Source organism: Labeo rohita, chromosome 2 (genome assembly GCF_022985175.1).
Source record: "Labeo rohita strain BAU-BD-2019 chromosome 2, IGBB_LRoh.1.0, whole genome shotgun sequence".
Taxonomy (NCBI): domain Eukaryota; kingdom Metazoa; phylum Chordata; class Actinopteri; order Cypriniformes; family Cyprinidae; genus Labeo; species Labeo rohita.
The window spans coordinates 4,302,749-4,446,927 of NC_066870.1; the positions used below are offsets into that span (position 1 = coordinate 4,302,749).

Below are 144,179 nucleotides of genomic sequence, written 5' to 3' on the forward strand. Positions count from 1 at the left end.
AGGTCCTCGAGTTGAAATTTGTACACGGGACGCCCAGAGCGTAACGGCACTGTATGTCGGCGCACTGTCCCCAAGGCTATTGGCACCGACTTGAAACATGTAATTACTTCAGGTTTTTAGATTAGTCAGAGTTTGCATTTCACAGTTTTAACATTTAGTCTAGAATTACAGTAACTATCATGTTCACACAGCACACACAACCCCTCTGTGCTTACTCCTGATTTCTCGCAACATGGAAACAAAAGAGGTCTCAGTCAATAAATGGGAAAACAAAGTAACTTGCATTAGGTATTTGAAAAAGTATCTCAGATATTATGTTGTAAATTTAAAAGTAATGCATTACTTTACTAGTTACTTGAAAAATGTAGATATAGTCACTTGTAATGCGTTACCCTCAACACTGTTGCTGAGCATTGCCGGTCACCAGCATAAGGTATGTTTTGCACACTGGGACCAACTTGGGATGCTGATTTGCTTGTCCCCAACATGGTATGCTTGTATAACCAGGTTTCAAGACTTTTGGGGCCCTTAACATGCTCAAAAACTCTTGGAAATTTGCACAAGAGTCAGAGTTGTTGGGCGTTATGGCTGGGCAAAAACAATGCCATACGAGACAGCAGTTTCAGGACAGCAATGCTAGACAACCAGTCTCAGACTGGATGCTAGAGCAGAGCTGACGATTGCCCGACATTTCTTTACCACCACTAACCCTAACGTTAATGAGACTATAAACTCCACCCTAACTACAAGTCTGAGACTGTTAGCCTGGCCTTGACCTTGAGAACCTTGATAAAAGGAATAATTACTTTGAAATTTATTCACTTAGTACAAGCTTTTATCCAAAGCAATGTACGAGTGCTGCAAGCAGTGACAGCAGGCCCAAGCATTACAGCTCTTGTTCTCTGTTCATGACAATGTCTCTTTGCCCATTGTTTGGTAACAGACCTGCGCATTCTTACTGGGGAGGTTATTCCCTGGTGTATTTCAGGGTGGCGTAGTGAGACTTTAGTTTTGCAGTTGGTCCCCTCTTGAAAATCTTTGTTAGAGGAGTTCAATTTTTATATCCCTTCTAAGTCTGGCTTAGAGCCAAGAGTTTGCTGATCCCTGCACTGCATGTAAGGAAAACAATAGGGTCCATTTTTCAATGGTCTTTTAACAGAAAGAGTATGCTGGTAAACCAGCTTTATCAGAATTATACCAGAACTAAGCAATATAATTGATCTGGGTCTAACAAGAAATTCATGCTGGTTAATGTAGCATTTTTTTTTATTATTACTATTAATGTTATTACCGGGAAACTGCCTGCCTACATAAACTGACCCAGCACTAATGGCTCCTTCCTGTTTAACTGAAGCTTCATGCCTCCTAAACAAAATCTAATGTCTTCCACTTCCATGAAAGGCAGAAAGAATGTAAACACAACATATTCCTTATAAGAAAGATGCTCAGTATACTGCACTTGCATGTTAGGCCCAAATGAGAACTTTGAGTACTTTGGTTTTGTCATTTTATTAATCTTTAAAAAATTGCAACAGAAGACAGAAAGCAAACTAAAGTCAGATTCTGTACAGACACATACCTAAAAATCTTGGCTACAGATTATACTCTTACTTGACTCGGAATTAATCAGTTTTTAACATGGAAGGTAATTAACGAAAAAATATGAAAATTCTGTCATTATTTACTCACCTTCATGACATTCCAAACAATTTCTGGTGTATAATTTAACCGTTATTATGCCGTGTTGTTTTATGGGGGCTAAAACAGTTGAGCTCCGCTTGAGCTCACACATGTTTTGGCACAACATGAGGTTGAGTAAATATGTTAGAATTTTCATTTTGGTGTGAACTATCCCTAAAACGTTTGCTCCAAAAAGCAGAGCAAACTTTATCCCCTTTGCGTACTAGAGTCATAAATTACCTTTATAATCAGATTAATGTTCAACTTGTACAGCTGAAAAGCACATCAGATTCTTTATTTGCACCAGTGGTGTTCTAGGGTTATCTTTTTAATATAAAAAATAGTAAACCAAATGGAATTAAATTCACATTTTAAAAAATTCCTGGAGCGTTAGATGGAAAATCTTAAATCATACAGCTAAGATGTAGCATGGTCCATGTGACAACTAGTCCTATCTGTCCTATATTACATTTAACAATAATATATAAGAACTTGTAAATCTGATATATTGTTGAGTAAATGAAGTGAACAGAAATGTATGTTTTATTTTACCACTACATATACTATTTTCAGGCCTTCTAGACTTAACATTTATGTCAGAACTTTATGCTATAGAGTTCCTTGGTGCATCCTTAACTGAAGGGGTATAAGAGGATTTTTTTTTAGTTCTGTGTAGGCAATAAGGAACAACAAAAAGACAAGGAGCTTAATGCATTTATTTTATATATGAAATATATCTTATATTTTGTTTTTCTCTTAAATAGCACAATCAGCACAATATGTTGATATTTTTAAAAAGGCAGATTTATTATGCACAAAATTACCCTTTTTAGAAATATTTTGTTCCTATGTGTGTTGCATGACATCTGTTCTTGCATAGAAGATGAAGATTTAAGCAACTAGATAAGCAAGAATGACACAGGATAATTTAGGACACAGAAAATGTACATGAAATATGAGCGTGTGAGTTTTAAAACCAGCTTTCGTTAAGAAATATTGCCTAATAATAAGTATTACTGGTGTGTGATCATAGAATAATATTAACATGAAAAGTTTTAAAATCTAAGTCTGTATCTAAACTGGATGTCTTTAGTTGGCTGCATGGAGCCAAAACCCCATCGTCTGATATCAATACTTGGAATCTCATCATTCTGATTTTTCAGCTCAAAGTCAAAATAAGACAACATGAGAAAGACAAATTGCTTCAGCTCATTTGTAGCGAAGAATCTTCCTGGACACATAGTGGTTCCTGCTCCCCAAGGCATGTTGTAGTACTTGAGCTTCTTCCCACCCTTGTAGAAATCAGTCTTTTTGCTTCCATCTGGCGCGAGGAAACGGTCATACTTGAAGGTGTAGGGATCTGGGTAGACTTCTGGGTTCACCTGAACAGCTATGTAGGGGAAAATCGCCACTCTGTCGCCCTCACGAATCTTGTATTCTTGTCCGTTGGCCATATTGATGGTCATGTCCTGTATTACAGCTCTTGTAAGGACCGGAGCAGCTGTCAGACGGAGGGTCTCCTCGACTGCACTGTCCAAGATGGGAGTTTTGAGGAGCATGTCTCTAGTCAGGTCAATCAGCGGCCCGCCTCGTTTTACCTCCTGCTTTGCTTCTCTGAGATTCTCCTCGACTTCTTTCTTGACGGCGCTCATTGCTTCTGGGTTCTTCATCAGATACAGGAGCAGCCAGAACGCCGCAGGACCCGTGTTTCCCTGAGACGCCCACAGAAGCAGAAACATGTACCGATCCTGCATGAACTCTTGCATGCCCTTTTCGTCTCTCTCCTGTTGCTGGTCACGGACCCAGCCGCTGATGTTGTCTCTGTTTCTCATCTTCCGCACTGAAAGCATGTCCCAGAACAGCCTTTTCAAACGCTCGGCCTCCATCTTCTCGCTGGGTCCCAGAACCCCGTAAGCCAGATTCGGGAATAACTGGTCATATTTACGGAATTCCTTGAAAAGTTCATCCGAATGCTGCCGGTCAGCTTCCTTAGCTTTTTCTAAAGTTTCTGTACTTTTGAGTGGCTCGTTACCAAAGAGAGCCAGATAGCCGGCTCGAAACACGATGTTGTAGCTGAAAGCAAAGAGTCCACTTTCTTGCCATTGATTGCCATCTCCAGATCCAACGCTGTGGAGCATCAGATTCTGAAGATTGTACATCATGGCCTGAGTCATGACCACCAGACCATCTCCCATGAGATGTTTGGTACTCGATGCCTGAAGAACCTTGTGTTCATTTTCTATGCCATGATAGCCGAATACTCTTGCAACTAGCTGCTCTGCAAATTTAGTGAAGTCCAGCTTTGTTTTGGCCTCTTTGACCACAGAGCCAAAAGAAAGTGGATCTGTGATGAAATGGAAATAAAAGCCTCCCAGCTGCACGGTGAAAATATCTCCATGTTTTTCCGTCATTCTCTGCAGGAATTTGGCAGTGTCCTTCCTGAATTCCAGCACATGCCCAAACCAGGGAATAGGGCCCTTATCCAGAGGGGGTTCTCCAGCTCGTCTGCGCCGAAAAGACCCCAGAAGATAGAGGGCACCTAAAACAGAGATGAATAGAGCAAGCAGGATTTGGAGAAGGCCGCCCATGTTCCTGTTTTGACGTGCTCTTGGCTGCACTCTGCTTCTGTTTTTAATTCCTCATTCTGGGCAGCTCTTTTTATGTCCCTCCCCTGCAGTCATCATGTGACCTCATGCAGTGCAGGAAATGACTCTCAGTGGCTCTCAAGTTTCTTTACAATATGTTTTTTCTGAGTCGTATTATTAGATTGGCATAATGTTTAAGATCAGGCCTCTAAAGAGAAAAAAAAATATTGTGCATAAAAATTAGCATGCATAAAACTAGCTTTTTATTAGCAGTTATAAAGCACATTTTATGTGCTTTATGCCTTTATGCCTTATTCTGCATGACCATATTTTAGATCCTTTAATCCACCCCATACCTAAACTACCTTACTAACTACTACTAATAAACAGTAATTAGGAGTTTATTAAGTCAAAAGTCGTAGGTAATAGTTAGTTAACCAAAATAGACATACTATGGGTAGTTGTGAGGAAACAAAGAATAGCTTATGCTGAATGTAGAATAACCTGCATGTGTAGCTCCTATAGATAATGTAGTGATGTAGAAGGGAAAGGATCAAGGCTATTCTTATCACTAAGATAAGAGAGATCTTGTTGCAGTAGTTAGACGTGACCTTGATGGCGCAATAAAGGTTACCTTGATTCATTGCCTGTTGCTAAATGCCCTCTACTAGCTCCATTTACTTTACATACAGCGGAGCAATAACGAATAAGCTGAATGAATGTATAAAGTTTAGTAAAATTGAAATGGTCCAATTTCCCTAAATATTGAGTTTAATTATACTTTGGCAAATACTGAAGGTAATATACTGTAATTAGCTAAACGTCAGTGATGTGAACAATTCTAAGCTCTCACATAATTTTTTTTTTTGCATAATATTTAAATTTAGTTAGGCCTTTATCTAAAGTGACTTTTAACTGAGGAACACCACAAGCAATTTGTTAAGAGCCAACCATATTCTCAGTATTACAATGGAAGCTTTAAGACTGAAAACCCCTGTAAAATGACTAATCTCTAAACAGGGTAATAGTTATGGGAGAGTTCATTTTGAACAAAATCTTACACTAATAACTGCGTGGTATCAGAATATTTCTTATATATAATCTTATAATATAATATATCTTATAAAGTGCAAACCTGCAGATGATCACCGAAATGTGGGCAGTAAAATTTAGCTTTGCAGCAAACACTACCTTAGGCTAAGGGTTGTCCTTGTTTGGTTTAGTATTAGAGAACACAGTTGTATAGTCATGCTGTGGTCAACTGATGGGTTGGCTTGAATTTTAAAGAGCTGTACCTTCACAAGGCTGCAATGAAAATGGCGTTCCTTTGTCCAGGCCAACAGGGACAAGCAAAATGCAAGCTTAAATGGTGGAGTTTTTAAATTGGAACAACAATTAAAGATTTATAATGTGTGTCCGGTTATATCCAGTTATATTTGAGTACATTATATTTTAAAACACTAAAACAGGTAATAACTCAATGCCTTATTTAGTAAGACTTCACCTCCTTTGCATGATACGGTAGATAAGGTCACAATGGGTAGATGACCCTCGAGTGTGTGTCATTTTTTCCAGCCCAAAGGATGCTTTGCTAATAAAATCTAAAACAAGTAAACACCGCAATGTTACCGGAATAAACCACTCAAAGGTCCTAGAAATAGTGTAGTTTGGCATCTGCATATAAACACACAGTGACCTTGTAAATACTCAATACTTAATTAAGTAATGTTGATCCAAAAAAAAACATTTTTTGAACAATATGTTATGTAACACCTACAGTACGGTCAGATTAAGCAATACATTTGTTACAGTATTTATTAATCGTTGTTAGTATTAGTTCTGGGAAGTGAATGAGTACAACTGAACACGCATGTGTAACACACTACATCAAACCTCAGTGGTTCTTGTGCATCATGCATGCATGTTTGAGCTTTCGTGTTTACCATATGTGACCATGTAGACAGAGAGAAACATCTCACAAAAAACTTCTCTACACAAGTTCTCACTCATTTTCATGCTGGTCACATGAATTCACAAGAAAAACTGATTGATTTGAAAGTAACTTCTTTTTTAGCAGTGCTTCTTAAATACACTACTACACTATTGAGAAAAGACAACCAACCTTTTTTTTCCTCCCAAAATTGTAGTTTCACTAATATGACTTTACCTTCAAAGCTTTACCGTCTGTGCTATTGTTTACACTCTTTCTCAGTCTCTCAGTCTGTCAGTAAAGTCAATAGACATTGCTTGGCTTGAGTTTATGCCATTTCCCTGCCCAGTTGTCTGGAGAAACACTACTCATCGGTCCACCCTATGATCTAAATCTGTGCCTGTCATTGACTGCGAATGAGATTGCCCTTGAATTTCTGGCCAATGCCTGCTCTTGATCTCATCTCAGTCCATGTACTGGTGTGCTCTGATTGCCCAGCTTTAACCTGTGCCTGCCTGACCACCAGCTTTGGGTGTAATGCATTACAAGTAATGCAAGTTATGTCATCATATTACTTTTCCAAGTAACTAGTAATGCATTTGCATTACTTTTATGCATTACTTACAATGACATATTTGAAATTACTTTTTCAAAGTTACTTTGTTTTCCCATTTATTCACTGACAGCTCTCTTGTCCATGTGTTGAGAGAAATTGGGAGAGCGGTGCAGAGATAGAGGCATATCCCTCACCCTAATGCTTATTAGTTTTACTTTTGGTGTGAAAGGGCCTTTACAGTTGCTAAAAATGTAACATTTGGGGGTTTTTTTCTATTAAAATGTAACGTAATGCAAAGAGCAACTAAGCAACACAAGTAGTTACTTTTTAATGGACTATTTAATATTGTAATGCATCAGAGAAACAGCTTTATATTACTTTTAATAAAGAATTACCAATAGCTAACACAAGAGCAAATGTACTTTTTGGCAATTAAAAAACTACTGTCACACTCTAAAAACTGCTAGATTAAAAACAACCCAACGTGGGTTATTTGAAAACACAGCGCTGGGTAAATATTGGACAGAACACATTCTGGGTTATTTTGGGTTAAATGTTTTTACCAAACATGCTGGGTTATTTTATTTAAGTCAACTATTGTTTAAAAAATGATTATACTGCTGGTTTAAAATGGACTGGAACTTACAAAAACACAAAGAATTTACTAGAGCAACAGCAATAATCAGAAGATGAACATTTATTATGGCAACACTTCATTTTACGGTTTCTTAACAAGAATTTTAGACATAAAAAATGTAACATTTAAAAGTAAAATTTTAATTTTAGTGCATTCAACCGCTTTTTACCGAAATAACGCTAATTCTCATGCAGGTGTGTCGCCGAAATCTGAGCCGGTGAAGGGCTGCTGTTTGCTGGGTTAACTGTCAACTTCAGACCACAGCCTCGCTTTTCACTCGTAGCTGAAAGATGCCATGACTGACTCCAAAAACTGCCCATAAACAAACAGTATTGACATTAGAGATCATATTTTAAGATTAAAGGAGCACTACTTTTTTTGAAAATAGGCTCATTTTCCAACTCCCCTAGAGTTAAACAGTTGAGTTTTACTATTTTCGAATACATGCATCAAAGTTCCTTGATTATTACGCCAGAATGAGAGTATAGTTCCTAGCCATATCAGCCTAGAAAATCACAACTTTTGATTTTCCGTCAGTCTTAGTACACAATGTAACTACAGAAGAGTCAAGATTTAAACAGGAAAAATATCGTTATTATATATGGTCATTTTTGAGCGAGATGCTATTGAGATGTAATTTACAGCACAGTAAAGCCTTTATAAATGAAATAAAATGTAAACAAACCTTTATTTCGTTTAAGAAGTGATAATGGGTGGTGCTGAAAATCGGTGTTTCCTGTAGAGGACTCAAAAAGCCAGTTCTCTGACTGACTGGAACTCAGCAGCTGGGCTGTTTTCATCAGAGACAGGCTCAACCCAGCGGTTGGAAAGAAAAAAATAACCCAGCGTTAAAAATGACCCAATAACTTTTTTTTTTTACAAAAAATACTCCCCAGCACCTGGGTAAAAAATATAAAAAAATAACCCAATAAAATTACCCAACAAGTTGAACCCAGCATTTGGGTTAAAAAAAACAACCCAGCATTTAGGGTGCAGGGTTTACTAATGAAATGCAATGAAAATTAGCAGATTTATTATTTTTGCAGCTGACCTTATTGCATATGCATTTGTAGGAGTTTGTCTTTCACAAAATTGTAGGAGTTTCTCTTTTAACAAAATTAATGGGAGGAGAGTATTTACAAAAATAATGCAGCACACAATGTTAAGCAGTTACAGGCTGCTAACTAATGCAGTATACACTGGAAACAAACCAATATATACAGGATGCACATGTATTTCAGATTGACTTGAACATCCGTCCATTCTCCAAAACTGCTTATTCTTTGAAGGGCTGCAGGGACGCTAGAGCCTAAGCCAGCAAATTGGGCCATAGGGCTCACACACAGACACACACACACTCACAGACAATTTAGTATCCAATTCACCTATGCTGCATGTGTTTGAAATGTGAGGAAAACCCACGGCACAAGGAGAACATACAAGCTTCACACAGAAAGTCCTCCTGGCTACGACTTGAACTGGTGACCTTGAGAACAGAAAATTGTTTGCATTTGCATTTTCTTAGAACTGGAAGTAGATAAGAGGGTGTTAAGGAGTAAGTCCAGTCAGATACTGCAATATATTTTGTGTAAAGTGTAAAAATGAAAGAATTTGTAGGAGTGAGAGGGGTCAATGATTATATGTGTGAGAGAGGGGAGTTGCGTCTTTCAACACATCTTGTCTAAAACTTTGTCACTTTCTAAACTAAAACATTTACGAAACAATTACAAGTACAAATTTTTCCTCCTCAGAAATTCACAATTCACTATATATCAAACCTAGAAATACTCTTTCAGACTTTCAGCTGTTGATAAAGGCCCTTGTGATTGCCACTGTAAGTCCTATAACAACAGCTGATAAAAATCGAGTAACACGTTCATAGGTGGACTGCAGTCATAAACTGTAACCTCGCTCTTTTTGAGCTGGAGAGTGATCATTTAAATAGGCCTTGAACTTTGCATTACTGATACAGGTTTTTTGTTTGTTTTTTTTTTTGTTTTTTTTTCTTGTTTTTTTTTTTTGCTATGAGAGACAAGACCTTATAAAGCAACAACATATAAAGACTCAATATGACCTTCCATTATAATTTCTGTGAAAAGACAAAAAAAAAAAAAAAAGGTTCAAATATAAAATTACATTTTATTTGTAAGTCAAAACATGATATGGCCTGATCTTTTCATTTGTAATTTAATGTCTAAATTTTAAACTATAGTTACTCTATAGCTGAAATTGTCTGCACACTGGAAAAAATCCAGTCAGACCAAAAAAGTACTTTTTATTTTCCATATGCAAAAGTGCAAAGTGTCTTTAAAAACAGACCAAAGAGCAGACGTTTCAGCCCATGCTTTCTTCAGTGCTCAAACTATAGTTACTAATATAATGCCGCAACATGTAAAGACTGGTAAAGACTGGAAATGGTTACAAATTTTTTTTTTTTTTGTTTGTTTTTTACAAAATACCAGTATGCTGCATACAGTGTTAAGGACTAACTAGTTACATATAATGGAATTATAATTTAATTACAAAACGACTGTAACTATAATCTTTTACAGTTACTGAGAAAAAATGTCTAAAAGCGAAAAAGTAAAAAAAAAATATTAACAATTGCAATTTTTTTTTTTTTAATTGCACTGACTGCTTCAAAATATGAGACACCAATGTTTCAGGAGTTTAAGACACAGAATAGGATACATGCTTATTTGATAACTGTTGATAAGTACTTCCTATTTGAGTTTGTGTATATGCTTTATTTTTTTTAATTAACTGTTTTCTTTCTGTTTTGCATTTTAAATAGGGTAATTTGTAATCTGTAACCTATTACATTTCCAAAGTAACCTTCCCAACACTGGCTGCATAGTACAACTGATAACATAAATACAATAAGCAAAATATTACACATATGAAGCAGCCTTCATAAGGTATAAAAGATCACTTGTTTTGGTTAAAACTGGAATGCGTTATTTTTTATTTCAAATAAATATAGCATAATAAACAGAAATAACAAAAAGCTTTCTTTGTATGGATTCTGATATCAAAACAAATCTCACATCTATCCAAGATTCTCGAAAGTTCTTGAAGATAAAAAAAAAAAAAATAAATATCCTCTGAGCATTGTTTAACTGTGGTTCCAAATTCTAAGAGAGTAATTTTAATCCAAAATGTGAACGGTCAAGGCTACCGTTATCTTTATGATAAGAATGTTGGGGAAAGACCACTGGATGACCTGATTCAGCATTTCTCAGAGGCACTGAACAGTGTCTTTTACATTATCTTTTTTTCTTGACACATATTATAGAGTCATTTCATAAGCATTTTAGTTTGACAGCAAAATTATCCAGTATATATGCAGTGTGTGTGTGTGTGTTTATTTATTTTTGGACATCTGACAGGGTGTAAGAAAATCAGAGACACACATGCATGAATATGACTTTGGTTTTATATTTGTTACATCAGCCTTTGCTGACTATATATATTAACATATAAAATACATTTTATAAACTGTATATTCTCTGTGTTGATATCTCTCTTATAAAATATATTTATGGTAGAGTACACATGTATAATTCTATATACAAAATGCAAGAAGAAATCATACAGTGAGTAATAAAGTATAAATGTCATCGTTGGCATAACTATCAAACTGTGAGAAACAAAATGAAGCTTTTACATTGGCTCAGGTAAGAAATTGCCAGGTCGTTCAGCACTAATGCTCAGGTCATGAGCTTGATATCGCTGAACCGCCTTCAGCTCTATAGCTCCACCTGGATTTGAGACGAGTGATGAACTGTTGGATTCCTCAAGCAGATACTCCCTTGGTGTTTTACAGGCATTTCTGAGTCGTCTCCAGACTTTTTTGTTTAAAACAATGTACAAAACAGGATTGATAAAAACATGCATGAAGGCAATACATTCTGTCACGTGAATAGCAAAGTCAAAGTGTATGTTAGTGGTACATGCATAAAAAATGTGAAGGTCTTGCAAAGCATGCAAGAAAATGACAACACTGTAAGGGAACCAGAGAAGAAAAAACATGACGGTGAATCCGGTTTCGTGTCTAAACACCTTGAGTGTGCTCCTCACCACAACAGCACAAGGTAGTCGGACGGAGCAAAATAGGAGCACTAGGAATGGTACGACGAACCCAAGTATGTTCATCTGAAATCTTAAATAAATTTTCCAGCCGACTTTGTCGTTGAAGTGATGAGTGCAAATGTAGTGTTCGTGGAACTTTTGCATCTCAACAAAGCTGACATGAGCAGCTGCACCCAAAACTGAAAAAAGCCACACCAAAATGCACATAATATTATTCCTCTTTGGACTGTTCATGATGCTGGTGGTAGACACAACACATGCAATGTCCAAAAATCTCTGCAAGCTCTGACTAGCAACAAACAGGTTGCTGCTATACAAACTCACCATGTAAACCAATGAGATTGCCTTACAGCTTGGATCACCAAAGATCCACTCACTGCTGGCATACACTGCCCAGAACGGAAGAGTCAGTGTGAAAAGAATATCCGATATGACCATGTGCAGAGGCAACACCTTCCTCAGGGTTTTGTATTTGATGAACAATATTAGAAGAGTCAAATTAGCAATAATGCTCAGTGCACAGGTAATAGAGTAGAACACAGGTAGAAATGCATTGCTGAATTCCTTTACATGTGTCTTCTTGCAGAGTCCAAAATCCTCAAGTCCTTCTGAGTTATAATAGTCCTCATAGCTGTTGTCTTCGGGATCTGAAACATCCATGGTTTGGAATCAGCTCTGAGTGTTTGTTGCGGTTTTTTGTTACTGAGAGAGAGTCGGTTCCCTTTTACTGAAGAATGTACTTCCCCATCAGTATGGCAGTCCAGGACACTTGCCCTTAATCTTTTATTCCATTCTTCTGGAAAGCCGCGGTCTCCAGGAAACAAAACAAAGCATGGAAAAAATTAGCATGCAGCGAACACCCCTTGAACTAATGCAATGAATCACTGAAGTATGCTGTGCAAAAACAATTTTTTAGGGAAGGTCTACATCGACAGTAAGAAAGGAAACATGCTTTGCTGAGCATTGGGAGGAGCAGGAAATATTACTCTCTTACAAAAACATACTTTGGTGTGTTTAACAACTAATACATACAATGAGAGAAACGGCTTGTTTGCATCCAATTGGCATTTTAACAATAGTGTGTGTGATGGTATTATCCTTAAATAAAATGAATTTTAGGATATTTAAATAAACAAACAAACATAATTTGTTAAATAACGTTATATTACACATCAAAACGTTTCAACGTTCAAATAATTTCCATGTTAACTGTCATGTTTGTGATTTTTATTTATAATAGTTCCCGACCACTGAACCAACACAGAACTGCAGCTGTTTTACATAATATTAAATTATGCCTGTATGCAGTGTTGGGGGTAATGCATTACAAGTAACACAAGTTACGAAATATTATTACCTTTTCCAAGTAACTTGTAACCATTTTATTAACCAATGTCTTTGCTGCCGACCTTCGATCCAATTCAACTACTACTAATAAGCAAAAATTACTCAAGATAATCATTTGTTTTCCTTTTTTTATTGCTGAAGAGTTGACTTGTTTTTTTCTTCTGCAGTGTGCTGTACAGACGTGAATTTACTTTTCTCAAATTCTGAGGCTTTTGGTGTGAAAATGCTTTTACATTTGCCAAAAATAGAACTTTTTATATGACAAACAAACAAGCAAACCCTGCCCAGATTGAAAAAGTAACGCAAAAGTAAAGTAACGCATTACTTTCCATAAAAAGTAACTAAGTAACGTAATTAGTTACTTTTTTAGGGAGTAACTCAAAATTGCAATACATTACTTTTAAAAGTAACTTTCCCCAACACTGCCTGTACGCATAAAATTTATTTTGTTTTATTATTACTACTAAAATTATTAAATTATTACTACATTATGCAGACTATATAGATAAAAAAGTAAGAGTGTTTATGCTGCCTTAGGTTTAATCATCTTGAAATGTGGTTGTACTAAGTGACAACTTGGAAATTTATTTTCAGTTGAGACTTCTTTTTTACAGTTTTTACAGTAAAGACATTCTTTTTAAAGTGAAGAAACAGGTGCAGTTGTAAACCATGCTATTTTTCTGTTTTACTTTTATTAGACTGCAGATTCAGAATGCAGTATGTATTGAATATATACAGGATGCGGTTTGATTCTCTAACAACAAGCAGGCAGGGAGAAAAAAAAGAGGACAGACAGATGGTAGTGGCTCTAAACAGGTTGTGCCGCTATGATTTCTAGCCCACCTTAACAGCATATTGACTCGGGCCCCATTCGGGAGAAATCACATTCCAAGGATTTGTTTTGCGTACATCCCACTGTCTGATCAGGGCCTTTGGAATTTCCCTAACATTCCGTCCCATTATAGCGCCTCTAGCTCTGAATTCAAGAGGTTTAATAATGGAAAAAAAGAGCAAAACATGAAACTAAGAAACAAATTAAACAAAAACACTACATCATAAATTATCATAAATGGAACTTGGAAAGAAAAAGGAAAAACAGCAGAGGTTACATCCACAACATCTGACTCCAAAGCGACTGACTGAATGCTGTGGGGACCAAAAAATGTCTGGTACTTATCTATGAAATGTGTGGCAGCTGCTTCATTCAACAGAGTTTCTTCCACAGGCTTTTGGTTGCATTAGTTAGTACTAACCACCAGATGGCGATGGGTTTCCATATCAGAACTTTCAGGGGAAAACCTTTATGAAGCTTGATTTCCCCATCCATAAAACAAGGCCAAGAGGATAAAGCAGCTTGGGAAATGGATGGCTGGTATTTAAAGCACCCTTCAATATTGCTCAGGAGCGCAAGTGAAATTAGATATGCTAGCATCACCTTTAAATCAGCAGTGGCAGTCTCTCTGTCATATCTATACAAATTGAAAAATGTCAGCATCACAGCAGTACCTGTGCCTTTATCCGCAGACATTAGTAACTGAACGTATGAACCAAACCAACCCATTTCAGGTCTTGCTGTCTCTACTAACGAGCTGATGAGTTGAATCAGGTGTGATAGATGAGGGAGACACAGAAAATGTGCAGTGTTGGGGGTGCTTGCAGGACCGGTTTGAAAACCACTGATCTAGAGCAAGGGTGCACCAAACCCTGTTCCTGAGATCTACCTTTCTGCAGAGTTTAGCTCCAACCCTGATCCTAATTAGTTGGTTCAGGTGTGTTTGATCAGGGTTGGAGCTGAACTCTGCAGGAAGGTAGATCTCCAGGAACAGGGTTGAGCACCCCTGATCTAGAGGAACTACAAAAATAAAGCATGTTGTCAAACAGGTAAAAGTAGTCTACTTTCAAAAAAAAGGCCAAACATTTTAGGAATAAATATTAGGAAGAAACTTCCTTGTTGTATCTACCCAAACACACACACACACGTTTAGTTATTTGCCTTTATTATTTATTACTAATAAATAATATTTGAATGTGAATAATTAAAAGAAAGATACCTTTTGCTTATGTTTTAAACACTAATAACCTTTATTTTAAAGAGACATTCAATACTTTGTATTATGATGTATCCTATTTTTTTTTAAAGTATGTTCTGCTGATGTGTGCATTAGTATGCACTTGAACAATACATACATTAACAATGTACTTACACATTAACAGTATATGCTCACATACCACCATGTAATTCTAACATATATGTAAATGTCACAGTGTAAAATAAAGTGTTGTGTTACAGTGTTAATGTATAGATGAGAAAAACCTTGCAGACATACCTGTTTTTTCACATTTCACTCGATCAGGAAATATTTCAGTTTTTCAGCTGAGGAATCTGGAACGTAAGCACTGGTGTCAAATGCACATCTCTATTTGTGTGTACATACATTAAAATGGCAGAAGCTAATTTTTCTCAAGACCAGTTTAGCTGCTCAGTGTGTCTGGATGTACTGAAGGATCCAGTGACCATTCCTTGTGGACACAGCTACTGTATGCACTGTATTACAGACTGGTGGAAACAGAAGAGAGTCTACAGATGCCCTCAGTGCAGACACACCTTCACTTCAAGACCTGCTTTATGTAAGAACGTCATTATTGCTGAGATGGTGGAGAAACTGAAGACGACAAATATACAAACTTTTCGTCCTGCTCACAGTTACTCCGAACCTGGAGATGTGGAGTGCGACGTTTGTACTGGGAGGAAATATAAAGCTGTCAAGTCCTGTGTGGAGTGTCTGAACTCTTACTGTCGAAGTCATCTTGAACAACATGACAATCTCTTTAAAGACAGGAGACACAATCTGATGGATCCCACTAGACGACTCCAAGAGATGATCTGCCCAAAACACAACAGACAGCTGGAAATCTATTGTCGTACTGACCAGAAATTCATTTGTTTTCTGTGTCTGATGGACGAACATAAAAATCACAACACTGTAGCAGCTGAAGCAGAAAGGACAGACAAACAGGTATGAACTACAATCAGACTCATGTGCTCATGCTAAATGCTAACAGTAATGCTAAAATATAGCTGCAAGCAGCAGTTAAGGGGCCAAGCACAGAGACAAAATAAGGAGCTAAAATGACAGTGAGCTCAAGACCAATTGCAACAATGACTGATTAAAGACTTTTTAAGATGATTTTATTAAAAATGGCTGAAAAACCATAAATACAACCACTACTAATATGATCACATTTGACCAATAGGTGATGCTGTTATAAGTTGATGTGGGGTGTTCAGTGTGAGGTGACAATGGCGCACACTGTCACGTTGTTACAAGGATGAGAATTAGGTGAGAATCAGAAACAGAGATTAGGTGCAAACCAACAGGGAGTTTTATTGACAATGATGATATTCTGAAGTGCAAGTAAGGGCTGAGCAAATGGAATGCTTATCTAAAAGTTTGTGTATAAGTTGAGTAGATGAAAAGAGTCTGTGTGGAAATGAGACAAGTAATCCAGTTAGTAGGCAGGAGAAGTCCGGCTGAGTGTGCGAGGAAACGTTTGGAGCTCATCAGGGTGTGAACCGTAGACCAGACGAAGAACTGCTCTATATTAAAAAAGAAAAAAAAAATACTATACTTTTTTTTTTTTTTTTAGAATTCATTGATAAATAAAAAGTTAAAAAGAACTGTTCATTCAAAATAAAAAGTTTGTTTTACAATATACACTACTGTTCAAAAGTTTGGGGTCAGATGTTTTCTTTTTTAAAGAAGTTAAGTTTTATTCAGCACGGATGTGTTAAATAGATAAAAAGTGATAGTAAAGACTTAAATTGTTACAAAAGATTTATATTTTGAATAAATGCTGTTCTTTTTAACTTTTTATTCATCAAATCGAATAAAATATATATATATATATATATATATACTATTATTACAATGTTAAATAACTGTTTTCTATTTAAACATATTTTCAAATGTAATTGATTCCTGTGATGCAAAGCTGAATTTTAAGTCATCAGTCACATGATCCTTCAGAAATCATTCTAATATGCTGATTTGCTGCTCGCCAAACATTTCTTAATATCATCAATGTTAACAGTTGTAAACAGTTGTACTTTGTAATATTTACGTGAAAACCATAATACTTCCATTTCATTTTTAGGTGTGGCTTATGTGCCCAAATAGCTTTTCTCTATTGTTTTGCAGACATATACCACCAGTTCAGGTCAGCTGCTTCATCTGACCAACTAGTTAACAGCATAGCCTTTGTTTCTGCATTTTTGGCCTGACCTACATAACGTCAATTAAAACTGCAATGGAAAAGAAGTGGTCGTGCATTCTCAGATAACATGGATTCATGAAGATATACTGTACGTGTGCATAATGTCAAGCAAAGTAGATTCAATAAACAATGTGTATGCCACTTACATTTGAACCTAAGAAGGTTTTCCAGTGACTGAGACCACAGCAGAGTCTCACCAGGGTTCAGTCTGTTTCAATAAAACATAATAAGTGAACATTCAAACGCAATTCTAACACAATAGTGATTATAAGAGGAAAAAAAGTAAAGTGAAAGTAGCTTACTTGTCTGTCAACGGGCGAAGAAACTGCAACTTGTCTAGTTTCCTGAGGAGAGAAATTTTTTTGGGTTAAATTTGTATGCGAAAAGCACCAGTTCCATGAGATATGCTGATTTTAACTCACATTTTAAAAGTAAATACAACAATGAACAACACTTACCTGGAATTGACTGGTTTATCCTCCTTGTTCATGTTCTCAGTTTCAGCTGAAGATGACAATATGGTTGGCATCTTATAAACTTTGCTGGCCCACCAAGCCCCTGGTTACCATGGCAACCAGAATACCTCAGCAGTGTTGGGCAGTAAGGCATTACTTTGTAACGCATTACTGTAATTTGATTCTTTTTTTAGTAACAGAGTAATTTAACGCATTATAATTTCCAAATGAGTAATAAGAGTATAGTTACAAGCACGCGTTACCGCTGCGTTACATCGTTGCCGACAGAATCTGTTTTATCATCTGGATTGTAAAAAGGGTGTTGACTAGCACATGTGATGTCCTTTATCTGAGACATACTTTGACTGGAAAGCGCCTGTGAGGCGGATTCTACCAATGAAAACAAAGTCAGCATGAGGGAGAGAAAAGTACCCGTTCTGTAGCTGGAAATACAATCAGTGGCGGAGCTACAATTTTTTACATGGGGTGGCCACTGCTATTTCAGGGGGTCCACACACACACGCACTGTACTCATAAAGTTGAAATAATAAATTAAGGAATTCAAAAGTTTTATTTGCAAAAACAATGCTGAGTTCATTTACAAAAACATTAGCATAAAGAAAAAACAACCAAACAAAAAATACTGAAATTAGACATAGCAGACATCAAACAGACCTGGATTTGAAAAGAAAAACAAAAACACAGTTTTAGTGTCATCAGTTACAAACTTATCCTAGGTATGTTTAAAACAACTTAATTCTGCGGTTCTGATAAGAACTGGCAAAACGTTTCACAAATTCATCCATGTTGAGGGAGCGCCCTCCTTGACTCAACACTGAGAATCCCTAGGTGACTTAACCTGTCATCAGACATTGTTGTCCTAAGGTGGATCCTTAATGCAGCTGGAAGGGGCTCGATGACATCTTCTGTCAGCTCTGGCTCACTGTCTTGCTCAGAGCCAGAGGTCTCTATGTCATCCCTTGATACATCTATTTACAACACAATCCATTAGTTCCCATAGAATAGTGAAAACACACACGCACGTTTTTGTGAAGACATTCTATAGGTTTCCATTGTTTATATACTCTACAAACTATTTTCTATTGCCCTAATCCAACCCTCACAGGGAACATTTAAAAATATTTATAAGCCTTTTGAAAAATGACCTCATAAGTCACCTTCTCCTGAAATACCTGTCATACTCATACCATTATACAAATTTGTATCCTGATATGTCACAAAGATGCACACACACACAAACACAATGAAAGTGTTTAGAAAACCCAAACCTATTTCATTACCAACATATAATTCAAAATATGAAAATATAATAATTTACTCATCATCTACTCACTTTGTTGTGAGTTAATAAGTAATGACAAGATTTGATTTTTTTAGTTGAACTTTCCTGAAGCTCAGCTTAACTTCTAACATTGGTTGAAACATGTGATTGCCTAGTAAATGCTCTGATCTGCTGGTGGACCTGAAGTCTGACCACACTGACTCTGACTAGTCTCAGGTATGGAGCTGCTGTGGGATCCAGTGCAAAGGGTAGGGTCTGTTTGAACATGATCTGCCGGTTTGTGCTTCTTTGTAAAGAAGTCTGATATCTCTCCCTTTCTTTTCATGTTTAACTGACGCTGTGCAAAAATATTACAGTCTGGTTACATCTGATCCAGTTAGAAACATATTTATCCTAATTAAAAATATCCATTTTCATACCTGCACATTAAAATCAGCAACCGATCTAAATAACATTATTCTGAAGAAAGTATATGAGCTGGCTATTCCATTTCAACTAAATTTAACTCACAAACAGCTAGCCTAACATTACTTGCCCATATTAGCAAAATATTTGAGCCTCGTAAATTAAATATAATAACTTACATACATGGTATGTGCATGTAATACTAGCACAGATGAAGTATAGCGTTAACTGTCTAAAGTGCGAATTGATCTCTCTAATCTCATTAAGTTAACTGAAGTCGTCGGCGCCTCGTTAACTTACACAGCGGATAATAAACGTTACTCAGCAAACAAACCTTATAATAGACTATAAAACGTATTTCAAATATGATGTTTTATTATTCGTCTTACCTTGAAACCATGCTCTTGTCTTCGGCTCGTCTTTGATTTGAAAATAGCTTGAGCAGCGTTGCCGGCAAAATTCAAAAACTTCTTTAGACAAAAGAGATGTCAATCAGCATCAGGAACTGCCAGCAGCAAATCAAATTTTGGTGTTAGGCAACACACAAACTTACTATTTCACGTAAATTTCGTGGATGTACAGAAAAAAAAAGTAATGTAACTAGTAATGTAACTAATTACTTTTGAAATAAGGAGAAATAAGGACTGATTAAAAGGAGTAATCAGTAATCAGTAATTTAATTACTTTTTCAGAGTAACTTGCCCAACACTGTACCTCAGTCAGATCAGATAAATTTTACGACCTACAAGTATGTAGAGAGAATCTTCCCCTACTTAAATTTCTCTTAAACAGAAACATACTGCTATAGGAAATGATTACTTCTATTCATTCACAGACAAACCTCTCTTTGATCTTTCTATCGCACATAGCCCCAGGTCATTGTGTATAGTATTACTGCCTTGTAATTTTGTGTTTTTCATTATGCACTGTTATATGCATTTGTTATGATAGATCTCTAGTGTAGTATAACGTACCTATGCCATGTTTGGTCTCTTTGAATTTGTATTTCGATCATCTAAATGTTGACGTGTTTTATATGTTGATACCCTTGCAACATATTAGTGTTTTAAAAATCCTTAGTAGTTTTGCAACAAAACCCAATTGAATTACATATGCAAAATACCATGCTCACAGACAAAGAGTCATAAACTTTCCCTCCAAAGGTGAAAGTTACCATTGGTTCTTGGACCTCCTGGAGGCACAGCCTCCAGAGAATTTAAAACCATCACATGAGACTTTCCCTCTCTTCTTCGCTTTTCTGCAAACTCTTCCGATTGCTGCCCGTGTGGAGGAACCCACGGGGAGCCTGAGCTGGCACAGAGCGTGCCCCCCGGGCTGCACCCGGGCTGTGGCTCTCGACCACAAAGAGCCAGACATTTTCACTCAACCCTGGAATTCATTGTCATGAAATGTCCTCGAACAGACATTTCCCTCTTGTGTTTTTTTTTGTTTCCTCTCTCGTCTCACATGAGTGACTCGCCTCAGTCAGTCAGTGGTTCTTTTAGAACCTAAGAGGATGTGGAGGATGAGCTAGAACTCTTCTGGACTTCCCTAAGCGTGCACCAGGCCTTGCGGCCTTGTCTTTCTCCCCAAAATCATAGGATTTCAGCTGGGTCCCTCTCAGCTCTTGGTTCTTCTTCAATTTTCACATGGCAAGAAACTGCCAGTCACCATCGATTCAGAACATCTTTGGAGTTCATCACTCTTCAGACCCAGAAGAACGTGATCGCGATTCCAAAACCACCGCTGCTCCAAACCATCAAGACTTCGACACTTGTTCAACGACCAAGGCAATGCAAGTATTGTACATTTAACTAAACAAAACAGAGGTTTAGTATAAGCTGTAGACAGCACTGATGGTTTCACTCAGGTGGCTAACTGACTCTTTTCATAGCTTCATTTCCTTGTCTCTCTCTAACTGCTTCTCACTGACCCTTCCCCCATGTATGAGTGATTTCATGTTTGTTTGTTTGTTTAGATTAGTTATGTGTTAGTCCTTCGTTAATAAAACTCTTGTGCACAAATTACATGAGTTTTGATTCTGATTCTGCCTTGTAAATTAATGTCCCTTTATGATTCCGATTCGAGCTACGTGCTCTAATAGTACTTTAAGAAAGTAATTTACTGTGGCCAAGAAAATATCATTTCTTAGAGTTGATATAAAATTATACTGAATGTTCACTGGACGAACAGATTAGTTGACGGAAAATTAATCCTGCTACAGCTACTACTGGCAGCTGATATAAATAATAGTATTTAATCATAATTAATTGTAATTATTTATATACATTTCCCTTTTGAGCTAAATCGCAACACCGTCTAAGCTGTTCACCAATCGCAAGACAGTGGAACAGCTAACCAATCACAACACATTTTGTTTTTCAGAAGGCGGGCCTTCATTAAACCTGGAACTAATCGAGCAATTTGTGCCAGGCTGGGAGAAATGTATTGTAATAATGTAAATTATGTTAAAAAATGTGTTTTTCGAACCACCAAGCATGAAAGCATGTTCTAGTACACCCCCATAACAAAATCAAGACTTTGTAAAAGAGCATAATAGGACCCCTTTAAAAGTATTAGGAATTTCTTTACATTCTGATTTGGTGCCTCAGATTTTACAACCTTTTTGTTTTCCTACAGAGGCTTTTGGGAGAAACACAAAGAAAGTTCCAACAGGGAATTCAGGAGAGACAGAAGCAGCTCCAGCAGCTGAGAGACGCTGTAAAGTCTCATAAGGTGAGTTTGACTTTTGTTCCCACTGAAGCTCACTGTGGCTCTCAGGCTGTTTGATAAGAGCTGACTGTGATGTGTCCTGACAGCGCTCTGCACAGGCAGCAGTGGACGACACTGAGAGGATCTTTACTGAGCTCATTCGTTCCATTGAAAGAAGCCGCTCTCAGGTGATACAGTTGATCAGAGCTCAGGAAGAGTCTGCAGTGATTCGAGCTGAAGGACTCTTGGAGCGACTAGAGCAGGAGATTGATGATCTAAAGTGGAGAGATGCTGAGCTGGAGCAGCTTTTACACACAGACAATCATGCCCACTTCCTGCAGGTAACAGAGATCTGCAACACAACGAAAAAAAAGTGGTAGTGAGTCTTGTCTTTGTTTTTTTGTTTTTTTTGTTTGTTTTTTTTTTACTTGGTGGGTCTCATTCACTAATACTTACATAAGCCATTTCATATTTGCACGTGCACAAAAAAATTCTTCTTCTTCTACTTCTTCTAAAGTCCTGCTGCCTATAGAACTGCTTGCGAGGAAGTTATGAAAATTTTACTAAGTAAACAAATTTTACGAAGTGCACACCAAAATAGATGAGAGGCTTTATCTCCATAATGCTTGAGCCTCAAATGCTCAAGCACCCAAGTTGAGTGTAGTCAAACGAAACTTGTTATGTGTTGTAACAACCATGACCTGAGGCTACCAGCCTAGTTTCAGCACTTACTGGTCATGAGATATGAACAATGGCTATGTTTACCTATAACTTCTGAACGGCTTGCCCAAAAATTATAAAAATAGTCTTGTTAGATTTGGGGCGGTATGTCAAGTTTTCTAGTAAAAAGCTGTATTTTATTAACACATTAACATATTGTTATTAAAAATTGGTATGGGTCATCATCAGCACAATGTCTTGAAGGAACCTGAGAAATGTTACCACCTAGTGGTAACGTACAAAATATTCACGTTTATAACTTTGGATGTGGTCGACTTATTTTCATGGGAGTCATCTCCTTAGAGTCCCAAATCCTTGCCGAGTCCAACGATACCAAACACCCTGTGTTTCACCTTATGCTTTGTGCAGTGTTGTGATTCAGCGTTTAAGCATTTCACATATCTTCGAAACCATTAGTCTGATCTAGATGAAACCACCATAGGAAAATCGGGAGCATAGGTCGTTGCCTATATGCTAATGGCCAAATTGCAAAATTTTGATAGTAAGTGGCAAAAAAAAAAAAAAGGACACATTAAAAAAAATTGCGGGACTGTGTCAGTTGGTGGTGCTATAATTGAACAAAATATGAAATTGGCACTAATTACATTATAGCACTGATATAAAATGCAGTATTTTACAAATGCATTGGTATGTCATTACGAAACTCAGTATGTGTCATCAACACCATGCCCTGAAGGTACTCAAAAAGTTTTGAGATAGCACCACCTTGTGGTCAAAATTTCTAATGAAATTTAAAAAAAAAAATGCTAATAGCTTTTTATTAATTTTGCATATTTTATGTGAAACTGGTCTTGATAGATTCCTTGGATCATGCCATATTCAGGCGAACTAGCATTTTGTCATTTTGCATTTCTTTGAAAACTATGCTGACAAAATTTATCAAAAGCTTTTTTGATGGACCAAACTGTACTCAAATGGCATGATGCCAAACTGATTCTGAGACTGCAACTCTGCAACACTTTGGCATATTGACACTAAACTTTTTATGTGTCTTTTTCAAACTCCTCTTATACTGTTGGTCTGATTTTTGCCAAAATTGGTTCAAATCATCTTTAGACCATTCTGACAAAAATGTATCAAAAGCTTTTTGATAGACCAAACCGTTCTTAAATAATGCATCAATGATGCCAAGCTGATTCTGAGGCTGCAACTCTGCAACACTTTGGCATACTGACACTAAACTTTTTGTGTCATTTCTATGGGTCACTTCATACTGACCACACCATAATAATTTGATAACAGTGCCACCTATTGGTCAATACTGTTATTTAAACAGTTAAATTGTATTGAATTTGTGATTTTTCATCCATTTGGACTATATAATCTGAAAAAAGTCTTTGACCACATATTGTTGCAGTTGGTCTGGTGCTCCCAGTCAGGCTTAGCTCCTCATTTTGCTTCTGTTGTACTTGGCCCCATAGTTGCTGCTTGAAGCTATGTTATATAATATTAATTATGTTAAGATAAATATAATTTTAATCTTACCATGATTAAATCTGCGCTTACATACTTGTGGTTTCATTTCATTTTCGTAAATTACAAACATTTTTAGTAAATCATTTGTTGATGAAAACATTCATACTCAGATTTCAGCTCCATTTTCTGATTTTTCTGTAGATGTTCCAGTTCATTGCTGCACCTCCTGAATCTACAGACTTATGCAGCACCACAGTCTGTTCTTTCATCTCTTTTCATGATGTGACAAAATCAGTCTCTCAGCTGAAAGAAAAATTAGAGGGTTTTTGTAAAGAAGAGGTGGAAAAGATCTTTGATAAAGGTAACAGACATTCATTTACTCTCAGAAATAAGCCTTGCATCATGCAATAAGTGCATTATACTCAAATATACCCATTTTTACATTGATTGTACTAATTTTTTTTCTATAGTAACATGCACTGATATGACCACCAATAAACCAATGAAGACCAGGGAACAGTTCCTTCAGTGTAAGGCATTATATACACACACACACACACACACACACATCAAACAAACATTAACTTAATTGTGTTTTATCTCAATAAGATTCTTTCCAGCTCACTCTGGATTCAAACACAGTGAATCGTTTCCTCCGTCTGTCTGAAGAGAACAGAGTGGCTACTTGCACTGACACACCCCAGCATTATCCTGCTCATCCAGACAGATTTGACGGTTGTGTGCAGGTCTTGTGTAGAGAAAGTGTGTGTGGACGCTGTTATTGGGAAGCTGAATGGAGTGGGAGAAAAAGTGTGTGTATATCAGTGTCATACAAGAGCATCAGCAGGAAGCAATTGTTTGGATTTAATAATCAATCCTGGGGTTTGTTCTGCTCTTCATCCAGTTACGTATTCAGGCATAATAACATAAAGCTTGAATTCCCTGTGTCCTCTGGATCCTCTAGAATAGGAGTGTATGTGGATCAAAGTGTAGGCATTCTGTGCTTCTACAGCATTTCTGACACAATGAGCCTCATCCACAGAATCCAGACCACATTCACTGAGCCTCTTTATCCTGGGTTTGGGTTTAGTAGTGGATCATCAGTGAAACTGTGTATTTGAGAGATTCTGCGTATGTCTCCTTCATATACTGGGTAAAAATTGTGTTATAATATGGGTACAAACAATGAAGGATGACTGAAAATACTCTATACATATACTAACAAACCTATTAATAATAGTAAAGTTAATGTAATGTAACGTAAACCTCCAGCAGTGGGCGCTCTTACTTTTTATGTGAATGATCTTTCCTTCTAATTTATCAAGTGGCACTTACATTTGATTAGGCTGTGATCTGATTTAATACAAATACCTTATTCTGAGGTTCACATTTATCCTGCATATATCACAATGATCTCTTTGTGTTTACTTGATTAAAAATTCTTTAAAGTTTATAAAAAAGTGTTGACTGTATTTCAAAGTCTATGCCTGGGATAGAAGTTTATGAACGGCTAAAGGACACACATTAGCTGTATAATGTTTGTCCTATTATTGTATTTTATCATTTATGTTCTGCCACAGAAATAATAGGAAATGCTTGGTCTCATAATTTAGTCTCCTCATGAACCAGTCACGAATTTGTTTATCCATGTAATCTATGGTTACACATATTTGGCTTGCTGCCTGCGAAGTATGGGCTTAAAGGCATTGTTCACCCAAAACTTGTGTTGTTCTCATGCCACATCCGTTTATTTTTTTCAGACCACAAAAGGATTTTTTTTTTTTTAAATGTCCCGTGCATGCGTCCATATATGTGCTTGTCATATGGAGATCAGCATCAAGCTTTTTTAAAAGGAAGCGGAAGTATCACAGGGTTTTCCATGCCACACATGCCATATATTCCAAGTGCTTCAGGGGTTTGGTGAAAAAAAAAAGAAATGTAACATTATTTTAACAAATATCCTGACCTTGGACGTTGGTCTTTGTGCACAAGACTTTATTAGCATAGCAGTTCACTCTGACTCGCCCTGGAAAAGCACAAAGAGTTGTGAAAAATATGATTTATAACAACACAGTGGAACTGTTATCCTGTTAGGTGATGGATATTCAAACCTGTTCTGAAGGGCACTGTCCTGAAGAGTTTAGCTCCAATGCTAATTAAACACACTTGAACCAGCTAATTAAGGTCTTCAGACTCCCTGGAAATTTCAAGGCAAGTATGTTGGTGATGGTTTGAGCTAAAAGCCACAGTTATAGTTACAGAGTTATAGCCACAGCCATATCACCCTGCAGCCCAAGACTGGTCACCCACTGAAGTTAAACAGGGTTGAGCTTGGTCGGTACTTGGATGGGAGGCCTCATGGGAAAACTAGGTTGCTGTTGGAAGAGGTGTTAGTGAGGCCAGCAGGGGGTGCTCACCCTGGGGTCTGTGTGGGTCCTAACGCCTCAGTATAGTGACGTGGACACCGTCCTTCGGAAAAAACGTTAAACCGAGGTCCTGATTCTCTGTGGTCATTAAAAATCCAATGGCACTTCTGGTAAAGAGTAGGGGTGTACCCAGGTGTCCTGACCTAATTCCCGGTGGTGAGCGCACTCACGCCATTGAACTGTGGCTGCTGTCACATCATCCAAGTGGATGCTGCACACTGGTGGTGGTTGAGGGAAACCCCCCATATGATTGTTAAAAAGTGCTTTGGGTGTATGGCAATACACAGTGAAAGTGCTATATAAATGCTTCATTCATTCATTCAAAATCTGCAGGACGTTGGCTCTCCAGGAGCAGGATTGTACACCCCGTTCCATTAAATGTCTTTCTGCAATCTGCGATTGAGTCCTCTTCAATTTCTAAACCCTGCACATGACACAGTAATTTGGTCACTAGAGGACTACTCCCATCTCCCATCTTTCAGGGCCCCATCAAAGATCAGATGGCCCAGCTTGTCCTATATGTCTCATGACATCAGAGACTTTGCCTACGACTTCTTTACTGTGGTGGATGACCTGGACTACAGTGTTAACATTCACAGAGCCCCTAAGCCAGGGGTGTCCAATACTGGAGAGCCAACGTCCTTGAAATTTTAGCTTCAACAAGCTCCAACACACTTGCCTATTGAGTCTGAAGACCTGGATTAGCGGGTTTAGGTGTGTTTAATTAAAGTAAGAGCTAATCTCTGCAGGACAGTGGTCTTCCAGGAACAGGTTTGGACAGCTCTGTGCTAAGCCCTTGGGTTATGGGAAAGCTGCGGAAGCTCCCTTTCTAGGGCTTTATGGACTACATCCACTATTATGGGAAGTCTGAATCTTCACTTTACACAGAGTTCTCCCAAACTGACTGTCCTTATCTTCCACCTTCAGTCAGTGGAATCCCCAGCCCTCAAAGGCCTGGAAACGGAGGAGGAAGAATGATCCCTTGTCTCATTGAGATACAGTCTTTCATAGCCAGACATTGAAACTGGCGGCAGAAGGTCTGGGAACCAAGCCAAGACCGCCCAAGAGGCCTGTTTAGGGGCATGGAAATGTCCCCACAATAACAGACTAGTGTGTAAAACTCTTGAATGTATTTTAAAGAGTCTATTTAAAATACTTTCGAAAATCCAGTATTTCGTTGATCCTGATAAGCGTTTATCATCACAGTTGTAAACATGACAGCTTGTTCTTCCATGACAGATTTTGGCATCACAGCATCTTTGTTTCCAGGCAGAATGTTGAAGAACGCAACACACGTCTCCTGGAAATTTTGTAGGATTCAACCAATCAGATGATGACTTTGAAACTCCTGAAGTGTTTTTTTAGTTTTGTGTGCCATATTCATTAGACGTTCAGCCAACGGTCCGTGGGCATGACGTCTGAGACTGAGACTATCCCAGATATAGCCATGATAGCCTCTGCAGCCCCCCTTAGGGAGCCGAGAATATTGCAGCATACCCAAAGGTAATCGTACCCATTTAACTAAAAGAGGAGGAGAAGGAAGGCACCTTCTATTTTGCGTTTTTTAAGGTCCCCAATCTGAAGAACCCAGTAAGCTCGGCTTTGGTGGTCCTAGATGTCTCTTGTTCGGCCTCCATTAGTCCCTGCCAGTCAAGTCATAACCATGGAGGCTGCCCCAAAACAACCTGGCCACTCTGTCATGGTCACAGGGATTATTCCTGAGCAACCTCTCTACCATGGAGGCCACCCCAGAATTGCCTGCTTTCCATGTTTCAGCTACAAAATCTGTTCCTGAGCTTTCTGCTCTCTCTGTCTAGGTTAAGAAGGACATTCCAGGGCCACCCACCTCTCCTACTAGCTCTGTCCCAGTCACTGTGACGCACCAGCCCTTCTACCAGGCCAGAGGCTGTGCTATAGCTGCTTTCCCTTCCTGTCTGTTCCCTCCCTTGTCAACCCTATCATGGCGAAAGAAACCCTTGCAAACAAGCCTGCACTGGCCCTTTACGGGCCCACTTAAGGCTAGCCTAAGGGCCCCCAGTGGGCTGCCAGCGCAGGGCCTCTGAGATTTTGCTCATTGGCAAAACGTTGGCCCCTTAGTGCTGGCCCTGCACAGGCGGGAGGAAACCTAAAACTAGCACCCCTAGTGGTAAGGAAGAAAACTGCCCACAAAATTAATATTAACAGGCTCACATCTGAGCCATCATTGGATTAATGTGGGCAGTCCCATAGTGTGGGCTGCTCACAGAGAGCCTGCGGTGAACCCAAAGCTGTGGGCCTCGCCTAGGCAAGCCTGCACTGGGCCTGTTTAGATTTGGAGTGGGCTGGCCCTAGCCCACTGTGCCCGCAAAAAGACAGCATGGGCCACACAAGGACATGTTTGCAGGGACTGTCCCTGTCAGACTTGTCAGGTTAGCATATGCTAGTTCAGTAGCATCGTATACTGACATGGCTTATGCTTGTTATAGACAAGGGTTTGATTTTTTACCTAAAAACATTTTAAATCCAAACTGTTTGTGGACTTTGTACTTATATAAAGCCAAGTCACACCTTATAAACACATGTTTTGCACACATTATCAAACACAGAGCCAAGCATTATTACTTATTAACTTGTGAGGAAACTGAAAGGTAAGTGTTGTCAAGCTGTTGTACGCATGTCTTTCTTTTTGTGTACATATACAGCGAAATGGCAGAAGCTAATTTTTCTCAGGACCAGTTCAGCTGCTCAGTGTGTCTGGATCTACTAAGGGATCCAGTGACCATTCCCTGTGGACACAGCTACTGTATGCACTGTATTACAGACTGGTGGAAACAGAAGAGAGTCTACAGATGCCCTCAGTGCAGACACACCTTCACTTCAAGACCTGCTTTATGTAAGAACGTCATTATTGCTGAGATGGTGGAGAAATTGAAAATGACAAACTTACAAACAGCCGAACCTGGAGATGTGGAGTGTGACGTCTGTACTGGGAGGAAATACAAAGCCGTCAAGACCTGTATGGAGTGTCTGAACTCTTACTGTCAAAGTCATCTTGAACAACATGAGAATCTCTTCAAAGACAGGAGACACAATCTGATGGATCCCACTAAACGACTCCAAGAGATGATCTGCCCAAAACACAGCAAACAGTTGGAAATCTACTGTCGTACTGACCAGCAATTCATTTGTTATCCGTGTTTGATGGACGAACATAAAAAACACAACGCAGTAACAGCTGAAGCAGAAAGGATAGAGAAGCAAGTATGAACTGAAATTAGACTGATCTGCTAACACTAAATGCAAAATTTTTTACATAATCATTTTGTTGCTTGAGCTTTTACAACTTTTCCATTTTACATTCTAAAGAGGCTTTTGGTAGAAACACAAAGAAAGTTCCAGCAGGGAATTCAGGACAGACAGAAGCAGCTCCAGGAGCTGAGAGACGCTGTAAAGTCTCATAAGGTGAGTCTGACTTTCGTTCCACTGAAGCTCACTGTGGCTCTCAGGCTGTTTGATAAGAGCTGACTGTGATGTGTCCTGACAGCGCTCTGCACAGGCAACAGTGGGCGACACTGAGAGGATCTTTACTCAGCTCATCCGCTCCATTGAAAGAAGCCGCTCTGAAGTGATGCAGTTGATCAGAGCTCAGGAAGAGTCTGCAGTGAGTCGAGCTGAAGGACTCTTGGAGCAACTAGAGCAGGAGATTGATGATCTAAAGTGGAGAGATGCTGAGATGGAGCAGCTTTTACACACAGACAATCACATCCATTTCCTGCAGGTGACAGAAACCTGCAACACAAGACAGTGGTAGCGAGTTATTTCCTAGTTATAAGTTTTTCTTTTTTTGTTTATTTTTTCTGTAGATGTTCCAGTACGTCGCTGCACCTCCTGAAACAACAGACTTATGCAGCATCGCTGTCAGTTCTCTCCTCTCTTTTCGTGATCTGGCAAATTCAATCTGTCAAATGAAGGAAAAACTAGAGGGTTTCTGTAAAGAAATAGAAAAGATCTCTGATAGAGGTAAAGCATCCATGGTAGACATTCATTTACTTTTAGGAATGAGTCTGACATCATGCAGTATGTAGAAATATGTGACCCTGGACCACAAAATCAGTCATAAGTAGCATGGGTATATTTGTAGCAATAGCCAAAAATACATTATATGGGTCAAAATGATTAATTAATGCCAAAAATCATTAGAATATTAAGTAAAGATCATGTTCCATGAAGATATTTTGTAAATTTCCTACCGTAAATATATCAAAACTTAATTTCTGACTAGTGATATGCATTGCTAAGAACTTCATTTGGACAACTTTAAAGGCAATTTTCAGATTCCAGATTTTCAAATAGATGTACTGTATCTCGGACAAATATTTTCCTATACTAACAAACCATACATCGATAGAAAGCTTATTAATTAAGATGTATAAATCTCAATAAAAACTTGAACCTTTATGAATGGTTTTGTGGTCTAGGGTCACATATAAAGCATATTAAATTACACATTTTGCATGGAAATTGTAGTAATTAAATCTGTTTTTCCCATAGTAACATACATTGAAACAACTCCCACTAATGAGCCCAGGACTAGGGAACAGTTCCTTCAGTGTAAGCCATTAAAGCACACACAAACATTGGGTTTCCATGTTTTATGGGTTTATTCCATATAGACATAATGATGATGAACAGTCTCATGTGCTTAAAAACCAGTATGCATTCACAGTCACAAACTAACAATGATAATTGTGTTTTATCACCATTAGATTCCTGCCAGTTCACGTTGGATTCAAACACAGTGAATCATTCTCTCTGTCTGTCTGAAGAAAACAGAGTAGCTACTTATACTGATAAACCCCAGCATTACCCTGCTCATCCAGACAGATTTGAAGATTGTGTGCAGGTGTTGTGTAGAGAGAGTGTGTGTGGACGCTGTTATTGGGAGGTTGAGTGGAGTGGGGCTGATGGTGTGTTTATAGCAGTGTCATATAAGAGCATTGGCAGGAATGGATTGTTTAATGAGTGTATATTTGGATGGAATAATAAGTCCTGTGGTTTGTACTGCTGTCCTTCTAGATATTCATTAATGCAAAATAACATAAAGACCAAAATTCCTGTAACCTCCCGATCCTCTAGAATAGGAGTGTATGTGGATCACAGTGCAGGAACTCTGTCCTTTTACAGCGTCTCTGACACAATGAGCCTCATCCACAGAATCCAGACCACATTTACTGAGCCTGTCTATCCAGGGTTTGGATTTGATATTGGATCATCAGTGAAACTGTGTCATGTAACAATGTAGATTATGGATTTTTCAAATGTTACAGAAATAAATGATCTTTGAGAGTCCCCATTATATTGCATATAATATCAATTTTAAAAAATTGGATAAAATTTGATATTATTAATTACGTATTTTCTGGATGACACACAAATCAGAAATACTTCTTTACTGAGCAGATACTAAATCATATACACTACCAGTCAAAAGTTTTTGAACAGAAAGATTTTTAATGTTTTCAAAGAATTCTCTTTTGCACACCAACCCTGCATTTATTTGAAAACAGCAAAAACAGTAAAATGTGTGAAATATTTTTATTAAATATTAAAATATTTTGAGCATTTAAAATAACTGTTTTCCATTTGAATATATTTTAAAATTTAATTTATTCCTGTGATCAAAGCTACATTTTCAGCATCATTACTCTTTCTTTACAATCATTCTTTAGAAATCATTCTAATATGCTGATTTACTGTTCAGAATTTTTTTTAATTATATTATTATCAATATTTAAAACTGTACTTTTTTTCAGGATTCTTTGATGAATAGAAAAATCCAAAGATCAGCATTTATCTGAAATAAAAGCTTTTGTAACTTTTGTTGTGGTTGGGGATTTATAAAAAATTAATCATTTTATTTAGCAAGGATGCTTTAAATTGATCACAAGTAATGATAAAAGCATTTATAAATTTACAGAAGATTTGGATTTCAGATAAATGTTGTCCTTCTGAACTTTCTGTTTTTAAAGAAACCTGAAAAAAATCTGCTCAGCTGTTTTAAACATGATAATAAGAAGAAGAGGAAGAAGAAGAAGAAGAAGAAGAAATGTTTTTAGAATATTAGAATGTTTTCTGAATCATATGACTGGAGCAATGAGTTCAGCTTTGAAATAAATTACATTTTAAAATGTATTTAAATAGAAAACAGTTATTTTAAATAGTAAATATTTTCCTTTTTTTCATCAAATAAATGCAGGCTTGGTGAGCAGAAGAGACTTCTTAAAAAAAACTTACTGTTCAAAAACTTTTGACTGGAAGTGTACAAAGCTAATACCTTAAAATGTGTCTGAGGTCACTTAAAAAGATAAATACCTTAATCTAAACCTCCAGCAGGGAGCGCTGTATTTCCATCTGTATGAATGATCTTATCTTGTAGTTTATCAAGTGCCATAGCTATTTTTGGTTAGGTTATAATGAGCTTTATACCAGTGTAATTTTTTTTTATTATTATTATTACAGGCTATTAGATTTATAAATCTATAAAAATAAGTAGCATCCATGATAAAAGACGTTGTTTGTTAGTTTCTTGACAAATAAAGAAAACACAAAACCTTCAGATGTGTCCACTTTCATGCTTTGTTTGTTTAATGCATCACATTTATTTTTCACATTCATAAGTAAAGCCTAGTGCACAATAGAATAGTTTGATCTCAGCTGCATTTATTAAAGCGAGATTGGGAATCGTTGATTTGTGGATACTAGCTAAAAATTACACTAAATAAATTTATTTTACTTGAATGCACAATTAAGATTTACCTACATCTTATTGAAGTTCACTATGGTCTTAAAATTATTTAATTATTTAAGAAAATCTTTTGGCCATCCTTAGAACAATAACACTTACAAAACCGCAGTCACAGAGCTGAATGTTTTGGGCAGATATAGTGCACGCTGGAAACAAATGGTACGTGACGTGACAGAAGAACGTACAGTCAGTCAGTCCTGCCGACGTCACGTCGAGCTTCCCAGCGTCGGTCAGTCAGTGCGCGAGAGCTGAAATTAAGTGAAATCTGCTGAAGAGAAGCGAAGAGAAAGACGAGCTCGTACATCTGGACGAAACAACTCATCTGCTCGCAGAAATCGGTAAGTTATGACATATTCAACAACTGTTGTATTTAATTTTAGCGTGTGTGATACCTACAAGGTTCAAGGTTGAGTCAGGATTGATGCCAAACAAACTGAGTTGGGTCAAAAAATTCATTGACAGCTTGACTCTTCTTTCTGTGCTTGATTTACTAAAATTATTCACCACGTTTACTTTAGTAGCATAGCATTTATCAGCATCATGTCTATCTAAAATCACTTATTTTACAGATGCTTACTGCACCGAACATTTGGAAAGATAAAGATTAATATAGCCTAACGCAAACTCAAATGTTTTTAATGTTGTTGCACTCAATTTTATCTAAGAAATCTTAATGGGAGTAAAATAACGTACAGTTTATAAAACGATAACGTGTTTAGGTGTCAAATTAAACCACACTGGGGGTCATACAGTTGTTGTAGAAAATAAACAGACTCAACTTGACAAAACTGAGAGCTTGCTGGACATTTAACGTGTATGTTTACACTACCGTTCAAAAGTTTGGGGTCAGTACATTTTTATTGTTTCTTTTTAAGAAATTAATACTTTTATTCACCAAGGATGTATTAAGTTAATAATTAAAAGTTTATTAAAAGTTAATAATAAATAATTTACATTGTTATAAAATATTTATATTTTGAATAAACACTGTACTTTTTAAAAAAAAAAAAAAACACAGGTTCCAAAAAATATTTGGCAGCACAACTGTTGATATTATCCAACATTGATCATTCTAATAATAAATCCGCATATTAGAATGATTTCTGAAGGATCATGTGACACTTAAGACTGGAGTAACAGCTGATAAAAATTCAGCTTTTCATCACAGGAATAAATTCTATTTTAAAGTATGTTAAAATAAAAAACATTATTTTATATTGTAAAAACATTTTGCAATATTACTGTTTTTTTTTTCTATATTTTTAATCAAATAAATGCAGCCTTGATGAGCATAAGAGACTTCTTTAAAGACTATTACAAGTCTTACTGACCCCAAACTTTTGAACGGTAGTGTATATACCAAGACTTTGTTTATTTTGGTTCACTGCTGTCATTACAGCTTCTTTCAGTTGCTAACATCCTTTTGTCCAATCTCTAGTCACATTTTCAAAACTCTAAACACAATTAGCACAACATCCGTCTGTTGTGACCATACCATTAACACAATTTGTGTTGTTTTCACACAATATGCAATCAATTATCATGTTTCTAAAATGCTTACATTTGCTTTTCATACAATGCTTACCCAAAACCAAAATCATGGATCTTTTTAGTCTTATTTACAAATGCTTAAACACAGCCTGTCAGAAATAAAGACCTAATGTTCCAAACCGTAAATATAGTATTAAGCTTCTACTTCTGCAACAACAACAGCTCAAAAGTATTGAAAAAATTCTCTCTGTATAAAATACTGTAACAACTGATTAGCACCTTTAAGTAACAAGATCACTGAAATATTTAGAAAAGCTGATTCCATTCTCAGTTTGAGGAATAGTCAGGTGTTGAAGCTCTTTCCATTACATCAACAATATAGTGTAAAAAGACCTCTTTGATTTGGTTTTGTGGATGCAGAACAACACAAAAAATCAGAGAGAAAAAAAATAATGCCTGGCAGAGGGAGAGGAGTAGTTCAGAAAAACAGGAGAAGAGTTAGGAGAGAGGAGTACGAATGTGTTGGACTGTGCATTTTTATGTTTGTTTGTGTGTTTTTTTCCCCCTTTACACGTGTGAAACCTATGAAAGCTTATTTCTGCCATAGAATATAAAGGGTAATTTGACTTTTGTATCTCACAATTCTGATTTTTTTTTTTTTTTTTTTTTTTTTTTTTTTGCAATTGTGAATATACAGTTTCTCAAAATTCTGATAAAGTCTGAATTGCAAAATGTAAACTCACAATTCCAGTTGAAGTCTGAATTGTGAGATCAAAAGATTACTGTTTTTATTTTGTTTTTCTTATACTGTCACGGAAACAAGTTTGCATAGTAACCAAAGGCCATGTATGTTGGATTTTCTCTTGTACATTCTATAAAGTGACTCATTGACTCATTCAGTAGTGTGTGTTGCCAAGAACGAACGCATTCAACACTTCAAAATGTTAAACGGGTTTCAGCTGAAGGTAAACTGAAGGCTAAATTACAGAAAAAATATTAATTTTTATATTGTCTATTATATGCAGGTAGAACTGAAACATGACAAGCAATGCAGTTTTTGTAAAGCCATCAGTTGTTAGTATTTTGACAGTCACTGTACTATGATTGGCTATATGTTTCTGTTGGATAGAAACTAGTGGTAATGTTTTGACTGAATGACTCTATTTTGAATCAGGTTTGCTGTGTTTTGAAAGAGTTAGTATATGTAGAAAAGGGTATTCAGCATTTTGAAATGTAGAGTTTGTATTCATTTAACAAAATGTGGTTTTGGCCACAAAATGAACTATTTGGTTAATTGTGTGATGTAGGTGTGTTGCTGTGTTAAGAGTACTTTAAGTATTGGTAAATGCTTGTTAGCAATTGAAAAAAACTAATATGGGTGAGTTTTCAATTAGGGAAAGCCTGATTTTAGCCTTATTTTTTTAATATAATAATAATAAATAATAATATTAAAGCAAATAATTCTATTTTTTCCTCTATTTTTTAAGACTGTTGATAGTCATAAAGAATTAGATTTACAAATAGCTGACAAAAATGGACATAAACACCAAGATTTTAGGTCAAGCTTTGTATGACTGCCTAAGGAAATGTTTTTGTTTTTTTTTTTCTGTCTAAGAAATAAAGGTTCATTATTAGCATTGGTTGCTCCATAAAAAACCTTTAACATCCATAGAACATTTCTGTTATACAAAAGGGTTTTTATAGTGGAAAAGCTTTCTTCAGAGTATTAAAATATATTTCACTCTAAGAAAGAATCCAGAGTGGCTCATATACTGCATTGCCTCGAAACCCCCCTTTTTGGAATGTATTTCATAAAATTTCATGAAATAAAACTGACAATTTTTATTCCTTTGAACTTTTTATGCAGTTATTCCATTTCTTAGCTTAATTAATATGAGGCCATAAAACAAATTATAAACAGAAGGATTATTAATATAGAAAAATATTCTTTAAAATAGATTTGGATGAAGCTACGTACTGTTTTCACGTTTAGAATTTTTTTTTTTTAGGATTTGCAACACATCACTGATGATGGTCATTCTATTAAAGCCATTATCACTAGATTCAGGATCATTTGATTGAAATGGATGTTTTGCATTTGACCCGACTTCTAGTCTGAGTGTCCTTTATTTCATCTTTCTGTGACCGTCTCTACTTAGCTGTTATTAGATAAAGTCATGATCTGAATAAATCTGTATACAAAGGTCATTTAAAGTGCTCATTAAAACTCATTAAATATAAAGTGTTATATTAAGCCAGTGATCCTCAGGGAATCCTAGGTTGCATTCCTGGTGCAGCGCCTATTAACCAGTCTATCTTGACCGCATTCCCATCTAAACTGGACATTCATCTGATGTCCTTCAAGGTCCCATGACCTGAAGGTTTAAAGGCAATGTTTTGGTCACATTCCTGTGTCCTCACAGCCTCATTCTTTCCCACCCCCTGAACATTTCTGCTCAGTGGCCTTAGAGGTCACAGACACTTCGGAGCCTAAGTCATATGAGAAAGCTGGACTCCCAAACATGCATTTGGTAATGAAACTGAAAGTACACCTCAGAAAAGATGGCAAACTGTTAGCTGTTGCAGGTACCACACAGCTGACTTTAGATTTCATTATGAAGTCAAGGTGGAGGAAAATCACATTTTTAAATGACCTAGCTAAAAACCTATAATGCAATTACCATAAAAATAGTAACTTTTGGTGAAATCTTCATGAAACAACATGTGCAACCAAATGTGATATTTTTCAAAAAGGTTCTTTATTACCATCAATGGTTCTACGAAGAACCTTGAACATCCATGGAACCTTTCAAATGCAGGAAAGGTTCTTTAGAGTCGAAAAAGGTTCTTTCAATTTTTAAAATGTTCTTCAAAATGGTTCTTTTAGGATCTGTTCACTGAAAGGTTCTTTGGGGAACCAAAAATGGTTCTTCTTTGGCATCACTGCAAAAACACCCATTTGGAACCTTTATTTTTAAGAGTGTAGAGTAAAAAAGGATATTCAATGAGGAAAAAAAAAAAAAAAAAACGGGATGTAAGGTTTAGGCCACCGGGAATTAATTTATAAAAAGCGGTTCCTATATCAAAAGTGGTTAGAGCTTTTTTGTTGTTGTTGTTGTTGGGTGGGGAAATGTTCACAATTAGACCAGAAATTTGTGTTAAAATCGGCATAATATTGAAATGCATACGTACTGGCACACTATATAGACTTCTTGTGGAATCATTACGATTTTTTATGTTTTGAAAAAAGTCCCCTGTTCTCACTTATTTATTTGATCAAAAAATGCAGTAAAAAGTGAAATATTGTTACAATTTAAAATATCTGATTTTATTTTATTATTGAATTTTATTTTAATTAATTTTAATACTTTTTTTTTTAAAATTACATTTAAATTTTATTTAAACTTTTCAGTAAATTTATGATATATTCCTGCAATGCAAAGCTATGTTTTCAGCATCATTACTATTTTCATGTTTGCATCATCTGACAGATTTTTTTTCTGGCAAATAAATATCAAATAAATCTAGTACAAGTAACGTAGAGAAAGATATTGTTCATTTACACACACTACCAATGCTGAAACAACATAAAGCTGGTTGAAAATCTGCAAAGTTGTGCTTGAACCACCCTCATGTCATTCCAAACCTGTATCACTTTCTTTCTTTATCTGTATTCAGAAGAAGAAAAAAAGTCTTCTTCCCACGATTTGAACATTATGATAACTAGACCATTTAGGGAAGGCGATGTTCACTTTAAGCACGATTGACTGCTTTATAGGTATTATACTTAGGCCAGATTCAGTCAAAGTATTTTAAAAGCCGCATTAGAAAAGATGTGCTGGTTGTACCTGTTAAAGTGGGCAATTTATTTCAAATTCATATAATTAATTCCCAAACAGCTTTATAAAGAATAGTCCATTACAATCCCCAGCATGCAGTCTACTTTAGACAAGACCCTCTGAGGTGTTTTGGTCAGTAAAAGGAAAAAAAGCACGTGAGGAACCAAGGCTCAAGTGAGGTCAGGTTTTAATCAAGATGGCATTGGTCAGGTATTAAGTTATACACTCTCAATACAATCAGCCTTTAGTGGTAATTCAATCTGGTTCCTCCTGCTTCTAATTTACCACTCTGGGGTGATTAGTAAGCCAGACCAACTGGCTAAGCTGCCACTTTATCAGCACAAGCTTAGAGCTTATGAAAAAGTGTGAGTCCTTGTTTGATTGGCTGAAAAGACGAGGTTTGCTGGGTGGCCTTTCGGCGCTGGAGGCATGTGCAGTTGTGTCCCCTGGCGGAGCCTTTAGGTCAGGGGTCTTGGACGGTGGCCATCTGGACCTTTAGGGGGTGGTTTCCTAAGATGCAGCCTTTGTTTGCCCAAAACAATTGGAAGTTAATCTGGAGGAGATAAGAATAGCCTCTGTTACATTGCCGCCATTGGCCAGTCGTCGCATAGTGTGTGTAAGGAGACATCTCTTTCTGCTTCTATCTCTTTCTTGAAAGAGGTTTTGACAGACTGGCTTCCCTTTTTTTGAACGGATGGAGGAGGTCTTAAAAAAACAGTGTTACTTTCTGGGAGTCAAGCTTCTGATGGAGCCATTTGGAGAGCTAACATTTTTTTTTTTTTTTGGCGATTTAGCAAGAAAATAATTGATTAACAAGTCATGATTTTTAGGCTATTTGATGGCTCTCAGTATTAATGTGTATTCACTTTTAAATGACTTTAAATTGAGTGGGGTTTCTTCCTAGTGGAAGCAAAATTTATTCCAAATGCCACTAATGCAGATAGTTTTAAATCACAATGAAACGGCTTGTGACGGACACCTGAGTGAAATGAATTATTAAAAAAAAAAGAGTTAGGGCATTGATTGCTTCTGTCCATCATTGTTTTGATAGAGGGTGATCTGAATGTGAGCTTGCAGTTGACTGAAGCAGGGATTAAGCAGATTAAATAATTGGTGAAGACCTGCTTACGTCACCAGAAAGTTTGATGTTTCACCAGAGGATCAAGTTATGACATTTTGATTAACAATTATGAGGTCAAAACATGAAAAGAATGGAGATTAAATGAATGGAGAATTTGTTCACAATAAGATCAATAACATGAAATGAACATTTGCTTTCTAAATGCATGCAGGCTTTAATGTAAAATGCAGTAAAAATCAAGTTAAAAAAGCCATGTTTTAAAAATCTTTAATCATTTTTCATTTCCTATTTAAATATACTTTAAAATAGAATTTATTCCTGTGATCAAAGCTGAATTTACAGCATCATTACTCCAGTCTTCAGTGTCACATGATCCTTCATAAATCATTCTAATATGCTGATTTATTATCAGTGTTGGAAAAAGATGTGATGCTTTTTTTTTGGAACCTGTGATAGATTTTTTTCAGGATTCTTTGATAAATAAATAAAAAAAAAATAATTAAAGAAATTAATACTTTTGTTCAGCAAGGATGTGTTCTATTTTTATGTGACTTATATTGTTAGAAATGATCTGTTTTGAATAAACACTGTTCTATTTATCTTTTTATTCATCAAAGAATCCTGAAAAAAGTATCACAGGTTCCAAAAATTATTTAGCAGCACAACTGTTTCCAACATTAATAATAAATCAGCATATTAGAATGATTTATGAAGGATCGTGTGACACTCAATCCCTAAATTTTTGAATGTGTAATATGATGATGCATAAAAACCACTATTTTAAAGTGCAATAGTATTTCAATATTTATGTTATCTGTATTTTTATTAAAATAAATGCAGCCATAATGAGCAGAAAAGTTTTCTATAAAAAAACATGAAAAATCTTACCAATCCCAAACTTAGTTTTTACCAAAGGATTTTACTATACTGATAGCGCAGATGTCAAATTGGGTATATTTGCATCTGGTTTGTGCATTTTAATATGCAGAAATCCTACAAAGTATGTAGTCTCTCAAAAATGGTGTCCTTTTTTGCTACATCCATAAAGCATGAATATTTTTTAACATTGAAAACTTGTGAATAGACTGATATTTTTCTGATGTTTAGACTATCAACAAGGGTTTATTAAAATATAAACAGATGGTTCGATATATTGGTAACACATTAATTCTCTTTGCATTTATATGTCATGTTCATAACGCTGGATTTGTCCATTTGCAGTTCAAGCATTTGACATCTCTACATGGTGTTGTCGTATTGTTCTGTAATAAGGCTCCAAAATAATCTTCATAGACACACATATCAAAGTAAATGGGTTCAGCAAACCAGCTTTCTCACTTCCATTTGGACCGTCACTGCTCTTCCTGAAGTCTATTTCGAGTTTATATTCAACATTTGGCTCACACATGTTTCCAAAGGAGTGATTGAAAAGAGAGCCAAGAATTCTTTGCTGTTTGTTGATTGCCAGTGAGTCCTTCACTCTAAAGCTCTTGTCCACGGTTATACATGAAACCTTTTGTCTCTGTGGGCCAGAAACCTGCAGGGAGGACACAAAGGTTCTGCTGAAAGCTGCTTGACATCTCCTACACAGATAACACAGCTCAATGTGACTTAGACACTTCATTGTTGATTGATTTCTTATTTTTAGTTTTCCTGTTACCATGGTGACTGTTTTTACAAGTCCTTCTGCTTGGTGATCTTTCTTTCTTCTTTTCTTTTTTCCTTTCTTCCTTTCTTTTTTCCTTTCTTTCTTTCTTTTTTCCTTTCTTTATTTCTTTCTTTCTTTCCTTCTTTCCTTCTCTCTTCCTTCCTCGGTCGTGTGTCATTACTCTAATATGTTTTGACGTGGCCATGTGTGTGCTAAACTTCTTTCTGTCATAACAGAAGGGGGTTGTAAGAAAATCTAATATAAACTGCATTGGATATCAATAAAGTCAAGAGGGGCCGGTTTTCAGTATCCAGTATTGATCTGTGTAACACGATGATCAATCACTGAACAAAGAAGAGCAAAATCAGCATACAATTAAGTTGCTTAAATTACCATTAAAGTTATAGATGCTGTTTCTCTAATTTCATCCTGGTGTTGATTTATAGTATCACTTTCCGGTCAGTTAATCAGCTGATGCCCAATATTAGTGTTTATGCAGTAGTTTATTTCTGTTGATAGCTGTTACTGAAATATAATCGGAAATGAAATGCAATGCCCCTCCTCCCAAATTTTAATGATTACTGTAGGCCAAATACTGTATATCGCTCTATCAATATGTTCTTCAATTTACCTTTCAAAAGTTTGAGGTCATTCAGCTTTTTTTTTTTTTTTAGAAATTAGTACTTTTAATCAGCAGGAATGCAGTGAATTGTTCGACAGTGACAGTAAAGTAATTTATAATGTCTTTAAATAAATGTATTTGTCAAATGCTGTTCATTTAAGCTTTCAATTCATCAGAGAATCCTAAAATTAAAAAACATATCATGGCTTCCACAAAAATATGAAGCAGCACAACTGTTTTCAACACTGATAATAATCAGAAATGTTTCTTGAGCAGTAAGTCAGCAAATTAGAATGATTTCTGAAGGATCATGTGATACTGAGGACTGGAGTAATGATGCTGAAAATTTAGCTTTGATCACAGGAATAAATTACACTCTAACTAGTTATCAAAAAAATGTCTAATTAATTGAAATCATGAAAAGTACACAATTTAATAGCAATTTATTAAAAGTCCATTTTTAGCCCCCCCACCCACCCCCCCACCTCAAATTCTCTGTTTTCCTTTAATTTTCATTATTTTTTTCCCATTTTCCATTTTAATAGTTTCATTAATTTCAATAATCAAAAGCATCTCTAATTAATTGATTTTATCAAAAATAATTTATTTTTTATTTTTTCTCAGAAATACTGTGTTGTATATTTATTATATTAGTGTTTATTAGTGTTTATTCAGTAGTTTATTTCTGTTGATAGCGGTTACTGAAATATAATCAGAAATGAAATGCAAGGCCCCTTCTCACAAATTTTAATGATTACTCTAGGCCAAATACTGTATATTGGTCTATCACAATGTTTTTATAATGACATTTATAATGTCTTTAAATAAATGTATCTGTCAAATGCTTAATGTGTGTTGGCAGTGTATGTACACATCTGCCTTATAATGATAAAACTCCATGCAGTTGTTTTTAATTAATCTGTAAAAATAATATCCTCTTTTTCAAATCGAGCCATACTCAGATGCCTGTTGGTGTGGCATCACACCGACAGAGGCCTCTCCCATGATAGTTGATTGACATGAGCGTCTTACCTCAGACCCGCCTAAATCAGCTGTCACAGTCCGACCTCCATTGTTTCGATCCCGGAGCAGGGATCTAAATTAGACAAGAATATCTCAGATTGAGTGATTGAGGTGTTGTGTTGCTGGATGTAATAATGAACATAGTGGTCGTCATTTACTCCTGACATCTGAGTCGCTGAAGATGCAGTGGATTAAGTTTATTTGTGAAGGGAATGCGCCTCCCGATCTACATAAATGAGTCTATGTTCGCTCCAATCATTCGTGATCCAGCTTCACTTACAGCAGAAGTGAGTATAACGTTTTTTTTTTATGAATCTCTGTAATCACCTTTCCTAATAATGTGCTAGTTAGCAAATTTCGCTGCTAAACGCACTAAATGCGGTTAAAGTAAACAATCTCTTAGATCAGCTTGTCACTCTACAGAAGTTAGAGAGGGGCGGGGTGAGCAGAGCTCATTTGCATTTAAATGAACAATCCCTCAGAATGGGTTGATTTTTGCAGAACTCATTTTGACAAGGTAAAAAGTGTGTTGTTTTACACTACCATTGAGAATTAACCAAAGTATATTATAGACTTTTCATAAAAGAATCATATCAACTTGTGGAAAATGGGCATCCGATGACCCCTTTAATATTCAAAGACACCAGTCCATATTGCATTTTTAAGTGTATTGACCAACTTTTGATTTATTCATCCAAAATATGGCAAATTCTGTGACATTCAGCTTTATACAGTAAATTATGTTTTAATGACCGGATTCCACGATTTTATCCTCGTTATCTGCAACACGGAAATCATACGGGTCTCAAACTTCAACATATGTTAACAGTTCACTAAATTACTTGCTGTATTTTTAATCAAATAAATGCAGCCTTGCTGAGCATAAGACATAAAAAATCTCTCTGAGCCCTACATTTTGAACAGTAGTGTATTTTAGCAAATAGTACACTTAAAAGAGCTCATTATAAGACCTTATTTTGTTGTCATTCTTTGTATTTGTCGTCTCCATGCTGCAGAAAAGCAGAAAGCTCCCTTGGCCACTAGTGACGTGTGCAGATGGCAAGATAAAAAGATGCTCATCTAGCTGTTAAAATCCCTCCTATTGTTTGAAACTCTTGGAGTAGATTCACCACGACTCAGGCAGCAGGTGCTTCTTTCTCTAGACAAACGTCTTGGTCTTTCTTGAGCAGCCTGTTGCAGTGGATTTCATCCTATATATGATAATAGCTACATTGATGCCTACAGTGGCTAATGGCATCTTAAAGTTTGCTATAGTAGTGCTGGATTAAGCAGATCAGGGACCATTTTGCATGTTTCAGAAACCTGAATCTGTCTTGAAATGTAAATGTGGGATATAAAAATCTTACCTTAAGACCTTTGTGAAAGATAGCAGATCTCATAGAGCACAAATAAATGCTGCTTCCTCTTCTTGTGGCCATGGTTACAGGTGAAGGTCAGAGGAGGAGCTTCGGCGTTCCGCTGAGAGCATGAGAAGGGAATTGATCATTGCAATTGTTAGTTAATAAATGTTATTTGAGGTACTCTGTTGGTTCAGTGAACTGGGATGTTACGAGCGCCAGGCTGTGTTTATTGTTGAACAAGAAGTTGCTAGTAGATTTCTGGTGAAAGTGAGAGGTTATAAATGTCATTGCTGTGATGCAGTGTGTGGTGTTTCTTGGCAGGCTCATGTTTGAAAGTCCGTTTGAGTGATTGTGTGTTTATATAAACCTTTCAGGACACGCTGTTCAGTCTGAATGATTTCTGCTTTTTCAGTCTCTATAAAGCGCATTCGCCTCAGCCTCACACACAAACCACCAAAAATGAAATGTAAAAAATTTTTTGAACAAGTAATTTCAAATAGTGTTTTTTTTATTATTTATTTGAATATACTTTAAAATAGAATTTATTCCTGCGATCCAAAGCTGAATTTTCAGCATCATTACTCCAGTCTTCAGTCAGTGTCACATGATCCTTCAGAAATCGTTCTAATATGCTGATTTATTATCAGTGCTGGACACAATTTTCCTTAATATTTTATTGTAATCTGTAATACTTTTTCAGGATTCTTTAATGAATAAACATTAAAAAGAACAGCATTCATTTAAAATAGAAATCTTTTCTACACTACTGTTCAAAGTTTGGGGTCAGTAATTTTTTTCTTTCTTTGCTTGAAAGAAATTAATACTTTTATCGAGCAAGGATGTGTTAAATTGATAAAAAGTGATAGTAAAGACTTATATTGCTAGAAGATGTTTCGAATAAATGCTGTTCTTAAAGTTTTTATTTATTATAGAGTCTTAAAAAAATGATCACAGGTCCCAAAAAATATTAACTGTTTCCAGCATTGATAATAAATTATATTAGAATGTTATTAGAATATTAGCATATTAGAATGATATCTGAAGAATTATGTGACAATGAAGACTAATGGTAATGGCTGATGAAAATTCAGCTTTGCATCACAGAAATAAATTGTATTTTAAATTATATTAAAATAGAAAACTGCTATTTTAAATTGCAATAATATTAATGTTTGAAAATTAATAAACATATTTTTAAAAAACTTCAATAATATTTCAGAATATCACGTTTTTCTTTATTTTTGATCAAATAAACAGAACTTTGATGAGCATAAGACACTTATTTAAAAAAACATTAAAAATCTTACTGATCTCAAACATTTTAACGGCAGCGTACGTACATTTCTCACATTATTTTGATTTTTTATTTATCTATTTACTTGCTTATATGTACACTGTAAAAAATGACAGAGAATTTAACGGTAAAAAAAACCCCTGTAAAAATGCTACAGTAAAAACCTGTTAAATGGTTAACAGTAAAAGACCCTGTGTTACATTATTTTAAATTTGATGGAGTTTTTTTGTTGAAATAACTCTTTCTTCTTAGTAGTTGTGTACATTTGGGTTGTATGTTACATCTAATGTTTTTAAATGAATGTTTATTACATTATTTCAATTTCATGTGTGTTACCATGATGGTTTTTAGTGTTTATGTAAATGACACTGTGCACCTTATATATATATTTTAAAAGAGAAGTCCACTTTCAGAACAACAATTTACAGATAATATACTCACCCCCTTGTCATCCAGGATGTTCATGTCTTTCTTTCTTCAGTCATAAAGAAATTGTGTTTTTTGAGGAAAACGTTTTCTTCATATAATGGACTGGTATGGTGCCCTGAGTTTGAACTTCCAAAATGCAGTTGTAAACAATCCCAGCCGAGGAAGAAGGGTCTTGTCTAGCGAAATGATCAGTTATTTTCATAAAAATAATACAATTTATATACTTTTTAATGCCAAACACTCGTCTTGTCTTACTCTCCTCAACTTCAAAATCATCCTGTATCGCTGTTTTACCTTTTTTGTTAACGGTGTTTGATCTTCTTTGCATGTTCACTTTGCAATGACTGAGTCAGTACTTCGATGTGCAGCGATGTAGGATGATTTTGAAATGATTTTTGAAGTTGAGGGAGAAAATATGGTCTGAGTTTTTCGACATACCCTAACTGTCTTGAGCCAGAATACACAGAGTTCAGGGAGAGAAAGGCAAGATGAGCGTTTGAGAATAAAAGGTATTTAAACTGTATTTTCAAATAAAAATAACCGATCGATTCGCTAGATAAGGCCCTTCTTCCTCGGCTGGGATCGTTTACAATCGCATTTGGGATCGTTTGAAGCCACATTTAAACTGCATTTTGGAAGTTCAAACTCGGGGCACCATATCAGTCCATTATATGGAGAAAAATGCAGAAATGTTTTCCTTAAAAAACATAATTCCTTTACGACTGAGGAAAGAAAGACATGAACATCTTGGATGACAAAGGCATGAGTACATTATCTGTAATTGTTGTTCTGGAAGTGGACTTTTCCTTTAATATTTAACTTCTCCTTTAAAATTTAAAATATACTGAACCAAGACTTTATTTATTTATTTTTAATGTCTAATTATAAATATTAATTATAGAGGCCAGGTGAAGCTATTATTTTAATGGTTTTGAAAGTATTTTGTGACAACAAATCACAAAACTTTTCTAATTTAAATGCAATTTGTTTTAAATGTGCAACACAGTATTATGTGAAGCAGTCCAAGGCGGTAATGACAGTGTACAAACTGACCATTCCTTGACCTTTCATATCTGTCATAAAATGTTCTTGGTGCATCTGCCCATCTGTCCATGACACTCAAAGCCCTCCATGACCTTTCTTATTCTTTTTTTTTTTTGTTTGTCTGTCATAAAGTCCTGAGCATCTTCCGCTGAAAACAACATGCTTGATTTGAAGTTAAGTTTAAATCTTGAAGTTTGAAGTTATCCTGAGCGGTCAGTGCTCCTCCTCCCACCTGACGGCTCTGGGAATCAGCGGTGACCCCTGTCATGTTTCAGCGGAGACCTGGCTGTCTTCTGCCTGGCCGCTTGTAAACTTTTAACCTGTCCCCTTCTTTAACGACAGGGCAAGAATGCATGGAACTCTTCTTTGCATTGTCTTTTCCTCCCGTGCGTAAAAATAACAGAGGGAATGAGAACTGGGATGTTGATTGAGTTAATAAAAGCTAATGTGTCATAATTCTTTTTCTCAGTAGCCTTATAATTCCCCACTGATAGTGAAGAAACAAAAATTACAAGAGAGTCTTGTATTGTATTAATCGTTTATATCTATATAAATATGAATATGTACATATGCATCCAAACTGAAGAGTATGGGTGTCATTTAGCTTGAAAAGACAAATTGCAAAGAAGTGTCTGCCGCACAGTCTGGGCTCGGATTTGACAATATCACACAATTGGATCAATGTAGCTAATTTTACAAAAGATCATGTCCCCTCCCCCCCTCTGAATGGAGATGTCAAAGGTTGCTGACCTCTTGCTTTCATGTGCATTGATCGTTTCTCGGGAGGTGGGCTGCTCCCCTCCAAAGCCCTTCACATCAGCTAATATATCTTTGTTTGGACCTGAAAACTGTCCTCTTACATTTTGTCACCCTGTTTTTTTTTTCTCACAGGCAGATTTTACTGTAAGAGATAAAGCAGCACCAAATTATGTGCAGCTTTGAACAGAAACAGTTTTACTGAATATTATACTTTATTCCAAAAATTTTACTTTGACCAGTAAAAAATAGAGAATATATCTATGACTTTTTTTATTCAACATTAGATTTTCATTTATTTATAATATTTTCATATGTCTTAGAAAACGTGTCTAGTAAAATCTGTAGTTTTTCATCTCTTTAGTTATTTGTCCGTTTATATTTTTTTATTGATTTTTATTTTTTTTTTATTATTATTATTAGTATTAATAATATGCATATGTTTTAGGAAACGTATCTAGTAAATACTGTAGTATTTCACTATTTATTTATTTATTTATTTGTCTGTTTGTTTATTTATTTATAATTTTTTTTAAATATTTGTATGTCTTAGGTAAAGTATGTAGTAAATAGTTTAATTTATTATTATTATTATTGTTGTTGTTGTTGTTATTATTAATAGTATTCATATGTTTTAGGAGACAACTAGTAAAATTTGTAGTATTTTACTATTTATTTATTTAATTATCTATTTATTTATTTTTATTTATTTATTTATTTTTGTCTATTTATTTATGTTTATTTGTTTATTTATAATTTAAAAAATTAAATATTCGTATGTCTTAGGGAAAGCATCTAGTAAAAGCTGTAGTTTTTCACCTCTATTTATTTGTCTATTTATTTTTATTTATTTTATTATTATTATTATTATTATTATTATGTTTAAATATTACTATGTTTTAGGGAAAGAAAATGTAGTACAGTCTGTACTTTTTTGTTTTATATATTTATTTGTTTATTTGTATATTTATGTTTATTTTATTTTATTTTTTTAATAGTCATGTTTTAGGAAGGGTATCTAGTAAAATCTGTAGTATTCACAGTTTATTTATTTGTCTATTTATTTATTTTTTTTAATAAATTTTTATTTACATATTCAAATGTTTTAGAAAAGGTATACATTCAGATCTGTACTCTTTATTTATGTTTATTTATTTATTTATTTGTCTATTTATTTTTATTTAAATTTATTTAATTTTTTTATTTTATTTTATTTTTTTTTTTTATATTCATTTGGTTTAGGAAAAGTATCTAGTAAAATCTGTCGTTTTCACTGTTTATTTATTTATTTGTCTATTTATTTATCTTTTTTATTTTATTTATTTAATTATTCAAATGTTTAGGAAAAGTATCTAGTAAAATTTGTAATTTTTCACTGTTTATTTAGGGGTGCAATGTAAACATTCAACAACCTAATTTTGGACTGGACGTGTCCTCCTCAGTGTCTATATTAGCTATAACTAATGTTTACCAGGCTTTGAATATGCAAACTTTATGCTACAGCGTTTACAAAGGCATCAGTATCAAAGGCATATCAGTTTTACTGACTGTACTGAGTTTGTACAGTTTAAAAGGAAGGAAGAGTACAGAGGATTGTGTTGACGTGATAGTGTGCTGGGACGTGCCACAGATGGATGTGCGTCTCCTCGTCCTGTCATGGTTATCCAGGGCGCTGACGAGCAGGACGGTCCTTATCTGAAGCAGATGGGTCCTGGACCTCCTCCTCCACCTCTCCTTCAAAAGGCTGATGTTTTCAGCACACACAGCTTATCTGCACCAGCCTCCAGTCATTTGTTAGGAAACATGTCTGGAAACAAATCCAAGGGTTTGCCCGCAGCTCGGCTTGAAGGAAGACATGTCACGATGAAGGACGAGGAAGCTGTGTGCGAGCGCTGTCCCACATAGCTGCACGTCAACACTTCATTAGCGACGCTGAGCTCAGCGTTTGAGCCAGGAACTTTAGATAAATCATAAATAAGTACTTGTCTTACAGTGATGAGCATCTCTGTTACTATTGCTCATTTCAGTTAGTTCAGTGCTTCTCAACCCTTTTTGACTCCAGAGCTTCTCATTATCCACGTCAATATCCGGATAAGGATTTTAAAAATATTTTTCATGCACAATTTCTACCTGATGATATGTTAGACTTTGTAACTAGTAGAAAAAGTATATTCATTAAAAAAATGTATGGTCACACTTTAGTTTAGGGACCAGTTCTTAACTATGACTTTTCCCTCAAATAAACTAAGGTAATTGTTACGTTTTATTTGGAATAAGGCATCTAAAATATGGTCATGCAGAATAAGGCATTTATATGTGCCTTATAAGTAATAATAAACCACTAATGCATGCTAATAAGCAGCTAGTTAGTATTGATCTCAAAACTAAAGTGTTACCGGTTTTATTCGTTTACATTAGACCTTTTCCAGCTCTGGTTTATGTTTGTTTTAAAAATGTATATTTGTTATATGGTTTTAATAATTTTACATTACCCTATTTAGGTCTAGAAATCACACTTTGTATATGGGTTTGTAAAGGGGTTTTCAAGCATCAAAACATATTTTATTTTATTTTATTTTTGAGCAACACATACTGACATTTTAACCACAAATGCTGGGTTAAAAACAACCCAACTTGGGTTATTTGGCAACCCAGCGCTGAGTAAATATTGGACAGAACATATGCTGGGTTATTTTTGACCCAGCTGGTTGGGTTAAATGTTTTTACCAAACATGCTGGGTTGTTTTATTTAAGTCAACTGTTGTTTCAAAATGATTATATTGTTGACTTAAAATGGACTGGAACTTATAAAAAACACAGAATTACTGGAGGCAAAGGCAATAATCAAAAGATGAACATTTATTATTAAACAAGAACACATGGACAAAATACAAGACACATTTGGGTGAATACAGCATAGTTTGCAATATTATTTACATTTAAACTTGTTTAACAAGCGTTTTAGACTTTAAAAATGTGACATTTAAAAATAGAATATTAATTTTAGTGTATTCAACCGAAATCTGAGCCGGTAAAGGGCTGCTGTTCGGTGGGGTAACTGCAAACTTCAGACCACGGCCTCGCGTTTCACTCGTAGCTGAAAGATGCCAAGACTGACTCCAAAACCTGTCTATAAACAAACCGTACTTACATTAGAGAACATTTTTTAAGATTAAACTCATTAGATTAACGAATAAAATCCATTTATTTTATGCAAGGCAAAAGGCGTTTCCATCATGCAAAGTGACCGCTGCTGACACAGCTGACTGGCATCTTGTCCTTATGTTGCGTTGCGTAAAATAATAAAATTTACAGCATAAAGACTTTATAAATTAAATAAAGTCTATACAAACCTTTATTTCACTGAAGAAGTGCACCAAACTGGCGCTGCTAAGATCCGCTCTATCCTAGAGGACTCAAAAAGCCCACGCTCTGACTGTAACTCAGCAGCTGGGATGTTTCGTCAGAGACAGGCTCAACCCAGCAGTTGGGTAGAAAAAAAAATAACCCAGCATTAAAAATGACCCAGCAACTTAGTTACAGAAAAACTACCCAGCACCTGGGTAAAAAATATTAAAAACAACCCAATAAAATGACCCAACGGGCTGAACCCAGCATTCACAAAAAGGTTCTTAGAATGTCCAATATCTGTATTTATTTTTGTTTTACAATTTTTTTGTTTTCTTTAGGAATTCTGTAAGCACTTTATTTTTTATTGATATTATGCAGATGTAATTCTTAAGTTCAGATCAAAATGATCTAAAAAATATATATGGTCTGTTTATAAAAGCTCACATTTTATACAATTAATAACTAAAGTATCTTGCAAGCACTTTATTTTCCCCCTCGTACTGCACAAAAAGTGATTCAATAACATTGAATGGTTTGCATATGGTGGTGTGTTCTTAATTACAGCTTTTCTAAAATTATGTCCTATTCATAAAATAAGAAATATCCCAATATATCACCTTGTTTACAATATCGCAATGTATCGCAACATATCGTATCGCAACCCCTGTATCATTATATGTATCGTATCGCCAGATTCTTGGCAATACTCAGCCCTAGATAGAAAACTATAATTCTAAGTCAACGATATTACACACAAGAATCATTAGATGACATTAAAAAACTCTATTTAAGCCCCCAAAAACAATTTAATTGTTGTTTTGAATTTTCACCCATATATATACATTTTAAGTATAGGTCAGAATATGAATGTTGTTTCATTTTTACATAAATATGTGACCTTGTACCACAAAACGGGTCAAAAGGTGAATAAATAAGCTTTTCATTGATGTATGGTTTGTTAGAATAGGACAACATTTGGAATCTGACAGTGCAAGAAAATCTAAATAATGAGAAAATCCCCTTTAAAGTTTTCCGAATTAAGTTCTTAGCAATGCATATTACAAATTAAAAATTATATTTTGATATATTTGTGGTAGGAAATTTACAAAATATCTTCATGGAACATGATCTTTACATAATATCCTAAATATTTTTGGCATAAAAGATAAATCAATAATTTTGACCCTTACAATGTATTTTTGGCTATTGCTACAAATATGCAAATATGCTTAAGACTGTTAATATCTGTTACACTGAATAACGATTTAACATTATTTACCATATTTTGACATTTTATTGTCAGAAACATTATTTGGAACATTGAAATAGATGCTTTCTATGTATATAAAATCATTTTAAAGTTAACTGAATTTGATGCAAACACCATAAAGGGACATCTCGTATTCGGCCCATTTTCGTTATAAATGCCCATGGAGTTTTATTATTTTTTTGTCTTATTTAAAAATATTTTAAGTCACCTTGAGGCCCCTGTTGAAAGTTTTCTGTTGGCCCTGGCTCTTGTTAAGAACCACTAACCTAACGGACAGTTAAATCAGAGAAATATCCCATAAACTAACATTAAAGGAGAGACCTGAACCATATCTAGAGATCAGAATATCATAGACCAGCTTTACAACCACATTATTATTCAACAGCTGTTTAATAACCCCGGCCTGTGTGCTATAGCAGTTGAGGTTGTTCTCTGGTTTATGCCAGTATGTAATTCTTCTCTCCCTGTAGCCGTAACCTAACTTGCCCTTTATCTTGGCTTGTCTGCTCAAGTACATGCTGTTCGCTTCAATTGAAAAATTGCAGGCAAGAGTAACTTGATTTACTTGCCTTGATAGAGCACAGAGTGTTTTTCATGAGCTGTGCCTTTTTTGGAAACCCACTGCTGACATGATTTAATGCCTTTTATGTTATCATTATTATTATTTTGCAGGACAGTTTAACTTGTTAGTATATTTTTATGACCTCAAAAGCTCAAATTTACTATAATCCAAAGTAGAGCTATATCAGCCATCCTGGTCTCTGCATTTATATACTTAATATTATCAAGCACATGCACAAATACTCCATAGCTCTTTTATTTTTTTTTTTTTTTTTTTACATTCTTTGGAGGTACTGAATGAGCCTGACAAACTTGGCATTTTCTCTTGGAAATGCTTCCAAGAGATTTCTCCAGTAAGGTGATGAACCTCGTAAAAATCACACTCTGTAACTGTTTCTCTTTCCACACGCTGTTTTGTTTCAACCTAGAGCTCTGTCCAAATGTTTTAGCATTCTTCAAACTCTTGTGTGTTCTGCACGAAGCCTCTCACACACTCGGCGGAGCCCAAGGTCAGGGGAGATGGGGTGAGGGGTGGGGAGTGAGAGCTAATGGGGGCGGGCTGGCCAAAGTCACGGTGACCACGACCCAGTGCAGGACTGCACTAGAGACTGCACCGCTGGCTCTAAATCCTCATCTGATCTCCGAAGAATAAAGTCTCAGCTGCATGCATAAATGGATCCTGGAAGAAACCGAGATGTTTTAGCATTAAGTTCAATCTCACAGCTTTCCTTGGACTCCCACTAACAGTAAAAAATATTTAAATTCTGTTTTTATTGGAGGAATTCAATGCATTTTATTATATCCTTTTTATTAGCTACTAAAAGCTGTTAATTTCAAAGTAATTGAGAACTGTTAAAATGTGTACCTGTGTTTTACATAAATATTGGTGCTTAAGACTTTATTGTAATTACTAATTTTGCATGTAACTCATTCTGCACCCTTTATTTTTACGTTTACTTGAAAATTTCCACCTTGCAGATGATAGAACATAGGGAAAAAATCCTAAAAACTCTTATACCCAAGCATGAAAACTTATTGCGGAACGAGAAGCGCATTGTTGCACCAACTTACAGGTGTCGCACTATTATTGTGTTCAGTTCAAGACATTAGTTCAAAACAATTATCTAATCACCAAACAGGCAAAATTTCACTTCAAGAATTAATATGGTGGCAATGAGTTTGAAGTTTGGTGTTTGAAAAAAAAAAACAGAGCAAGTGGAAAGAGAAAGTCATGAACCAGAACAAAAACAGTCCAGGCAGAGTAAGACAAGATGAGCGTTTGACATTAAAAAGTATATAAATTGTATTTTTTTTATGAAAATAACCGATTATTTCGCTAGATAAGACCCTTCTTTCTTGGCTGGGATCATTTACAGCCACATTTGGGATCGTTTGAAGCCGCATTTAAACTACATTTTGGAAGTTCAAAACCGGGGCACCATAGAAGTCCATTATATGGAGAAAAATCCTGAAATGTTTTCCTCAAAAAACATAATTTCTTCATGACTGAAGAAAGAAAGACATGAACATCTTGGATGACAAGGGGGTGAGTACATTATATGTGAATCTTTGTTATGGAAGTGAACTTCTCCTTTAACCTCAAATGCTTGCCTTGTTGAGCTTTGCGATGCGCATGTAATTTTTTTTAGAAAATAGCCGATCGTTTTGCTAGACCCTTATTCCTCGGCTGGGATCGTTTATAGCCCTTTGAGGCTGCATTGAAACTGCATTATTAACCTTCAGTCCATTAACCACCATTGAAGTCTACTATATGGAGAAAAATCCTGAAATGTTTTCTTCAAAAACCTTAATTTCTTTGCGATTGAAGAAAGAAAGACATGAATATTTTGAATGACGTGGGGGTGATTAAGTGCAATTAATGTGCATAGTGCACAAGTTGTACTCCAAATAGAGTTCAATTACAATTTTTACATTAGTAAGTAAATATGTAAATAGATTGGTGGTATACTTGGTATAAAATAAATGCATTTTAAGTCTATTACTTTTTTTTTACTAGGGTAGGAATATTTGTTTATAATTAATGCAACAGTGCGTCTTACTGTAATAGTTTTCATTAGTCAGCATATGATAAGAACTTAGCCTATTGATCTTATGAATGTTTCAGCATGGCTTTGTGAAAGGTTAAAGGGTTAGTTCACCCAAAAATCAAAAAATTGCCCCATGATTTACTCACCCTCAAGCCATCCTAGGTGTATATGACTTTCTTCTTTCGGACAAATACAATCAGAGTTATATTAAAAAATGTCCTGGCTCTTCCAAGCTTTATAATGGCAGTGAATGGCTGTTGAGATTTTGAAGTCCAATAAAGTGCATCCATTCATCATAAAAAGTACTCCACACAGCTCCAGGGGGTTAATAAAGGCCTCCTGAAGTGAATCGATGGGTTTGTGTAAGAAAATATTAGTATTTAAAACTTAATGAACTGTAATCTCTATCTTTCACTAACTGTTGTACGCGCGTTCATAAGAGTTTGGCGTTACAGCAGACAAATGTGGAAGCACAGAGGAGAGTAAAACAAAACACAGTTTAGAAGTACAGAATGAGAATTTGTAAAGAAAATGTTGGAGGATTTCGATATAAGCCAAGAGGAGACTGGCTTTCCTTTGCTAAACAAAGGAAACGTTGCTTCCTTTCCTCCTGGAAACAAAACTTCTCACAAGACTAGCCTATTCTCACCAGAGCTTACGCTTTGCGTAATTCTATGTCAATGGCAGTCTCTCGTAAATGTTTACAGTTTGTAAATTTTAAATTTGGATATTTTTCTTACACAAACACATTGATTCGCTTCAGACGGCCTTATTACCCCCTGGAACTGTGTGGAGCACTTTTTATGATGAATGGATGCCCTTTATCGGACTTCAAAATCTCAACAGCCATTCACTGCCATTATAAAGCTTGGAAGAGCCAGGACATTTTTTAATATAACTCTGATTGTATTCGTCTGAAAGAAGAAAGTCATATACACCTAGGATGGCTTGAGGGTGAGTAAATCATTTTTGGGTGAACTATGCTTTTAAAGCCATGCTGAAACATTCATAAGATCAATAGGCTAAGTTCTTATCATATAGCAATGCTGACTAATGAAAACTATTACAGTAAGACGCACTGTTGCATTAATTATAAACGAATATTAAAAATATCCACCCCTACCCTAGTAAAAAAATGTATGTGTAATCTGTAGTTTTTTACAGATAATATCACAATGGCCATTGTGTTTGTCTTACCGAATGTGGGATCCTGTCAGCAGTAATGTGTTTGTGCTCTCTGTGGGCTTTTTTGATTATTGTCAATTTAAGTGCTGGTGATGTCTTTACTGATGAATTTTGTGATTTGTTTTTTAGTCTAATGTATGCATTTATCCTAGTTGAATACAGTAAATACAAATGCACTCTCTGCTGTGATTTGGCTGGACCTCATCTGACCTCAGGAAGCATCCAGACTCATGGCTCTGCCGCTCATGATAAGAGAACGGGCAAATATTTACCCGTGAGGAGCATATGCTTCGGTCTTTATGGCCGCTTCTCCTCAGATAAACTCTCTGTACGTCACATTAGAAGACTTCTTTAGGCCTCTGTCAGATAGTCGAGTTTTATTGGGTATTTCAGTTATAATGGTGTGCGGCACATACAGTAGGACAGGGGTTTGATTTCTTTCTCAAGATGATTTCTTTCATCTTGTTCCAAACCTGTACAACAAGCTATTTTGAGAAATGTCTGAGACAGTGATTCATATAGGTTTGGGGCAACATGAAGATGAGTTGATGAAAAATCTTTTAAGATATAAAAATTAAGATGTTTTTAATGAAACTTAAGTGATTTTCCGTGGCTGAAAGTCTATTCACTCAAAACTTTGAATCTTCAAAGATATTGCAAACATAATCCACATGAATCAAGCAGTTTGAAGTATTTTGATGAAACACTTTGTAGGATTAGCAGATTTATTGTAGGCTTTTATTCATATATAAACATTGATCAACGCACATACACAGAGTATGAAATTTGTGACCCTGGACCACAAATCCAGTCAAGTCGCACGTGTATATTTGAAGCAATAGCCAAAAATACATTGTATTGGTCAAAATTATCAATTTTTCTTTTATGCCAAAAATCATTAGGATATTAAGTAAAAAATATTTTCCATCAAGATATTTTGTAAATTTCCTACCATAAATATATCAAAACGTAATTTTTGATTAGTAATATGCATAGCTAAAAGAACGTCATTTGGACAACTTTAAAGGTGATTTTCTCAGCATTTTTTTTTGCCCCCTCAGATTCCAGATTTTCAAATAGTTGTATCTCGGCAAACCATACATCAATGGAAAGCATATTTATTCAGCTTTCAGATGATGTATAAATATTAATATAAAAAAAATGATGCTTATGATTGGTTTTGTGGTCCAGGGTCACATGCTGTAACAAGGTTGCTTGAAGCCAGTGTTCAGAATATACTTAACTGGTAAAAAGAAAGTGAAAGGAAAGGTTTTGAACATTTCTTATGAGAACAATAATTGTTTTAAATTTAGTGTTTTGGCTGAAGCCAAATGATGTCTTTATGAATGATTACAGTGAGCCAAATCACATTACAAAGCACATTTGGAGTAGTCATTTCAGGTCTGATTTGAGAGCAGTCTGGCTGTTCCCAGCAGTTGATTTGTAAGGGAAGGGGTTTGTGTCTGTGTCAGCACTGGACAATAGATTGAACCTGCCTTTGTTACATCGCAACAACAAAAAAGAAGTCAGAGGATTTAAATTGTCGAGCCTATCACCGTGGGCAACTCACTCGGCTTTATCAGCATGACACTACTGTTACCCAACACGCACACACACAGAGCAGTCCTGATGCAGCAGAGGCTGCCTGGGGTCAGGAAGAGGAGCATGATGGATACAGTTGAGCGCTCCGCAAGGAAGTGGGGAGGGGGCGAGGACAGGGGTCTTTCCTGAGAACATTAAAGACCCTCATTGTTCATTTGTCACTCACTCATTCAAGGTGGCTTTGTGACTCTGAAGAGGGGAAAGCGCTGTTTCTTCGTTCTGAGTTACGAACACTCTGCTCGATCGTACAGTCATTTGGTCTTTTTGATGGGATTTGGTGGGAGTCCACTATACATTTAGTAACTAGGCCCATAACTCTCAGTACTGACATTATCAGTTGTTTTATGCTCTGTTCATGTCATGTAAAAAATATTGTGACTATTCTTATATTCACCTCTGAGCTGTTAATTGCATTCATGTATTGTTAATGACAGTAAAGTACTTCATTTTAGTCACATAATGCATAATAATGTGTACCAGGTGACACATTAAACACAAATTTACCATTTAGGCTAATGTCAGTTTGGGTGTTGTGTAATCAGATTACTTTTTTCTAGAAACTAACTTAAGTCCAGAGGCGTTGTTTGCGCTGTGTTGTTTGCGTTGTTTACTGTAGTACCAGACAAAATGTGAACATGCATTTACTCATCTCACTTGCACAAAAACGGATTCAATATTCCTCAGAATGAATAACTGTGAAATCCAAACTCAGAATATTTAGCAAACGTGCAATATTTAAAAATGTTACATAACACAAATATCCTTTATGTATTTAATCCCATTTTATTAACCAGTGTCTTTGCTGCTGACTTTCGATGATCCAATTCAACCATAAGCAAAAATTGCTTTACGTAAACCAACATTTGGGTTGAACTTTCTTCTCCTGTGTTCTACTGTACAGATGTGAATTTGCTTCCCCTTCAGTCTGAGGCTGATTCATTTCAGGTTTGGTCTGAAAGGGCTTTATGTTTGCCAAAAATAGAACTTTATATGTTAAAAATAAACAAGCAAGTCCTACCCAGATTTAAAAAGTAAAGCAACGCAACACATTACTTTCCATAAAAAGTAACATAATTAGTTACTTTTTAGGGAGTAGCACAATATTGTAATGCATTACTTTTAAAAGTAACACTGTTCGTCACAGAGGACTAATGAGAGATAATAAGAACTTTCATAAAATGTATCATTTGAAAAATTCCAAATATTCAAAACTTAGAACATTGCAGTTATCAGTTTTAATGACGTAAACAGTTTTTACTCATTGGAAACAGGGGACATTGCTACAGTGTATCAGAGCTATATCAGCATATTTGATATTTGGTTATATATTTAATTGTTTGTGCTAGTTCCATATGTTTGCATTTAGATTGCTTTAGCTGACACCTAATAGCCATTTAAAGTTCATGTTTAAAATTAAAAAAACTGATAATTTATTAACAGCCTCAATAAAAGACTCAAAATGAAAATCCATTTTTCATGCATTTAAAACGAATAAATTAATTTTTTGTTTTTATTCCTTTAGACAAAGTAGTTCCGTTTTTGGCCATATTATGAAAATAATTATTATCTTATACATTTCGGTCAGAATTTTAATTTTGGTGCATCTCTAACAGAAACTAAACATAATTTCAGTTGTACCAACATTGTGTGAATTCAGCATTAACATGTGGCACCAACACTTTGGCTTTGAGGAAAAGGTGTAAAACTTTGGTTGACCTTTTCCAGTTAACCAGATGTGCAAGATCAGTCAAGGATTAACTCAAACAGCACTGGAAAATGTTTTTTCCTCTTTTCCATAGTTTAAATTGATAAAATAGCCATATGTTGTCATATAATGTTTATAGTGTTCTTTTTTTAAACTATCACCAACTTTAAATGACAATACAAGACTCCAGTCGCATCTGGTTAAACGACATGTTGAACTGTGGAGTCTTGACCAGCACTGCAATTCCTTGCCTGAATAATGATGGATGAAGCGTCAAAGCAGGAGGAATTGTGTCAGGAAACACATCTGACCTCTCTTTGGCCCTTGTCACCTGATAACGCTTGTCTGTTTTGATAATATGTGCTTCATGTGACACAGGGCTATTAAACAAGACCCCTTTTTGCACTGTAACAAAAATGTCTGCCTATAAAGGCTATTTAATCCTGAGAACAAGAGCAGGGCAAACAAACCATTAGGAACCAGGAGCAAATGTTTGAGCTTACCGAATGTTTAATCCAAAATGAGCACTTGTGTTAGACTTTAAGCACTTCAGTTTGCCTATTTCCAAAAGTCATCCAGTCATCAGAGCATAACAGCAACCGATTAACAAATCATACCGCAAGAAAGAAATGCATTTAACCCATTAGTTGAACTATTATTGTCCCTAGTGAATAACAGCTGTGGTCTGTGTTGTAAAATGCGGAGTTGGGTTCATCGGCAGGTCTCTGGTTTATTGGCCAGAGCAGCCTTGCTGTTCTTCACCCAGATTGAGCTCTTTGTTTGTTGTCATGGTATCAGGACACTTGATTTCCCATGGACACCATAGATTTTGGAATAAAGCTTAGGTCTCACTGTTTTACTGTTGAGAATGGACTCTTTATAAAGGAAAACTAATCATGTTGGTGCATGGAAATCCTAATATTGGTGTCCTCTCTGGTTGTTTGAGCATGTGGCACTGACACTTTGGCTTTGAGGTGTAAAATTGTAGTTGACCTTTTCCAGTGAGCCAGATGTGCACAAAAGATTCACACGCAAGAATTTATCCTTGTTTGGATCAATTCGAAGCTGTCTCAGATATTTTGACTTCAGTGCTTTTCCATTTCTCCAATGCAACTACAATTATGGTTGATAATTTAATCTTACGCGAGTAACTGAAAAAAAAATAACTGTATTATTGGTTATGGTGCCAGTATATAAAGCATCACACCTTTTCCAGGTTTTCTTGCTTGTGTTCTTAAATTGCACTAATGGGAGGTTTCCAAGGGGTCTTTGGTAATTACTGACGTAAAGCATTTGTCTAAGTGCAGGATTTAGTTGAAGGTTAAATTAAAGCCATTCACTTCGGCTGAATGTACGGCAAGGTCAACACTCTAATCAGGGCTTCGGTCACACAAAGGCCAGTTTTTGACTCTAATAAATGAGCCCAGCACTCCCACGATCCCACCCCGCCGCAGTCTGCTGAGCGTATCTCGGGGTTGCCCTCTTGCCCCTCTCATTTTCCAGTCACTTTTATAACTGGACAGTAAACTTCCAGTGGCTTAATGATGATGACTTCTTCATCTGCCCAAATACTCCTTTTGTTGATCCTCCCAGGCCTCCACCCCCTTAAACCCTGGCTAACCTTGGCCCACCGCTACCCCCGTCCACTGCCGGACTAATCCTCTCCCCAGGCTGTCACCCTAACCCCCCTCAAGCCAATCCCTTGCTGACCAGTCAGGGTTTTCTCTCTCTGTGCCGATTTCAGCTTTGGCTTTCAGCTTGTTGTGTTGCCTCCCCCCAAGCCTCCCTTCCCCCCTCAGTTCTTGTGGCCAAGTGGAGGAGGTTATCTCCACAGCCCTGGCTCATATTGGCCTCGCTGGAAAAGCCCCGATTTGCACTTCAGGACCCCAGCAGGAAGTCTGTGAGAGGGCTTTAATAGGGAAATGAGCGCAGGGCTTAGGGAACAACAACCTGCCGGCGGTGCGACAAGCGGCGTGAGACCCCACGCCTCACGCCCGGAATAGTCCTTATGTGGTCAGGGAGGCCGAGCTTGCCGGGGCAGCATTGGCTTTCACGTGACGCCGACATTGTCAGGCTGTTTTAATTGGCCCGTGTTAGGGTAGATTTGTTTTTTCTGACGCTGAGTAGATAGCTCCTGAAGACCTCGATGAGCTGTGGCAGTTGCCACCTCGATCTCTCCCTCCTACCCAGCTGATGCTCATTTGTCACTGCGTTAAAATCACGTTCCGCTCTCACCTCATCTACGTGATTCTTAGTTGTTTTTTTTACAACCATGCAAGGACGAGGATTTCATCACACTTTTAAAAACCCACATTCAATAAGACAATCAAGCAGTTTTTATAAAGAAGCAAAAGCCACTGTTTTTAAAGCTTACAGAACTCAATAATTGTGCACTGGTTTACCCCAACCTAGGCTGCAGTTTGTCCAAATTTAGACTGAGGTGCTCCATTTAGACTAAATATGTGGCATTGGATTTGGATTAAGTGTTTCTCAGCAAGAAGTCACACTTCTAAAACTTATATTCTGAACTGAAGCATCTGCTCTACCCCAAAATATGCCTTTTTTGGTGCATATTTTAGTTTATTGAGTTGCTCCGTTTGGATACATTTGTGGCATTGGATTGAGTCTGTTCTGGTTTACCCCAGAATATGCTTTTAGTTCAAATTTAGATTAAGTTGCTCTATTTGGATTAAATTGCAGACATTCGATCTGGATTGTGCATTTCTCCAGAGAGAATCAGAGAACTATAATCACACTTCTCAAAGCTTGCATTCTGTATTCATTACACTATTAAAAAAAAAAAAAAAGGTTATTTACTGGCATCAGTGGTTCTGTGAAAAACCTTGAACATCCATGGAACCTTTTAAATGCAGAAAAGGATCTTTATAGTTAAAAAAAAAAAAGTTATTTTTATTTTTAAAATGGTTTCTTTTAAGAACCATTTACTGAAATGTTCTTTGGGGAACCAAAAATGGTTCTTCTATAGCATCACTGTGAAAACACCTTTATTTTTTTTTCTGATATTTTACCTTTATGTATTACTGATTTGGTTTTCCTAATTGCCTATATATGAATTAAGTTTGTCCCATCGGATTTGGATTAAGTGTTTCTCAGCAAGAAGCTGAAAACAAGAGTTACATTCTAAAATTTACATTATAAACTGAAAATCTGCTCTGGTTTACCCCAAAATATGCTTTTGTTGGTTCAAATTTAGATTCAGTTACTCCATTTGGATTTAATTTGTTGCATTGGATCTGGATTGTGCATTTCTCCAGAAAGAAGATAAGAACTAGAATCACACTTCTCAAAGCTTGCATTCTGTGTTCATTATTTCTGCTTTGGTTTTCCTAAGCATTTGTTGGTCCAGATTCAGATTAAGTTGCCTATATTTGGATTAAGTTTGTCCCATCGGATTTACATTATGAACTGAAAAGTTTGCTCTGGTTTACCCCAAAATATGTTTTTGTTAGTTCAAATATTTATTAAGTTGCTCCATTTGGATTAAATTTCTGGTGTTCGATCTGAATTGTGCATTTCTCCAGAAAAAAGCAAAACTAGAGTCACACTTCTAAAATTTAAATTCTAAACTGAAAAATCTGATCTGGTTTACCCCAAAATATGCTTTTTTGGTTCAAATTTAGATTAAGTTGCTCAATTTGGATAAATTTGTGGCATTGGATTTGAATTGAGTGTTTCTCGGAAAGAAGCTAAGAACTGGAGTTACACTTCTCAAAGCTTGCATTCTGCATTCATTATTTCTGCTTTGGTTTTCCTACACATTTGTTGGCCCAGGTTCAGATTAAAGTTGTCTATATGTGGATTAAGTTTGTCCCATTGGATTTGGATTGAGGGCTTCTCAGAATAAAACCAGGAATAAGAGTCACACTTCTAAATGTACATTCTGAACTCAAAACTCCTGATATGTTTTCCCCAAAATTGTTTTACTGGACCGAATATAAATTTAAAAGTAGCCACACTTGGATTATGTTTTCCATGTTGGATCTGGATTGTGCGTTTCTCTAGAAGTTGAGACCTAGAGTCACAGAGTCACTCGCGGCTTCATTATTCCATTATTCATTATTTCTGCTTTGGTTTTCCTAAGCATTTGTTGGTCCAAATTTAGATTGTGTTGTTTATATTTGGATTGCGTTTGTCCCATTGGATTTGGATTAAGTGTTTCTCAGCAAGAAGCTGAGAACAAGAGTTGCATTCTAAAATTTACATTCTGAACTGAAAAATCTGATCTGGTTTACCCCAAATTATGCTTTTGTTGGTTCAGATTTAGATTAAATTACTCCATTTGGATTAAATTTGTTGCATTGGATCTGGATTGTGCATTTCTCCAGAAGGAAGATAAGAACTAGAATCAATTATTTCTGCTTTGGTTTTCCTAACCATTTGTTGGTACAGATTCAGATTAAGTTGCCTATATTTGGATTAAGTTTGTCCCATCGGATTTGGATTGAGGAACTCTCAAAAAAAAAAGGCCAAGAATAAGAGTTACACTTCTAAAATGTACTTTCTGAAATGAGAACTTCAGCTCTGATTTGTCCCAAACTGTTTTATTGGCCCAAATTTAGATTAAGTAGCTCCACTTGGATTATGGTTTTCCTATTGGATCTGGATTGTGCATTTCTCCAGAAAGAAGCAGGAACTAGTTTCACACTTCTCAAAGCTTTTCTGCTTTGGTTTTCCTAAGCGTTTATAGGTTCAGGTTCAGATTAATTTGGCTATTAAGTTTGTCCCATTGGATTTAGTTTAAGCACTTTCTCAGAACGAAAGTCAGGAACACTTCAAAAATGTACACTCTGAACTCAAAACGACTCTGGTTTGCCCCAAACTGTGATTTTTGTTGGCCTAAATTTGAATTAAGTAGCCCCACTTGGATTATTTTTTTTTCCTTTTGGGTCTGGATTGCACATTTCTCCAGAAAGAAGCCAAGAATAAGTTTCATTTCTAAATTCTGTACTCAATAACTGTTATGGTTGACCCCAAAGATTCAAAGATTCACCAAGTTGTATTGGTCTTACTGGATCTAAACAATGATGCTGCCTGTCTGGAATGAGGCAGTTTTGCTGTACCTCGAGAGAATGGAGCACTTCTCAAAAGGAAGTGAAGGGAACAAGACAAAGCAGAACTCCAAAAGATGTTGAAAGAGCCGCCACCACATGACTCATCTATTCTCAGGTGGCAGTGGAAAAGATACTTCCCATTGTCAGTGCCCAGGGCTGGAGACTCAAAGCAGTGCTGAAGGATGGGCGAGAGGAGGGCCAGCTCACTCACTGACTCTTTTGTTTTACCCACAAGCTCAATTGAGCAAAGGAAACCTCCGCTTTGCTCTCTTTCTCCTTTTCCAGTGACCCATTAAAGTCTGATAGTGTTAAAGCCAGAGACTTGAATCGCCACGTCGGTAACCCAGAAAATTGAACTTGTGCATCTTCATATACATTTTTTTGCAGTCTTGGCAAAGAGTCTTTCCCACAAACAAAGACATGTTTCTAATGAAATATCAAGCATTTGTTGATTACAAAATCCTTGCACATTCGGGGACATTGTGTGGTCCAAATGGTATCTGAAGGAGAAACCTTGCAATTAAAATAAACAATGTTTAGACAAAGCCCCCAGATTAGCTGGAATGACAGCATTAATGACTCTGGGAGGCTAATAAAGCCCTCTGAGGGCAGGAGGTCATTGTTTAAAGCTGACTCCCATACTGCTTTAGCCCCTATCTACTAATTCTTATTAGGGTGAGAAGAAGTATATGGCTCGATTTAAACCAACTGTGGGTTTTTTCACAACAGGAGTTGTGAAAGCAGGATAAATTACTGATTTACTGAACAAAAATTTTTTGCATAAATAAGTTTCTGAAAGTTTATTAAATTTTTTTGGTTTATTTCACCAAGCACTTGCTTCCAATGCATTGTTTTGTTGACATGGCTGTTTTGTTGTTTGCTTGACAAATTCTTTGAGTCTTTAACTTTGACAAATGCATTTCACTGTTGCGGTTCTCAGCACACTCTTTGAACCATTGCGTCAAATCACCTTTTTGTTCCACGAACAAGGCTGTTATCAATTATTAACAAATCCTACTACTCCCTGCAGACAAAACAGGATCTCGGGTGTGTTGATTAAATCTACTGTGTATATTTACCCTCTAAAGTCATCTGATAGGGTTGGGCTGATGAAACTTAAGGTTTACGCCAAAATAGAGCAAGATCAGTATTATTATTGGATCCATAATGAGTCGTAATGAATGCTAACAGTTCACAAATGGACCGGCGCTGGTTTATTTAAATACCATAAGGTCCTGAAATGAAAGGGTCAGTCGAGTCACAATATTTTGCCATTACCTTGTGAGATAAGACTAGAGATGGAGTCATTGTTGAGAGAGCCTGGAGCACCAGGGGAACCCGATCCTCCTGTATTTGCGTTCAAATCTCATTCACTTCCTCTGAGCCACTTCTCCGTGGCGCACGGTAGGAAATGATCAATCCGGCAAAGTGCAAAACATCAATCTCCTATCAAGTTATTTAGACCAGATGAGTCCCTGCCACTCGGCTATTTACAATGGGCCTGAATTCTCAGTTAATCGTCAACCTCCGGCGAGGGGAGGGATGTGAGTTCAGGCAAGGCCAACGGACAAAATGCGAACTGACCCCACATTCTTTAGCAAGTGTCCCTAGTTTGCCATTGGTGTGCCCTATCAGTAAAATGGCCCCAATAAAACGGGGAGCGGCAGAAGGGGAGGAAAACGATCCTTCGCCTTACGTCGTACCCCCATCTGCGAGTGTGGCACTTAGCGGTCTCCGGTGTCACGTTAAGAGAGGGGCATCTGCGCATCGTGCGTGGCGAACGCAGCACGCGTGTGGCGCGCGGAGGCGCCTCGCCTCTATTGTGCCGCGCTCGGCGGTATGGCCCTCTCCACAACAGCATCTGTCACCTTAGGGGGTCAGCAAGGGCCAAGATGAATGAGTCCTGAGAGAATGCCCCTCTCACCCCACAGAGCAAATGGCCAAGAAGAGGGAGGGGGCAAGAGGAACGGGGGGAGGGCCTGCTGTTTGTGTATGTGAGTGTTGAAGGTTTTGTGTATCCAGAGCCATTCAGTACAGGACAGAGAAGGTGGCTCCACTGGAGTTCCTGAAATCAGGCTTTGCTGCCCCGACTCTGGACTATCATGACCTGGGAGCTGCTAGCTCGCAACAGGGACAAGGAATACTGTCACAGCGTTGACGCTGCTTTTGGATATCCGAAGGACGTTTGCTATGGAAATAGGCTATTTGTGTTTTAGTGATCTGCTTTGAGGTCTTCAGTGGGATTTGAGGCACACTCCACACCCTGGCTGCTTATGAAAGGTACAGAAGCGTCATGTTAGTTTCTTTGACACGCACCGGCTCCTGCTAAATTGGTGTGAATGGCTAGAGCGCTTAGCGCCCCATTTATTTAAAGATATTTGCATTTTTGCATTGACTAATCTCTATCCCATCCCCCTGCTTGAAGTTTTGCTCTTTAAACTGTCTTTCCTTTAGTGAATGACTCAGAATGTAAAAAACTAAGTGTGAATTGGTCGTTGATGAGTGCTGAATCAAAACTGAAGTAATATGGTGTTACTCTTTATGTAATTGTAGGCAGGGATTGTTGAAATCATGCTGTTATGTGTTGGTTGTTTTTAGTCTAAATATTTGTGTCTTATACGTGGGCTTTTTTATAAATTCCACCAGTGTTTTTGTGAAACTGAAGTAGAATTTGTTAATTGAAAGTGCACTGAAAGCAAGTTGTCCTCTCCCATTGTCATCAGTTTAATGTAATTATGCAGATAAGGAAGGAAACAAAAGAGGGAGTGGATTGAGAGAAAGAGAGAAAGGTCTTTAGTAGTACAGCACAGCGTGTGACTCTAACCACATTTACTGCCACATGTGGCACATTTTGTATTAACCTTTTATTTTGCCCTTAGGTTAGAAATATAACAGCACTCTCTCAGCAAGTTCAGGTGCTGAGGCCAACAAACTTTTACAGAAATAAGTCAAATCAAAAATTCAAAAGATTGGCACTCTGAAAATCTTCATAAATGCAAAGGCACAAATATATTTATCATGTTGTTCATTTTTTTTTATTATGAACCAACTACGAACTTCCATTCTAAATGTTTTTGTCTTTGTTGTTATTAATGAAAGAACAAGAACAAGAAAGGTCAAGAAACTAATGCATCACACTGCATGTGACACCCAATAACATACTGTGTTTTTTGGAGAACACTGGTGTAAATCTGAGACAAAACAAACGTTACCAGCAAAGCAAACAAATTTTGGTAGCTTTGCCTAATTATGTCTGTGGTTTGGTTTGTTTTGGCTACTTAAAGTGTTGCGTTTCCCTTCTTGGCTATTTCAGTATCCCCTAGTTTATATTTGTCAAGCTTTTGGTTTCTTTAGTTGGCTTTAACACACTATTTGCGTCACACCAAGTCCTTGGTTGTCGGTAAACTCGTTTTGATCAGGGAAAGAGACATGCGTCTTATGTTCATTGCCCACACACTTTCAGTGTCATATTGAAGCTTCAATGCTTGTTTATAAAAGAGACTTGATGCATTTTTAGACGTGTTGTGATAGCTTTTTGTGTTGTATGCATTGTAGATAATCAGTCAGAATTAGAAAGCGAAATGTACAGAAGTAGTAAGAAGTGACCGGAGCTGAAACAGCTCTTGGCCTAAAGGCAGGGCTCTTTGCAGGCATGTTCACATTAGCATTTAACACCCCTTGAATGTCATTAGCAGTCAAACTGGACCCTGAGAGCCCTGAAGGCATGACAGAACTATGCTCAGGTGCTGCTACCTCACTTTTCCTCTGTTTACCACAGTATCAAGATGAGTGATTAGCTGAAACTTGGCCCAACAGGCCTCCAAGTAAGCTGTTTGCAAAACAGGGTGTGCTACTTGTTTTTTGAGTCATTCAATGGTGGCATCAATCGATATGTCCCATGTGACACACTAACAATTTTACTTATCAATCTGCAGAGACTTCGTTGTTGTTTAGTTTTTTTTCTGGCAAATAAAAAGGATTTGCTGATGCATTGTGAAGTCTCTTAGAGGAAGCTTTTCAATCTGATGGAGATGTTTGGAGATGTTTGGAGTGTAGTTGGTCACAATTATATCCAGTTTTCTTGTAAATGCAGACATAAACTAAATTTACAGTGGCTGCACTATTTATTGTGAAGCTAGTCACCTAGTAGAGATCAATGTATTTAGTTAAATCTAATCAAATTCTAACCTAAAATCCACGAATAAAAACTACCCACACAGTTGTTCATTTTCTGATCTTTTTTTTTTTTTTTAAGTTTATAGGTTATATAATGCAAATTTGGGATACTTTTGACAAAAGTATTTACTGATTGATTGATTGATGGCTTTACTGCATTTCACTCTTGTTTTAACTAGGCCAAAAGCACAAAACCTGTCCCATCAGTCTTTGTGTAATCCTGGAAGTAAGAGACATGGAGTTCCTTTCCCCCTGTGCGTTCCACAAACATTCCCTTGAGGTCATAGTGTCATATAACTCATCCCTTAGCGTTATCAGTTAACAGCTACATATGTTGAAGATCACTGCAATCTGTTCAACTTTACAAGCAACTGTCTGATCTGAGATAACGCATGGATTAATACTCACTACATATGATTCTTACTTATTAATTCCACTATAAATTCCCCATTCAGTGCTTTTAAACCCCAAAAGCCCATTGTGAATCTCTAATGCTGCAGTAGTAAGATTTGATTGCACAGATCAAGCGATTAACGGATGTCTTATGCCTGTTTTCCCAATTTTATTCCCAATTTTACATGGTATTTATACTGTAAATGAAGTTCTGACTGTTTGCCTTATGTTTGTAGGTGCAGGAATACTGCAGTTCAACTTTAATATACCATGGAGAAGAGGTGATCCTGTCTTTCTGCAGCTAAAGAAATATAATCAAAGGTATAGTGGCAAATATTTTCTAAATGTAATGTTTTATTTTTCTATGGAAGTAGTTAATTATCAAATATGAGAGCTGTCTTTAAGGGCTTATTCTGTGAACTTAAAGCGTTTGTAATCACTTGCTGTCTTGATTGTCTTCCGTATTACAGAAACCAGTACTGAGCTTTTGTCATTTCACAAGGCAAACAAAAATGTAAAGGGCAAAGGAAATGCAATCAGAAGTGCAAATTAAAGCATCAGTGCAGAGCAGATGGTCTAACAAATGAGATGTTCATACTTGACATGTATCTTAACAGCATAGCAGGTTGTCAGGGACTACTTTTAATAAATGGATGCGGTTATTATGAATTATTTTTAATCTAAATATTTATTCTGTGGCTCTCTTGAGCCTTTCTGCAATATTTCTAGGAATTAGCTTTGTCGTTATTGCTAAATACAAGGTGATATAAGGCCCTTCAGATTAATGTCAGGGTTTTGATCATCCTATCATGTCCAATCAGGCATTGTAACCTTCTTGCTACAGTATGTATGTTAAGTGTGTCATGCTCAGAAACATGCCTGGACTGTTTGTGCTGGTAATACAGAAGAAACGGTTTCAAGGGCTGTTCTACGAAAGACTAAAAATAGCCTTGTTCAGGGTGGAATTAAAATCTCATCCATGCAGACCATCAGAACATTACATTAATGTTTTTTTTCCCTCTCAGTATCATTATATATGAACCCTTGAAACTACTGAACTGAAGTAATCATGATGTGTGTTTGTGGTAATTATGCAGGACATTTAAACCCTGTGAATGTTTAAAAATTGTGTGTTTGGTTTCAGATCATGGGGAATTCATACGCGGGGCAGCTGAAATCTGCCCGCTTCGAGGAGGCTCTTCACAACTCTATAGAGGCCTCATTAAGATCGAGCAGCGGGGACCCGCAGCCCGTATTCACGCAACTGTATCTCGAGCCCGAACAGTATCCTAGCAACCTGGAAGGTAATTTGCCTTCAAAGCAATTGATTTTGATTCGTTCCTAAATCATAAATTGCGTTTTTAAGGAAAAACATATGAAGAGTTCAGATGCAAAACCCCTCTAAAAGCCACTTAGGTCAAAAATTAGATAATGATGCTGAGTGAATGCTCTCAACACATAGTATACATCCATTAAATACTTGTACTTCGAACTCGCTAAATTCCAGGCTCAGCCCAATCAGAAGTACCAGTACTTGGGTAGAAACCTATGCATAGGAGCCTGATAAAAATGCTTATCTAAACTCTTCATATGGTGCTTTTCTAAAACTTGGTCAAAGAAGCTCTATTACATCTATCAGAAAGCTTCATATATGTGACCCTGGAACACCAAACCTGTCATAAGTAGCACGGATATATTTGTAGCAATAGCCAGCAATACATTGTATGGGTCAAAATGATCGATTTTTCTTTTATGCCAAAAATCATAAGAATATTAAGTAAAGATCATGTTCCAAGATATTTTGAAAATTTCCTACTGTAAACATATCAAAACTTAAATTTTGATTAGTAATATGCATTGCTAAGAACTTCATTTGGACAACTTTAAAGGTGATTTTCTCAATATTTAGATTTTTTTTTGCACCCTCAGATTCCAGGTATTCAAATAGTTGTATCTTGGCCAGATATTGTCCGATTCTAACAAACCATACATCAATAGAAAAATTATTTATTCAGCTTTCAGATGACGTATAACTCTCAATTTCATAAAATTGAAACAACTACTGGTTGCATAGAACATGATTTTTACTTAATACTGTATAAATACTGTAATCTCACACATACATTTTGTGCACCCTGTTTTGCAGTTTGCCTGAAATTGCCTTTTTCCCTTAAATTACAGTTTTTGCAATGTCTGCTTTTTGAATAAGCCTTGAGTTCAAAATAATTAATAAAAACATTTAAAGTCAAGATTATCTATTAATTATCTATTAAGTTTATTTCTTCATTCGTAATGCCATTAGAAAATTAGATTGAGTTTGAATTCAGTTTCTTTTAACTAAGAAAATATAATTCTGTCACCTGTGTTACAAACTAAACTAGGGATCGACCGATACGTTTTTTTAGGGTTGAGGTCGATACCGATTATTACAGGTCAAGTAGACCAATAACCAATATTTTGCACCGATATGATGTAAAACTGAAAATAAATGTCAATTGTCAAAATTATTGAAAAGGGCCCTGACAAAAACTTTCCTTAAGTGCTTTTAAATTATTTTATCAGTAAACTGGTTTTGAAAATGGCTGATAATGATAACCATAAAAGTGATTAATATCGGTGCTAATATTTGGCCAGGCCGATAATCAGTTGACCCTTAGACCAAACGCCCCTGAAAACTAAAAAAAGAATTTGTCATGAAAGCAGAAGAGATGTCATTCCCTTCTGTGGTAGACAATTTGAACACATCTAGTGCCCTATTGCCCATCAACTGTGTTGGGTACATTGTTATAGTTTTCAATATTTTTAATTTAAGAATATATGTGACCCTGGACCACAAAACCAGTCATAAGTAGCACGGATATATTTGTAGCAATAGCCAAAAATACATTGTATGGGTCAAAATGATTGATTTTTCTTTTATGCCAAAAATCATTAGGATATTAAGTAAAGATCATGTTCTATGAAGATTTTAATTTCCTACCATAAACATATCAAAACTTAGATTTTGATTGGTAATATGCATTGCTAGGAACTTCATTTGGACAACTTTAAAGGTGATTTTCTCAATGTTTAGATTTTTTTGCACCCTCACATTGCAGATTTTCAAATAGTTATATCTCAGCTAAATATTGTCCAAATATTGTCACATATTACAATTTAAGGTTAACCTGATCAAGAAAATAACATTTGGTTGACCAGACAAGACCTGCCGTTGAAATTATCAAATGGTAAAACTGTTGACTGTGTTACCTGTAAACCCAAACAGTTTGTTTATAAGATTAGCTGACAAACTCAGCAGCTGAAATATGTTGTTTTCTTTATAATGTCAAATGGTGTTTAATGATTGAGCTTGACAGCTAACAGATAAAATATATCAGCTGAAACCAGTAGTTGTTTTATTAGGAACGTTTTGTTTTACGATTTCTCCTGGTGTGAAATGTACACTAAATTACAGAATGACTCATATACAGTATATACATATATGTATGTGTAAGTGTGCATATATGTATGTATGGCAATAACACACCTGTTTCTGGTTCTACTCTAGATATTAAGCCCAAAATGGACCTGAGCATGAGGTCCGACCTGTCCAGCCATGTGCTGGTGAATTGCCAGTCCTCCAATTCCATTGATGATATGGATGACGAGGACGATTCAGACACCAGCAGCCCACCTTTGCCTTACCTGCAGGGTCCTCCTCCAGACGGCTGCTGCACTGTTGACGGTAGGGAAATTTATAGATGACTTAAAGCAGGTCATATTAAAGCATGGTGTTATTAAACGAGCAAACTGTGCAAAGTGAGTGTCAAAATGAAACGTATGGTAATGTCATTGCAAAACTAGAAACAGTGGCATTGAAAAACTGTGTAAACAGTGACTCACGGTGCATTTAGCTACATCAGCGTTAACGCTTTTAATTATATCACTGACTCGAGTCATCTGTGCCCAGGGTTCTGTCAAGCGGGAAAGGATCTGCGCCTGGTTTCCATGGCAACAGAGTCTATCGAGGTTCCCGCGGGGTTTGAGCTGGTTGGTGCCAAATCGCCCAGCATCCCGGAGCACATCCTCGTCTGTGCGGTGGACAAGCGCTTCCTGCCAGACGAGAATGGAAAAAATGCACTTTTAGGTTGGTGGTCCAATACAAGGAGGTTAAACTAAACACATGATTTTGATTAAATGTTATGTAAAGTAACAAAATCAGCCATTCAGAAGCAATATTTAATATATTTTATTGCCTGTTTTGGATGCAGTGTAAATCATGGTCGTAAACCTTTCTTTGCACAGTCCTTCTGAAGAGTCTTTCGCAGCACATAGTGATGCATGTTTGTGTGTTTGTGAAGGGTTTTCGGGGAACTGCGTGGGCTGCGGTGAGAAAGGGTTTCGTTACTTCACTGAGTTCTCCAACCACATCAACCTGAAGTTATCCACTCAGCCGAAGAAGCAGAAGCACTTAAAGTACTACCTGGTGAAGAACTCGCAGGGTGCTCTGTGCAAGGGAACCCTCATCTGCTGGAAAGGTACCACACTTATGTGCAAAATGTTGTTAGGCAAAATGTAGATTTGATGACATTTATTGTTTAAATTCACATGATTAACTATTCGCAAACAGATTAAGATGTTGTGTTTAAAGATCATTTCCAAAATTAATTATCCTTGGTATATTCAACATAAAAAAAGAAAGGAAAAGCATTTTGCTACATTTCATTTTAATGTTAAATAAATATTCCAGTTAAAAATGTATCAAAATAGCTTTTGTACTTGACAATTAAAATTTTTATGCTTTTGTATTCTAATAAATTTTTCTAAAAATTAATAAATAAATTATATATATATACATACATACATATATATATATATAAATTATATTATATTAATTTGATTTAAATGTCTTTTTAATTGTATTTAAAATTATATTTTATTTTTAAATCAATAAATTGATAATTTATTATTTCTTCCATAAATGTTAAGACCTTTTTTTTTTAAATTATTTGAGGATCATTATTTTAAATATTATTAAAAAACATTTTGTTACAAATGTTGCTACATTTCCAAAGATTAAAATAAAGTGCTAAAAATAATGTAAAATAATAAAGTTAGAATTAAATTAATTTAAATGTCTATTTTGTTGCAATTAAAATACATTTGCATGTAATTAAATATTTCATTGCATGTAAATGAATAGACTAATAATTGATGAAGTCTTCCATAAAAGTTTAGAAAAATCATTTATATAGAATATAGTATAGATATAATTATTAATTGAATATTATTTCTAAATTTAAGTATCATTGGTTTATTTAATAAAACACATTTTTGTTAAATATTTAGTTTTTTTGTATTTGCATTCTATTTTCAAATTAATAAATTGTTAATTATAGATTTCTTAAATGTTAAAATATTTACATAGAAAATGATATACATGAAACTATTTGACTATAATTTCCAAATGTAATTACCAGTGTGTTATATTGCTACATTGCTAAACATAAAATAAGGTAAAATATTAAAATTAAAAAGTAAAATACACTTGTATTCTATTTTTAAATTCACAAATTAATGATTGACACTTCTCTTTATACAAATTATTGAAAATGAATACTGTTTAAATTGGAAAAATAGGCCCTGAAATGCTATTCTTATACTAGACCTGTACCAATGGAAAAAAAAAACAAATTTAGTGGTCCCTGATGTGTTGTACATTCTTTCCATCCATGTATTACATATACAGTTGTTACTTAATCTAATTTGAGAGACAGATGGTTTAATTAACGTTACCTGTGCATTTTTTTTTTTTTAATTTTCAGATTGTAAGACAAGGCCGTTCTCAAGCAGCGCTTCTTCATCCAAGCCTAGCTCCTCATCCTCACTAAGCAGCAAAGAAAATGGAGACACAAATGGCCACAGTCCATCTCCCTTCCCCCTCTCAGGTGAGTGTATGTGTGGACCGTCAAATATCGGATGCCTTCTTACACAGTATTCTATGTTTTACCGCCCAGAGTTGTTTCTCTGGAGCACATAAGAAGAGCGGTGTAAGACAACACATGCAGCATCTGTCCAGTGGAGGATGTCCATCTTCTGCTGGTTTGATGCACAGAGGTCATGTTCTGTCCTGGGGGAGGGTACATACGGGGGTAGGGGGTGAAACCTGGGGTTAAAGAGGGGTGGGGGGGCTACTCAGCATTTGGTGACATCTGGCTGGAGGCCACAAAGTGTTTACCCAACAGTGTTTGGTGAAAGAAAGCAAGTCATTGTCTCATTCTTCCTCACAACACCATTCAGAGAGCCGGGCAGCTGGCAGCAGAGTGCGTCCATTAGTGGCGATAACAGTCTTTTACAATGCACAAGATAGGTTTAGGAGAAGGGCTCATTATTGCAAACCAAATGGTACAAATTTTGGTTTTTAGGCTATTTTAAATGCCGTATCTTCTTCGTTTTTGATGAAGAGTATAAAAGCAAAGCTGCAATCATAATAAGTTATTCTTTGATCCACAGACTCGCCTCCTGCCCGCATGCAATCTGGCTCATCCTCAGGGATTTTTGGACCACCAGAGCTGGGCTTTCTCAAACCGTTGAACACACCGACCCACGGGACCAAGACGTTACCGATCGGTACCAGATATTTGTCTCATTTTAAATTTCAAGTAACATTGATTGCTCATAATACCAAGCTAAAAAGCCATATATCACTTAGTATTGAAGTGCAACTTGCTTTTGCATTGAAACGTTCAATGCAAGCAGTTGTTGAAATGATTTTGAGGAGTTTTGAATTTAACGATTCAGTGTGCTTGTTAATTACCCTGTTTGCTAAAGAAAGCATCACTATATTACCATTTCAAATTTCTTTGGATTAAAAATTTAAACAGACCACACTTGTACATCCAGCCTTAACATTATTCAGCCAACCAATAATTATATTTAAAGATACTTTCAGAATTTAATTATCCTTGTTGTAATTAGCAAATTTAGCAAATATAATTTTTGTTAAATATTTGGCTATATTTCATTTTAACATGAAATAGGTTCAAATATTAAAGTTAAAAATGTATCAATTTAATTTAAATGTCTATTTAATTGGCAATTCAGTTGTATTTGCATTTGTATTCTGTTTTTAAATGAATAAATTGATCATGTTTAAAATGATTAATGAATGATTTAAATAGAATATAATATACATAAATTTATTTGAATATAACTTCTAAAAACACATTTTGTTAAATAGTTTGCTACATTTCTTAACAATAAATAAAGTAAAATACTAAAATTATTCTATTTTCCATAATGAATTGCTAATGTTTCTTGCTTAAAAGCTAATAAATTGTTTAAATAGAATATAATAGACATAGAGTTATATATTATATACATTGATATATTTATTTTAACAAAAACAGATTTTGGTAAATATTTTGCAACATTTCTGAACAATAAAAAAGATACAGATTTAAAATTAAAATATATTTGCATTTGTATTCACAGTAACACTTTATTTGTTTATTTGTTAACATTAGTTAACTGCATTAGTTACCATGAACTAAGAATGAACAATACTTTAAAGCATTTATTGAACTTAGTTAATGTTATTACAATTACAAGTTGTGATGTTAACATTAGTTAGTGCACTGTGAACTAACATGAACTAACAATGAACAACTGTATTTTTATTAACTTGTAGTAAAGATGATTAAGTAGTCTAATAAATGTATTGTTCATTGCTTGTTTAGGTTAGTTAATACATTAACTAATGTTAACAAATCACACCTTATTCTAAAGTGTTACCAATATAATATGCATCAAATTATTTGAATATAATTACAAAAGTTAATTAGTTTTATTTAACAATTAAACAATTAAACAATTTAAAAAATTAATTGATTTTTTCGAAATAAATGATTTACATAGAATATAGTATACATAGAATTCTTATTTCTATGTAATATTCAAATTTTATTATCGCTGTTTTTTTTTTTTTTTTTTTTACGAAAATAAATTTTTGCTACATTTCTAAACGTTATACAAGGTAAAACATTAAAATTAAAATGTATTTGCAATTAATAAATCAATAATTAATGATCAACCAATTTATGGTCAAAATGTTGTGAGCTGCTTCATTGTTTGTTTTTCTCCACAAAAGGATAGACTGAATCTCTTCTCTGAAGGTCATTTGTAATGGCTGCTTACACAACCTCTTTTGCAAACACACACACATTAACTCACTCTAAATCATTAATATAAGACCAGATTTCTGTATTAAGGGTTTTAATGTCAGCCCATGCTTCAAGTTCCCTCCGATTGATGTTTAACACATATGTGCTCTATTTATGTGTGTGTCAGGAATATTAGATGTAAAAGTGGCCCAGCAGTTCATTATCAATATGCCATCAGTTAAAGGAAATCAATAAACCGTGCTCCACAGGACCCATTCTTCTTCAGAAATGAGCGAGAATGCTTTCCTCCCTATTGAATTTATGTGTGGGTTGGGGTGTTTGCATAGTTTGTCACCAGAAGAGTGGACATTAGCCATTAATGTGTCAAACATGACACCCCTCAGGGCACTTGGGAAATTCTTGGATAAATTTAAGTCTGAAATGGTGTTTTGCGAATTGTGAACACAAAAAATCAGCATATTAGAATGATTTCTGAAGGATCATATGACGCTGAAGACTGGAGGATGATGCTGAAAATTCAGCTTTGCATCACAAGAATAAATTGTATTTCAAAATATATTCAAATAGAAAACAGTTGTCTTAGATTGTAAAAATATTTCACAATATTACTATTTTTACTGTATTTTTGTGATTTAAATAAATGCACTCTTAATAAGCATAACAGACTTGCCAACCCCAGGTGTATATATATTTCTCCACACTGTTTTATTGACTTTCAAACTTATTTTTTGTTGTTCAGTTCCCACTGCCCTGCGAGTAAACGGTCTAACTAATGGTCTAAGTATAGACGGACGGTCCGGTCTACTAAGCCCTCCTCATACAAACCCACTTGCAACACCTACTCATGGCTATAGGACCACAGAACCAGGAGACAGTCCAGGTAAGCATTAAACCGGCCAGTCACAACGCTGCCTGATGCATATCATTAATGGTCAAATATTGCTATGCAACAGGGCTCTAAGCTTACTTTTGTTTTTAGGAGCACTTGTGTAAAAAAAATAGGAGCAAAGTCAAAATTTTAGGAAAAAAAATATCAAAAAAATCAAAAATTATCCTTCCCTTTATGAGGTGATATTTGACTCCTTAAAGCGATTTACGGGGGAATTTCTTAACTTTGTTAGTATGTCAAAGTATGTCAAAACTTTTTACAATTATATTTTTTTATACTTTTTAAAACAACAGAATAAGCACAAGTAGAATAAGAATAAGTTACCAATCATATGAAATCATTATTAACAAAATTTATTTGTACTACTTAGGTGGCAAAAGTGGCTTGTAGTGTATTTTCATGTTTAATGAGGCTCAGAGGTGGCATGAGTGCAATCAAATTCATGAATTAATGTTGAGATTAATGTTTTAAATATGAAAATGTAAATACAGACATATTAAATGATTTAAATAACTGAAAAGATCCTTTAAAAATTAATCTAAAACTGCCAGTAGGTGGCGGCAAATCACTGATTTAATTACTGAATCATTCATTCATTTGATTCGTTTGAACGGCTGATTCATTCAGGAATAAAGCAAATGACTGTTTTTATGAATGGGAAATTGAATCATTGACTCATTAGATTCGTTTCAAATTGTGCGTTCATTCATAAACAAAACAATGCTGTGTTTGAATAAAGATGAGCAGCGGCTCCGTTGTGACTATTTTTGACGACAAAATCGAGCAAAACCAGACAATAGTGTTATAGTCAGACAAAGTCACTTAATATTAACTTCTTGTTTATTTAGCTGTTGCATTAAACGAATATCTCATTTACAAACTCCCTTAAAAACATTCATCACTCATCGCGATCTCACAAAGTTCCATTATAATCAACAAAGCTCTCTACACTGCACAGTGAATCTCTTATTTACACTCTCTCTACACTTTGTTTATAAAAAAAGAATTTGTGAGATACATTACTCATCGTTGCAAAAACATGTAGAAACATTTAAAGCTCCCCTCAGCGCAAACACAAAAATGCTGTTCGGGTCAGTCGCACATAGTGCTTCTACATAATTTTTCATAGTCGCACGTAGTAGTTTTGGTCGCACTGTACAGCCCTGTACAATAGTCTATTTTAATTTAATTATCAAATAGACTGTGCAGTTTACACTCTGCATCTATTTTTTGCAGCATCCTCTGCCATGTCATCAGGTCCGCCTAAAAAGCGTCATCGCAGCTGGCACCCCACGTCTCTCGTCCCCGTCCCTGCCACGGCCGTCCCTGTGCCAGCCATCCGCCCGCTGACATGCAGCTCTGGTGGGTCTGACTGAATCATCCTCAGCCTGTTGTTTGTTAATGTGTTTTTTGTGCTGCTGTCGGTCAGTTCATCCAGGTTGTTTATGCATGTCCCTGAGCGGAAAACAGCCATGAATTTGATTACCTTGTATTTAACAAGTGCCAAGGGACGTGACATTTTCCATCCACATGGATGATTTATTCATTGTTTTCATAGAAATATGGGTGAAGGGTCATGTTAAAGTAGCTCCGGAACTGTTTAGCAGCAGCTTGGAAGGTTTATGCATTAAAATAGCTGAAAGAGAGGAGCTTGGAGATCCATCCACTGTGATCCTGTAGCTTAGTTACCTTGTCCACAACACTGATTGGAGTGTCATGTTAACAAAGCATGAGACTGAAGAGATCCATCCAAAGTATTATTAGGTATCCACAATGGCTTGACATTGTATGTTCCAGTACAAAAAGTACATACATGTAATGTTTTGCTCTTTCATTCCAGGTTCTTTATTGTCCCTGTCTAATCAGCAGCCTCCATCGGTGTCAGGGGTCATACAACCCCAACCAATCACAGCGGGAGAAACTGTCATCATCCCTGACAACCTTCTGAACTCCTCCGGGGTCCGACCAGTCCTTCTCATTGGTCAGTCTTCATTACAGGCTTATTTTTTTTTATATACACTACTGTTCAAAAGTTTGGGATCAGTAAGATTTTGTTTTGTTTTTTAAAGAGGGCATCAAGGCTACGTTTATTTGATCAAAAAGACTACAGACTACAGAAAAAACTGTAATATTGAGAAATATCATTGCAATTTAAAATACCGGTTCTAATTTTACATTTTTATGTACTTTAAAGTAGAATTTATTCCTGTGATCCCTTTCAGCATCATTTCTCTAGTATTCAGATGTAGTCACATGATCCTTCAGAAATCAGTCTAATATGCTGATTTATTATCAACGTTGGAACATTTGTGATGCTTCATTATTTTTTTATTTTATTTTTTTTTTGTAACCTGTGATACTTTTTTCAGGATTTTTTTGATGAATAAAAAGTTAAAATGAACAGCATTTATTTAAAATAGAAATCTTTTCGAACAATATAAGTTTTACTATCACTTTATATCAATTTAACACATCCTTGCTGAATAAAAGCATTTATTTCTTTTTTAAAAAAGAAAGACATTTTCTGACCCCAGAGTTTGAACAGTAGTGTAAATTGTTACAAAAGATTTCTATTTTAAATAAATGCTGTTCTTTCTTTTTATTCATCAAAGAATCCTGAAAAAAGTATCACAGGTCAAAAATAAATAAATAAATAAATAAAATAAAAAGCATCACAAATGTTTCCAAGATTGATAATAAATCAGCAGATTTTTAATAAAGCAGCTTTTGAAATACTTAATCTATATTTTAAGTAGACATGATCCTGTCATTATTTCTTAGAATTATTATGATTAAGTATTTTAAACCAATCAAGTTTGGAAACATGCAGAAACAAACTATAAACATTGTTAAGCTAGCATAATCTGAAATACTATTTCAAAATCCAGGTCAATTAAAAAAAAAAAGGTTCATCTCAGCGTACAGTATAACCTTGATTGAATCACTTTTTAAGTGTTTGAATCTGTATATGAACGTATTTGTTTGAATTTCCTCTCCAGGTCAAGGCACTTTACCTTACTTCTTTGGCAATGTGGGTGATCTGGTAGTGAGCCCCCTGCTGGTGAGCTGCTATAAGGGCAGAGAGCTCAATGAGAAGACCCTCGCCAGTCTGGGCATGTCAGCAAGCCAGTTACTCACCACAGAGACAATGATACTGCTCACACTGCAATATCTCGCTCGGCTGGGTAAATAACACTGACATACAACATGTTTTAGTGCATGTAAAATATGCTTTAATGCATCAAAGTCATCAATGTATTTGTACACTTATGACATATGGGTAAGAGTGCACGGCTTGTTAAATATCTTACTTCAAATGCATCCTGTGTGTGGTCCTATAATGCAGGTACAGAGCAGATCCCATTACGGGAAGAGTTCGAGCAGATTGTACTGAAGGCCATGCTGTGCGGTCCGACCGGCCCTCCCGTGTCTCCTGCCCAGCTGCCCTGGTTAGCCCGAATGGAGGCCAGTGTGTCAGGCGGCAGCGTTCAGGTGCTGGTCAGCCACGGCTCTCTGGGCGAGGGCATCTCTGAGTCTCTGCGCTCGCTGAGTGAAACGCCACAGCAGCAGCAGCAGTGTCTGCCCAACTACGTGCTGATCATCTGCACCTCCAAAAGCGGAGCTAATGAGTTCTGTGTGCTAGTGTTGGGTACGTTCTGCTGCTGACTGTGACTTATTTAATTTTAGTCCATTATTGACTTTTCCATGATACAAGAATGCCATTTTACACCTGTTTACACGTAAGGACTCACTCAGTCAAGCTGAAAGGTTTCTTTGTTTGTCACTGTCTTGTATATGAAAGCTTGCTGTTGTTTTTCTCAGGTAAATATCAGTCTCGAGCCTTGGCGGAGAGCATGCTCACTACCAATGAGTTTCTGAAGGAGATCAGCTATGAGCTCATCACCGGTAAAGTTAGTGTGCTCGCCTCACACTTCCAGAGCACCTCATTAGGTGAGTCTCAGTGCAAACATTTAGTGGATACATCGGTGTTTGTCATTTTATCATTGTCCTGTATTTAGAAATTAATTTAAAAATAAAGATGCGAGCAGTTCTTTCGGGACCAAACACAAATTTCAAGGTGGAAGAGATTGGTGTGGTCACTGCGCCCTCTTTGGTGATTTTAGGAAGTAGTTCACCAGTTCAGGGGGCCAACTGCATAAAAGGTTTAGACTAGTCTTAAAAAGTTAGTCAGCTAATTTTTTCTTTAAGACTGGTCATATTTCTTAAAATTCAGTTACACAAAAATGTAGATTAGTCTAAGTTGAAACCAAAACATAAGAATGATTACCCTTTGGGTAACTGCTAGTTGGTCAGATTAGTACTTAAGACACTGTCTTAACATAGAGGCTAAGTTTATGCAGCTGGGACCAGAAGTTGACTATAACTTAGGATGAGATTGTAAAGCATGTATTTGACAATTTATGATTCAAGGCCACACTCACAGTTTTTAAGCTGAAAGTTTTTCTTTTTATTATTATTGCACAGTGAAACTGACTGTATCTATTGTACATTTACTGTTCAAAACTGTGGTTGATTAGTGTTTTTTAAAACATTTCTTCTGCTAACCAAGGCTGCGTTTATTTGATAAAAAATACAGTAAAAATTGTTATAGTGTGAAATACTGCATTATTATAATGTAAACTAATCTAAAATGTTTTTGAGAGCACATTTCGAGGCCACGCCAAGTTTTTTTTCTTTTCTTTTTTTTTTTTATTGCAAGTGACATTGACTGTAACAGTTGTACATTTATAGTTCAAAAGTTGTTGGTTGATTTTTATTTATTTATTTTTTTATGTTTTGAAAGAAGTCTCTCATGCTCACCAAGGCTGCATTTTTTTGATCAAATATACAGTTTAACAGTAATTATTATAAAATATTATTACATTTTAAATTAACGTTTTTTAATAAAATATTAAAATATAATTTATTCTAGTGATGGCAAAACTACATTTTCAGCATCATTACTCCAGTCATTTTAATATGCTGATTTGTTGCTCAAGAAACATTTCTTACTATTATCAGCAACAGTCTAATATTTTTTAGAAAACAGTAGTACATTGTTCAACAAAGTTCAGAAAGTTCAACAAAGCAGCATTTGAAACAGACATTTTTGTAACAATGTATATGTTTTTACTGTTACTTTTGATCAATGTAATGTGACCTTGTTGAATAAAAGTGTTACATTCTTTAAAAGATACTTTTCAGATTTTTGAACTGTAGCATGTGCCTGCTTTGTTAATTTCAAATTGAATGTGGCTACAGGCGACAACATGGACAAACAGCTTGTTCGGTATCAGCGTAAACGAAAAGATCGCGTGGTTCAGCCCTTTCAGGGACATCTGACCGAATACATCCACTCCCAAGAGGCTGCAGCCATGGTACCAGAATCAGGGCCAGGTGAGCCTTTGCTCTCTGCCTTTATTTGGTTATAATGCTTTATTGGTCTGAAAATGCTGATTGACTTTCAATCTGTTGCAGATCTGCTGAGCGATGACTTTCAGATACACCCTCCTCAGCTAAGTGTTGCACGTAGCCTTTTGTCGCAGGTGTGCGCTATCGCCGACTCAGGAAGCCAGAGTTTAGATCTGGGCCGCTTCTGTAAAGTAGACTTTCTGATTCTGGTACCGCCGTCCCACGTCCTGGTTCACCAAACAGTCCAGCGAATACGACAATCAGGTATGTCACAGCAGAAGAGGCGATATTGCACATTTCAAGGAATATTGCACTAGTTTTCCCACTGTTTTAAGAAACTGACAAGAACATTTACACAAAAACATCCTGCCTGAACAGTTAAATGGATAGTGCAACAATGAAAATTCTGTCATCATTTAAGTTGTTCCACAACTGTATAAATTTCTTTCTGCTGCTGAACACAAATGAAGATACAGTTGAGGTCAAAAGCTTACATACACCTTGCAGAATAAATAAAAAATAACATGCATACAAAATGCATGTTATTTTTTTATTTAGTTCTGGCATGAATAAGATATTTCACATAAAATACGTATAGTCCACAAGACTATAGCGATAGTTGTTAGTGATAGTTGTTCATGAGTCCCTTCTTTGTCCTGAACAGTTAAACAGCCTGCTGTTCCTCAGAAAAATCCTTCAGGTCCCACAAATTCTTTGGTTTTCCAGCATTTTTGTGTATTTGAACCCTTTCCAATAATGACTGTATGATTTTGAGATCCATCTTTTCACACTGAGGACAACTGAGAGACTCATATGCAACTATTACAGAAGGTTCAAACGCTCACTGATGCTCCAGAAGGAAACATGATGCATTAAGATCCAGGGGTTGAAAACTTTTGAACAGAATGAAAATGTGTAAATTTTTCTAATTTTGCCTAATTATCATTTTTTTTTTCATTTAGTACTGCCCTTCAGAATCTACAGATGATCCTTACATGTTTCCCAGAAGACAAAATAAGTACAATTTACAATTTCATTGCAGTAATATTTATGGTTTTTGTCCTTATGTCTTTTTTAGGTGTCCTGATAGATCTAGGTATAGAGGATGCCTCATTAGCCCTGCAGAAGTCTGACAAGTATGTGGTGCGTCTGGACGCGGAGGTCCACACAAAAATGGAGGCCTTCATGAGAAAGGTCAAGCAGAACCCTTACACCCTCTTCGTCCTCATTCACGACAACTCGCATGTCGACCTGACCAGGTGAGAGATATAACCATGTGTGGTTTGCATTTGGATCTGTCAGAAACGTCCGTGTTAAGACGTCTTGTCTTTATTCACTCTCTCCGTCAGTGCTCTGTCAGGGTCAGTTTGTCACGGGGAGTTGCAGGGATTGGCCGACCGCGTGGTGAACTGTCCGGAGGTTCTGGAAGCAATAAACTTGCTGGTTCTGCAGGTCAGCTGCTTCCCGTTCACCCTGCAGAGCCGTCAGTCACGCATCAGTACCCAGAATGAAGTGCACTGGCCCAACACTGAGAACCTGGTGAGTTTCACTGACCCTGAGAAGAACTGTGAAGGAATTTATGGGGGGACAGATAAGACTTCAGCTAAATGAGATGATTGACAAGCATTTTAAGTGTATATTCGTTAGTGCTAAAAGATCACAAACTCGACTCAAACACCCACGCAATCTCATTTCTAAATGACAACGATTCTCCGTGTCTATTAAGCCTTTGAGAAAGTTCAAATCTGTGTTCGTACTGACGCTGACATCAAGAGCAGACAGTTACCATGTTAAAGTAAGAAACGGCTTCACAAACTGTCTTTAACTACACAGTATTATTTCTGCCTTATAGTCATTAATATTATATCAGAAATACTGGGATTAAAGGACATAGTTTGGATATAAACATTGATGTCTATGGTAGCGATCAAAATAGAGCAAGTCATCTTTTAAAAAAAAAATTGGCAATTAAAATAACATTTTTGTTGATTGCATCGTTTCGCCACTGGGTGGCAACAAGTAACTGTTAAAAAGTGCATTTGTCATGGAATCATTCATTCAAGAGATTTGTTCAAAAAGCTGATAAATCCAGTAATGAAACAAGTGGAGTATTTATGAATCATTAATTCAAACCACTTTTTCATATTTTTTGTATAAAAAATTGGTGTATTAAATATATTTTAAGTACATATATATTATAATGTTTAATATAATTATATTATATAATAATTAATTCATTCAAATTAATTAAACACTTTTAAACAGACTTCAGCACTTAATATTTTGTCACACATTATCTTGTTTAGCTCAGAATGTGGGAGAATCGTGATCTCTATTTGAGACAAAAAACGTAATTCTCTATTTATCCAGAATCGTGCAGCTCTAATATGCGTACACTATTGCTGTTGGGAGCAGTGCGTTTTTTTTAAAGAAATGCATACTTTTATTCAGCAGGGATGACTTAAATTGATCAAATGACAGAGATTTCTAATGTTAACATTTCTGTTTTGGATAAATGCAGTTCTTTTGAATTTTCTACTTATCAACAGTCCTGAAAAAAGTGTCACCGTTTCCACAAAAATATGAAGCAGAAATGTTTCTTGAGCAGCAAATCATCATAATAGAATGATTTCTGAAGGATTTCTGGAGTAATGATGCTGAAAATCCACTTTTGATACCAGGAATAAAATGCGTTTTAAAATATATTACAACAGAAGCCAGCTATTTTAATATATTTAATATAGTTAATAGTAATATTTCAGAATATTACTGTTTTACTGCATTTTTAAACAAATAAATGTGGGCTTGGTAAAAATTGTTCAAACTCTGAACTTTTATGTTTCATGCCTCATATTTAAATATGTGGTTATTGCCTTGGTTTTGATGTTGGATTGTTCAAGTTTTTGGTTTGCCATTATGGGTGTTTTCACAAAGGGTAGCAGCCTTTAATGTTTGCTTTTCTTCTCTGTGAATAAAGTCTTTCCAGCACATTCTGTGCTTTGTTGTTCAGCTTAGATACCAGTAGGTTTGTAACTATTAAAAAATCTTTACTGCAGCAGTTTCAATCAAAATGAAAACAGTAAAACAGTCACATTTTTAACAAAATGTGGTGTGACCGGACGCATTAAATGAATTATTGTTATTCTGTAATGACCTGGATTTGTTTATAGGCACACTAAAAGGCAAGAACTAAATAAGTAAAAAGAGAATAACTCTGTTTTTTGCTCAGTGAAGTAAAATAGACATTTTTTCTATTTGCATGTAACAGCAGGCAGAGGCTTCTCCTAAGGACCTGGTCTACTTTGGGCTGAATGACTACAGCCGGTCCCTGCAGTGGGGTGTAGCGAGTCCAATCCTTCGATGTGACGACGCCTTTGAGCGGATGGTCAAAACCCTGCTGGAAAGGTCAGTCCCTTTTTTTATATTCACTCAGAATGCAATTCTAAAATACAAATACAAAAACAAAATGAGGATCTAAAGCAAATTACTTTAAAACACATACTTGGGAATAAGTTGTATAAAAAATGAAAAGTATTTTATTTCATTTTAAAGTTTTTAATGGTTTTAGTTTTAGTAAACTATAATGGCCCTGTCTGAGACTCTAAATTGGCAGTTTTTGTACATATGCACCAAATCAGATGTCTGTCTCTTCCCATTTATATCCCTCATTGTGTCTTCCTCACTGATTTCAGACACCCACATTTGCACAGCATGGTGATCCGCAGCTATCTGTTGATACAGCAGTACACAGAGGCCCTTATGGCCCTCACAGCGGCCCCGTCACTGCGGGATCACGTGACCCCTCAGACCCTCGCCATGGTGGAGGATCTGCTGAGCGTGCCGGGCCGCAACAGGCACGGGTGCGGGCACATGCTGCTGGTGCGTGTGCCCTCGTTGCAGCTGGCACGGCTGGCGCAGGAGCGGCTGGAGGAGGCCCGGGATAAGCTGGGACTACAGTACCGCTTCGCTGTGCTGCTGGGAAGCCCTGCTGCTGAGATCAGCCTGCCAGTTCACTTCTGTGCCCGTCTGCGGGTAAGAACCAGATGAACCTTCTGAATATGGGCTCCTTAAAATCACAAGAATAAGGTTGGAATAAACAGTCTGTGTATTTCAGGCTTGGAGGGGCTGTAAGAATGAAGAGTGGGTCCCACATACATATGAAGATCTGGAAGGACTTCCATGCATCGTCATCCTCACGGGAAAAGATCCTCTAGGAGAGACATTCCCAAGGTACTGCATGTGATGTCATTCTTCACATATTTACTAGGTATGGGTTTGTGCAAAATCTTAACATTGTGATGGTCTTTTTATAAATATATCAAAACTTAATTTTTGATTAGAAAAATGCATTGCTAAGAACTTCATTTGGTCAACTTTAAAGGTGATTTTCTCAGTATTTTGATTGTTTTTTTGCACCCTAAGAGTCCACATTTTCAAATAGTTGTATCACAGCCAAATATTGTCCTATCCTAACAAATCATACTTCAAATCTTGGTTTTGTGGTACAGGGTCACAAATACTGTCATTTAGACCTTTTTTCCAGAATATGACAACTGCTCAAAATGTTTCTCTTGTGATTGAAAATCAGGGTTATTTCACCAAATATTGATTTCTTTTCTGGAAGTTAAAACATCGGTATTGTGCAGTCTAAAAATGAATATAAACTTGTTTGAAAGCATGGTGTCTTGTTTGATATTTTGACCAATTGTCATTTTATGCAAAAATGCTCTAAAGGATGACCTTTTTAATTTAAAATTTGAAATGTTAATAGAAGCCTACAGAATAAAACAAAAATTACATTTTACTCAAAAACATCACTGTAAATATTAAATCCAGAGAAATGGTCTTTTAATTTTTTTCCATAGCTTATATATGAAAATTCATCTTTGCATCACAGGAATAAATTACATTTTAAATTATATTCATATAGAAAAAAAACTACTACTACTAATAGGGTACTTGAAATCAAACCTGAAGTTTTACAAGATAACATTTCAATCTAAGACAGATGTTAATTATCTGAAATTATATGATGACCTTAATAAATGAAAACGCTGCACAGTGACTTCCAATCTATTGATTTCCTCTTTATGTTGTTAAAAAAGAGCACCACCTTGTGGCTACTACAATTGTTACGGCTACAATTTTAAAATCATCCCCATGTACATTATTTTAACTGTTTAGTAGCATTATTTCAATACAGTTCATGTTTGTCGTTTTTAAAGACTATGCACTATCCAAAAGATCAAATAAAATCTGCTGGATAAATTAAAATCAGTAGTACTTTTGACTTCTGAAGGGACACGTCAAGAGCATGTTTGTGTGTGATTTTATTCAGGTCGTTGAAGTACTGTGACTTGCGCCTGATCGACTCCAGCTACTTGACGCGTACGGCGCTAGAACAGGAAGTGGGGTTGGCCTGCTCGTATGTGACACGCAGAGTAATACCTGAAACAAAAACCGCAGCGGGTAGAGAAGAGAGACCGACAGATGACGACAGGAGCTCTGGAGAAACGGCAGACCATGATGAACTCCAGATGGAACTGGAGAGACCACCCAGCAATGCCAGCGCTGCTACCAGGACCTCTGGTGAGAAACACTGGACTCAAGTTGGCCCTGACTTTTGTCTGGTGTGATCACATGATCTAATGTCAGTCATTTTAATGATCTTTCAGGCTCCACTACCGAAAATGGCGTCAGTTCTTCGAGTGCACCGGACAAACCATCCTCGCATGGTGACCCGTCCAGCAACAGAAATATAATGGACCCTTGTTCATCTCCCATACGCTTCAAACAGGAGTGTGACTCCCAGGCTCCCTCTTCTTCCGCTACATCCTCGTTCTCCTCTGCCTCCTCGTCCTCTTCCTCTTCCTCCTCTCCGGGAGCTCAGAGGCCGAGCCAGTCCACGCAGGCTCCGCGTGAGTGTAACAGGACGCAGGTCTTCCCCCGGACGGCGGTGCTGTCCCGGGCGGCGTATGCCCTGCTGGCCCCTGAGACGCTGGGTCAGCCCAGTTCAGCGTCTCTGCTGCCTCACGCGGACGTGTCGTGGAGCAGCCCGCTCAGACCGCCGGTTCCTCACGCTCTTGGAGGAGCAGAGCAGTCCTTGTACTATCGCCAGTGGACCACGGCCAGGCAGCACCACGCAGATTACGAAGGGCCGGCTGTGCCCCATCCCAGACGACTGCTGTTGAGCGGACCACCACAGGTGAGGAGTAGCTAAATTAGGGGTCGACCAGTTATCGGTGCCGATATTAAGCATTTTTATGGTTATCGGTATGGGTCATTTTCAAAACCGATTTGCCGATATAATAATTTAAAAGCATTTGAAGAAAGTTTTTGTCAGATCCTTGTTATTCTTAAATTTGACATTAATTTTCATTTTTACCACAGACATATATATATTGGTTCAAAATATTGGTTATCAGTCTGCTTGATCTGTAATAATCGGCATCGGCCATGAAAAACACATATCGGTCCAAACAAATGTAAAAAAAACAGTTCATGCAATTGACAAAAAAATAAAAGGGATAGATAAAATATACAGAATTCATAGTTAAAATACACAAAATATGCAAAATACTTAAAAAGCTAAGTATTTGAAAATAGTTAATTTAATAAAACGTATAGTTAAATAACACAAAATGTGCAAAAATATTTCTAAAAATTAAATGAATAAAGAATATAGTTGAAACAAACAAAATATACAAATGTATTTTACAAATAATACAAATATTTTACTTTCAATATAATAAAATAAATAAATGAAATGTACATACAATATAAAGTGTTACATAAAATATTTATACAATTAAATATTTAAAAGTAGTTAAAATGTACAAAAACAAATGAATCAAAACGTAAAAAGATTTTAAAATTTGAAAGTATTTTAAACATTGAGTAGTAAAATATTAAGAACTAATTAAAATATACAAAAAAATACTCTGAATAAGAGAATTTAGAGATAAGAGAGATACTCTTTGATGAGTATCCACTGTCTCATTCTCCGTTGTGCCTCTGTTTAAGGTCGGAAAAACAGGTGCATATCTGCAGTTTCTACGAATCCTGTTTCGTATGCTGATTCGCCTTCTGGAGGTGGACGTGTATGATGAAGAAGAGCTGGAGGACGGTAAGAAAGCAATATCCATTATACTTTACCCAATGGTTCTTTCCTTAACCTTTTATTCAAGACCTTTAATTTAAATCTCTAGACGTGCAAGACAAATCAAAGGTTCCCACTGCCAGTGAGCCGCAGTGGCCTGATGTGGAGGACATCCGTAAACTGCCCTTTGACCTCTACGCCTGTGACCCCAAGTTCAGATATGCGAGTCCAGTGTATGCAGACAGGATGCCAAAGAGACTGAACGGTACTGAACTACTCTTTTATTATGGTATTTCTCATTTCAAAAAGCAACTCGAAAATAGCAGATATGCTCATGTGCTGTTTTGCATCCTCACACGAAACACAGGGGTTAAAACAGAAAGACTAGAAACAGAAGGGGAGCCGCCGAAGAGGAACACGGTGTCTGTTAGACTCAGCCTGTTTGCGGCCCACAATGCGTTTCACCACTGTGAGCAGTGCCACCATTACAGTGAGCCTGCTCCTGCTGCTCAGGTGAGGACAAATGATGCATCAATACGTTTTTAAATGATATAACTTTAAAACTCCTCAAACATTGGTAACAGCATGTCTAGACAGGTATATGGCTGCTGTATAATGTTCTGCGTGTGTGATTCTAGCTTTCCGACTGCACCTTCCACGCCTTCACGTTCTGCTCATCCATGCTGGGAGAGGAAGTCCAGCTGCACTTTATCATTCCTAAAGCCAAAGAGCCTCATTTTGTGTTCAGCCAGCAGGGCAGTCATTTAGAGAGCATGCGGCTCCCACTGATCTCAGACAAGGTGAGTTACACACTTATTAAAGAGGAACATAAATAGACAAATATTGACCATGCTTGTTTTCAAAATAACACCTAAAACCACTGACTTCTGTTTTCTGAGGGCATATGATAGTTAAGAAATAAAAGCATGCTGGTATAGTTGAGGTCAAATGTTTACATACACCTGGCAGAATCTGCAAAATGTTAATTATTTTACCAAAATAAGAGGGATCATACAAAATGCATTTTTTTTTTTTTTAGTACTGACCTGATTAAAACATTTCACATAAAAGACATTTACATATAGTGTACAAGAGAAAGTAATAGTTGAATTTATAAAAATGACCCTGTTCAAACCTTTACATACACTTGATTCTTAATACTGTGTTGTTACCTGAATGATCCACAGCTGTGTTTTTTTTTTTTTGTGTTTAGTGATAGTTGTTCATGAGTCTCTTGCTTGACAAACTGCCCACTGTTCTTCAGAAAAATCCTTCAGGTCCCACAAAGTCTTTGTTTTTCCAGCGTTTTTGTGTGTTTAAACCCTCTCCAGCAATGACTGTATGATTTTGAGATCCATCTTTTCACACTGAGGACAACTGAGGGACTCATATGCAAATATTACAGAAAGTTCAAATGCTCACTGATGCTCCAGAAGGAAGAACCATGCATTAAGAGCTGGGGGCTGAAAACTTTATGAATTTGAAGATCAGGGTCAGTTTAACTTATTTTGTCTTCTGGGAAACATGTAAGTATCTTCTGTAGCTTCTGAAGGCCAGTACTACATGAAAAAAGATTATATTTAGGCAAAATAAGAAAAATGTACACATCTTCATTCTTTTCAAAAGTTTTCACCCCCCGGCTCTTAATGCATCGTGTTTCCTTTTGGAGTTATCTAAACAAAATAAAATATTGTGCTACATATAAGACAAGTGAGATAGTGACAGCAGAAAGCAAATAACCAAGAGCAATAATACATTGTTAAAGTGTACAGTGCTGAGTTGTGAGGACTGTCAACATAAGTACTCTGCAAATAAATACAGAGATGCATCCTGATGTAAAGAGCACCTGGTCACCTGAGCAGTGCAAAAAGTCCTGTTGGTTGCTGAGTCACCATTCGTGTTTTGGCCATATTGCACAAGTTGTCTTAAAGTGACCATGTTGCTCTGTTTGGCGACTCAGGAGTCAGGCATGCTGAAAAGTCCCATCTTCACACCCACCACGGGCCGTCAGGAGCACGGCCTGCTCAACATCTACCATGCCATGGAGGGAGCCGAGCACCTGCACATTTTGGTGGTCAAGCAGTATGAAATGCCTCTGTACAGGAAATACTGGCCCAACCACATCCTTCTGGTGCTGCCCGCCATGTTCAACAACTCAGGAGTGGGTGAGTATCAAATGAGCAAGAGAAGTGCATATTCATTATTGTGATTGAAAAAAACTGAGCATTGGTCTAATGGTGTTTCTTAAAATTCTTGAGCTGTTACAGTAGGTTTTAAGATTGCTCTATTAATAATAATAATAATAATAATAATAATATAATAATACAGAATGTTGCCTAAATTTACTTTTGGAAATGTATAGTACTTTTAAAAAGTAAATATAAAATTACTCAAATTGTAATGATTGATTAAAATGATTAAATGTAGTTTTTAGTGCTTTATTATTTGGATAAAATAGTTTACTAGTTTAATGATGCACGTCTGCTTGTTATCTGCCAATGCATGGCAGTAATTACTGGCTTTTCTGATCTTATTGCATCCATAATCTAGTGTAATATTCATGTTTTTTTTTGTATTGGAAAATTCAGCTTGTATGTATAACACACAGTTCCTTGGGGAAGCATGTTTCTGTTACTAAGTAAAAAGATTCTCATCTCACAATTCTAACTTTTTCCCCACAATTGCGTGTAATAAAGTCAAAAGTGTGAGATATGAACTGCAATTGCTGAAAAAAAATGAATGATTGCGTGATATAAAAAGTTAAAACTGCAAGATATAAACTTACAATTCTGACATATTTTCTTGCAATTGTGTTTATTTCTCGCAGTTCTGAGTTTCTTCTTGTAGTGTTGAGTTTATATCCAGCCATTCTGACTTCTTTTCTCAGAACTGTGAGATATAAACGTTTAATTCTGAAAAAAGAAGTCAGATATAAATGCAGGATATAAATTCGCAATTGCAAGAAAAAAGTCCTGCAATTCTGAGAATAAATTTGGAATTGTGAGAAAAAAAGTTGCAATAGTTTCCATAGTTCCTTCTTGTTGTGACTAACTGTATTTATGTGGCGTTTCAGGAGCGGCTCGATTCATGATCAAGGAACTGTCCTACCACAACCTAGAGCTAGAGAGAAACAGACGAGAGGAGCAGGGTGTCAAACGACACGACGTGTGGCCCTTCATCGTTATGATGGACGACTCCTGCGTCCTGTGGAACGCCCATCAGCCTGGACCTGAGGGCAACAGGTATGTAATGATGGATAAATCTATGTATGGATTTGTTGGAATGTCTTCAATGTCTGACATCTCTGGATTCTGTTTTTCTCTCAGTGAGGTGATGAACGTGTCACTGAAGAGCGTCCTGCAGCACATGGAGGCCACTCCTAAGATCTCTCTGTATGCCATGTGCGGCCTGCGTAAATGGAGCAGTAGCTTGTCTTCTCAAGTTCCCACAAGGCCTTTCTCTCGCTGTCACCTCCACGACCTCATCATGCTGAACGTTGACCTCACCCAGAACGTCCAGTATGACCTCAACCGGTGAGTGTTTGCATTTTGAGAGGGAAGATCATGTAGTTTTTGAGTACTGGCACATGTATGTGGTTTTTTTAGGTGTTTGTCATAAATGATGTACCAGCAGAGTCTGACAGTATAAATGTGTGTGTAGGTTCACATGTGAAGAGGTGGACTTTAACCTGAGGGCGAACAGCAGCGGTCTTCTGCTGTGTCGGTTCAATCACTTCAGCATCATGAAGAAATACATCCCCATCGGAGGACATAAAGACTTCCTCATCAAGCCCAAACTCATGGTGAGCTTCATAATGTCCCTTCAGAACCGAAAAACTAATATAAGCTTGTTAGAATGGAGTTAATAGGAACTGCAGTTAGATTACACATTCACTAGTGGGCGCTATGAAACCATTTTGATGGTGGCATTTTAAATTTACTAAAATTTAAAATTTACATTTATAAATCCTAAAATTTACATTTACAATGTATGTCTGTATTTGTGCACTTTGTATCATTAAATATAGATATATAAATCAATATATTGTGTTATATTACACTACCATTCAAAGTCAGTAAGGTTTAATTGCAGAAATTAATAATTTTATTCAGCAAGGACGCACTAAATTAAATCGAAAGTGACAGTGAAGACTTTTATGTTGTTACAAAAAAAATCTATTTCAAGTAATTGCTGCTCTTTTAAACTTTGTATTTATCAAAGTATCCTGAAGAAAACAGTTTCCACAAAAATATTAAGCAGGACAACTGTTTTCAACATTGATATGATAATAAAAGTTCCTCAAGCAGGAAATCAGCATATTAGAATGATTTCTGAAGGATTAAATGTTGCTGAAAACTCAGCTTTAATCACAGCAATAAATTACATTTTACAGTATATTCACATAGAATATAATAGAATATATAATATTAAATTATAATCATTTTAAAAAATGTTACTGTTTTTACTGTGTTTTGATCAAATAAATGCAACCTTAGTGAACATATAAAACACATCTTTTTAAAATATTGTAAAAATCTTACCAACCCCAAACGTTTGGACTGTAGTGTGTATATTATATTATATTATATTATATTATATTATATAGTCACATTTCTGGGACTGTAAAAGTATTATCATGCATCTCAAAAACACACTCTCCCTCTGCCTCTTTCCTTCTGCAGAGGATGGAGACCCCGGTGCGTGTGTGTGCATCTCAGTATGTGTGTGCTCCAGACAGTGAACACACACTGCTGTCTGCACCAGCTCAGTTTCTGCTGGAGAAGTTTCTACAGTCCTGTAGCCACCGTCTCTTTCCTCTGGCCCTCTGTAACAGCGCAAACCCTGTGCTCTCCATAGACAGCTACCTCAACCTTGGCCCACAGGTAAAAATAAATTCTTCACGTCTCACTCTTCAAAGTATAGTTCACCCAAAATGAACATGTTTCGATTATTTACTTACTTTAATATCACTCCAAACCTGTGTGCCATTATGTGGAACACAAAAGGAGAATTTTTGAAGAATGTTCATGCAACTCTTTTTCATAAAACAACAGTTAACTATCACTGAATAAGTATCAACTGGTCAGACAATGAAGTTACTTGGAGACACAGTATTGACAATTTATGTTCTGCGTGTTAGTTCATTCGGTAAAAAATAATACCTTTCTTTGCGTTTACAGATTCAGATGTGTTACATGAGCTCTCGGCCTCACTCAGTGAACGTGGATCATCAAGGGGTCGTCTTCAGTGGGCTATTGCTCTACTTGTGCGACTCTTTTGTCGTTTCAAGCCTCTTGAAGAAATTCAACTTCCTCAAAGGTGAGGCCAGATCTCTTACAGTTGGAATATGAAATGTTTTTTATTTTTTGTAATTCATTAAAAAAAAATACAAAATTGACTTATACTACCAAAAAGTTTAAAAGGTTGGGGTCAGTCAGGGTGTTTTTTTTTTTTTTTTTTTTTGTAAATAAGTCTCTTATGCTCACCAAGGCTGCGTTTATTTAATTAAAAATGTAGTAAAAATGGTAATATTGTAAAATATTATTACAATTTTAAATATTGGTTTTCTATTTGCATATATTTTAAAATGTAATTTATTTCTTTGATGCAAAGCTGAATTTCAGCATCATTACTAGTCTTCAGAGTCACATGATCCTTCAGAAATCATTCTAATATGCTGATTTGAAATGTTACTGTCTCTTTTGATCAGTTTTGATCACACTCCATATAGTGATTTAGCATAAAAGAGTCATTAGAAGAGTAATAGCACACTTCTCTAAGCACATTGTGTTCTTATAAGAAGCTCTAAATCATCATGGTTTCTATCGCTCATCTTGCAGGCGCCACACTGTGCGTGATCTGTCAGGACCGGAGCTCTTTGCGTCAGACTATTGTGCGTTTGGAGCTGGAGGATGAGTGGCAGTTTCGTCTGCGGGATGAGTTTCAGACGGCCAACTGCAGTGAGGACCGTCCCCTCTACTTCCTCACAGGCCGCCATATCTGATCTCCTCGTCTCCATTTTCCTTCAGCTGTTTGGCCAACAGATAGACACAGAAGATGTTTGATGTTTTCCAGCATCACAGCTCTCCAACGCTGAGAGTTTTTGCTTCTGAAGAGAATAAGACTTGAGATTCTCATCTGTTCGGCACTACCTTAGACGACGTTTGAGGATAGAAATGACAGATACTGTGCTGGATACAGATGTTGTGGTTTTCCCCTTTTTTACGTTTTGGAAAAACTTTGTTGGTGATTTTGCGTGTCCTAACACGCAAGGACATTGAGAAGGCTGTGCCCTTCTACATATGATCTCAGGGTTTTTTGTCGTGAGACAAATGGACTTACTACTGTTATTCTTTCTTCTTGCCTGCTTTATGTACTGCTCATCATTAATGCTGTCCACCAAAGACACTCACACAAAAGCACATGATGCTTTAAGGTGTGTACCCCATTTCACTGGGTAATCCAAACCCATGTCATCAAATTGAAAAGACAAAGAACCTTCTACAATCTTTTATCTTGCCAAAGATATTGTCTGACGTAATCCAGAAAACATTCCTTGCTCCTCAGAGTTGCCAGTCATCCAAGTTTTGGCGTTGCAGTGGACCCACAGGTTTACAAAGTTCAATTACTGAAGTCATCATCCGCTAAAAAAAGCCATTTATGATCTTCTGGATTCGGACCTGAAACAGTCGATGTGTGTCGATGGTCTTTATGATTGTAAATGCTAGTTGGCACATATCTAAATGTTAACCACAGAGTTTAAAGGTAATGTTGTTTAAAGTTAGCATCTATTAATCATCATCTTTCAGCAAAACATTCCTCTTTTTTTTGAAGTAGCTGTGAATGTTTTGGAGTTGCACACTGTAAATGCCTTAAGTATCCCTGATGACGACACAATCCCAAACTCCACTCCAGAAGAGACTATTAATATCAGTTAAACAGGAAAGACAATGACTATTTCATAAAAATGGTATGTTTGAGAAGATGAATGTTCTGCATTGGTTTATCTTTTTGGTGTTAAGGACTTTTTGGATGTTAAAAGAAAAATCTTTGTTTACATTTTAAGAAATGCCGATATTAATATATATGACAGACTTTTTGTCACTTTGGATTCTGGCTAGTTTTACCGAAGAGTCACTTTGAGCCGTACGTGTCACGGATCAAAGCGCGTTCTTTTATTTTTCCATGGCACAAAGAATCTACCTAGGACCCATTAGTTTCTGTTTCGGGTGATTTATTTAAAATTAGAAAAATGGATCCCATTTTTGAGGGGTTGTTTTATTTATTGAAAAAGCTTCTTGGACTGATAATCATTGAAATATCAGGAATGTTTTGCTAGGTCAAGTCCTTGAGTTCGTCACCAAAAGCTTTGCACACTTGAAACTATGTACAGATGATGTATTAGAAATGAACAAATGTAAGCAAAATATATGGTTTACATTATTATGAACCAACTGGAGCGATTTGAATAAAATGCGTCAGTTCCCGTAATGATGCTGATTGTAATGATGAAGAAAGCCAAATACCCACTGGACAACCTTTGGAATGTGTCTCATTTGTAGATAATTTGATGTGCACATAAATTATGCAATTTGCTTCTCACAATCTGTGCATCTTTCCTGTCAGCTGTGAATATTCTGAACATATGTAGCACCGAACCATTTGAAATCTTCTACCTCATGATCTACTGACCGGCTTTGGTTTAGTAAACATTTGATTTCAGAAAAATGTTCTCATTGCTGTTGAGATAAATGAATGTAATAAAGTGTTATCAACAAACTCAAGTGTTTGTGAGCATCTTTCAGATGTCGAAAATGTAGAAAACCAAAAACATGACACTTTCACCCTCATGGCTTCCGTAAGCTTAAAGAAGTTCACTTCCAGAACAAAGATTTACAGATAATGTACTCACCCCCTTGTCATCCAAGATGTTCATGTCTTTTTCTTCAGCCATGAAGAAATTATGTTTTTTCAGTTAAACATTTCTCCATATAATGGACTGATATGGTGCCCTGATTTTGAACTTTCAAAATGTAGTTTAAATGCAGCTTCAAATGATCCCAAATGCGGTTGTAAACGATCCCAGCCAAGGAAGAAGGGTCTTATCTAGCGAAACGATTGGTTATTTTCATAAAAATAATACAATATATATACTTTTTAATGTTAAACGCTTATGTATAAATCTCAATTTAAAAAAATTGACCCTTATTGGTTTTATGGTCCAGGATCACATAGAATTTATTAAGTTGAATCATCTTGCAGCATCAACATCTTTAGTTGCCTTTTCATGCAGAGATTCATGTCGCTCCAAACCTGTATGACTTGCTTTGTTATGCGTAAAAAATAAACATTGAAGAATGAACTTTGTTGACCATCAAACTGTTTTTGAACCCACTGACTTCCATTGTATGCGAGCCACTCTGTGGCGTCTTTTTTAATATATATAAGTTCAACATAATATAAATGTAAAAACCTGCAATCTAGTCCACTTTAATGCAACAGTGTAAACCTGAGTTTAATCCTTTGCTGTTTCTAAAGCTTTGTCAGCTGCTGCTAACTGTCTGCTGTCAGTGTGTGTTTAAGAGCAACTCGTCTGAAAAACTGCTTCTGTATTTCAGAGAAGAAACTCATACAGCTTTAGAATGACACGGTGAGTAGCAGTGTTTGAGTCTCACAAGCAGATGTCAGTGTTTCTCCTAAACTGGAAGATGATTCAGTTCATTCCTCTGCCTTCACAACTGATGGAGCTGCTGAATTTCACCTTGTGTCGTTGCTGTTTTCTTGGGTTTTACTGTGAGATCTTACATTATAGTCACATTAACAAACATATTAGAAATTTCACAAGGCAATGTGGAGAACTTTTGGTGTACTTTCACAGACAAGTAAGCCCATGTCAGTAACGTAGACATGTATGAAGCACATCTCACAGAGAAGTACATTTCATCCCAAGCATCTTTCTGTTGATCAGCTCGGCAAATTTGTGTGATCAGTTTGAACCCCTTGCTAAATCTCTTAGGGAAATTTTATTCAGTTGGCTTGAGAAAGCCAGCTTACTGAAATGCTATTTAAACATCTTATTCTTCTTCTTCTAAGACTAACATTTCTGACTCTAAGTCCTTCTAAAGCTTAACTGATCGGATTTACGGTTTTCATAAAACTGAAGATTAAAAAGTATAACAATCCCATAGACTTACACTGATGGAATGTTCAGATGAGCCAAGAATTCTAACTGTCAAAATTCAAATTTTTAAAGAACTTTTAAAGCTTGTTTAAAATTTCTTTAAAGTCAAAGACTCTCCTATTATTTATGAATGGGAGAAAGTGCAACGCCAAATATGGTGAATAAGTCCCGCCTTCAAAATGAAAGAGCCAGTTGTTGATCAGTAGAGCCATCGTGGCAGCGCATGCGCATTGGCTGGTCTGACATTAAAAACAAGCTTTATGAGACTGTTGTTGTCAGATTTCATTGGTGTTTTCAAGTATAAAACTTAATCGTAAGCTTAGTTAACAGTTTTGGAGAATTTTCCCATTCAAAGAGATAGGAGATGCACTTGCATGCCCGAGAGGCGTTTCAAAGATGGCGGCCAAATGCAATGACTTGCCTTATAAGGGACTTTGCTTTCTTGTCGGGCTTTCTCAAGCTAACTTCAAAGTTTGTCCTAACAAACTTTTTTTGTCTAGTTTCATTTATAATAATTTTATCTTTTTTTAATTACAGTGTCTGTAATGTCCGAAAGAAAGAAAGAATTGGCTTGGGGAAGTCTTTCACCTTCCCAGTCATGATTCCTATGACTGGATTTCACCTGCGAACAATGACCACACCTTTATCAAATGCAGCAAATTTGTGTTATACGTTTAACAAACTTGAATCCGATGCAAAAACCACATGGAGAAATGTTTTGCCTTTTGCATCGCTTATTTTTCCCGTAAGAGCGGGTGCGGCCATTTGTAAATTTTACGGGTCTGGCTTCTGGTTTCATTTGCTTCCAGCTATTTTTAGCTGTACAAAACTGCTCATTTTGCTGCTTGATATTGCAAATAGGTGTAGCTTAATTATGAAAACACTGGTTTGTAGTGCAAACAATTTTACCATTTACTGCAGGTTGTTATTCTTCTCGTTATTTCCCTAACGAACTTACTTCCATGCTAAAGAATAAGGTGGACTCAGATGACTGCATTTCGCCTGCAGAATTTCGCCAGAGGTAAATGGCCGACTCCTAGCTGTAAAAAATATGTTACTCATATACTTCTTGTTTATATAACTGTTGCATAAGCGCATTACTGAACAGATGAACAAGGTGCTATTGCTCAAATAATTATAATACAGTGCTGTGATACCTTACTGTTTTTTATCTATTGATGATAAACTGTTTAGACACATTTATAATGCCTTGTTTCCGTAACACAGCGATTATTTGCTGTGTGGAACCATCAATCATCAGCCAATAATGAACTTTGCATACACTCACCTCTGTCCTCAATATTGTAGTACTCCGTATAAAATCACACCACGGTTGAACCGAAGAGATATAATGAACTTTAACCCTATTAAAACAGTGTGACACATTATCAGTCCACTCAGGTTGTCAAGATATCCTCACGATGACTGCAAAGGGCGAAAGCCTGTGGGTGGTTTTGTGTGGTTTTCGAGTGAGGCGCTGGGGTGAAGTGTAAACCACAGAGTCCAAAATAAATCTGGCAGGCTGTGTTTTGATGCTTTGGTACATCCTATTATAGTCAGAAGAGCCCAGATGCCCTACTTACATGCCCAAACACACACAAATTCACACAGTTTCCTCACTTTGGTACATCTGAGATGCAGACATATGCTCTGTTAGAAACACACACGCACACTGGCTAATAATAAAAGGCTGGATATATGCAGGAAACAAGAATTGAAGTATAGTGGAAGAATTGTTTGTTACAAAAAAGTACAGTGACTGTACCATGCTAAAGTAATTGCATCAGGTTACCATGGTATGGGTATTTTCAAAGTACAACAATGTACATTTCCACTTGTTTTCTGCCAGTGAAACATTATGATGTACTGTACATAAACACTCTGAGGTAAACGTTTTAACTAAAGATATTTTGATAATGTAAATGTCACACTCTTCTTGGTATTTACTTCTCCATCTGGCTGGATGTTTATAATGAGATTATAAGGAGGTTATAGCAGACTGCTAGATATGCTATACATTCATGAGCTTAGCAGTCTGTCTGCTTTGTGAGATTTAAAACAGAAAAGGACTTGGTAGGGAATGTAGGTCAAAGTTCCTCCAAACAATTTGACTATCAAGCTCATATGAAGTTTATCAGCACGGATGTAGCTGCTCGCAGCTGTTCAGACAGCATGTTTGAAGGCATGACACCGCAGGCAAACACATTGTACTTTTGCGCATCGGTCAGTCTTGAGATTTTGGACTGTTTGGCTTTTTATAACATGTTGCTTCAGACTAAAAGAAAACATATAAAATGTGTTTTATCCATAGTTTCATTCCAATCTATTGTATTTTCTAAAGCTTTTTTACAGAGGGGTTTGTTCATATATCATTTGTCTGATTTTATTCCTAAACACACTGTGAAAATGTATTGTTTAATGGCTGTTGACAGTATTATCTGATTTATGGAATGATAAAAAAGGTCAAAAATCCACTCTTTAGTAATATTTCAACAAAATAAAACAAGAATTCTGAACTTTATCTGACATGCATATTTATTTAGATAATGCCTCATTTATTTTTTATTATTAATCTGTTAATTTATGATAATAATTTTATTAGTAATATTATTATAGTATAATTATATAATTAATATTTCATTAATATAATTCACATTTTTATCATTTTATATATATATAAGAATTAAGAATGGCAAAAAAAAAAATATATATATATATATATTTATTTTTTTTTGCCATTCTTAATGTAATCAGTCAACTAGGCAAGTATGACAATATGAGTTTAGTAATATTATTTATTTTTACTCTTAATCTGGGGTGTTTTGCCTTAAACTATATTTTTCTACAGCATGACAGGATGAAGTAAATAATTTAGTAAGTAGTAATAATTTAATAAGTAAATATTTTTATTTTCTTACATTTTATAAAAATAGTTTTGACTACATTAATTTGAGCTCAAATATTCAGCTCTTTTACTCAAGTTACTGTGATAAAAATGAGCAATCTAAATTTTTTCTATAATTCATGTTCATAAATAACTAAAAACTAAAATGTGACCCTGGACCCCAAATCCAGCCATAAGTTTTTTTTTTTTTAATTGAGTTGTATACAACATCTGCAAGCTGAATAAATAAGCTTTCCATTACGTATGTTTGTTAGGATGGGAAAATATTTGGCCGAGATACAACTTTTTGAAAACTGGAAACTGGGGGGGAAAAAAAAGAATAGGTGAAAAAAAAAAAAGAAAATTGGCTTTAAAGTTGTCCAAATTAAGTTTTTAGCAATGCATATTACTAATCAAAAATTAAGTTTTGATATGTTTCTGGTAGGAAATTTACAAAATATTTTATGGAACATGATCTTTACATAACATCCTAATGATTTTTGGCATAAAAGAAAAAGTAATAATTTTGACCCATGGAATGCATTGTTGGTTATTGCTACAAATATACCCGTGCTACTTGCTTTAACATTTAGTCTAAAATTGTATTTAAATGTTTATTTAGTTTAATTCCAAATTGTGGTAACGGAGTTAAAAGTATTAAACTTAATAAAAAGAAATAAATAAAACAATATAACAATTAGTTTGACTTCCTTTTGAATTTTTTACTACCCATTAAAATAGATTAAAAATTGACCCTACCTATGAGGTTCAGATTATAAAGGGGCATAATTAAATCACTGCCACATCAATACATTTAGAAAGAAAAACTCTACGGTTGAATTCCATCATTTATTTAAGACCACAAATGCACTTATAATCCATACAAGTACATGTGCATATATTTCTTCTACACAGACATAGATCTTGTATTAAAATCTTATTGCTGCACATGTTAAATACACAATCCTTTTATAAATCTATAAAAGGAAAGACATCTTCATGGAAAAATATGTCCGTTGTGCTACAGGTTATGCGATGCATGTCGGTATAGTTACTCAAGACACTTAGAACAGTGACACATGCTACTCAGAAACAGGATGGATGGGAAGCAGAGAGGAAAGCGTTTTTCAAGTCCACAGGAGCAGATGCGGTCGACAGTTAGAAGCGCAATATGAAGCAGCACCGTCATAAGAACAGACGAAGGTCAATATACAACACATGGCTGGGCGGTTTCATAGGTTTCAATAGCTAATGTCTAGTTCTGGACATCATATCATTCCTCCATGAAAATCCCTATGCACAATTCTATTCGGGAATGGATAGTTACATCATTTATAAAGAGCTTCCTCATAAAATCGCTGCCATCGCAATGGCATACACACATCATTTTGGGCTGAACTATTCCTGTCATTCTCACGTTAACTAATGACCGCTCCGTTTTTTTCTTATTTTTTAATATCATTTAAGGAGCTGTTGGTAGGATTTCAATGGCGCCATCATATAAAAAGCAATTTGAGCCTGAAGTAAATTCAAAGCAAGCATATTTTAGTTTAGACAAACAGTAGCTCAAGTCATTTTCACATTCACAGAATCCTTGAAGCTACGTCAGTCCGATTAAAGAAGACGCACTTTACTTACAGGGCTACACAGGTTTAGTGCCTTCAACTAAAATTAGTGCAATTGTCAACATTCCTAGTCAAAAAAAAGATTAATTTACAATGCTGAACTAGTCAATGTCAATATAACAGTGATGAATGAGAAAAAAGTGCATGCGGTAGATACATTCTTATGAAAAATAAAAACTGTGATATGATACAATCTTTTCTTGCCCTAAAAACACAAGCTAACAGGAAACACAAAGAAAGTGGGGTTAGTCCCTGAGGGCTACAAAGCTACAGACAGTTAAAAGACTTAAACATCAAGTTAGTGAGGAATTGGAAATATCTCTCTACTGGCTTCACACACTTCAGTAATACTTCAGTTGATACTGTAAAGACAATAATAGCTAAATCTTCCTTTCTTAACACTATAAGGGACTGAATCGATAAAGCCTGGATGCAGTGTGTAATTTGCTAAAGATAACTGGTCGCTTGTATGTTGTAAGTTAAAATGTTAACCAAGGAATTAAACCTTTATGTTTACATAAGAAGGTGATTATGTTGCTGGACTGTGCCCTCTTTGCTTATATGTGGTTTCACTGCATCATGGGCCGATTTTGAAGTTTGTAGTCTTGCACAAAATAACTGCACAAATGCCCTCCAACATTCTTGGCTACAATCATTTCTACAGTAGTGCAATTTGACAACATCTCATAAAAACATGTCCAGGTGTTTTCCATATATAAATTGTCCTTTTTTTGCATTATTTTCATGACAATTAACCCTTGTGCTGTGTTGAAAATCCTTTAGTATAGGGAACAATTCTCACTATTAACTAGTTACTTATTAGCATGCCTATTATTAACATATTGGCTGTTTATTAGTACTTATAAAGCACCTATTCTGCATGACTGTATTCTACATCCCTAATCCTACCCAATACCTACCCAAAACTTAACAACTATTAAAAAGCAGCAAATTAGAAGTCTATTGAGGTCCGTAGTTAATGGTTTGTTAATAGTGAGAACTGGACCTTGTGACCAAAATCCTTTAAATGACTTGTGAATCTCACATTATGCTCTATTGTCATGAAATATTGGATTTAATCTTTTTTTTTAACTTATTTTCTTTCAGTTAGCACAGGTTTTGCACTTCTTTTTGGAACTAGACATTATTGATCAGTGCTAATGCGCTTCAGTTTAAGGGTGAAAAAGTGCACAAGCTTTTTTTTTTTTTTTTAAAAAAGCAAAAATTATATTTAAATTGTAATGTGCATTAGTACTAATATAATTATATATCATGGTAGTATTTGGAATTAATTAAAGGGTTATTTAATAACACAGTGGGTCTCATTCACTAATAATTGCTTAGATTATTTGTATTCATACGCACATTCAAACTTTTCATAAAAACTTTTCGCCTAATTCACAACACGTGTATACGCACATGAATTGGTCCTTAACTTTGTCCTAAAGTTAGTGAATTTGGAGTATTTTAAAGGTGACCCTAGACCACAAAACCAGTCCTAATGGTCAATTTTCTGTAAATTGAGATACATCAACTGAAAGCTAAATAGATAAGCTTTCCACTGATGTATTATGTAGGACAATATTTGGCTGAAATACAACTATTTGAAAATCTGGAATCTGATTGTGCAAAAAAAAATCTAAATATTGAGAAAATCGCCTTTAAAGTTGTCCAAATGAAGTTCTTAGCAATGCATATTACTAATCAAAAATTAAGTTTAGATATAATTACGGTGGGAAATTTTCAAAATATCTTCATGGAACTGATCTTTACTTAATATCCTAATGATTTTTGGCATAAAAGGAAAATCGATCATTTTGACCCATACAATGTATTGTTGGCTATTGCTACAAATATACCCATGCCACCTATGACTGGTTTTGTGGTTCAGGGTCACAAATGAACCACCGCATACACATGGTTAGTCATTTACATAAAACACGCCAATATCTCCATATAAGGGCTTTCTGCACACTTTCCTTTACAGTCTTTCGCCACTTGCTTCAAAGATACTCCATGCAACCCCACAGAGCGTGCACTGTTTAGATGCACTTTCACTTTGAGCAGTGCCAAGTGCTCAGTTCTCAAAATCAGTTCATACACAATAAAACACCTTTTATACAGACCTAGTTTACAGAACTTTCATGAGCCAGCTGTACATGTGCTGATATTCAGAGAAACCTCGCAGATCAAGCTATAGTCTAATGCAGTTTTTCTTTCACTGTATATGATGAAATCATTTTAAGATGAAATATACGTTTTACCGTCCAGAGAGTTATTTTTGCATATGTGTGCTTTCAGCTGTTCCTACATTTTTTCTTAAATTTAGAATAAATTTTAGTGCAAAACTTTTAGTGAATCATGATTTGCAGGTTTAGTGAATGAGACCCATTATGTTGAAAAAGGCTGAGGAGAAATCTACTTGATTGTCATGAAATTAATGTCACAAAGAAAAAATCCTAAATTAGGTCTCATTTTCTTTATGCAAACATATATTCTCATTTTTCAAATTTTGATTTAGTGGTGAACCTGCACAATATTTCTCTGTGACACTGTCCTAATAGGTTTCAATAGGCTGTAAACCATGTGTTTCTGGACAATAACATCCTCATGTGGATTCATGTTAATTTCACCTAATGAGTGATTCAGTGGTCCAGGTGGATGTTTAGTTAAATCACATTTAGCAGTATATAATTAAGAGAGTCAAACACAGACATGCAATTAAGAAACAAATAAGTGCACCAATGGATGGACGGATGAACGGATGGAACATGTGCAAAGAATTTCTGTTCCATGAACGCTAATAAAAGTGATGTGCTTAAAACTACTAAAATAAAGAAATAAATAAATGAACAGACTAAAAAACAATCCTGGCCCTCAAGTGAACCTGTGCCCTTCATTTTGGAAATGTATACGCATTTTTTTGCTCATGGCTGTAGAGGGAATGGAGAGAGAGGGTCAGTAGAGATCATCTAGACCACTGCCGTCTTCAAAGATGGCCTTGGTGAACTGGCGAAAAACTCGGTCCATGTAGGTGCTCTGCCGTGGCCACAGACCCTCCAGGAAGCCAATATGGCCGCCGTGACAGGTGATGAGCAGGGCAACGTTGGGGTTCTGCTTCACCGCCTCCACTGGAAAGGCTGAACATGGATGGGATAAAGTTATGACCTTTTCAACCAGCTAGGCCAAACTAAAAGTTTCTTTTACTTCAGTCCTAAACTTAAAGGGGACATCGGAGACCCATTTCCCTCAAGTTGGTTTGAATCTTTAGGGTCTTTGTGAAACTTCTGCAACATACTGTGGTTAAAATTCTTCAGGCGGTCGTGTAAAACAACACCCTTTTTACCCTGTCATAAACAGCTCTGTTCATAGCGATCCGTTTCAGTTCATGTCTCTTTAAATGATAATGAGCTACTGCTCACTCCACCCCTTTTGTGTATTCAGAGGCGCGTTGCCATAAAAAACATTTTGTGTTCATTTTTGTGTTCTATTTTCAATTTTACTTTTAGTAAAATTTTACTTTTAGTCCCGTGTTAAATGTAATCGTTATTTTTTTTTATCATATTTAGCCAACTTTATCCTATTTTATTTTAGTCAAGTTTTAGTCAACTGAAAGTCTCAGAATTTTAGTCTAGTTTTAGTCAATGAAATCTTCATCTATTTTCATCATGCTGTATAATGGTTTAAAGAGGAGGTCCACTTCCAAAACAAAGATTCACATGTAATGTACTCACCCCCTTGTCATCCAAGATGTTCATGTCTTTCTTTCTTCAGTCGACCCGAGGAAGAAGGGTCTTATCTAGCAAGACGATCGGTTATTTTCATTTAAAAAAAACCAATTTAAGTACTTTTTAATCTCAAACGAATGTCTTGTCTCGCTCTCCTTGAGCTCTGTGTATTCTGGCTCAAGACAGTTAGGGAATGTCAAAAACTCCAATCGTATTTTCTCCCTCAACTTCAAAAATCATTTCAAAATCATCCTACATCACTGCAGAAGTACCGACCCAGTCTTTGCAAAGTGAACATGCGAAGAAATTCAAACACCTTTAACAAAAAAGGTAAAACAGTGATATAAGGCGATTTTGAAGTTGAGGGAGAACATGAGATGGGAGTTTTTCGACATACACTAACTGTCATGAACCAGAACAAAAACAGTCATGGCAGAGTAAGACAAGACGAGCGTTTGGCATTAAAAAGTACATAAATTGTATTATTATTATGAAAATAACCGATTGTTTCGCTAGATAAGACCCTTCTTTCTCGGCTGGGATTGTTTACAATCGCATTTGGGATCGTTTGAAGCCGCATTTAAACTGCATTTTGGAAGTTCAAAATCAGGGGACCGTAATATGGAGAAAAATCCTGAAATGTTTTCCTTAAAAAACATAATATCTTTATGATTGAAGAAAAAAAGACATTAACATCTTGGATGACAAGGGGGTGAGTACATTATATGTGAATCTTTGTTTTGGAAGTGGACTTCTCCTTTAAACTGATAAAAAGAAAATATACATTTTTGCTTAAAAATTCATTTTGAGAAATTTTGCATTTCAGGTATTGCACTTTCACCAGCAGTTAGGCACAAAGCAATAGAATGTCGACTCATACACATAAAAATGGTTTATTTTACCCCATCTAATTTACTGATTCATTATAGGCTATTTATTATATAAGTTAATATCAAAGACTTATGGACTCTCCCTGTCTACGATCATCATCGGCGGCGCTTTTTTCAATGAAAAGTGAGTTTGTGTGCATGTTTGCCAGATTGCAAAAATTAAGCAAAGCACTGGGCAGAAAATGTTGTAACAGAAAAGCTCTGAATCAGGGATTTGAACTCTGGCAACCGCACACATGAAAGCTTACGTGGTAGAGACGTGTACAGCAGTCCGCAATAATATTTTGTCCCTTTTTTTGACAAAAATAAAGAGATTTTGGTAAAGTTTTTGTTTTTTAAATACATTTTAGTCTTGTCTGTTATTGTCAATGAAATTGCATGTTGATATAGTCATAGTTATCATTTATTGACCTTATTGTCGTCTCGTTTTTGTCTCACTTTAGTCATAGGCAAAAAGCTCTTCAACAAACATTTTTCGGCATAGTTTTCGTTAACGAAATTAACACTATATGAAGACTCGTATTTTCACTTTTACATCTACCTACAATACAACTGCATTGCTTACAAGACATTGTTGCTACAGTGGCTCGAGAAAAATTGGCAGACAGCGTACAATTGGCTGAGAGCAGAAATATGCTAATAGGGGACAGTCCGTGAGCACTGTGACGTCATACTGCTCAGCAAATCAAAACGGCTTTATAATTGAGACTGTTTCGATTTTGTGGGGATTAAACAAAGGATTTTTATTATTGTAGGAGTGTCCCCTTTAAATGTAAAATTTTCTCAAAAATAAGGGCTTTAATCTCTTACACAACCCTAATAGGTCTGTCCAACTCACCATGATTTGGGGAAAAGACATCGTCCGCTGCGTTGAGGCACAGCATTGGCACCTGCACAGACTTGATCTTGTGAATGGGGCTCGCGTCTCGATAGTAGTCTTCATTGGATGGATAACCGAACATGATGGATGTGAAACGTTCGTCGAACTCTCTGATTGTTTTAGCCTGTGAAATGCAAGCAGTAATACTATTATGACATTAACAATATATGACAGCTGCGACAATATTGCGTAAATCAGAATGACTGACTCACCTTCATCACATGGTCTATGTCATATTTTTTTTCAAGAATGGTTCTGTGACTGCAAAAGGAAATGAGGCAAATGTCACATTGAGGTTTGGGATAATCTCCATATAATTAAGTATTCATAATAGTGGTGTTTCATACTTAAAGGAATAGTCCATCCAAAAATGAAAATTTGCATCCTTAGGCCATTCAAGATGTAGATGAGTTTGTTTCGGACAGAAAGTTTTGGAGAAATTCAGCATTACATCACAGGCTCACCAATGGATCCTCTGCAGTGAATGGGTGCCGTCAGAATGAGACTGTGGATTACTTGTGGATTATTGTGGTGTTTTTATCAGCAGTTTGGATTTTGACGGCACCCATTCACTGCAGTGGATCCATTGGTGAGCAAGAGATATAATTTCTCCAAATGTGAAACAAACTCATCTCCATCTTAGATGGTCTGGAGGAGAGTATATTTTCAGCAATAATTTCTGTGATATTTCTGTGAGTGTATAAATGTGTTTAGCTGCCCAATCAAATAAAAAACTGAAAGTGATGTCAAATTTGAGGTTGACATTAATTCTGGTTGATTCATACTGCAAATGGCAGATTAAGTTGAGTGCAATGCATTGTGGGACAGCATATCCATTATAGTGTGGTTTGTTGCTTTGTTGGTTATTATATGCATATGGAAAATGTGCATACTGTGCACAGCAAAGTATTCTAGTATGATAGTATTCTATTTCAGGCATAGCTATAGTATCATGGTATACATAAAAACACTGTACCATGGTACCGTCATATAATTTTTTTGTAAATTGCTGATAAGCTGATTAAGATTTAATTAAAGTAGAATAAGCCCCATATGTGCAAAGTGTTCGTTTAATTTCAAAATCCTGTTCTAAAACTCAGTGTACTTCAGCAAAATACGTAACAAATTCCATTTAATCTTATTTGGCCCATTCGGTAACAGACCCAAAAAAGGGGGGCAGTCGGGGACAATGTCCTCTGCGACGGCACTACACGCACACGCAAGACTGCGGTGAATTAAGCCGGGTTTATCCCCCTCTGACCCCACTGACCGGTCCACGGATGCCTGCAGGCAGCTGGTGAGGTAGGAGTTGAAGAGGAAGCGGTCCAGGGGCTTTTCCAGTGAAGCCGTGCACTCAAACACATCCCAGCCTGCCGAGAAAACCACCACTCCTTTCAGACGCACCTCAGAGCCCTTCCGACCCAGGTAGTTGGCCAGCATCATCCTGCAGGGTTTCAAGATAGGAGATTTACTGACGTCATATCAGCACAGCAGCTACAACACATAGGGTCTGACATATCCAGTAACACACATTTATATTTATCTATATATATATGTGTATGGCGGTGAGATTTTTGTACGTAAGCCGTGTGAAGCTGACCCTTTTCTTTCTGCAAGACGGAGCGGATTAGAGCGCGGTGCTGCCGACTCAGCTTTTACAGAGAAAGAGGTATAAATTTAGAGTGAAATGACGCTGTTGGAGGATCTGGGAAATGAAATTTCATGTGCATCACATGACAGGGAAATAAATGCATGAACCAAGAAAGAACTGGGAACACTTTATAATACAAGTCAGGAATGAACATTATTACATGTGACCCTGGACCACAAAACCAGTCTTAAGTAGCACGGGTAAATTTGTAGCAATAGCCAACAATACATTGTATGGCTCAAAATGATCAACTTTTTTTTTAATGCCAAAAATCATTAGGATATTAAGTAAAGATCATGTTCCACAAAGATATTTTATATATTTCCTACCGTAAATATATATAAACTTCGTTTGGACAACTTTAAAAGTGATTTTCCCAGTAGTTAGATTTTTTTGCACCCTCAGATTCCAGATTTTCAAATAGTTGTATCTCGGCCAGATATTGTCCTATCATAGCATACATATATCAATGGAAAACTTATTTATTCAGCTTTCAGATGATGTATGAATCTCAATTTCATAAAATTGACCCATATGACTGGGTTTGTGGTCCAGGGTCACATATGATGGGAACAGCAATGCTTCAGTTGTATATGAGTTAGTTTCCTTTTTGCACATTTGTAATAGATAAAATAATCACACAGATGCATATTTGTAATTTGTACAGCCGTTCTTTTGATCCCAATCCAGTGCAATTGCATTACATTTTTATGACTGGATTCCACAATTTTGTCAGCGTTTCTCACTCACCAGAAATTATAGGCTGAATTATAGTTCAGTCATGATTTCCACAAAAATATTAAGCAACACAACTGTTTTCAGCATTGATAATAAATGTTTCTTTACCAACAAATCAGCATATTAGAATGATTTGTGACACTAAAGACTAGAGCAATGATGCTGAAAATCCAGCTTTGCATCCCAGGAATTAATTCAACTTTAAAACATATTACAATAGAAAACAGTTATTTTAAATTGTAAAAACACTTAGCAATATTGCTGTTTTACTGTATTGTTTAACCAATAAATGCAGGCTTGGTAAGCAGAAGAGACCCCAAACTGCATGCTCTCTGTTTAATTAAAGGCACTATACGGTTTGAATCCATGGAGTGTCCTGGTATGTGTGACCATAGCAGCTCAATTCCCATTTAAGGGCAGGATAGACCCCTATATGTGTGTGTGTTAAACTCACCCGCCCATAGAAACCCCAGCCGCCATGAGTGGAGCTTTGTCAATGGTTCGCTGGACATGTTCGATTACCACCTCCAGATCCTCCGTGTTCGCTGCACAGTATGTCCTAGGTGTCTAGAGCAAAGTAAGCAGAGGATATATACTCATGAGAAAGGGAGAGAGCTCGTATCTATAACCACAGACACACACCAAAGCTCATTTCATCCTTATTTATAATCTGGGAATCTCACAACCTCAGTGCATGAAGGTGGTTTATATAAAGTCTATGACCACTATCTGAAAACACTGAAGTTATCTTTTAGCAACCCCTCATACAGACTGTATTATTCACTTTTTCTCAATATGATATAATATTAATTCAAAATTCGTTTCATTTCAACTGAAAAGCATTTGTTGAATCTTCAGAAAAGAGTTTGATGTTTTATTAAAAATAAGGGAATGCAAAATATATTATATTGTCCTTCAAGCTATAGAGGTTAAGGTTACCTCAATAATCTCCAATTATATGATCTATCTGCAAAGGTTTTTATGAACATATTCTCAACACATTTCAAGTTATACTAGCTTCTGATATGTTGTACTACTGCAGAGATTCTTAGTCTCTTCTGATGGCAAATGCACACTGAAAAACATTATAATCTGAATTCCAACAAAGTTCATGAGTCAGAGGAAAGGATCTATCGACAGGCTCTTGTTTACACAACAGATATTACATAACTTTGATCTGAGTGACTCAATAGCCATACATATATTTGGTAATATTTATGCTGACAGCAGTGTGGGTTGCCTGTGCCAAAGCTAAACGTGACAACGTTTTGGTTTATGTTCAACTAGGAAAGCTGAAGTCATTTTTATTGAACAGAACACAGGAGATAAAAATAATAAGATGAAAATTCTTACCAATAACTTTTCACCCGATACGCCTCTGTTATTGAACACCACACATCTGAAAAACACAAGAGACAGGGTTTATACAGATACTGTAAAATGAAATTCCAGGACTTTCAAGGCTTTTTCAAGCACTACTTTTTGGATTTTCAAAGACTTCAATCAGAGATCTCACTTATCAAACGTCTTCTTTTAAATTTTACAAAAAGGATAATTAGATTAAAAATATACTAATACAACCAAATGGCAAAAATAAAGTTAAGCAAATGCAAAGTATTACCACTAAAGTATTACAAAGTATACTACACTTTTACTATAGTAAAAAAAAATCTAAAAAAAGATTTGCAAAACCACTCCGAAATCCTGATCTGAAACAAATGATTCACCATACGCGCACCAAAGACGCAAACTGAATCAAATTATTCGTGGACCCGCACCAAAGTCCCGATCTGAATCAAATGATTCACACTGTGAAGTCGCGATCTGAATAATGATTTGCGAACCATCGTTTTTAGATCAAGTCTCGGACTTAAATTGGAACTTTGTGTATCGCTAATCACTTGATTTAGATCAGGACTTCAAATCGCTTATTGCGAATTATTTGATTTAAATCAATCAATTTGCAAAATGATTCACGAACATGTTCCATTCTAAATCAAATGATTTACTTACTCTTACTTCCCGATCTGAATCAAATGATTTGCGACACGCTAAGTTCTGAACGTCCGATCTAAATCAAATGATTTGCAAAACAGGATATGAACTCCCAATCTAAAACAAATCATTTGCAATACGTGATTAGATTAGAGTGCTTCGAAACAGTGAATCATTTTGCGACAACTCATTCTGCGTTTTTAAAAGTTCAGTTTTACCCATCACTATGTGCTTTTTAAAATCGTTACAAGCAATGTTGAAATTCAAAAATGAATGGCTTTTTTATTTAATCTGGGTAGTGAATCATTTAAAATGAATTGATCGAAGTCATGAGTTTGAATCAATCAGAGCGAATCCATCGCTGATTTGGTTCATCTGTTCCTCTTTTTTGAGTCTTCAGCCAAGTTTACATGACATTGTCAGTACTACTACTGGTTTAGCTTGCTAGTTTTATAACATTAACTGAAATAAGACAAAAAGTACAATGTTTTTTGAATTGAGTGAATGTTGTATCTACTTATTTCATACAGTAGATACACTGTCTTTCAATAATTCAAGCGCTTTTCAAGTACACTGTAAAAAACAATTTGTTAAGTCAACTTAATAAAATAATTTGTTACCCCACTGCCTTAAAATTTTAAGCTCAGTCAACTCGAAAAAGTTTAGTCAACTTGAAATGTTAAGTTGTACTAAGTGACAACTTGGATATTTGAGTTGATTCAATTTAAAATATTAAGGCAGCTGGGTAACAAACCCAGCTTTTAAGTTTAACAATCTAAATTTCTAGTTTAGTCAACAAAAAATATCTTAATTTCAAGTTGACCAAACTTATTTGAGTTGACTGAACTTAAAATTTTAAGGCAGCAGGGTAACAAATTATTTTAAGTTGACTCAACAAATTGTGTTTTTTTTTTTACAGTGCACCTCTTCAGGAATATTGCTATTTTCAAGGGTTTTCCAGGCCTTAAATTTTAAAAAGTCAAATGTAAGTACTTTCAACACCTTGTATGAACCCTGAAGAGAGAATTCATTGAAATAATGAATATACCACTATTTGTACATAGGTGAATGCTTGATTCTGATTGGCTGACATGTTCTAAGGCCATTAATTCATTTATATAAAGTACTTCTAGTTTTGCTGACTGCATTATGGTTTTATAACACTAAAACCACACTCTTTCCAGAGAAGTTCTAAATAATAGAAAGGGTCTGTATTTCTAAAGAAGATGTTTCATTAGTAGCATAAAGAAGTACACCACTCTGCTAAGTGAATAAATGTAAAAGAGTAGGACACACACAAGCATTTAAACTTAAGATAAGCTCATTATAAAGACATATGGCAAACAGATTAATGTACTTGTATTAATGCTCATCAATAATTCATCAGATCAGAGTTTATAAAACTGCATTTTTACAGCTATAGAACTTTTAATATTTGACATTTAATGTTTTAATAATTCCCCAATACTTTTCTAGCTGTTGAAATCATCATTTTAAAACGCTCTGATATTTCCAGGTCTTTCATTACCAAATTCAATCTAAATCATTTCTCCCCTGTAATAAATTAACACACCTTAAAAACTGGAATCACTTTCTCTTTAACTGTTATCACTTTCCGATGCCAGCCAAGTCTGACTGCTCCTGAGAGAAAAGCTGTGTGATGTTTGAAAGCAGGTCTGTTTGTTTGTAGTTCTGCCGACCTTCAGTCTACCACAACATTTCCATCAGGTGAGTTTGTTTAGAGGTCTGGTCATGTTGCCGGGTCAGCCTGAGTTTCTGTGGGTTCGTGCCCTGAGTCTCAACACTTCACCACCACTGGTTTGTACATATTGTTACAAGGTTGCTAGGTGAAAATCTGATCACTCAGAAATGTAGTAACACACCTCTCCTAAACAAGCTGCCTGATTATATAACAAAAAACAAAAGTGGTGCTTTGTTGAGTTACGTGCCAAGGAATTAGAAGTTTGTTCAAGTATGAATAATAGCAATAGCAAAACTTGCCTTGACACTTGACAGTGTTTGCGTCATTAGATTATCCTGAATCTCAAATACATGCCTTTGACCTAAAATACTCAAATGCTATCATTTCCTAGCACATGGGAGCTTGCCTTTTTATCACACACAGTACATGTATGTAGTTGATAAGAGCAAGAGCAAGAGCAAGAGCAAGAATTATCTGATATAACATGTAACCCTGTACAGTCAAACTACATTCTTCCAGGGCCAGTAGATCTTGCAGGCTTTTTCTGACTTCTTCTAGGAGCTTTTCTGCTCTCATTTTTCACACAGGTTTCACATCGCTCATCTAAGGCTGATCTTTCTTTGGAGCAGGTGCATTGTATTCAAAGAGCATTATGTTTCTACCTTGTTTAATTGTTTCCTGATTTGTATTCAGAAAGTACAATGTGTTTGTATTTGTTGTCCACACCCATTTAGGTGCATGCATCTCAAGTTTTATTGTTTCTGACTACCTGACAAAGAAATGGTTCAACCCATGTTTCTGTTCTTCAAACATTAGGCAAGATTTTCTGTTTTAAACTACATACTAGTAGTAGATATTTGTAAAAAATATTAGAGTTAATTGTGCTTTTTAATAGCATAAGTGTTATTTTTGTAGTATTGATATGCTATTATAGTTTTTCTTAATATTTTAAATTACAATTTATTTTTATATTTTCTGTTTTAAAGGGATAGTTTACCCAAAAATGATGTTGTCATCATTCACTCGACCATCATTTAAAGAATGGTCACCAAAAAATATTTTTTTAAACTAAAACTATGAAAGTCAATGGCTACCATCAACTGTTTGGTTACCAACGTTTTTCAAAATATCTTTTTTTTTTAATTTATCCAGGTTTGGAGTAACTTAAGGGAGAGTAAATGTCAGAATTTACTCTTTAAATTCTTTAACAGTTTTAGTAATTTTCTTGTGTGTTTTTGCATTTTTAGTAGTTTTTATATATATGCCTATATTGTATAAGTTTAGTTTTCAAGATTTTAGCATTTCAACATAAAAAATAAAAATAATAATATTAATAAAATAGAATAAAAATTTGCTATGGCAAAAAATGGCTAAAGTATTTATTTTATTTTATTTTATTTTATTTTATTTGTTAACAATAATAACCCTGTAGCTTCCTGACCTTGTACACAAGGACGGTACTAATAAACAGCAAAAACTGTCAACCCTGTTACCTTTCTAAAGGCCTCCCATGGCATAATAATATATAATATTACACTTTACTTTATGTACTTTATTTTAATTGGTCAGTCATGATATTGAGGGGTCATATATTGATGTGTTACGATTGCTAAACTCTATAACAGACCACTGTCTCTGTTTTATGCACTGATCTCTCATATCACTGTGCAGTCTCTTTCTTGTCATATAATTTATTTTACTGGTGCTGCATCGCATCTGTGTTGATTTTGGCTGCATATTATCACTTCATTCAGCTTAAGAAGCCAACAAAATTTATAAATACTTCATCCGACAAAATTACAGAAATGTACTTTAAGCTTTGATTTTTGGAATAAAAAAATAGCGGTTTTAACGTCTAAACAGCAGAAATCCCGACATCCATTAGTCAGCCACAAATGACTCCTTGACACTTTGAGGTTAACATACGTCACTGCTTATGTGTTAGTGTACCTCTAGCGGCTGGTGGGCCGTTTTCTGCTGCGGCATGGAAAGTTGCTCTTAGCTAAGCTGCAAAGCTGGTCAAAGCTGCAATTCATTAAGCAGAGAACAGGCCAAAGAAAGATGCTGAGTGAGCTGCTGTAGCCCCACGGCCTTCACGCCTCTTGAGGTTTACAAGAATGAGCTCTTGACAGATGCCCAGAAGGAGAGAAAGTGCCCATCTCTGCATCCCTGAAGGCTTTAATACAGAGTTCAGCTGTTTGTTGACTCTCTCGTTCTGTCTACATGGACTGGCAGCTTCAGAAGTGGAGTCTGACAAAGATGTTACAGGGTTATTGTAAGCATGCATAATGCATTGATCTACACCCCACCTACACATGTTCTGCCGCAGGTGTGGCATAAAGCTTACAAAAGCATCCTTTCCAGCTTTTCTGATTCTTGCAGTACAAAAAATACACAGCAAATGGAAATTATGTTGTTTTTGAAGTGCACTACAGGTGCAGTTGAAGGTGAAGTGTTGTGCATTAATAAAAATATCCATCAGTTTATCTCTATTAATGTGCTTTAAAGAACTGTAAATTCACAAAAATGATGTGCAAGTCATAAAAAAGGATGCAAGAACACCATAAAAGTAGTCTATTTAACTTGCACATAACATGACTGTTTTGAGTGATACCAGTCTGACTTGTTGAGGAAAAATGTACTCAGGGTTGGCAGTTTTCCCGCAGATTGGGCTACTTTAAAGGGACAGTTCATCCCAAAATTAAAACTCTTCAACTCGTCATCATTTATTAAGTTGATCCAAACCTGTTTGAGTTTCTTTCTTCTGTTGAGCACAAAAGAAGAATGTTGGAAACCAAACAGTTCCGGCAGCCACTGACTTCAACAGCATGGGCATGGGCATTTTCGGGTATTTTCGGGTATTTGGGGGGGGTGTTATAGCGAACAAAAGTAAGAAATCGCTCATAACTCCTTATCCGTCAGTCGCAGGCTCAAGTGTCTTATGTTGTTGAAATCCTTGTACATCAGATTCAGCCTGGCGAAATTTTCGGGTATTTTGGATTTTTTTTAAATAAACTACTTTTGCGAAGTAGTCCTAGGTTTTTAGGCAGTGCAGAAAGATTCTCTGGAGAGTGAATATCAATCATTTTCAAAAACAAGGTTAAACTTCCGACTCTCTGTCGCAAAGAGACGCCAAAACGTTCAAAAGGGGCGGGACACTTTTAGTGAAATGCCTATAACTCCTGAACGGAATGACATATTACCGCCAAACTCAAAACACTTATGTATAAGCTCAATCTGAGGTCACAGGAAAAAAATTGCAGGGCTTGCCCACTTGTTGGTGCTATATAAGCATAAATATGGCTATAACTGCACAACTATTTGTCCTATCAACATGAAAATTAGTGTGCACGGTCTTGGTCCAAAGTGCCACAAGTGTCTATAACAGGGGTGGCCAACGTCGGTACTAGAGAGTAGCAGCCCTGCAGAGTTTTGCTTCAACCCTAATCAAACGCACCTGAACAAGCTAATCAAGGTCTGAAGGGTTACTAGAAAGCTACAGGCAGGGAAGTTTTAATTAGGGTTAATTAGGGCCACCCCTGGTCTATAAGGACATTTGCGTATCTCAACAAACATGGCCGCCATTGGCAGACGAAATCTGAGCACCTGTTAGACATGGTTAATGGAGGCCAAACAGAACAAAAGTCGACTCAAAGTAATTGGCCACTGGGGGGGTGTTATCGCATTTTTCAAGGGTGTAAACGTGGCGTTGCACAGTTTTTCGCACATACACGTGATATTTGTATTGTGCAATAGAACTCCTCATTACAGACAACTTTGCCTCTGGAACCACTGCTGTCAATCAAATCGTTTGTTAAATGATTGAGACAATGTAAAAAACCTACTTTTGTGAATTAGTCCTAGGTTTTTCGCTCAATCTGGAAAAAAAAGCCCTGCAGTACAATTCTCTGGATGCTCCAGGCCAATAATTACCAAAAAAAAAAATGTTGTCCAAAAATGACCTGTCCAAACTTACCCAAAATCCTATAAAGCCTAAAGGAAAACTCAAAACTTCACAAATCCCGCTAAGCATGTGCAACATGTGATTCTAAACAGGCATGCAAAGTTTTAAGGGGATCTGACCACAGCTGGCATTATTACAGTCATAAACATTAAAAAACACATAATAATAATTGGTAAATTACCTGGATTTGCCAAAAATGCTTTTTTAATCACTGATTTAAGTGGGTACAGCCTTGCTAAATAATATGTAATGTCTTTTTCCTCATATGCTTAAATGTCTTAAGTGCTTGAACCCCGCTAATCACTGCTTGCAGCTATATTTGATTTTTCTTTTAAAGGTTTGACATAATGCATAAATTGCATTTGACAGAAATGCTTATATTGATATTTTGATATTTATATTTTAAACATTTTATACTCTATCAATGTTTTGTGAGGGGCCTTTGCCTTATTAAAACAGACTGTTTATGATTATTTCTATATAGTGATTTTCCAGGTGAAATTGTGTATAATGCATAACAGTGACTGTAAAATATATATTTCCAGTATGAGAGTGGCATAATTTTGGGCCACTGGGCTAATTGTTTGTAGACCTGGCAACCCTAGATGTGCTATTATTTTTCACTGTGACTGGAAATGGCTTAATTGTGATGTGTAAATGTGCATTACTGTATGTTTCCAATGTATAACAAGCATTCTTTGTCAAAAGAACAAGTACATTGTGATTCCTCATGACCCTTTTCTAAATTAAAGGCTGTGAACCAGGCTGCTCACCTGTAGCCCAGATCCCGGCTTTGCTGTACCATATGCAGAATGTAGGATTCGCGGCTTGTGCCCGTCAGTCCCGGGAGCAGAAGCACGGTGGGGCGCGCGGACTGGTCCGGGTGGGACGGGCTGTCATCATTGTCAAACCAATCCAGAGAGATCTGGCCTCCATCTGGTGCTCTAATGAGCTCACTGCCGGACACACAGAACAGCTTAATTTAGCCAGAGGAACATTCAGTGAAACTGTGGAATTGTGTGTTAATACTAGCTTAAGTGCTCATAAATAGCACAAAGAGAGAAACTGTAACTCAACTAACAAAAGTACCATTAAGTACCATGGTATGACAGCGGCTGTATGGCAATCCGTATCACACCACAGAGGACTCTTAAGCCACTAAAAATGCACAGTATGAATGAAACTGGATTGGAAACAAAATAATGTGCTCTTGTGTGCAAACGCCTTTGTGCTTTTACTAACTTTAATGCTTAAGCATGTAAAATAACACATGTTTGGGTTCTGAACCTCCATATTTAAAGTGATGCAGATCCTGATTGAAATGATTCTCTAAATAATCAAACTAGTCTACTCACAGCTGACTGAGAGTTTAACATATTTGGTATTTGCAAAAAATATTTTAGTAGAATATATATCAACACAAATACACTACCAGTCAGACGTTTTTAAGGAAGTCTCTTCTTCTCACCAAGCCTGCATTTACTTGATCCAAAGTACAGCAAAAACAGCAATATTGTAAAATATTATTACTATCTAAAATAACTGCTTTCTATTTGAATATATTTTAAAATGTAATTTATTCCTGTGATCAAAGCTTTATTTTCAGCATCATTACTCCAGTCTGCAGTGTCACATGATCCTTCAGAAATCATTCTAATATGCTGATTTGCTGTTCGAGAAACATGTTTTGTTATTATTATTATTAATATTTAAAACTGTTGAGGATCCAGAGATCAGCATTTATTTGAAATAAAAAGCTTTTGTAACAAGCTATACCACTAAACCACTTTGGGTATTCATTTTGGGAACAAAATTTTAGAAATTAATACTTTTATTCAGCAAAGAATGCTTGATCAAAAGTGATGATACTACATAATGTTACAAAAGATCTATTTCTGAACATTCTATTCATCAAAGAAACCTGAAAAAATTCCACTCAGCTGTTTTCAACACAAATAATGCTAATAAATGCTTTTTTGATCAGCAAATCAGAATATTAGAATGATTTCTGAAGGATCATGTGATCGGAGTAATGATGCTGAAAATTCACATTTGAAATTACAGGAATAAATTACATTTTAAAGGGGTCATCGGATGCAAACTTCACTTTTATGTGTTGTTTGAACATTAATGTGTGTTGGCAGTGTATGTACAAATCTACCCTGTAATGGTAAAAATCCATGCAGTGGTTTTTAATTAAGCTGTAAAAATCCCCTTTTTCAAATCGATAATGTATATCAATGTCGTTGTGGCGTCACACCGACAGAGGCCGCTCCCACAATAGTTGATTGACATGAGCGTTTTACCTAAGATCCGCTGTAACAGTCCGACCTCTTTGTTTCGATGCCAGAGCAGGGATATAAGTTAGGCAAGAATATCTCAGATTGAGCGATTGAGGTGTTGTGTTGCTGGATGTAATAATGAACATAGTGGTCGTCATTTACTCCCGACATCTGAAGATGCCGCTGAAGATGCAGTGGATTACGTTTGTTTGTGAAGGGAATGCGCCTCCCGATCTACATATATCCGTCTATGTTCACGCAAATCATTCGTGATCCAGCTTCACTTACAGCAGAAGTGAGTATAAAGGGTTTTTTTATGAATCTTTGCGATCGCCTTTCGTAATAATGTGCTAGTTAGCAAATTTAGCGGCTAAATGTGGCTAAATGCGGCTAAAGTAAACAGGCTCGTCTCTCCACCATAATTTGCATTTAAAGCAGCGTCGATCAGAATGAGATGATTTTTGCAGAGCTGATTTTGGCAAGGTAAAAAGGGTGTTGTTTTACACTACCATTGAGAATTTTTAACCAAAGTATATTATAGACTTTACATTAAGACCCTAAAGAATCATATCAACTTGTGGAAAATGGGCATCCGATGACCCCTTTAAAATATATTCAACTAGAAAACATTTATTTTAAATAGCAAAAATATTTCACAATTTTACTGTATCTGCTGTACTTTGGATCAAATAAATGCAGGCTTGGTGAGCAGAAGGGACTTCTTTAAAAAACATTAGACGGTCAACATGGTAGTGATATCAGTATATTCATAACTACTTAAAATGCTGATTGATTAAAAGTAATAAATGAATGGAAATTCAAAATACTGCCACGTCAGCATTATTGTAAATGAATCCTTTTTGATTGCATGTTATGTTTTTAAAGGCAGGGAAAATGATTTTGGAGTGGCTTGCAATAGCACACCAGCTTTGAAAGCATTTATCGACCTACTACGCCTTCCACAGACGATTATAAATACATTAAGACCACTTTATTTAGTGATCTCTTTGACTCTTTGAACCAGCATAACACAAAATGTTTTCGAACCAAATCACCTACCCTGAGATTAAATGTGGTACAGTTTAAGCAATGTGAGCAATGGCTACACTGTCTAAAATGACTGTACATAAAACTTACTAAAAAAAATGTTTACAAACTGAAAATAAATATTTTTTGACATTTGTGAAATATGTTTTGCAAGAAACTACTTTTTCAGTCCTTACACTTTCAAAATTTGAATTGTAATTATTTGTGAAATTTACTAGCGATTTCTGACTGAAAACAAAGCAAAAAAAACAAAAACAAAAAAAAAACAAAGAAAAAAAAAGCACTTTATGGCATATTTTGCATAACTATGAATAAGTACTAAATAATTGCCAGTTATGTCGAGTTGAAGTTATGAACAGACTTAGAGTTGGATTTGATCAGTGTATTTTTCATGTCTAAAGCCAAAGTCAGTCTGAAGTCTGGCACTAGCCACATCCCACCTGTGCTCTGAGATGACATCACTTCCCTTGCTGGACGTTTGCTTGCCTCCAAACTCTACATTAGCGCTTACGCTTGGCAAATATGTGTTTTCAGAGGCACATGTTGTTGGCATTAGCATCAGTTATCAAAAACCCACATCAGTCAATCACTAATAAATTCCATTTATGATGTGTACTTATTTGACAAACTATTTACTCAGAATAGTTTGAAATACAAGTGCCCTCTATGAAGGTCAGCCTTATACAGTAGGTATATATATACAGTAGGTGTATAGTCACAAGCTCACCTGATGAATGATATATTTACAGTGTATGGACTCATCTTATCTGTTGTTTTTTATGGCCTCATCATGACTCTGCTGGAAGTGTTTGATTCCTCCAGAGACGCTGCGGAGAGAATCTGTGTCAAAGGGCTCTCGTGTTGTCTTACAGCTCTACACTAAAGCCAGCATTCTCACAGACCAGACGACATGCTGCGCTACATGTGTGCGATGTAATTTCAGAGCCATCATTAAATATGCACTCTAGAGCAAGTCTGTCTGCAGTCACTGCTGTCAAGAACAGCCTGCACTCTGAATGTGGCAACGTTTTTTATAGACATGTAAATCCCACCTTTCAAAATGCCAGACAGTGAGAGACCAATCTGGCACAGCGCTTACCAATGACAGTCTATCGACTTTCAGTAATATTTCTGCAGAAGAATAAATGCTTTTATCTTTTATCAGATATCTTAGTTTCCAGGCATCTTACATTCTAACAAATTTTCAGTCAACATATATTGACACTTTGGCCAAAATACTGACACTAGAGCTGCACAATTTTTTGAGGAAAATTAAATTGTATTTTTTATACAATTTATTGTGATATAAACGTCACTGCAATTAAAAATGCTATTAAAAATTGCCCCGGTTTTGCTGTATTTTTTTTTTGTAGTAGTGCGTATAATAATAATAATTGTTACATTTATTATTAATAAATGAAAATATTAATGAAAACAGGAATATTATTGTAAAAATATTGCAAATGTTATTATAAAATTATTAGCAAGACATAATAATAATAATAATAATGTTATATTTATTATTAATAATTATAAATATTAAAGAAATAGGAAATATTACTATTGCAAAAAAAATACAATTAAAAATGCTAATGAAAAAGTGCCAGGTTTGCTGTACATTTAATAATAATAATAATAATAATAATAGTAATAAATGTTATATTTATTACTACAAAATGAAAGTATTGAAGAAAATGGGAAATGTTAATATTGCAAAATATTACAGTTAAAATGATATTGATAAAAAGCTCCAGCTTGCTGTACTTTTTAAATATTAGTAATAATAATAATAATGATATATTTATTATTGCTAAATGAAAATATTGAAGAAAATGGGAAATGTTGATATTGCAAAATATTACAATTAAAATGCTATTGAAAAAAAGCTTGATTTTGCTGTACTTTTTAAATTATACTAGTAATAATAATAATAATAATACTATATTTATTATTACTAAATGAAAATATTGAAGAAAATGGTAAATATTACTATTGCAAAAATATTACAATTAAAATGCTCCAGGTTTGTTGTACTTTTTAAATAATAATAATTTATTATTATTATTATTAAAATAAATAAAAATATTAAAGAAAAAAATAATCATATTCCCTTTGTTTTACAGCACAACTGTAAAATTACAATACTAATATTTGGTAACACTTTACAATAAGGTTTCGTTGGTTTCATTGGTTGCTTTAATTTCTTCATTTTTAGTTTTATTCGTTTCATAATTGAAGAATTTCTGCAACATCAATACTGTTTATTACTGTAAAGCTGCTTTTAAACAAACTGTAATGTATAAAGCACTAAATAAATAAGACTTGACTTTGAAAATACTTTAGAAAAAGTATTTTAATGCTTAACAAAGTCTTGCCCTGGACTTCTACTGTAAGTGCTGTACTGCAAACACAAATCAAACCACTTTGATTATTTAGTCAAAATTACTGTCTGTGGCGTTTAACAACTTGTACTGAACCCAGATTACTTTGCTACCTAGATTTTAGACAGTAAATCTGAACTGGTATTTGATGTTGTTCCGTCCCGTTTGGATCTGTATTCCCAGGACATTGTGTTTCCAAAACAGAAGCTCCAATTTCACACCTGACTACATGCCACTGAAGCTCGTCGGTGGCATCAGAGACGGATGACATCACACACGAGAGCATTCCGTGCGTCCCAGCATGCATCGCACCCTTCTTTCCTAACGAGAACGTGCAGCTGCTGGGACGGTCCAACTCAGACGCCCTTGACTTCAAACACTGTCCTCCATCATTCCATACAAACAGCAGGATCCGTAAGCAGATTTGCTCGCTCAGACACATGTGCGGCCGCGTACTGAGATGGAGGAAACGGATTAGCTATCGATTCCAATCCTGTTAAAAGCAATGCAGGTGAACGGATGCTGTTGTTTGTGTACATGCATCTTCTCTGATCGCTGAACACAAATGCACAGAGGTCGATTTAGCTAAATTGGTTTAGTGAGTGATACACTGCAGCACTGAGTCAGTTTAACCAGATCAGTAACTGATAGTTGCTACCATAATAAACATGCCGCCGATTCACCGCACAAAACACTGTTTCCCCAACAGAGTTTCAGCGAGTGTATAGTATTTTTTAAATTGCATATAATGTTCAGATCTCAGATGCTTTAAAGTTTTTAAAGTTGTGATGTAACGGAAGTAGGAACAGATTTTTTTTCCTGTATTGTGATGAATTAATGAATAAAAATGTTAAACAAAATAGAACATTTAATTATTTTAAAAATACTATTTCACTGCGAAAGGCAAAAAATAGCAATGATAATCAGTTTATTTTACACTACTCTAAAAGTACTAATATTAATTTCTTCATTTTCAACTAAATTGTAATACTTGAATACTTCCCTGTTTCCCTGTTTATTTCAGTGAAACTGCTTTGAATCATTACATTTATTGGATGGAGGCAGAACTGAATGCAAGTTTGCAGTATATTGTAAGAAGGAGTCAGACTGAAGCTTGACTAAATGTCTGTCATTTCACCAGAAGGTCATTTTTTTTTTTTTTTTTTTTTTTTTTGCAATATGATCAATAACATACATCTAAAAAATATATACAATATATAATAAAATATAAAACGACCATGCATTTTCATTTTTTATGCCGAAAAATTCATCTGTGAAATCTAAAGGGTAGATCTCACAAAAACAAGATAATACTTGGATTATATTTTTAAAGTTGTTTTTTTTTTTGCATTGCTTTCCTGACAATTGCAAATAATATTAAATAAATAATAATAATATAAATAATTAATAATAAATATAAATCTAATAAATACTATATATAATAAATATACATTTTCAGCTACATTTTAATTCTTATACAATATATAATCAAAATAAAAGGACCATGTATTTTAATTTCATTCTGACTTGAAAAAATATATTATTGAAAAATATATTATACATTATATGTAATAATATGAATTTTCAACTAAATTTTAATACTTTAATAATGAAACATGACTAAATGTCTGTCATGTCACAAGGTCAAGTTACAGTTTACTTGAAAATTACAAAATACAAAAAGAAAAACTACAACAAAAATGATTTTTATTTTTGCAATACCATCAATAACATACATCTAAAAAATACATACAATATATTATAAAAATAAAATGACCATGTATTTACATTTCATGCCGACTTGAAAAAATATATTATTGAAAAAAATATATTATATATTATATATAATAAATATAAACTTTCAACTACATTTGAATACTTTAATACTGAAGCATGAATAAATGTCTGTTCTTTCACAGGAAGGTTATTACATTTTAACTAAAAATTCCAAAGTACAAAAAAATAAAAATAAAAATAAATAAATAAAAAATTATTTTTGCAATATAATCAATAACATACATCTAATGTACAATAAATTATAAAATGACCATGTTCATTTCATACTGGCTTGAAAAGATTCATCTGTGAATGTAAAGGGTAGATCTCACAAAAAACAGATAATACCTGGACTATATATCACTCCAAAAGAAAACAAAAAGTATGAAATTTTGAAATTTGTACATTTTTTTCATTGTTTTCCTGATACTTTAGCAATTACTGTAGACTTGTTTTTTTGTTGTTGTTTAAAAAAAAAAGATTTTTATTTATTTATTTATTTACAAATAATGTGAATGTTATTTCAGTGAAAATGTCACGAAAACCATATCTATCTATCTATCTATCTATCTATATACATCTATATGTAAATAATAATTCTTAAAAAGCTTTCAAAAAAGATTTTTGTTTGTTGTGTTAGTTGATATGGCAGCCATCTCTGACTTTATTACATTCATTTATTCCACTACTGAGAGAGGCATATAATAGGATGACCATAGAGATAAAGCTAACAGCGATCATTTGTCATGTGGTATAAACATGTCTTCCTCTATGAGCTCCATGTTGAAAAAAAAAAACTACTATTCATTTCTTTACACATACTGATTACATTTGTAATTATGGTCCTAACATTTTTTCTTTATATAAAATATAATTTAATTTTTCACTTTTGACTACAGAGCAAAACATGACCTTCTATACTAGCTCGCTTTACTTGCATCAGTGTATTGTTTCCCATAACATGCGATCATCAGAAGAGGAAAGCTGATATAAGCTGCACTCTCTCCATCTCTCTTTATATTGCTGAGAACAGGAGTCCTCTGAACATTAGAGCTGCTCTCCTACTGCATCAGACAATCAATGAAATGAGCGCTGAAAGAAGCTCTCTGATCATCTACCAAGGGCACTTTTATATGTTAAAGAAGGCAAAACAAGTCTTCAAGTGGCGAAACGGTGGCAAGTTCAGCGTGAATGCGAAACCTGCTTTGATCCTCAGTTATCTTACAGCATAAAGAGACTCGGCCTTCGGCAAAATTAACTTCAGAAGGACGCCGACTGCTATTGTTGCTTAACTTTCCTTACACCTGAGGACTGTTAATGAGCCCCAACGGCAAATATCGTATGTCTACTACTTATAATGAAATAAAGTAGCTTACATACAATGTGTCTTCACCAAAGTGTTCATTTCCTGCACAAACCTGTAAACGCTTAACAGCCACTTCCGGTGACATTAAGTCTTTGAAACAGAGTAATTCATTCATTAACAATAATTGTGCATTTCTTTGAAAACATTTATGGGGTTTGTAAAGTTAAACAGTCTCACACATTCAAAACACTAAATTCACTCACTTTCTGTAATTGACCCATGGCTTCGCAGTCACGAAGGGCCTGAGCAGCGTTTGCACCCGGCTCTCCCAGCACCAGAACGTGGGGTAGTATGTCTCCGAGACCACGGGGCATTTGTCCCTCAGGAATTCATGAAACTTCTTTCCTCCAGCTATCAGTATGGGTTTCTGCAAAACAAAGAGCAAAGGGATTGGTTTTTATCTCGGAACACAAAACTAGCACATTTTCAAATATTTGTAAAATAGACAAATAGCCAAACTATTAATTCCTTAATTTTTTTAAGGATATTTATTTATTTAGTCATTTAAATTTTAATACATACAATCCTGATACTGAAGAATTTAAACTACTTTTTTTTTTTAAAATAAATGTATAATAACAACCATCATTGTAATCAGAGCATACAATCCAATTTTGTATGATGAAATATAAAACTTACTATAAATATAACTTACTAATAATACAATATAATATAATATAATATAATATAATATAATACAACCAGCACCTATAATTACAATATAATTAAAATAATTAATAAACAATATGGTAAATGATAATAAACAAAATGGTAATAAATAATATGAATAAATAATACAAATAATTGTATATCATATTATAAATGTATTGTACTGCTTTATTATAATATAAATAAAATAAAATTGCAAATACAATATGCAAATACAAAACATTTTTAGATTAATCTTAAAGAAACTTTAAGTCCCAAGTGACTTCATGAATAGCCTATGAATAAGTTTTAATAGTAATTTTAATAGTTTGCTAAATAATTTATATTGATATTGTTTTAGTTTGTATTTCTCTGCGCCATTCAGATATATTTGTTATGTTTTTGTCCTTCTAAACGTTTATGTCCATCAGTATTTAAATATTAATCAGTGTTTATTTATTTATTTATTTATCTATTAATATGGTCTAATGCTGCCTGGTTTCACAGTAAAATCATAAAGGTTAATACAAATTTTATTCTGATACTGAAGAATTTAAACTATGTTGATAAATGTATAATAACAACCATCATAGTAATAATAATATACAACACATATTTTCAATATATTAAACTTCTATATGATTGTATATATATATATGTGACCCTGGAGCACAAAACCAGTCTTAAGTCGCTGGGGTTTATTTGTAGCAATAGCCAAAAATACATTGTATGGGTCAAAATTATTGATTTTTCTTTTATGGCAAAAATCATTAGGAAATTAAGTAAAAATCATGTTCCATTAAGATATTTTGTAAAATTTCTACTGTAAATGTATGAAAACTTAATTTTTGATTAGTAATATACTTTGTTAAGAACATTATTTGAAGAACTTTAAAGGTGATTTTCTCAATATTTTGATTTTTTTGCACCCTCAGATTCCTGATTTTTAAATAGTTGTATCTCGACCAAATATCGTCCTATCCTAACAAACTATATATCAATGAAAAGCTTATTTATTCAGTTTCATATGATGTATAAATCTCAATTTTGAAAAAATGACCCTTACGACTGGTTTTGTGATCCAGTGTCACATGTATATATTATTATATATATATCACTGTCACTGTGTTAAATTTTTCAAATTGTTAAAAATATAACAACAATAACAACAATAATAATTATTAAATGTGAAACAATAACAATGTATTATTATAAAATAATATTAAAAAATAAAAATATTTTATATCATTTTATAAGTGTATTGTATTGTTTTATTATAATACAAATAACATTTTGACATACAAATACAAAACATTTTTAGATCAATTTTTAAGAAACTTTAGTATCTTAACTTCCAAGTGGCTTCATGAATAGCCTATCAATATGTTTTAATAGTAATTTTAATAGTTTGCTAATTAATTTATATTTATATTGTTTTATCTTATATTTCTTTGTGCGCCATTCAGATATATTTGATTTAAAAACTGTTACAGAGAACTATTTCTATCTTGGTGCACAATTGACATTTTTGTCCTTCTAAACATTCACGTCCATCAAAGTTTGAAGAGTTCATTTGCAAAAACAAATAACTCCGTTTTTAACCATTTTCAAAAATCATGTTTTCATTGCGCATTCCAAATAATCTCAGTCAAACTGCAGCTGGGTTATTTTGATTAAATAACTAAAGATAAACACAGATAACTAACACAAAAAAGTTTCCTCCTTTTTATTACATAATAAAATATTTTTTAAATTTTAATATTTTTGCAAATTTAAATATTAATTAGTGTTGTGTGCTGTGTTGTGAAAATTAGAGTAAATTACAATACAATATGCAGAGTTATTACCTCACAATTTATTTCCTCATCTTAGCTGTAAAAATTGGGAAATATGCTTTTTGCAATATGCACTATTTTGACCTGTGTATGTTTCAGTATGCCGGTAAGAGAGTCCACATGAATACATATTCCAAGGCGCATTATGACATTAATATCCGCTCTGCACACGTGTAGGTCTACATCATGCGGACTGAGTGCAAAGAATTATACTGACAGGACTGAAATGACGTAATACAGCCTCTTGCATTATGACATCATTAGCCGGCAGTTCTCGTGCACTGATTGGCCGCGTCGACCGCTGCAAATATGACCCAATCGCGTGCACGAGCATCCGAATCACACCATGCATTTGTATATGAATGTGAACGGTACCGATTCGGATGTGCAGTCACCTTACCTTGGCCACAGAGATCAGGTAGTAGCAGGCATAAGCGGCGCTGAAACCGAGCACCACTGATAGTCCAACCCCAGAGCCGAATAGCCCGACTTTTACTTGGTTTTTGAGATAATGAGAAAGGTCATTCGTAAATAAATTAAAATTAAGCTCCAGTGAGATCATTGCCCTATAAAGCCCACGGTTCCGGCTACTGAGACGCTCGGGCTGCTGCTGGATGAAAGGATGCGCGTCCAAATGCAAAGGTGAGCGGAGAAAGAGGAGTTTAAATACGGGAAGATGGGTGGCGCTCTGCGAGGCAAGTCAGTGCTGCTACCCAGAGAAATGCAACCCGGCAGAACGGAAAACACAGGGAAAACGGAGGGGCGGAGCTTACGACTAGGCATTTCTTATTCGGCGTGTGATTGGATTGCGGCAATGTCAACACACAGCCGCACAGTAGACGTAGAGTGGCCGAAAATCGACATCTGCACATGAAACGTTGGTTTGTTTTAGTTGGTCTTGCCAAGTATTATTAAAGGTATATATAAATATACATATATTAACACAAAAAAAAAAAAAAAAAACGACAGAAGGAGAAATAATAATAAAAAAAATCTAAAATCTCAGATTTATTTCTTTAACATGCTCTAATGCTGCCTGGTTTCACAGTAAAATAATAAAGGTGGGCTCTTTTTACGTTGTATGTGTTCACTGGGTAATGTAATGTATTCACAATTCGTTTACAAAAAGCTGATAATTTGTGAAGATAAAAAAAATACATTTTCAGACTAAAGTGGACGTTGAATATACGTATTAATAAATATCTGTATTTACCAACGAATATCAACGCAGTGCCGAAATAGATGTAAATCAGTTCAGGGTGATTACTAAATCAGTAATGTCTGCAATACTTAATGTACAGCGGTTTCACGTGATGCGTGTTACTTTACTCACCGTATAAGCAACTAACCAATCAGAATCGTTTGTGGTTGCACTAAGAGATTTTACTAGGACTCCGTGAGCGGATTTCCATTTGCGTGTCAGGGAGGAGGCTCTAATACATGTGGATTTGAATGATTTTGTTCTAAAACGCACATATTTCAGCAAGGAATTAAAATGTTCAAATGCGGCTCAGCGGTGAATGTACGAATCCTACTATGCCGCGGTCTTGCTCATGAATATTAATTAGGCTACGTGAGTGGATACTCAAGGAAGGTTACTAAGCAACGTCAATCCAACCTAATTAATATTCACGAGTGTCGTCCCTTCCAGTTTTTGACCTTATACCAAGAGGACTACTATTCATTAGCTTTAGCTCTTCCACTCGTTTTAGTTCGTTGGTTATCTTTATGTGGAGCACCAGTGGACGGCTTTGTCATTTGCCTGCACGGAAGTTTCTGCCTATATAAGCAGACTTGACACCTGGACTTTACATAGAGCACTGGAAAGCAGTGCGACTGTCGCTTTATTAATAATAGTATAAAATAACTGCGGCAGATTTATGAGAGAGTTTGTCAGCACAGTAAAGATGTCTGGTTACCTTGCTTAACCCCGGTTTTAATGAAAAGCTGCAGGATAGCGCCCCCTAGTGACGACAGGATCCAGTCGAAGCGGTCGCTTGTGTTAATGCGGTACGATCTGTGAGTTGTCTTTCTTTTCTGCTATATTGTATTGTTTATTTTACTTATTCAGCTGAACTTAGATGTCTTTGACATTGCGCAGCATTCGTTTCTTGTAAAATTAGACTGTCTGTACATCATAGAAATGAACAGGTAGAGAGGCGTAGTGTGGATCATAGCGATGTGATGACGCGATTAATGTGCGACAGTTGCTTGATTGAAGCATGAATGTTGCTTTTAATACATTTAATAAAATGGTAAATAAAATTAAAAAAAACAGTAACAATTAAAAAACAGTAAAATGTATAAAATGTAAACATCAATTGAAGATAATAAAAAATTATTATTTTATAGAAATAAATAAATGGCATAAAAGGCAGTTGAAAATGATCAGAGGCATCAAAAATGATCAGATTCAATATTTTATGTTTTACGCCTGTATATATATCTATATCTATATCTATATATATATATATATATATATTGTAAAGCTTCATAATAATAGTAATGGCATGAAAAATGCTCAGATTTAATATTTTATGTTTTACGCCTATATATATAATGTAAAGCTTCATAATAATAATAATGGCATGAAAAATGATCAGATTCAATATTTTATGTTTTACGCCTATATATATATATATATATATATATATATATATATATATATATATATATTGTAAAGCTTCATAATAATAATAATGGCATCAAAAATGATCAGATTTAATATTTTATGTTTTACACCTATATGTATATATATATATATATATATATATTGTAAAGCTTCATAATAATAATAATGGCATGAAAAATGATCAGATTCAATATTTTATGTTTTACGCCTAAATATATATATAATGTAAAGCTTCATAATAATAATAATGGCATGAAAAATGATCAGATTTAATATTTTATGTTTTACACCTATATGTGTGTATATATATATATATATATATTGTAAAGCTTCATAATAATAATAATGGCATGAAAAATGATCAGATTTAATATTTTATGTTTTACACTTATATATATATATATATATATATATATATATATTGTAAAGCTTCATAATAATAATAATGGCATGAAAAATGATCAGATTCAATATTTTATGTTTTACGCCTAAATATATATATAATGTAAAGCTTCATAATAATAATAATGGCATGAAAAATGATCAGATTTAATATTTTATGTTTTACGCCCAAATATATATATAATGTAAAGCTTCATAATAATAATAATGGCATCAAAAATGATCAGATTTAATATTTTATGTTTTACGCCTAAATATATATATAATGTAAAGCTTCATAATAATAATAATAGCATCAAAAATGATCAGATTTAATATTTTATGTTTTACGCCCAAATATATATATAATGTAAAGCTTCATAATAATAATAATGGCATCAAAAATGATCAGATTTAATATTTTATGTTTTATGCCTAAATATATATATATTGTAAAGCTTCATAATAATAATAATGGCATGAAAAATGATCAGATTCAATATTTTATGTTTTACGCCCAAATATATATATAATGTAAAGCTTCATAATAATAATAATGGCATGAAAAATGATCAGATTTAATATTTTATGTTTTACACCTATATGTATATATATATATATATATATATATATATATATTGTAAAGCTTCATAATAATAATAATGTAATATCCATAACAGTTCACAAGTGTAAATAACCATTTTATACCATACTTTTTATTATAAATATTTCATAATATTTTAATGGATCATTAATTTTGTTATGTTTTAACATAATAATGTTGTACTGTAAAAAAAAAAAAAAAAAAAAAAAAAAAAAAAGCTCTGGGCTTTGAAGAATTAAATATTTTTTTAAGTCAAATTCTATAATATTATTAAAAATGAATATTAGAATATTAAAATATTTATACTGCATAAATAAATTAATACAAAAATATTTTAGTTTTTTGCTATAATTCATTTTAAATGGCAAATGAGAGCCTTTGAAATTTTGTTATAGGCTCCAGTTTGTCAATAAAACATTTACCATGTAAAATTTTGTATGTAATGTCATTTTATTTTTATTCATCATTGTATCTATATTCTCTTTGGACAAACAACAAAAAAAAAGTATGTTTTATTTTCCTACGGCTGGTTGGAACGTTGACTTGTGGCTGTGTCTCAAAACCTAGTAAGTTGCCTACATGGACAGCATTTTAGAGCATTAACGGACGCGCTACGACCCAAAAGTATTTGCGCACGTTATCGCAAAATTCTTCTAACTCGACAAGTTCCAGTCTTCGCTAAAAAGGTTGGGGACCGCATCCTAATGATTGCCCTTGATGTCTACCTAGGAATGTCAGTATGTTTTGAGACGCGGCCATTGTGCTGAGCTCAGTCGGGAATGTTCGCCGTTCTCTTCTTCGTTGAGTCAGATTTTTTTTAGGGAGGAGCTGTGACTCTCGGGAAGACCTAGAGACTTTGGCTGAGGATAACAGCAGGTAGAGAGATTTTGGACTTATTAAAAGTTTTTCCGCTGCATTTTGAGATATATATTCGTGCGGAGAGAGTTTATTAAACGGTCAGAGTGTGATTTATGTTAGCATCAGGCTAAGTGTTCTCCGTCCACCCCTCCCTTCTTCTTCGTGTGTGTGATTTAAAGGTTCTGGTGTTGATGTTGTTGATCAGTGCTGTATTATGGGTGTGATGGAGCAGTTCAGTGTGAACTTTATTGGCTGGATGAGTGTATTTTGAGGAGGTTTTGCTCGCTCCGGCTAACTGGCTAACAGGATTAAAGGCGCTGGTGATCTGAGCCTCATAAAGCTGACAAAACAAAATGATGCGTTCAGACTGACACGCTTTGAAGAGCTGAGCCATATACAAACATATATGGTGGTTTAATAAATGTTAAAAGCTACAATGAAGTGTACTTAGAGTTGTATTACAGTAATTTGCACTTAAAAAGTCGTGTCGTTATTATTGTATCGCTTATTATTATCAGTTTATCACTTGGTACAAAACAAGTACAAACGTGATTGTATGTAATACCGTGGTGTTGTGTATAATTATAACACAAATAACAGCTATGCATATGTAAGTACATATTTCAAGATAAATTCAGATTTTTATTTTATATATTTATTTGGAATTTCATTTATTTATCATTGTATTTACGTTATATACACACACGCACACATTAACTTTAAAGTTTAATATTTATTTATTTAAAAATGAAAACTTAAAATTTCTTTATCATGTAGCATTATTGTATATAAATATGGTAATATTTAAAATATTATGTTTAATATTTACATCGTGTGTGTGTGTATAAACTAAGTGTGTGCATATGTATATAATTTGTTATAATGTATTATTTCATTTGTTATACACATAAATATTAAAAGTAAATATTTAAAGATTTATTTGTAAATTATCCACTTAATGTTTATTAATGATATCAAATATTATTGTATATAAATATACATATATTTAAACATTTACATTTAATATTTTATCATATATTTGTGTGTGTCTCTGTGTATACACTATACATTTAAATATTTACATAAATATTTAAAGCTAGATATAAATTGGTTATTATAATGTATTATATATATATATATATATATATGTATATATGTATGTATATATTATATATTTGTAATTTTTCTACTTTATTAATTAATTATATATCAAACATTATTGTATATGAATATACATATTTAAAATTTTACATTGTATCATATATTTGTTTATATAATATTTACATTTAAATATTTACAGAAATATTTAAAGCTATTTATTTGTTTATATTTATATGTAGTTTTATTTCTAATTTAATTTGTTATACACATGCATACATAAATATTAAAAGTACATTTTTATTTATTTATTTTGTATAGTTAATATCTGATTATTATATATCACGTATATACATGTACATATTTTCAATGCTACAGTTAATATTTGTCATATATATGTATTTATTTTTTTCTTGAACACACAGAATATCTTGCTTTTTATTATTACTGTAGTAAAAAATAAATATATATGTTTTTAATAGGGTTGTTTAATTTTACAGTCTTATATATTTGCACAAAACAAAATGCATGCATGTTGATGTTTTGTGCTCAAAGTGTAATGTTAACCACTGTTGTTTGTCTTCAGGACTGAAGGACGGTTAAATATGGATCCAGCATCTCTCCCAGAGCAGCTGTCAGTTGTTAATGAACAGGTGCTGAACTCATCGAGCAGATCAGTGACCGCAGCTGTAAGTCTGCGTCGCTTCCTCTGTTACGGCTCTGAGAGCGCCACGTACAGCACTAAAGAGTGCGCTCTGGGCATAGAGAATGCCCTGGCTCTGATGCAGTTCATCGAGGGGGGACGGGGCTGTGAGGTTGTGGACGAGATCAGACGCTTGAATCTGGAGGGCCACGCAGTCCGTCGCAACCCCAGTCTCTTCGCCCTGGCTGTCTGCTCGCAGCACGCAGACTGCAAGACCAGGCAGGCCGCCTTACGGGTGCTGAAGGAACTGTGTCGGACGCCCGTACAGCTCTTCACATTTGTGCAATATAAGAAAGAGCTTAAACAGGGCTCTGGGATGTGGGGCCGGGCTCTGCGGAGGGCGGTTACTGATTGGTACAACAGCCAGGACGGTATGAGCCTGGCGCGGACCGTGACCAAGTGCAAGCACAGAGCAGGCTGGTCCCACCAGGACCTGCTCAGGCTGTCCCACATGAAGCCAACCAATGACAGTGAGTGTCTGATGTGGACAGTAACCAGCTATAGGCTTATAGACATAACCCATATATTGCATTCTAAAGGGACATTTGTAGTGTCTATTCAGTGATTTTGGCTGACATAATATGTGATCCTGGACCACAAAACCAGTCATAAGTCCCAGGGGTATATTTGTAACAATAGCCAAAAATACATTTTATGGGTCAGAATCATTAGGATATTAAGATTATGTTCCATGAAGATGTTTGTAAATTTCCTACCATAAATATATCAAAACTTAATTTTTGATTAGTAATATGCATTGCTAAGAACTTCATTATGACTTATGATTTATATGTAAATAATAGATATAATCAATCAAAAAAAATAAATAAATAAATTCTGAGCCCTCTTATTAGTGTTTATTATCAAAATTGTCTCACCAAGGAATATTGTTCTTCAGTATTATGCAAAAATACGAATCATCATTAGAATTAGTATTAGTAATAAAAAAAAATACTACATCATCTTTAATCATTATTTTAAAATTATGAATAAAAAATGAAAACGATAAAAATGCAATTGGGGTAATTTTCCACATATCATGTAATAAAATTGCAAGCCCTCTTATTACTGTGAATTATTAAAATTATCTTGCAAAGTAATATTGTTCATTTTTAAAGGCACTTTTTGTAGTGTCTATTCAGTGATTTCAGCATGCCACAATATAAACATAATATGTAAATAATGGAATAATTAAAATGATGAAATCAAATCAAAATAAATAATAAAATAAACACACACACACACAGATAGATACGTTATTAGTGCATATAAATGGTGAAATGCATGCGGTAATTTTCAGCATGTAATGTAGTTAGATTCAAACATTTTTATAAATTGAGCCCTGTAGTTAATGTTTATTATCAAAATGATCTCGCCAAGGCATATTGTTTTAGTATTATACCAAAAAACGCTGTTATTAGTTTATACCACAGTCTGCAGTACAATTAGCTTATTTTCAGAACTAAAGGCTTTATAGTAAACCACACATGCAAAAATGCAGTATTTTTAAAAAGTCACATAATGAAAGCTGAGCATGTGTTCTTGTTTTTTACAGCTGTTGCAGTTGTTTGCAAGTACATAACGAAAGGCTGGAAAGGGGTTCAGGAAACGTATGGTGATAAAGAGAACTCGGATGATGTGCAGAAGGTTTTTGCATATCTAGAAGCTATGGAGAAAGCCAAACACTCCACCGATGAACAGGAGCTCATTCATCTCATTGAGGAGCAGAGGCTGGAGAAAGAGCAGATCCTGACCAACCACCTCAAATCCAAAGAGGTCTGAACCACATTTCACTTTAAAAAAACGACAACATATTTTTTTTAATTGATATTTAATTGTGTATTTTCAATGTAAATTCAACAAGTTTGTTTCTTGAATATTTTTTGTTTTAATATGATGACAGTTTACTTATTGGTCATTTGTAGGTATGGAAAGCACTGCTGAAAGAGATGCCCATGGCTGTTTTATTGAAGCATTTGGGGAAGCTGACAGCAAACAAGGTTCTGGCAGCAGGAAGTCCAGATGTTGCAGCTGTTTGTGAGAGGATTCAGGATGAGTCTGCTCTCAAAAAGGTCAGGTAACATTATCGTTCTGAGGCAATGGTAGCATCCAGCAATGCGTCTTAGTTCAGTTATTCTGAACTTTTCTTATTTATACTATGTCATGTTGTTATTATTATAAATTGCATTTGGATACTTAAAGCAAATGAATGTTATTGCATTAGATGACAAAAAATGAGCTTTTATCAGAATGTTTTATGTTAATCAGCTTTTCAGTCAATTTTTAGTGGATGTATGAAGTCTGTTCTTCTCAGGTTCACACATGTGCCCTAATAGAGAATCACAGTACCTATCAACATTATAGTAATAGTATATTTACTGTAAAATAATTGCAAACCTAATTATATTTTAGGTTTATATTTAAGGCAAACAATGCTTGGTTTTTGTTATTTTTGAAATGAAAATAAAAATACTACACAAAATATTTCAAATTTAGTGGCATTTGTACATCGCATAAGTATTTATTGTTTTATAGTTGCAAACCTAACTTTTTTTTTAATGGTTTGCTGGGAAAGTGTTATTTTTCTTTAGGATAAATTATTCTTGATTTGTAATTTTGTAGTAGGTATAGTAATATTAAACAAAACGTTTTCTATTTTAATGTCATTCAATTTAAAATGTCCAAATACTTGATTAAAAGTATTATTGTTTTATAATAATAATAATAATTATTATTATTATTATTATTAATTATTAAATAAATGGCATCATATTTGTTATTTAGTAGCAGTATTAAACATTTTAATAAAGTGGTTTCTAATTTAGTGGTATTCATATATTTAAATTCAAATACTTGAATATAAAAATGTGTATTTATTTGTTTGTTTGTTTGTTTGTTTTTGCAAACAATTACAAACCTTAAAAAAACTGAATGGTTTCCACATAAGAGTTATATATGTTTAAGGTAAATTATTCTTGCTTTGTTGTTTTGTACTGCTAGTAATATTTACAAATAAAATGTTTTCTAATTTAATGGCATTCATAAATTTTAAGTAAAAATTTAAAATTTCCACATACTTGAATATAATTTTTAGTTTTTTTGGTGTATGTATTATTACAAACCTACAAACATTTAAAAATAGTTTGCTGGATAAGTGTTATTTTGTAATTTTGTATTAGGAATAATATTATTAAGTGAAATGTTTATTCTAATTTTGTGGCATTTTAAGTGAAATTTGAAATTGAAAAAAAAAGTCCAAATACTTGAATATGCATTTTGACTTTCAAATCAACTATTTCAGGCAAAAACACACCCGTTCAACATTCTTGTGGCGTCTGAAAACTATAAGAGAGGTCACGGGAAGCGTAGCAAACTGAAATGGGAGCCGGACGGAGACATCGTGCAAGCCCTGGACTGCGCCTTCTGCAAAAAGTATTTCAGTGAGTACTGTAGTGAAATTGCTGTAGAACAAATTGCTTTCAGTGTACTACAGAAATCGTATTGTGATGTTAAGCTGTGACTCTTTCTGTCTCCAGATTGTGGAGCCCACAGGCAAGAGGTTTTTGGTGGCAGTAGATATAAGTTCTTCTCTGAGCAGCGTGACTCATGGCAGCTCCATCAGCACTGTGGCAGTGGCAGCGGCGATGTGTTTGGTGAGCGACACCGCTGCAAACATACTCAAATCCTCTTATGCAACAGTGAAGTCTGTGAGGAGACTGAAGTCATATTTTAAGCTAATATTTTGTCACTGGAGGAAGTGTGTGTGGCTGTCGGGGTCCGCCTCGCACATATTTCACATTCCTCGCATATTCCTTTTCTGATGGGACGCTCTAGTCTCGTAAACATCAGTGAATAGTCTATCAAGTGCAGAGACTCTATATGCGAATCATATAGACATTGTAGACACTTTAAAATGAGTAAAGCATTGATTTTATAAGATTTTACATTTGATTTTACAAACAAGAACTTATAAATCCTGTGAGATCAAGACTTTGTGACCTTTAGTTTTTTTTGTTATGGTTTTAAGGCTGTCTGCATGCTAGTTCATGTCTAAGCAGACAAAACAAACATTTAGTTGACATGAAATAGTAGTCTGACTTTTTATTATTATTATTATTTTTAATGGAACACTTTATAATATATAATTATATAACATACTGTAGTGAGAATATGGAGAAACTTGAAGAGGAAAAACACCTTGATTTTTGAGGCCCAAACTGAGCAAAAATATGCAATATGGAGAATTTTCAGATATTTATATGGCCAAAAGTGAGATGATTTTGTGAAAGCCTGTCATGAAAAATCAATGAAATGTTTCTGACAGTTTAGCAGATAACTTTTTTTAAAATGCATAGAAAAATCAGGTATCACTTTGTATCCCCCCAATAATATGGTGTTAAAATAATATGATATTTTAATGTTTAGTTTTGTGATTAAAACTCTAAAGTTTTTATTGTGTGGGCAAAACGTACAATATAAAGCAGTGCAATACAATGATGCTTGAAAGATGAAGTCTGATGGATCATATTTGATACATTTTAACAACAACAACAACAACAAAAAGTAATCAAGTGAACCTGTGTTAAAAAAAATTCTAATGTTTAAGTTAAAAAAATCAGTAAAGACTTCACAGCAAAACCCATGTAATTATAAGACAAAGTAACTTTCAGTCAGACGACAGAATGCGTGTAGTTGATTGTGTACAACAGGTTTTTCAGCAAAGTTTTGATCATGTTGATAATTTAGTGCCTTACATATTTGCATGTCTTATGATTCATGTGATACAGTAGGCTTTATATGGTTAAAATGTACAATCATTTTGTACTTCCTGTTTCAATTGGCAATTGGCCAACACAGGAAAGAAGTGCACATCAAGTTATATCATGGGGTCATTAAAACATAAACATTTCATGTCTTGGGACCTTTGTGACACATTTGAACGTTTTATTTTTGAAGACCTTTTCCATGAACATGATGGCCTGTGTGCAACATCTCTCTCTTCTTAGTATTGTATTTTCTGGTAGCTCCTACAAAAACTGATGAGATAAAAAAAAGCGAAGCCTCACATTCATTTTCAGTGTGATTCTGTTCATTTGAATGGCAGGTGATTGCACAGACGGAGCCGGATGCGCAGATTGTGGTTTACTCTGAAGGAAGCATTCTTCCCTGTGCTGTCTCTTCTGATATGACGTTTATGCAGGTGGCGGCACAGCTCATCAAGGTAAGACTATGCTGAGAAAACATTTTGTGCTATAAAAATGTCACACTCATTTTCTTATGAAAACATAGAGACATGTTGTATCTGGTTAATACTACAAGACTGCAACATAATTGCACACCCTGAATGCATTCAAACAATAAAATTCACTCACATACTTCTGTGGTGACCCGTACCCTTGTTACAAACACAAACTGTAGTCATCAAACCCCTTTGTGAATAATTAGATCTAGTTCAGCTTTAGTCATAATTCAAATGTGACTTCTCTCTAGACTCCCGGTGGCAGTACAGACTGTGCCTTACCCATCACCTGGGCCTCAGAGAATGATAAAACTGTGGACGTCTTCATCATTCTCACTAATAATCAAACGCTTGGGAGGGAAAATCCAGCAGACACACTGAAGACTTATAGACAAGTGAGTGCAACCTGAAAGGAATGCAAAAGTGATGTGTTTTAGCTTATTATACTGTTAAACTATTTGATGTCTGTCATATGATTTAGTAAGGATGTAATTACAGTTCAGGTCAAAAGTTTACATCCCTGTTTCAGAATCTGCAAAATGTTAATTATTATGAGCGGTCATACAAATGCATGGTATTGTTTATTTAGTACTGACCTGAAAAAGATATTTGACACAAAAGATATTTACATCTTTTTTACAAAAATGACAAAAAGACAAAAAGTTCTTAATACTGTGTTGTTACCTGAATGATCCACAGCTGTGTTTTTATGTTTAGTGATAGTTGTTCATGAGTCCCTTGTTTGTCCTGAACAACTCATATGCAACTATTACAGAAGGTTCAAATGCTCACTGATGCTCCAGAATGAAAAAAGATGCATTAAGAGCCGGGGGGTGAAAATGTTTTGAATTTGAAGATCAGGGTAAATTTTCTGGGAAACATGTAAGTATCTTCTGTAGACACTGAAGGTCAATACTAAATGAAAATAATATGATATTTAGGCAAAATAAGAAAAAAGTACACATCTCCATTCTGTTCGAAAGTTTTCACCCCCGGCTCTATATAATAATGCTGATTTTAAAGACTTTTTAAGTATTTGATTTGTCCACATTTATTGCATAAATCTTATCAAATATATGCTGTTAATACACTCAAAAGTTTGGGGTTGTTAAGATTTTTAAAAATGTTTTTGAAAGAGGTCTCTTATGTTCATTAAGGCTGCATTTATTGCAGTGAAAACTGAAATATTTTAAAATATTATTGCAGTTTAAAATAACTGGTTCTTTGTTAAATA

General features: G+C 35.3%; 7 protein-coding genes and 1 long non-coding RNA gene across 12 annotated transcripts in view; 4 read left to right on the forward strand and 4 right to left on the reverse strand.

Annotated features, from left to right (window-relative positions):
* Window positions 1-2,376: 2,376 nt before the first annotated feature.
* Window positions 2,377-4,317, reverse strand: LOC127152816 (5-beta-cholestane-3-alpha,7-alpha-diol 12-alpha-hydroxylase). The gene has a single exon (XM_051093666.1). It carries the CDS (start codon window positions 4,266-4,268, stop codon window positions 2,736-2,738), a length of 1,533 nt encoding a protein of 510 aa, XP_050949623.1. The 5' UTR covers window positions 4,269-4,317; the 3' UTR covers window positions 2,377-2,735.
* Window positions 4,318-10,395: 6,078 nt separating this feature from the next.
* LOC127152824 (atypical chemokine receptor 2) lies at window positions 10,396-12,355 on the reverse strand. Its single transcript, XM_051093678.1, has one exon. It carries the CDS (start codon window positions 12,138-12,140, stop codon window positions 11,052-11,054), a length of 1,089 nt encoding a protein of 362 aa, XP_050949635.1. The 5' UTR covers window positions 12,141-12,355; the 3' UTR covers window positions 10,396-11,051.
* A 2,913-nt stretch (window positions 12,356-15,268) lies between these two features.
* Window positions 15,269-25,334, forward strand: LOC127181301 (E3 ubiquitin-protein ligase TRIM16-like). The gene is made up of 6 exons (XM_051135977.1): window positions 15,269-15,844; window positions 21,906-22,001; window positions 22,085-22,318; window positions 24,336-24,495; window positions 24,605-24,664; window positions 24,744-25,334. Exons 1-6 carry the CDS (start codon window positions 15,269-15,271, stop codon window positions 25,253-25,255), a joined length of 1,638 nt encoding a protein of 545 aa, XP_050991934.1. The 3' UTR covers window positions 25,256-25,334.
* Window positions 25,335-29,224: 3,890 nt separating this feature from the next.
* Window positions 29,225-31,895, forward strand: LOC127181293 (tripartite motif-containing protein 16-like). Its single transcript, XM_051135966.1, has 6 exons — window positions 29,225-29,800; window positions 29,906-30,001; window positions 30,084-30,317; window positions 30,403-30,559; window positions 31,091-31,150; window positions 31,306-31,895. Exons 1-6 carry the CDS (start codon window positions 29,246-29,248, stop codon window positions 31,839-31,841), a joined length of 1,638 nt encoding a protein of 545 aa, XP_050991923.1. The 5' UTR covers window positions 29,225-29,245; the 3' UTR covers window positions 31,842-31,895.
* A 1,620-nt stretch (window positions 31,896-33,515) lies between these two features.
* greb1l (GREB1 like retinoic acid receptor coactivator) lies at window positions 33,516-98,636 on the forward strand. 4 transcript variants are annotated; one of them, XM_051135928.1, is made up of 35 exons: window positions 53,710-53,860; window positions 54,455-54,660; window positions 69,532-69,616; window positions 70,440-70,599; window positions 72,843-73,019; window positions 73,245-73,421; window positions 73,636-73,812; window positions 75,100-75,222; window positions 75,788-75,904; window positions 78,197-78,337; window positions 79,583-79,708; window positions 80,187-80,327; window positions 81,346-81,531; window positions 81,693-81,995; window positions 82,169-82,297; window positions 83,609-83,743; window positions 83,825-84,022; window positions 84,837-85,017; window positions 85,108-85,297; window positions 87,027-87,163; window positions 87,451-87,790; window positions 87,873-87,988; window positions 89,097-89,347; window positions 89,434-89,963; window positions 90,782-90,884; window positions 90,967-91,122; window positions 91,225-91,370; window positions 91,496-91,657; window positions 92,818-93,022; window positions 93,931-94,099; window positions 94,184-94,390; window positions 94,518-94,659; window positions 95,540-95,740; window positions 96,038-96,176; window positions 96,698-98,636. In XM_051135928.1, exons 4-35 carry the CDS (start codon window positions 70,443-70,445, stop codon window positions 96,859-96,861), a joined length of 5,826 nt encoding a protein of 1,941 aa, XP_050991885.1. In that variant the 5' UTR covers window positions 53,710-53,860; window positions 54,455-54,660; window positions 69,532-69,616; window positions 70,440-70,442; the 3' UTR covers window positions 96,862-98,636. The 4 variants fall into 4 exon arrangements, with proteins under 4 accessions (XP_050991884.1, XP_050991885.1, XP_050991897.1 ...); XM_051135940.1 differs by having other exon boundaries at window positions 53,738-53,860; window positions 54,491-54,660; XM_051135927.1 differs by lacking the exons at window positions 53,710-53,860; window positions 54,455-54,660 and adding an exon at window positions 33,516-33,682.
* LOC127181359 (uncharacterized) lies at window positions 39,084-44,783 on the reverse strand. 2 transcript variants are annotated; one of them, XR_007829767.1, is made up of 3 exons: window positions 44,416-44,783; window positions 43,058-43,121; window positions 39,084-39,227 (listed from the first exon to the last, which is right to left on the reverse strand). It is a non-coding gene; the product is annotated as an uncharacterized LOC127181359 (long non-coding RNA). The 2 variants fall into 2 exon arrangements; XR_007829769.1 differs by lacking the exon at window positions 39,084-39,227 and adding an exon at window positions 41,135-41,292.
* Window positions 98,637-103,752: 5,116 nt separating the features above from the next.
* On the reverse strand, window positions 103,753-132,159 carry abhd3 (abhydrolase domain containing 3, phospholipase). Its single transcript, XM_051135998.1, has 9 exons — window positions 131,831-132,159; window positions 129,151-129,314; window positions 120,869-121,051; window positions 113,788-113,833; window positions 112,889-113,001; window positions 111,316-111,489; window positions 110,258-110,306; window positions 110,004-110,169; window positions 103,753-107,687 (listed from the first exon to the last, which is right to left on the reverse strand). Exons 1-9 carry the CDS (start codon window positions 131,990-131,992, stop codon window positions 107,506-107,508), a joined length of 1,239 nt encoding a protein of 412 aa, XP_050991955.1. The 5' UTR covers window positions 131,993-132,159; the 3' UTR covers window positions 103,753-107,505.
* A 3,658-nt stretch (window positions 132,160-135,817) lies between these two features.
* The window catches only part of ro60 (Ro60, Y RNA binding protein), an 11,041-nt gene continuing 2,679 nt past the window's right edge, over window positions 135,818-144,179 (forward strand). Inside the window, exons 1-8 of the mRNA XM_051136032.1 lie at window positions 135,818-135,923; window positions 137,590-138,176; window positions 139,262-139,482; window positions 139,632-139,778; window positions 141,008-141,138; window positions 141,221-141,359; window positions 142,811-142,927; window positions 143,197-143,340. Coding sequence (XP_050991989.1) covers window positions 137,609-138,176; window positions 139,262-139,482; window positions 139,632-139,778; window positions 141,008-141,138; window positions 141,221-141,359; window positions 142,811-142,927; window positions 143,197-143,340 — 1,467 coding nt within the window. The 5' untranslated portion in view covers window positions 135,818-135,923; window positions 137,590-137,608. The remainder of the gene's footprint in view (window positions 135,924-137,589; window positions 138,177-139,261; window positions 139,483-139,631; window positions 139,779-141,007; window positions 141,139-141,220; window positions 141,360-142,810; window positions 142,928-143,196; window positions 143,341-144,179) is intronic.

Bases quoted from the DNA above. Each gene is read 5' to 3' on its own strand.
- LOC127181301 (XM_051135977.1), top strand. From the start codon at position 15,269: ATGGCAGAAGCTAATTTTTCTCAAGACCAGTTTAGCTGCTCAGTGTGT. The intron at 15,845-21,905 runs GTATGAACTACA...GTTTTCCTACAG, and splicing joins CAGAAAGGACAGACAAACAG to AGGCTTTTGGGAGAAACACA. The intron at 24,665-24,743 runs GTAAGGCATTAT...TATCTCAATAAG, and splicing joins CAGGGAACAGTTCCTTCAGT to ATTCTTTCCAGCTCACTCTG.
- LOC127152824 (XM_051093678.1), bottom strand. From the start codon at position 12,140: ATGGATGTTTCAGATCCCGAAGACAACAGCTATGAGGACTATTATAAC.
- LOC127181293 (XM_051135966.1), top strand. From the start codon at position 29,246: ATGGCAGAAGCTAATTTTTCTCAGGACCAGTTCAGCTGCTCAGTGTGT. The intron at 29,801-29,905 runs GTATGAACTGAA...TACATTCTAAAG, and splicing joins CAGAAAGGATAGAGAAGCAA to AGGCTTTTGGTAGAAACACA. The intron at 31,151-31,305 runs GTAAGCCATTAA...TATCACCATTAG, and splicing joins TAGGGAACAGTTCCTTCAGT to ATTCCTGCCAGTTCACGTTG.
- abhd3 (XM_051135998.1), bottom strand. From the start codon at position 131,992: ATGATCTCACTGGAGCTTAATTTTAATTTATTTACGAATGACCTTTCT. The intron at 129,315-131,830 runs GTAAGGTGACTG...TTTGTTTTGCAG, and splicing joins ACCTGATCTCTGTGGCCAAG to AAACCCATACTGATAGCTGG. The intron at 113,834-120,868 runs GTGAGCAGCCTG...TGTGTTTTTCAG, and splicing joins AGCCGGGATCTGGGCTACAG to ATGTGTGGTGTTCAATAACA.
- LOC127152816 (XM_051093666.1), bottom strand. From the start codon at position 4,268: ATGGGCGGCCTTCTCCAAATCCTGCTTGCTCTATTCATCTCTGTTTTA.
- greb1l (XM_051135927.1), top strand. From the start codon at position 70,443: ATGGGGAATTCATACGCGGGGCAGCTGAAATCTGCCCGCTTCGAGGAG. The intron at 73,813-75,099 runs GTACCACACTTA...TTTAATTTTCAG, and splicing joins AACCCTCATCTGCTGGAAAG to ATTGTAAGACAAGGCCGTTC. The intron at 91,371-91,495 runs GTGAGGACAAAT...GTGTGATTCTAG, and splicing joins AGCCTGCTCCTGCTGCTCAG to CTTTCCGACTGCACCTTCCA.